General features: G+C 39.0%; 1 protein-coding gene, 1 non-coding gene and 1 pseudogene across 2 annotated transcripts; 1 reads left to right on the forward strand and 2 right to left on the reverse strand.

Moving 5' to 3' along the window:
- Positions 1–3,387: 3,387 nt before the first annotated feature.
- Positions 3,388–92,265, reverse strand: MOXD1 (monooxygenase DBH like 1). The gene is made up of 12 exons (XM_061130561.1): positions 91,992–92,265; positions 66,047–66,193; positions 64,170–64,337; positions 63,912–63,995; positions 26,638–26,817; positions 26,251–26,353; positions 24,709–24,875; positions 23,469–23,660; positions 21,903–21,962; positions 17,604–17,746; positions 5,462–5,630; positions 3,388–4,982 (listed from the first exon to the last, which is right to left on the reverse strand). Exons 1-12 carry the CDS (start codon positions 92,253–92,255, stop codon positions 4,815–4,817), a joined length of 1,845 nt encoding a protein of 614 aa, XP_060986544.1. The 5' UTR covers positions 92,256–92,265; the 3' UTR covers positions 3,388–4,814.
- Positions 79,955–80,060, forward strand: LOC133047367 (U6 spliceosomal RNA). The gene has a single exon (XR_009690733.1). It is a non-coding gene; the product is annotated as a U6 spliceosomal RNA (small nuclear RNA).
- Positions 92,266–98,383: 6,118 nt separating the features above from the next.
- LOC133047353 (U1 spliceosomal RNA) lies at positions 98,384–98,530 on the reverse strand (annotated as a pseudogene).
- Positions 98,531–128,420: the final 29,890 nt, after the last annotated feature.

The raw sequence follows: 128,420 nt of genomic DNA on the forward strand, positions 1-128,420 counted from the left end.
GGAGAGAGGAAAGGACAGCAAAGCCATAGGATCACAAAAAAGTTAGATACAACTTAACAACTGAACAACAATTCAATTTTAAAAATGAAAACAAAACAGTGAGAGACAGAACAGAAATTTAAGATCAAAGTAAACCCAACTAGAAGGTGAAGTATAAAATAACACAAGCTACAGTAAAACAATTTGGGAGTTTTAGAAAGAGGCTTAGAATCATTACAGTAAAAGGTTAAAAAAAACCTTAAAGATTGACCCTAGAGCTAAACTCTCAAAAAGAAAGCTTAAATTTCAGGTAACTGAATTTAGAATGAACAAAAATAAAGTAATATGGAAAGAAGTAGAATCCAAGATGTGAAGGCTCAGATCAGGTTGTTGGAGCAATCTAGCACATTTAAACCTGCTCCAGAGCAGACAGGATTGACAAACAGATGCACAGATCGCCATCTAGTGGTGAAGAGAAACACTTTCCTTGTTACTATGGATAGATACCTCTTCCACCCCATTCTTTTTTATTTCCCCTGTCTTTTCCTTAATTTTGGTTAACAGAATATTATATTTAGTAGAATGATTTGGAAGAACATATTTTTCCTGAAATATCTTAATAATAGAAGACAACTTATAATTTCTCAATGTGAAGTTTTTGTAATCAAATATGGAAGAAAAATTTTCATGAAGCAATAAAAAATAGTGTAGAATTTTAAAGCTATTCACCTTAAAAACTAACCACATAAAAGACAAGAAACAGTTCATTTCAACTCTGAAATATCATTAGTTTCAATGAGAACACATTATTTTCCGAAATAAAAGAGCAAAACATAGTATTTTTGCTCTTCAGAAACTTAAAACATAACAAGCAGGCAGTCAATAAAAAATTTTTTTTGAGGGAGTGATTACCAAATTCAGGCTTCCTTGGTGGCTCAGTAGTAAAGAACCCATCTATCTGCTAATGCAAGAGTCGTGGGTTTGATCCCTGGGTCAGGAAGATCCACTGGAGAAGGAAATAGCAACATCTTGCCTGGGAAGCTCCATGGATGGGGGACCCTGGCAGGTACAGTCCATGGGGCTGCAAAGAGTCTGACACGACTTAGCAACTGAGCATGAACTCACGATTGCCAAATTCACTCAGACCTAATATTCATTTGACAAGTGTCATTTACTCAGTAAAAGTGGTTCAGTTAAAGTCAAATTTCAGCTGATGATGTCTGTAAGGAGGAGAGAAAAATCTGCACTTGTTATCAGATACTGTTTACCTTAAATTGGAGATTTTGCAAAGGCAGGAAGAAAACTAGTATTGATGGTTCATTATGCCAGATGCTCTTCCTTCATCGTCACATTTAATCCACAAGCAACTTCATAAGGTGAGAATCTATTATTGCTACTTTACCAAGAGGCAGACAAAGCTTAGTAAGTGCAGTAATTTAGATTTAATTTATACATGTGAAGTTTGTGAAGTGATTGAAACTTAGGTCTCCAATGATTACTGCTGTACATTATGCTATCTGGTTAGCGTTTCTGCACACAAGTACTCAACTTGAAGAGCAGTTTTAAACACTAAGTGAGAAGTATTGCGAAAACACTTTGCAAATTTCAAAACACTGTACAAATGTATGGAATTATTTTGGTTGTCAGTATTTAATGGGCTTATTTTAAAATACTGAGAGTTAGAAAGATGGTAACGATAGCCCTATATGCAAAACAGAAAAAGAGACTCAGATGTACAGAACAGAATTTTGGACTCTGTGGGAGAAGGCGAGGGTGGGATGTTTCGAGAGAACAGCATCGAAACATGTATATTATCTAGTGTGAAACAGATCACCAGTCCAGGTTGGATGCATGAGACAAGTGCTTGGGCCTGGTGCACTGGGAAGACCCAGAGGAATCGGGTGGAGAAGGAGGTGGGAGGGGGGATCGGGATGGGGAATACATGTAAATCCATGGCTGATTCATGTCAATGTATGACAAAAACCACTACAATATTGTAAAGTAATTAGCCTCCAACTAATAAAAATAAATGGAAAAAAAAATAAAATACTGAAAGAAATTGGTTCAAATCAGACTTGCATTCTATATTTGCAATATGGAATGACTCTTCCCAATTTAAAAAAAAATTTTTTTGCATTACATCAGTCCCACACCATTAGTCTATGTCTATAGCTCTAAAACTTTTCAAAAATATATAGCCTTATTTGTCAATACCTCTCAAATATTTTATTCATGCCACATAATTCAGTTTAATGAATTTTTTACTTTTAAAAATGTAAATTTCCTTTTCTATGTTCTCTGTAAATTGTACTGACTCTAGGTTAATAAAAAAAAATAGTGTGTTGGCAAAATAGAACAGCAAATTAGGAACAGACTAGTGAACACAAGTGGGAGGCCCATGTTTGTTGGGCTATGCTTTGCAGTTCACCATGAACAGCTTGAAATTTTTAGAAAAATTGTTACATAAACCTGGACATGCTCTGCTGGGAAAAGTACGTGTCCCAAAGCTTGTTCCTTGAGGAACACTGGCCCAATACGACATGGTCAAGTGGTCAATGTGTTTGGGAAATAATTTCACACTACATAACTTGAACTTTCCAATATGCAGTCATATATTCAAGACTCTGAAAAGTGCAACAGTAAGCTTTTTAAAATTTGTAGCAATTTTCCATGGCTCTTCATATTTTCCATGGAACACTCCTCTGGCTCAGGGGGTAGGGGATGCTGCCATGAGTCTATTCAATTGACCATTTTCTGCTCATAAAATACCAGCTTACTATGCTGGATTTGAATACAACAGATAACCTATCCTAATTTCAAAGAGTCAGTGCTTCAAAATATATATATATATATAATAAATACATATATATATATAATAAATACATATATATATATATATATATATATATATATATATATGAGGATTCCTATGAGAGGAATACCTGCTTTATTCTTAGCAACATCAACTGGAAAAATAAATTTCTCCTGGCTCCAAAAATTTGAGTTTCCAAAAGTTGTGTATCCTTTTCTAGCCAGTATATTCAGCTTCCTTACCAAGAACAATGAAAACAAATATAGTATTACACAATTTCCAAAGGAAATAATTTTTCTTTGACATCTCAGATTCAGAAATTCTGAACTAAAAATAAACATGAAATTTCAAATATGGAGTGTTTGGGATGGTCATATTATATAAATATTTGGATGGAAAATCATAGAATCTTATAAAATAAAAAGAATTAAACTTAACAGTAAAATACTCCTCATAAGTATTACAAACATTCCATTAAGTGTACAAATTCAAAGACTCAAGAACGAAAAACTCCAAAAGACAATATTTATTTAGAAAACAATATAGTCTGTGTTGAGACTTCCCAGTTGGCTCAGTGGTAAAGATCCCACCTGCAGTGCAGGAGACATGGGTTTGATCCCTGCATAGGGAAGATCCCCTGGAGGAGGAAATAGCAACCCACTCCAGTATTCTTGCCTGAAAAATCCCATGGACAAAGAGGCTTGACAGGCTAAGTCCACAGGGTGCAAAGAGTCACACATACTGAACAACTAAACACACAGGCATGCATCATTTGTGTTTAAGACACTGTTTGCTGGGGAGAAACAGCTTAGAAATGAAATGGGAAAATACAACATTCTTAATTGATGTGGTTGGCAAATCTGGCAGTATTGGACCACCTGCTTCTCCCAAGGAGTAAACAAGATAATCACACAAAAATTTAATTTCATTTAGTTTATTAATATGATCCAAACAAACTTAGCTTAAGACAATGAGCAAAAGACCCAAGATAAGATTTGGCTGATCTATACCAAAAGAACAAAAAAGGTGACAGGACTGGTGACAATTTTATTTTGGAAAGTTAGTTTATTAACTAATATAAAAATAAATCTACAATAGCAACTGTGACTCAGATTGAGCCAGTATGCAACACGTGTGATACCCAACATGGTCAGAGAGGACCTCACACCCTCCTCAGCTGGTTCACACCCTCCTCAGCTGGTTCACACCCTCTGGCCTTTGTCCTGGACCTTCACAAAAGGCCCCTCACAGCACTGAGTTTGCAGCCAGCTACATTTTCTCCTAGGCTACAATCAGTTATGTACCATTGCTATGTTTTCTGCAGCCTCTTTCTTTCTGGATAGTGACAGAGCTCAAGGAAAAAACTCACCTGGCCAGTGCTGAGCAAGGAAGCGGGGAAAAAGATGGGCTCAGGGTGGTTTGGGACGCAGACTCAGGTAAATGAGCAGGCTAGAATGGGCACCATCAGAAAGTGTTGAGGTCAGGGGCCCACGGGTGATTCACAGAAAGACAGAGCCACATATTACAAGAAAGTAGAACCACTGTTCCATTCGGGAAATCACAGCAAAGAGCAGTAAAGAGAAAGAACACTGGAATGGACAGTACTTCCATTTACACCTTTAAGATAAAAACATTTAAAAAGAGGAATACAGAAATGAAATCAATCATTTCAAAAAGTAAAAGAACGACAACAAGTATTTCAATAAAATGAAATACAGGAGATAAAGAAGTCTTTTACTTCCACTTGACTTTGTCCAATTTTTTAAAGAGGTTAGGTAAGGTCAACTTTGCTTTACTGAACGATTCATACATTTTATCAGATATTTCTGAGGAAAACATGAGAACCTGATGGACATCTCTCAGGAAGCCTGGGGAAGAAGAGGGGACAGGAGGAAGGGAACCTGTGAGAGGAAGTCTCCAAGGTCTTCACCCTCATCCTTCACACCCCCATAAATGTCCTTAACCTGCATGGGAAACGTCAGGCTCGGATCACGGAAAACCGTGGTCACCGAGCATGAGAGAATTACGGGCACACGCTCCTGGGGCTGAGTGCACCGCCCAGGACCACGAAACCCAGGAGCAGCTCGAGACAGGCATTTCCGTGCAGGGAGGTGGAAGACGCCCCGCACACCAAGGGCTCTGCTTGATACGGTCTTTCTATATCTGGAGGTAATGCTGTCATGCCTTGAATCTGAAAAGGAAAGAGCAGAAACAAAGCCACTGAGTGTGTGATTGAAGAGCAGGACTGCGGCCAAGCTTGCTCAGCCCTGCATTTCTGCAGGGGTTAAAAGGGTGGGAGGGGGCAACGGGTGCTGAAGTTGTCCGACATCAGTCAGAATCCTAGGGATTCCCAGCAAGGTGGAGAAAGGGTCAGACACACCTTCGGGAAAGAAGAGATATAAAACATGCTCTCTCGGGTTTCTTCTTGAAGCTTTCACCCCACCTTATTCCTTTTTCATCCCAACTTTAGTTTTAGAATAAATTTCCTTCTTTGAAGGAAGTGGAATCAGAAGGTTTGGGGCATCTACATAATCATTGAAAAATTCTCAGACTTATCAAAAGACAACTGGATTTATGGATATCTGTCTGTTCCTCTCATTTTATCTGTTGTGGATTCCGGTAAACTCCGGTATCTGTTTTCCCTGAAGATTAAAACAAAGCGGGGCTTACCGACCACTCTGCGTTGTCTGTCTTGGAACATCTCACGTTGACCGGCAGGCTAAGGACAAGCTTATTGAAGGCAAGACCTTCCTTTTTAGTCCATTTAAACTTGTTCATTGCATCCATGAAAGAAAGGTTTTTATACTGCTTAGGGCTTTTGATAATAAAAGGCCAGGTCCTGAATATAAAATAAATAACCAGAATGAGTCATATTCAGAACAAAAGCATTTTGTGTTTCCATTACTTTTCAATACCGTAAGTCCCCTAATATGAGCTTTTAAGTTGTGAACTGCTAAAGATGCAAACATACCCCTGTACACCAGCTGTTGTGTACCCCTGCACTTTTCAAGGATGGTACTGTAAGGTTACAAACGCTTTCGCTACTTTCTATGTTTGTTTTTTATCTACATATTATGTGTGTGAAAAGTACTATAAACCTATGACTATACAGACGATTATGTCAGCTGGGTACCTAGGCAAACTTTGTTGGACTTAACAGATTGGACTTAGGGACACTCTCTCGGAAGGAAATGCATTTGGATGTAGGGGACTTATTGTATTCTAAAACAGACTTCATACTAGTTCATTTTTACACAAACAGATAACCTGATTGAAAGTACTAATCAACTCTTAATCAGTTACTAGAAGAAATACATATAAAATAAGAAGTCTTTTTTAAGAAAATTCCTCAGTTTAGTAGCAGATGAGTGTTACTTTTAGACAAATAGTTTTGACTTAGAAAGCTTCCCCGGAGCCCCACAATTCCTCACATAATTGTTTTGGCTTTGGTTAACAATATAACTGATAGGTGTCAGTTCTGAAGACTGCAAAACTAATGATGTAATGAAGAAATGTGCAGAATATCAAAAGATACTGAACAACAATGGAAATTTCAATTCCATACTGTTGAAAAGCCTGACCACTGTTGGTTGTCCAGGATTTGCTTACCTAGGTGGCAAAATTTTTTTTTTTTAATTGAACCAGTGTTTTTAAAATTTCACTGAGAAAAAAATACTTTGAAGATGATACACCCTGCTTCTACTTGCTGCTGAAGAAAAATATATGTAAAGTGTCCAAGAAATATAAGTTTTAGATTCTCGATTCTCGAAAAAAGGAAAAGTGTTTAAGTGTAGTTCAAAAATTTGCATGGTCTGTTCCATGGACCATCCAGGAGATTATCATGGGTACCTGGTAGGGGTTTGGCTCCCTCGATACCCCAAGAGGAAGTTCCAGCAATTTTCAATAATTAGCAATGAATTAACCTCTGAGGAATCTACATTTTTAATATTTGATCTTTGTAATTTCTTCATTTAATTATGTCATATCAGCTCGCTCTCTCTTACATACATAACCTACTCAGGCATGTTGAATATTATCTTTTTAATTAAATAAAACACTCTTTACTGTCTTTTAGAATTATGAAGATAAATTTTTTATGTTTAAAATGAAAACATTTCCTCTGTACTTTAATAAGTGAGATAATGAATAATACAATAGGTCATATACGAGGATCTTCATATTCTTTATTCCTAACCTTTTTTCTTTAATTAAAGTCAATATATCTTTGCTGAGTTTTAAATGCGCTGTTAGGCACAGAGACCTTGACGTTCCACAAAGAATGAGCAAGCGCCATCACACTGCAGCAAACAGATCCAGCAATGACCTAAAATCTGTCACATCGCAAATCAAATACTCTGTGGAGACTTACAGAGGTACAATCCAGACTCAGTACAAAATAAAATCTGTACATGTAAAAACTTTCATAAAGTAAAAATTTAACTTGAAAGGGGCCCATTATATTTACATACCATGTCATTTAAAATATACTAAAAGCTAGGTGTTAGTGGTAAAGAACTCGCCTGACAATGCAGGAGATGCTTGTTCCATCCCTGGATCGGGAAAATCCCCTGGAGAAGGAAATGACAACCCACTCCAGTATTCTTGCCTGGGAAATTCCATGGACAGAGGAGCCTGGTGGGCTATAGTCCATGCGGGTCACAAAGAGTCAGACACAACTGAAGCAGCTACAGCCTCCCCAAAGTAGCTAAGTTTAATTAAATATAAAATAACTTTAAGTCAAATACTAAAAATAAAATTTACTTTTCAAGGAGATAAGGTATTTGCCTTGAGAAAAGGAAAAATCTACTTTATAACCAGGAAAATGCCGGACGGGTAGCGGGGAGCGGAGATCATCAGCTTGTAATCTCCCAAAACACCACAAGGGGGCACTGGAATCTCTGCTAACTCCCTAAGTTTTCTGCAGCTTTGCTAGTGAAGAGTGAACGCGCGTGTGCAAGTCACTTCAGTCCTGTCTGAGTCTTTGCCGCCCCGTGGGCTGTAGCCCACCAGGCTCCTCTGTCCATGGGATTCTCCACGCAAAAATACTGGAGTGGGTTGCCATGCCCTCTTCCAGGGGATCTTCCTGACCTAGAGATCGAACCCACGTCTCTTATGTCTCCTGCGTTGGCTGGTGGGTTCTTTATGTATTGTATATTACATAGATGAAACCTTAAAAAAAAGGTTTACCGCTAGAACAAATTAGCAAATTAGCATCTGTTTGAGATTTCACAGTATAAAGTTACAGAAGAGGTATAAACACATTTGCTTGCTTATTATAATTATGTAGAAAAGGATTTTAAAAAGGGCAAGCCCAATAAACCCTTTATTGGAGCCAGCAGGACAGGCTGGGTGGGGAGGAGAGTGTCACGACCTCCCTAACCTGGCATCTTGTCCCATTTTCATCGTCTCCTTTCCCTTCCTACTAAATTTGTTCAGGCTCCTACTTTATAACATCACACTAACAAACTAACCTTGCAGCCTGTCCTACACCACACTTGCTGATTACCATTGGAAAGAAGAGAAGGAAAAGACAGAATGAGGAGTAATCCTGAAAAAGTAAATATTTATCCTAAGTATTTTTCCTTAAAAGACTGCAATCTAAACCAGAAATAGATAATGTTCAGGTAGTAAGTTCTGCTCTCACTGGGACTGGGACTTAAGTTATTAGAAATTTAGGAATGTTCTAGAAAGTAAAACTATTACATTTCTGCACATCTGGGCAGTGTCTAAATAACTACCCAGATCCACATATAAATTGAAGGGTATTATTTATATATCACTGTAGTTGACAAAAATAAAGGCTTTAATATTGATGAGCAATTTTCCTTTATAAGCTTAATTGGCTAGTCGATTTAAAAATATACAGAAATGAAATAAACTTTAAGACTATCCAAAATAACTTTGGAAAAAGAAAAAAATGGCAAAGTTTGGGGATTTACACACTCATTTCAAGATTTACTATAAAAAAATAATAATAATTGTGTGGTATTATAGTAAAGCTAAACATGTACCAGGGAGGCCTGGCGTGCTGCAATTCATGGGGTCGCAAAGAGTCGGACACGACTGAGCGACTGAACTGAACTGAACTGAAACATGTGACACAATGAACAGAACTCAGAGTCCAGAAATTGGCAATATATGGTGAAAGGATTTGCAACAAACATTTCAGAGTAATTGTATAGGAAAAAAGTAGCTTTTTTCATCAAACAGTTCTTGTACAACTTGATGTCTGTATGAAATACAATGAACCTCAGAAAATTCAACAAACAGAAAATTATTCAAAATGGATCTTCAACCTAATGCTAAAACTATAAAACTTTTAGGAAAAAAAAAAAAAGAGAGAAAATCTTCACAACCTTGGGCAGGCGACAGTTTCTTACAAGGGATATCAAAAACACAAAACAAACCAAAAATAATAAAATGGACTGCAGAAAAATACAGCTAAAAAATTAAAATCAAGTCATAGACCAGAAAAAAAATTATTTGCAAACATACACCTAAGAATTTATATCTAAAGTATAAAAACTCTTTACAATTATAAAGAACTCCGACAACTCAATAATAAAAAAAAAAAACTCAGTTAAATGGACAAGAATTCGAACAATTAAAAAGGAACATGTATCAATGATTAATCAGCATGTGAAAAGAGGCTTGATATCATTTGTCACAGGGGAAATGGAAAATAAAACTACAGTAAGATACCACTGCATACACATTACAATAGATGAAATTCAAAATAAAGAAAATACAAAGAACACTGGGAAGATTAAGTAGTAGGAAATCTTACAGGTTATCAGTGAGAATGTAGAGAGGTACGTTATTTGGGAGAACATTTGAGAGTCTCAATGCTGTAAACACAGACTTAGTGTACAATCCAAGGATCCCCCCACTAGGTATTAAAGCAGAAACTGAAAACATATGTCCATACAAAGATGAAGACAATAATATTTATAGCAGCTTGCTTCATAATTGCCACAAACTGGAAACAATCCAAATGTCTTCCAACTAGTGAACAGATAAATGAAATTTTAGGTCTATACACACTGGGGAATACTACTCAGCAATAAAAAGGAGTGGGTTGATGATACACATACACACACACAAATACATACATACATATATATGTGTAGATGAATTTCAGTATAGGTGAATCTCAAAAGCATTCTGAGGTAAGGCAGCCAGGCACAAAAGAGTATATTCCATATGATCCTATTTTCATAAGGTCTAGAGACGATCAGACTAACAGTGACAGAAAGCAGATTCCTGCTTTCCTGGGGCTGTGTGTGGAGGGGGGTGTCTCCAGAGGTGTGACAGAAGTCTCAGTGGGGATGCAAACGCCCTAGAGCTCCTCTGTGATGGGGTTACACAGGGGAACACGTCTGAGAGAACTTCCTAGCAGCACACTTAGCACGCGTGCCTGCCTAGGTGCGCAGGCTTGTCCGACCCTCTCGCGGCTCCAGGAACTGTACCCCACCCGGCTCCTCTGTCCATGGGATGTCCCAGGCAAGCACACTCGAGTGGGTTGTCATTTCCTCCTCTAGAGGGTCTTTCCTACCCAGGGATCGAACCCACATCTCCTGTGTTGGCCGGTGAGTCCTTTACCACTGAGCCGCCTGGGAAGCCCATACTTAACAAGGGGGCATTTAACTGGATGTAAGCTCTATCTCAAGCAATTTGACCCAAATAAATAAATAACAAACAAGAAATAAAACGTATCAACAAACAGACAAAAAAGATACAACCTATACTTTACCAATCAGATGGTTAAAGAAGGAGACCAGGAAATCTGACTGAATGAGGCACAGCTCCTAACCCTCTGCACGCTCTCTGAGCAAATGAACGTGTGGGTCGGTCAAGTGCAGTTGAATCTCCCTGGCAGAAGCAGAGGTTTGTGAGCTGTAACAGGTTTGGCAGACTGACATAATAAGGCCTGGGACATTCCTCTACTGAAAGGCAGTCAGCTCCAACCAGTTAGAAAACATCCTCTAATAGATTTTTAATAAAATCTGAGGAAGGAAAAACTGCCTTATTATAATATAGAGGACAGTTACACCTCTGCACACACAGCCCTTTACCCTCAAAATATAGAAGAGAAAGTACATAAAATATCAACAAGTGGACAAAGGAAATTGGCTCAGTCGTGTCTGACTCTTTGCGATCCCATAGCCTATACAGTCCATGGAATTCTCCAGGCCAGAATACTGGAGTGGGTAGCCTTTTCCTTCTCCAGGGGATCTTCCCAACCCAAGGATCAAACCCAGGTCTCCCGCATTGCAGGCAGATTCTTTACCAGCTGAGCCAGAAGGGAAGCCCACATAAAATATATCCTGTCCAAAAAAAAAAAAATATATATATATATATATATATCACCCAAATCTCAAACTGTGGTGTGGAGAGAAAGCAAACTACTCTCAAATTTGCTTAGAAAGTAGTCAAAACCTCATCTATGTTTTACCAAAGAGAAGTTTTAAGCAGAACTGGCTCAGCAAAAGAAGGAATGGCCAAACAACCATGAAACTTAGGGTGAAAGGAAATAATATCACATTTCAATTATTTCAATATCCAGTGAAGACCAAAAAAAAAAAAGAGAGAGAGAGAGACAGAGAGAGAGAGATAAAAAATCTATTCTAGAAGATGACATAAACTAATTATACTGGAGAGAATTTCCACAAGTGTTTCATGCTATGTTTATTTAATAAAAACATGAATGCGATTAAACAAGAGCTCAAATACAGGATGATAAAACAACAGAATGAGATGAAAAAGGAGATGGACCAAAGGAAATAAATTTTAAACAAAACAAATTTAGCAACAAGTATGTTTAAAACAAAAAAAAGCAAGCGGCATAAGAGTATTTCTGAAAAATTAGAGGGAAACTCTTGACAAAAATCTCAAATAGAAAAAAGTTTGTAGACATAAGAAAATTTCCTTGTTATGAAAAAAAGAAGTGAATATATATATTTCCAGAAAATATGTAAATATTTATATATGTAAATATGTAAAACACTTTGTATTTCCAGAAATTGATTCATATACTCAACACTGAAATATGTTCAGTTGAACTTACAAATTCTACAGGCAGAGGAAGAATGAGCCCATTTATCCAAAGACCTCTCTGAAGGGGGGGAGGTGGGCTATGATTCCCAATTACTATATCCAACCAAATGCTGCAGAAATATAAATGCAGAAATTTTCAAACATAAAGGGCATAAAGCATGTGTCCTTCTTGATTAAGTAACTGAGGACAAAATCCTGAGGAATCAAAGAACCTAGAAATGCAGAAATCATATGAAGATTAGGAATTATCATGGAATCTATAAAAGCTGCAATAAATATTATGGAAATTATGTTTCAGAATTAAAGGTGAAAATTAAAAATCTTGAGAATACAAAAATTCTAATATAAATAATAAATATTTGGAGGTACAAAAAAGGAGATTTGGAGAAAAATGTGAAAGTGTAAATGTTCTCCTTTTTATGATCTACAACTGAAATACAGTGTTTAAAAAAGTGTTAATATCTTTTATGCTCTATTTTCTCAGCATCTGAGAGCTCCTTTATATAATATTATTTCTTGTCATTAAAAACAACAGCAATGTTTATTTATTCAACACTTATTCAATTTCAATTTAGTCTTCTGATAAATTTAAACAAAATTAAATTTTAATATTTTTGTTTAAAGCAGTACACAAATTATAATCTTTCTAACACTGATCTGGGCTTCCCTGGTGATTCAGCTGGTAAAGAATCCACCTGCAATATGGGAGATGTGGGTTCGATCCCTGGGTTGGGAAGATCCCCTGGAGAAGGGAACAGCTACCCACTACAATATTCTTGCCTGGAGAATTCCATGGACTATATAGTCCATGGGGTTGCAAAGGGCTGGACATGACTGAGAGACTTTCACAGGCCTGACCTATTCATCTTTGCATCATTACCTATAAGAAAGATGTCTCCAATGACATTCAATTAATGTCAGTGTTATTTATTTCTAACAGAATTTGGAGTGATAGCTTGTGTCCTCTTTTTTAAAACCTTTTTCTGCATTACCTAAATGCTCTATAATAAGCCTATGTGATTTTAACACCTTATCAACATGAAGTGATTTTTTTTTCTTTTTTCCTACAGAGAATAGAAAAATCACCTCTCCTGATTTTTTTTTAAAGAAATAGAACAAATGAAGCAGGAACTTTCCATCACAGAAACCTCACTGGAACCACATGGAGAGTGTTGATGTATCATCCAGCAGGGAATACAAATTTATCTAAACTCATTATCTATTCTGTTATTTGATCTTTGGGAGGTTTTGTTTTTCCTTAAGCCTTGCCAGCTCTGTAGAAGGCAGAGGAAAACTGCACCCTCCACAACAGATAAATCTTGAGACAGGATGTACACGTCTCTGTTTTTCTACCAATGTATCCTCTAATCCTAGAATTGCTACAAAATCCTTAAAATAAAATGGAGCACCTAAATAGCCTTTACATTAAAAGCAAAAATAGAAATATAACATATTATATGTTATATGATATTTCTGTTTAATACTGTATCCTAAAACCAAATTAGCAATATTTTCATAAGCAAAATGAAAAAAAGCACCCAAAACCCTTTCTTTCTTTCTTTCTTTTTGCCAGTACCTTATTGGTTTGGCCTTTAATAATATTTATGTCAGTATGATGATGAACTAAACTTAAAAGTCTGATTTAAAGTCCAAACATGTATTTATAACAGAGGTTATTTTTCATTCATATTTTTGTAGAATAAATGTACTCAAACATGTAGTTAAATGTTTTATGTGGGCAATGACATCTCAAAACTAGTCTTGTTCTGTGAAGCAATTCTCCCTAAGTAACGAAAATGCCAACTTCAGTATTTCCTGGAGGAGATCAAACCAGTGAACACAGACAAAGCTTGTTGGGACACAGAGATAGGCATTTTCAGAGGCTTTATACAAGCTGAGCAGAAAAGAAAATAACTGGATCACAGCATGCAGTTTGTTCATCTTGTAAATACACAGCTTTGAATGCTCATCTAACATTCTCTCCAACGTTCTCTTGATTAGGAATTTTCCAGTCAATACGTTAAAAATATTCTAACGGGGAAAAAACAAAGCTATTTAAGTCCTGCTGTGCTGTTCTCAGTCATGTCCGACTCTTTGCAATCCCATGGACTGTCGCCTGCCAAGCTCCTCTGTCCCTGGGATTCTCCAGGCAAGAGTACTAAAGTGGATTGCCACAGCTTCCTCCAGGGGATTTTCCCAACCCAGGGACTGAACCCAGGTCTCCCACACTGCAGCCGGACTCCTTAACAGTCTGACCCATCAGGGAAGCCCAGTTAAGTCTTAGCAAGAAGCAATATGGGCTTCCCTGGTGGTTCAGATGGTAAAGAATGCCTGTAATGCAGGAGACCTGGGTTTGATCCCTGGGTCCCGAAGATTCTTCAGAGAAGTAAATGGCAACCAACTCCATATCACTGCCTGGAAAATCCAATGGACAAATGAGCTTGGTGGCCTACGATCCATAGGGTACCCAAGAGTCGGACGTGATTAAAGTGACTAAACACCAATGCAAGAAACATACAATCTCGATATTTTAAAAACAAGACTACATCCTAGTGCTTCTAGAGTGACATTTTATGTGCCATTGTGATTTTTATTGACATTTTATTTGTTCACAATGTAGTCATTGTGAACAAAAAGGCACATATATAGCAACAACAATACAAATTTCACCTCCTCCGTTGATTATGTAATCTATGAAGTTGAACAGATTCTTAATCTTTAGTATCTATTTCCTTCTCTGAACTGGGAGTGCAAATACTGCTCTACCTAATAAAACTGTGTGAAAATAAATTAAGCGAAATTACGTATGTGAAAATACTTCAGAAGCTACAACTTAGTTTATACCAGCATTTTGTTATTTGTATTTTAGCAGAGACAGACCTCTGATATGGTGGTCATTGGGTTGACTGAATAGGAACTCAGTAGAACATATCTATGAATAGTGGGTTTAATTTAAAAAGAAGAGTGTTTGCAGTTTCTAATTTATAATCCCTATAAAATTTTGGAACACAAAGCAGGCCATAATTATATTCTCGTTCTGATCTATGTTTTTACCACATCCTCATTAAGTGTTTATTTAATCTTTCCTTAAATACACCCCCTCAAAAATCTATGTGTCTCTTGTGTCTAATTACATCAGTCCTTTTGTAACTGACTGATTAATTTTGAAAAATCCTAATCATTAGAAGATTCTTCCTTGCATAAAAATAAAATCTACACTTCAAACTTTCCACCAGCCATCCGAATTCTTCTTTGTGGTACTGCAAAGAATGGATAAAATCCTTTTTTTCTATATCAACCTTAATAATAATAATAATTCTCAATTTCTTTTTCAAACATGTTTCCCTGCACCATTCAGACATCATTATTTTTCCTTTACTCTTCTCTTTCCCTCACCATTTCCCAGAGCTGCAGTTAATCAGTAAGTTCAGTGAGGGCTACCTTCAAGAGGTAATCTGATTGGAACCATTTCTCACCAATTTTACTGGCACCATCCTGGTTTAAGGCACCCTCACCTTTCAACTGGACAATCACAAATTTCCTGGTTGATTATATTATTTCCAATCTTGTCCTCCTAGAGTCTTTTCTCAACATAATGACTAAATTAACATTTTGAATATCTATATCCTATCATAGGACTCTTGAGAGTCCCTTGGACTGAAAGGAGATCAAACCAGTCAATCCTAAAGGAAATCAGTCCTGAATATTCATTAGAAGGACCGATGCTGAAGCTGAAACTCTAATACTTTGGCCACTTGATGCAAAGAACTGACTCATTGGAAAAGACCCTGATGCTGGGAAAGATTGAAGGCAGGAGAAGGGGATGACAGAGGATGAGATGGTTGGATGGTATCACTGACTCGATGGACAGGAGTTTGATCTTGATCTGCGAGTTGGTGATGAACAGGGAAGCCTGGTGTGCTGCAGTGCATGGGTTCACAAAGAGTTGGACACGACTGAGTGACTGAACTGATCCTATAAGAGGGCTTCCCAGGTGGTACAATGGTAAAGAATCTGCCTGCCAATGTAGGAGACAAAAGAGATTCAGGTTCAGTCCCTGGGTTGTGGAGATTCCCTGGAGTAGGAAATGGCAACCCACTCCAGTATTCTTGTCTGGAAAATTCCATGGATAGAAAAGCCTCGTGGGCTACAGTCCATGAGGTTGCAAAGAGTTGGACACGACCAAAGAACTGAGCACACATGCACCATACCCTATAATAGCTTCTCTTTACATTTAAAACCCAGAGTCCTTATGCTGCCTATAAAGTCCTACACTGTCTGGTCCCACTTGCTCTTATACGTCCCACTTATTGTCCACCCTATCTCCCTCTGCTTCAGCCAAACTCACCTTCTTGCTGTTCTTTGAACATGCTGGCCTCATATTCACCACCTGTTACACTGGCTTTTCTCTCTGCAGAGTATGCTTGTAGATCTTTCCATGACTGGCTCCTCAACACTTAGGTCTCTGTTCAAACATCACCTTCTGATATAGACTGAATATTTTTGTCCCCGCCCCACCCCACAAATTCACATGTTGAAATCCTAACACCCAAGGTGATGTTATTAGGAGGTGGGGCTCTTGGAAGAGTCTGTCCTCATAAACAGGATTAGTGTCCTTACAGAAGCAGCTTGAGAAAGCACCCCTGAGCTTTCTGCCATGGGAGATCACTGTGACAAGATGGCTCTCTGGGTCCTCAGCAGGCACTGAATCTGCAGAACCTTGATCTTGGACTTCTCAACCTCCAGAACAGTGAGAGATAAATTTCTACTGTTTTCAAGCTACCCTGTCTGTGGTAGTTAAAGCAGAAGGGACTAAGACAGCTCCCCAGATAAGCTCTCACCACCCAGCTGAGAACAACACACTTCCTTCATTGTCTCAATTATGTTCATGACATCTTTTAATATCTGAAATTTTATATGTATATTTGCCTGTTACTTCTTACCCTCTCTAATATACAATTTCAAGGGAGCAAGAATAATATTTAGCTTGCTTATTATTTTGCCATAAGTCATTCCTATCATACACAACTGTGCAGAAAGAATTAACAGAGCAAGCCTGAGTCTGACATCCTTAGGAACACCTGCTTGGAAGGCTGACCTCTGGCTGGCATCAGGGAACTTAAATAGCCAACAATTTTCTGCACTAACATAAAACTTTCTCTAAATGATAAGTGCAATTTACCATGCCTAGACTGTCTGTACAAATGAGGCTGCTTATGTTGAATACTTGCTTTCCTTCTGGGAGTCTGGAATCTTGGTATTTGCCAAGCAGAGGGCACTTATGTGACCAGCCCCCAATAAAAGCTCTGAGCTCTGAGTCTCTAATGAGCTTCTGCAGTGGACAACACTTCATGTGTGTTCTCATAAGTTGCTGCTGGTGGAATTAAGCACATTCTGTGAGGCTCCCCTGGGCGGGGTTTCTTGAAAGCTCGCCTTGGAGACTGGCATCTGGCTTCCTGTGGGTTTTGCCTTATGTACTTTTTCCTCTGGTTCATTTTTTATAGTCTTTCACTGTAATATATGTTAGCCATGAATATAATTAGCTGCTGAATCCTTCAGGTCTTCCTAGAAAACTAGTGAACCTAAGAGTAGTCTTAAAGACGCTGGACATAGCAATTAAGATGTTCACCTGGACTGCTCAGCTGAAAATAATCAAATAGAACAGCACATAAAGGAATCCCATAACATGGTGATGAATCTTCAATGAAAATAAAGCCCACCCTTACCCCAATCATGAAATCCATTGACTACTTACGTGACTGGCCTGTAGATCTCCTTAACACCAATGAACTGAAGTTGCTCCATGATGTCTGGGATACTTGCACATCGAGTAAGATTAATTCTTGGGTAATAAAGAAGGTAAGAGAGACACATTTCATTCCTGGTGCTTAATCCTCCCTGAAAATGGAGATATTTTATTTATAAAAGTATATGTTCCACCAACTCTGATACTTATAGCACACAAACCACAAATGTTACACAGTTTCTTCCAATATTGAAATGTAACCCATCTTAAAGCTGAAGAATAATCACCTAAATGACAATTTGGTTTTCAAAAAGATAGTAGCACTTTTTAAATATTTCCAACTCCTTAAAAGTTATCTTTCTTAAAGAACCTAATAATCTCCTCAAAGTTCTGTTTATACGGTGTAAAGTCTCACTATAGTGAACGTTTCAGAGGATGTTTAGCAACATGATACCAATCAGTCAGTGTGCTGGAATCTTTGCCTGATTGCATTGAATTTTCTATAATCTTGTTGTCATAAATATCAGTGTCTGCATACCACAGGGGAAACAGATTACACACTTTGAATCTAAATATAAATAGTGGACTAATTAAAGAAAAAGATTAAAGATCCTCCAAAGAACAGAATCTGGAAATGCTACCATATATTATCTACAATGTCCAATTTTCAACCAGAAGTTATTAAACATGAAAAGAAACAGGAAACTATGACCTCTATTCAGAAGTAGAAATTTATTGTGAAGGATATAGATGCTGGATTTAGCAAAGACTTAAAAACAGACATAGACATGTTTAAAGAGCCAAAGAAAGATGTTCAGTTAAGGATAAATAAGCTAAAAATGAGTTAAAAAAAATAAGGAATAACATCAGAGAAAGGAAAACATACAAAAAAAGAACCAAATAGAAATTCTAGATTTGAAAGATACTATAACTAAATTAAAAGTTCACAGGATGAGCTCAATAGCAACTTTAGATGGCAGAGGAAGGAAGCAATGAACTTGAAGATTGATCTCTAGAAATCTCCCAACTCAAAGAACAGAGAGAGAAAAACTAAAGTAAGTAAAAAGCAACCCAAGAGAGCTATAAGACAATATTAAATATTCCATGTATGCAACCAAAATGGGCTTCCCTGATAGCTCAGTTGGTAAAGAATCCACCTGCAATGCAGGAGACCCTGGTTTGATTCCTGGAATGGTAAGATACGCTGGAGAAGGGATAGGCTACCCACTCCAGTATTCTTGGGCTTCTTTTGTAGCTCAGATGGTAAAGAATCCTCCTGCAATGCGGGAGACCTGGGTTTGATCCTTGGGTTGGGAAGATCCCCTGGAGAAAGGAAAGGCTACCCACTCCAGTATTCTGGCCTGGAGAACTCCATGGACTTTATAGTCCATGAGGTCGCAAAGAGTCGGACACAACTGAGCGACTTTCACTTTCACTTCATGAAACCGAAGGCCCAGAATGAGAAGGAAGAGGAGAAAAGAGTAGAAAAAACTATTTGAAAAAAATGGTGGAAATCCTTTCATATTTAGTGAAAAGCATTAACTTACAGACCCAAGAAGTTCAACAAACGCCAAAGACAATTATGAAGTGAGTCATACCTAGACACCTTACGGTCACATTGCTGAAAGCCAAAGACAAAAAGAAAATCTCAAAAGTGGAAAAGTAAAATGATACACTGCATACAGGGATCAACAATACAATGGACAACCGGCATTTTATCACAAATGATGGAAGTAACGATATTGGAATTACATATCCAAGTGCTCCAGAAAAAAGAAATTATTCAAGAATTCTGTATCCAGCAAATCCTCTGTCCTTCAAAAGTGAAGATGAAAAATGTAGTAGTAGTGTACATAGCGATACATTAATGTAGCGTAGTGGCTAAGATGCAATGATTTTACAAATTGCAAAACATCATGCCTTGCACTTGATGAAGGGTTGGGTAAAAGGAGAAGCTGATCTACAAATGAGGCTGCAACTGACATCTCAGTAAATATATTTAATCTACCCTTGAGCTTGGATGGTTACTCAGAGTTACACCAAATTGTAGGAAGGGAATCAAGCTTTTGCATTCTCACATCAACCAGCCATTGGTTGCTGGCTGCCACTGAAGACAGTATGACTTTAAGTGAACCATCCCCTGATATCAACAGCAACATCCGGTGAAGGACACACTTTGCTTATTTTCTGTTGTATGTTTGTCTTATGCTTGTCTCATGGATTTATAGAATTTATTTTAAATGTTGGATACTGATGCTTTATGTGTTGCAATTTTTTTTTTCAGTTTAAAACTTATCTTTTCACCTAATAGTGTTTTTGAAGTGACCAAAAGTGTTAAAGTAGACAAACTTATCAATCTTCTAATTTAGAGTTTGTACATTTCCTATTTTAAGAAGTTCCTACCTACCCCAAAGTCATAAAGTTATATATATATATATAATCTCATATATATATTTATTTATATATATATTTACTTCTCCTAATGATTTTAAAAATTTTATTCTTCACATTTTAATACTTAATTTACCTGGAAATTATTTTTTGTGTGAATTGTGGGAGATGAAGATGCAATTTTATTTTTGCCATCTGGCAACTGTACCAGCAATTCTTAGTGAAAAGTCCATCCTGTCCCACTTACCTGAATGCCAATTTCTATCTTAAACCAAGTTTCCATACAGCGGGTTTGAAGTTTCCAGAAACTCTACTCCATTCCACTGTTCTAACTCTGGACCCAAACTACACTATTAATCACCATAGCTTGAAAGTAACTTTTCCTACCTAGTAATTTGTTTCTCATCTTATTCTTTTAGTAGTGTCTTGCCAATTCTTAACCCTTTGCTCTTTTATGTAGATTTTATAATTAACTTGCTCCATGTAAAAGCTAAAGTTGCGAAATTTTTAGAAAAAAAATTTTTAAATAGGATAAAACCTTTGGCTAAGGGAAGATTTCTTGGTTAGACACCAAAACCCAAATAATAAAATCTTTATGAATTATATCAAATTTATAAACCAATTTATAAAGAAGGATTATCTTGTGTTTTTCCCCCCAAGCCTTCTATCCATGAACAGTAATCTCTTAAGTGATCTTTAATGTCTTAAAAACTAATAATTTTCTTCACAGAGATCAAACACATCTAATGTTATTTTATTTCTATAGAATTTATAGTCTTAAATTACATTTTATTGAGATAGTTTACTGCATACTAAAATATAACTAACTTTCGGTATACCAATTTGGGGGAGGTTTTTGATGTGGAAAATGACAATATCTGTGAATAATGTGTTTTACTTCTTTGCTTCTTCCTTTCTGATCTTTATATTTCATTTTCTTTCTTTTCTACTCTGATAATGAATAAAACCAGTGATAATAAATATCCTTGTTTTCTTCCTGATTTTAAAGAAATACTTCTAGCATTTCATTTGGCTTGATAACTGCTCTAGATTTTTCACAGCTAGTCTTTAGCTGGTTAAGGAAATTCTCTCTTATTCTTAGTTTGATAAATGTCCTTTTTTACCCCCATGACTGATAAATTTTATGAGTGCTTTTTCTGCTCTGATTGAGGTAATCGTAAGTCTTTTTCCTTCAATCTCTTCATGTATAATGGCATTAATGTATCTTCTCATTCAAACAAATTTTACATCACTTAGTTATACCCAAACCAGTCCTAACTTAGATTTTTATATAGTGAGAGATTCGGTTTGTCAATACATTGTCAAAGTACCTTCTGTCTGGTGTGTGTTGTTGACCTTTCTTGTACTGCCCATGTCAAGCTTCAGTACTAAGATTATGCTAACTTCATAAAATGAGTTGGTAGAAAGCATTTCCCCATTTTTTTGTGTGTTCCCTGGAAGAGACTGAGGAAGACATGAGTGATTTATTTCTTGAATGTTTGGCAGAACTCCCCAGTAAATCTGCTGGAACCAGATTTCTCTTTGGGTCAGAAGCCCTAAGGTCATGGAATTCATTTCTTTTTGAAGTTTTGATTCATCTAAGTCCAGACTCATGTGCATGGTCATTAGTAACCACAAGGTCTTTTATTAATAATATTCGGTGAGGAAAAACTGAAAGATTAAGGATAGCTTTTCATGAAAGAGTCAATAAATTGCACTGCAAATATTACCATAATATCATTAGTTAATCTGATAAAATCTTAAAACAGCTCTGATTTCACTTTTACGATGTTTCATGTTCAAGACAGTCAGGAATTTTGCTTCCAAATAGGAATGCTTTTTATTTTTTTCTGTTCTAAAATCAAAGTTTATTCCTCCCCCTCCACAAATAAATTTTAATAATAAAATTCTTCTTACCCAAGTCATCCGGGCTCTATCCTTTGTGTTGTAGCGACACTCAGTAATTAGATTATCTCCCTAAAACATAAAAGTGGAAGCTTTCAGACTGGAGTTTCATGCTGTTTTATTTATCTAACACATCTGTAAGCCAACAGGTTAATCTGCTATATGAATGCATGCATTAAGTCATTTGACTCAAGAGTAGACTTTTGATCTATTAAATTCTAGGTTTGCTAGCATAATAAGCAAGCAAACAAACAAATAAGGCTCTCTTTGTTCAGGCCAGACTCTACAATGTTCTAGCTGCATGACCTTAGGTAAGGAAATAAATGAATCATCTGGGCACAATTTGTTCAACTAAAAAATAATGATAAAAATAGCACTTATCTCACACAGCTGTTGTGAGGAAATTAAATGACAGAACACACATTTAGTTCTTAGCACAGATTAAACACTTCTTAAGTGTCGGCCACAGATACTAGTTACTGTGATTACCTTCTTATTTACATTATTTACTTTAAAGGTCCTTAGTCAATTTTCGTAAAACAGACTTGTGAGGCAAATTACCAGTAACTTATTTTTTCCAGTACTTTTCAACCTTTTGAACAGTACTGCACATAAAGAAACTAATTTTTTATGGCTCCCGGTCAGGTAAGTGGACAGGCTATTCATAGACCAGAAGCAGCAAGCTCTGGGTAATAGCCCTCAGGTTTGTCCTCGCTGCCTGGATATTCAGAGGGACCAGGAATCAGTATTTCAACATTTATATCTTCAAGACATATCAGTTGAGGAACTCTGAGACAACCCAAAAAAACTGGTTAGAGAGCCCCAACACCAGACAACATCATAAAATGGAGTGAAGTCCTTAAGAATCTTGAGATCACTCAAATTTCATCTTTCTACTCCCAGAGTATACCAGGGAATTACTGCATGTAGAAAAGGTATTGCTATTACTCTCATTTCATAAATAGTATAAATATCTGACTTTTAAGAAGAAAACTAGGGTAGGAACTTGTATAATTATTGAGCTCAATGTCAAAATAAAAAATTTGACAAAAGGAAGCATCATAAAATTTTTAAATTGTTCATCATTGGAAGGCATAAGATTCCTTTCTGTGTTGTTCCATCAGAACCTTAAGTTATGGTTGCCAGCCGGATTACACACAGTAATATAATTAGCTATGTCCTAATACCTTAGTCAAAAGAAAAAATGATCTTATATTCACTTTTATTGAAATGAAACTTTCAAAACTTCTGATCTTACCATTACCAGAACTGCAAGCCAAGGGATTATTAACTGGGGAGTCTAGAAAAATGATGCTTAGAGCACAAAACCTAAGTTTTATTTCCTTTGAAATCAACAACTTGAGTTGCCCCTGGGAATAGTAAGAAAAACAAGTTTCAATTTTGGAAAACAGATCAAACACATTCTGTGAGGGTTATGCAACAGCCATGGTGGGTGGCTTTGAAGCTATGGATGGGATGAGCAATTCATTACACCAGGAGAAACCTGGCTAATTCTCAGCAGGTATATGTCTCAGGATTTTGATGACATTCAGTGATAAAGAATAAAAGCATTCATACTGGTAAGATTGTTTGTTCTTCTTTTAGGTACTGAAACTCCTGGAAATTGAAGTCAAAATCATCATCATAAGCGAGTAATCTCATTTCCTCCCCTTTGCGAAAATGACGCAGCCGGATGCCTCTGCCTGCCAGGTGAGCGTGGAGCAGAACAGCAAACACGTGGATGCCACTTGGCTTTTCAGCTTCCAAAGCCTACGGGAGACACAGGGGGGACCTGGTTAGGTCTCCAAACAAGTGCAGAGAGGTCACCTTAAAACAGAGCTGGAGGGACGACTGAGAAGAAAAGCTAACACAATTCACGTGAACACATGAGCTGCCAGACACTTATAATCTGGGTTTTTCCTGACTTATTCCTATCTTTGTGAAGCAATACTGGCTGGGAGGAAAGAAGAGGAAGTAATGCTTGCTGAGGACCAACTGATTACGTCTACATATTATCTTTCTTTTTTCTTCTTTTAGGAGGTGAGCAAACAGTTAAAGCTTCTGGCAAAAAGAACCCAGTATTTTGGTAGCTTGAAAATTGAAACTCTTAAAAGGAGAATCTACTCCTGCTTTTCCAGATAAGAAAATTGAACTGGGAGAATTAAATTAAATGAATTGCTCACAGTCCTACCGCTAGAGAATGATGTCATGGCAATTTAATTCATGGTCTAAATGGTCTAAATAATTCAGAAGAGATAACCTTTCCCTTCTACCAGTCTTCGATATTGTCTACAACCACAATATCCTATAATTTATAAAGAACGATCCACGTTGAAATACTTTCATTCAAGAAAAAAAGAACTATGAATGAAGCAGCCATTATAAAACACTTATATATAGTTTTCTCTTATCCAATATGTATTTCACATTAGTTATTTTTGCTATTTGGTTAAAGAAGGGTCGGTAGCTATAAATCAGAGAAAATGAGAAAAAATGAAAATAAATCATGGAAAAACCAAATATGCATTAAAAAACAAAGTTGAGAAAGCAAAAGGGGACTACACAAAGGTTGAAACCGCAAAAGATAAAATGAAGTGTCCAATATGAAACAAACAAAGGAAGGGGAAGGAAAACACTGGACTTCTGTAGCCTTCAGGACTTTAAACAGCAATAAAGGTCTTGCTAAAATTGTAAACAACCATTTTATAGCATGACAACAAGAAAAAGATTAGTAATAAACTTGGAATTTTCCAAACATAGTTTCTACAAGCATAGATTAATCTAGGAAAAGCAGCTCACAGACCCAGACACACCATACCTCTTCCAGGCATTCCAGGGTGCAGTGACCCTCAGACCGGAAGTCGGGCAGGCCTGGAGGGATGGTGTGAAAGAGGCTTACCCAGAGGCCAGCCTCAATCACCCCAGCATCGTATTTCCTTATATCTGCCGTATAAAATAATCTCAATCCAGAATTATCTATTAAGCCTGGAACAAGAGCATTTAGACAAGAAAAATTAAAAGTGAGCTTGAGTACTTGAAAAAGTTTTCCATATTCAGCTGAAATAGGTTTATTGATTTCCCTTAAACTCTCACAAGGGAAAGGAATACAAGCAAAGATTAGTGAAAGGCAACATCCAGATTCACAAAGAAAACTTACACATCGTACCATGGGAAACATGTTTGTATTATCTAATGATACATTCCACAATTATCTAACATGAAGACAGAAATAAAAATTCTAAGTCATTCATTAGAATATATAGTAACTCAACAGAAGTTTTATTTGATACTTTTTTGAGGTGAAGCTCAGTAACATTTACAGAGAGGTGGAAACCACTTGGTCTGGAAACCATGTGTTGATGGAGAAAAATATTAAGAATTAACTTTATAGTTTATCACCAATCTTTTAATAATTCATCAGTCATATAATCAACAAACAATTATTAAGAATCTACGATGTGAACAACATAACAACAGGCATGGTGGGGAGGGAAGTTAAGATACATCTCTTGCTGTGAGATGGTTATCATGAGGAGGGAGAGTATGGGCCCCAAACACTTCATAGATCCATCCCACTTGGAAACTAACTGACTCCTTTCTGCAACAGAGACTTACCTACCTGTGAACTGACCCGTTGGGTCAATTAGCATATAAATAATTTTGTATTAATTGTTGTGATTATGTTATTGTTTGCCTTCCCCACTACACTATAATATCCCTGAAGGTGGGGACATTATGTCATTAAGCACAGATCCAGCACATCCGTGGTGCTCAGCATTTGCTGAAAAATTGCACAAATCAGTGTAAAATCATAACCTTGAGTTTCTTCTATTGATAATTTCATACTGAATCTTTTAAGTTTTTGGTGTTGGGATATTACATAGTAAATTCAGGTGTAAATACTTGCCCCTCTTCATTTCAAGATCATATTACACCAGTGTCAACACAACAGAATGCTTAATATTTTCTAGTGTGACTAATGGTAGCTTTTTGTATGTGCTTTTAGAAAGAAAATGTTTCATAAGCACCATGGATTTCAGACTAATTTACACCCTAAAGGGAAAAGTCTATTTTTCTACTTTCTGGTAAGTAATGTCCAAATGGCTTTTTAAGATCAGTGACCACATGTGCCCATTTGCCTGGCTCACTGCTGGCCAATGACTGCTGTCCCAGTGTAACTGTTTATAGTGTCCGTTTCTACTCTAAATGGTATCCTAATTTGGATGACAAATGTATAGGTTAATTTTTTTTACAACATTAAATGCTGTTTTAGTTGAAGTCTGTTTAACTCTGTTAAAATAAAGGGAAAAGTTACAAAACTTTTAAAACTCATAGGTAGAATGTGTTAAAAAATACTCACCTTCCTTATATGTTGGATTGTCATAATGGACTTCCAGGAGTACATAATGAGGATCTAATGGAGTGCCAAGGGATAATCCAACATGAGGTGGATAGGAAAATCCCTAAACAAGCAAAATTCCATGACACAGTGTTTGGTGAAAGTCCCTCAGAGCTCTACTCCACTCAAAAACCAAACATTCTCAATGATATTTCAACATTCTACAACTGTATTCATCTATAGTTGATCAAATAAAGTGGCTTAAGGAAAGAATGATTTCCTGTGGACAGAAAAATAACCCACCCTCATATCAAAAAGAGTACATAGAGTTTTACTTAGAAGTGTTAGAAATGTAGGGGGGAAAGTGATCAGTTAACTCTGTTACATCTCAGTAATCAGTGGGCCCACCTCTCCACCTATGGCCCAGGCGAAAATGACAGTCTCACAGGTGAGGAAGGCATCAGGCATGTTAGGATGGTAGCACTCGTGCCCATCGTCCAGGACACTGTCACTGAAGCTGCTGCCGCACTGATAGAGCAGGATGTGATGGACCAGGCTCTCGTGGCCTTGCTGAATCACGGGCTCAACCTAAACAAGCACGGGTGAGAGGGACGATGCATCAGTAAAACACCCCAAACACCCTCCGATAGGCGTGAAACTAGCATATGATCATCGGCTTTTCAAAGGAATAGTTTTCTCAATTGTGTAACTGTTGTGCAGTTGACGATAGCTGTGTTTGCACTCATCTCTTGAGGACTGTATGTCCTCAAGACAGAAACTATTTTCTATTTTGCTTCAAAATGACAGTTACTGTTCAAACAGTTGTATAATATATAACAATGACACAGAAGGGCAGCCCAGGATTTTCTGAGATTGTAGTTTCCATATCAAATTTGATTTGTGTGTGTGTGTGTGTGTGTGTGTGTGTGTGTGTGTGTGTGTGTGCTCAGTCATGTCTGACTGTATTTTTGTATGTGCTTTTAGAAAGAAAATGTTTCATAAGCACCATGGATTTCAGACTATAGACTGAAACCCCATAGACTGTAGCCTGCCAGGCTCCTCTGTCCATGGGATTTTCCACGCAAGAATACTGGAGTGGGCTGCCATTTCCTCATTGGGTCGACCCAATGATCGAACCCGTGTCTCCAGCAGCTCCTGCATTTGGCAGGCAGATTCTTTACCACTGAGCCGCCTGGGAAGGAACTTTTTTGGTGAGAGTATACTTATTTGGGTGCCTCAGTACTCCAAGGGGGACAGGGAACTGCTAATATGTCTTCAGTTAAATATTCAGGCACATGTGAGGATTTTGCTATGTGCCTTCTAAGTTCAGGCCGAACCCTGTAGGTTGTACTGAGCTCTATTAGTTAGGTTCTGGATAGAAGCCCCTAAGGGCAAATGAGGACGGGCTGCTCCCAAGGCAGCTACCCTGGGCTTGCCTAGTGGTTCAGAAGGTAAAGAATCCACTTGAAATTCAGAAGACCTAGGTTTGATCCCTTGGTTGGGAAAATTCCCTGGAGAAGGGCATGGCAACCCACTCCAGTATTCTTGCCTGGAGAATTCTGTGGACAGAGGAGGCTGGTGGGCTATAGTCCTTGGGGTCGCAAAGAGTGGAACTCGCGGGAGTGACTAAGCGCGGCACACAGCAAGGCAGCCACAGAAACTAGTGGCTTTCACTGGGGCACCACAGGAGGGCGCTAGAGAGCATGCGGGCAGAGTATGTGAGGCTGGAAGGTGCTTAAAGGAGCTTCAGATAACTTCAAAAATTCTCAAAATGAAAAAACAAAAAACTTTTAAGAGTAAGTGACTTTTATGCATAAAATAGACAACGAATGAGGACCTACTGTATAGCTCAAGAAACTGTACTCAGTACTCTGTGGTGAACAAAATGGGAAGGAAATCCAAAAAAGAGGAGATATATGTATACACAAGGCTGATTCACTTTTCTATACAACACACACTAACACAGCATTGTAAAGTAACTATACTCCAGTATAATTAATTGTAAAAGAATAAGTGCTTTTTAATATATAAAGTGAGTGCTGAAACCAACACCACGTTGCCAAACTTACAAAGTACTCTAGGAACAATAACAGTAACATCTGTCTTTCATTTAGCACCTCCTAAATGGCAACCCACTCCAGTATTCTTGCCTGGAGAATCCCATGGACGGAGGAGCCTGGTAGGCTACATACAGTCCACGGGGTCGCAAAGAGTTGGACACGACTGAGCGACTTCACTCACTCCCTCACTCACCTACCAGCCACTTTTGAGTCATTTCACATATTTCACTTGCTATTTATAACAAATCTATAAGGTGAATGTTATTGTTTCCATTCGACAGATGAGAAAGCTGATGGAAGGATTCTGCAGCCAATCCAACCATGGCTAGGAAGTGGTAGATGGGATTTGAAACTAGGCTGGTCTGACCCCGGAAGTTAGCAGTCTTCTGATTGCAACACGCTATTGAAGGAAGATACGTTGGAGATCACCAACAACCTTGGAAGTCACTGCCAGTGAGTGGGTGGATGAAAGGTTTCACGTAGGCAAGTTGCCCACAGCTGTCAGCAAGAGGGTGATGACACCAGGGAGCCAGCCCCAGGAAGGGCTTCGGGAGCCACTGCTGAAAATCCCCACACAATGCTGTCCATCAAGGGAGCAGCGCCACACTGCGGGGAGCCTCATGCCTGAGGAGTCTCCGGCCTTCTTTTGCCACCCTGTCCACACATCCTGGCCTCTAAGGAGAGGAGACAGACTGCCTTTGTGCTTTTTCCTAAGAGGGCAAATAACAAGGTCTCTCCTGGAAACCCCGTGAAGGCTTCAAGGAGAATTAAATTGCAATCCAACCCCCAGGTTACAAATTGATAGTACAGCCTAGAAAATGAGGATTTCCTAGGAAATCCTCCCACAAATACACCCACAAAGCAACAAGGAAACTTACTGCATGCAAACCCAGGGACTGTTTATTGGGAAATATAAGAAGCCTCAGAAGAGGCAAAGTCCTTAGAAAAAAGATGTTTGTTACTTTGTTTCCTGTTGTGAGATTGAGAGGCAGAGAAAGAGAAGTGCCTGAGAATAAAATGTAAGGATAACTACTGAATAAAGTGTTGAAGTTGGTCGCTCAGTCGTGTCCAAATCTTTGTGACTCCATGGACTGGGGCTTGCCAGGCTTTTCTGTCCATGGGATTCCCAAGGCAAGAAAACTGGAGTGGGTTGCCACTTCTTTCTCCAGGAGATCTTCCCAACCCAATGATAGAACCCAGATCTCTAATTTTGGAGCCAAGAGGCCACCAGAAAATATATGAGCTATCAAACTCTTGAAAAGAGGAGAACTTCTTGATAGAGAACTTTGAGTTGACCATGGGGGATAATTAAGTGAGACACCAAGAATATCCCTCTGGACAGGAATAACCCACTTGGTGCAGAGTCCAAGTTCCAGGGACTGTGACCACCTTGATGAGAGCAGGACAGGGCCATTGGCTCGTGGCAGCCGGTATGGGGTAGAATTTCCCATAAAGCTTCCTGTCATTCTTACAAAGCCTAGTGCTGCCAGCCCACGGCTACCAATCACCCACCAAGTGACTTCTGCTGCCATGACCATTCCACAAACATTTGAAGCAGCCACAGCACTTGTGTTTTATCCCCTGCTGTGATATCCTTCTTTACACCAAGTAAGAGTGAGGCAGAGACTGGCCAGCACCATCTGAGGAAGGAGACAGAGCTCCATGACTCTCGCTTGTTGGCTGAACACAAGCATTCAGCACTGCCCTTTCTTGGGCTCCTGGTAACAGTCCACGGGAAAGAATTTTCCTCTGGCATCACTGCCCGATTTGAATCAATGGTGGCGTTCTATACTTCTGCATTTAAAAATTTTGGAGACAAACAAGGCTGTGAAGCTTATTTGTCTATCACTACTATAAGGGGATCTCCTATTTTGATTCCTACTTCACAGATGTCACATTATCCTCACAATCAAAATGGGAATCCCAAAAGTTTCCTCTATTCAAAAAAAGTATTACAGTGATAGATATTGTCACAGAAGGTCATGGCAAGATAAAGTACACAAATATAAATAAATTGGTATTTCTGAGACTGCAATGAACATTTAAGTGAATTTTGCTTTTAAGTTGATTATGAGTTTGGCGGAAGAAATGAATTTTAAAAAATATTATTTAAAAGTGCCTATGGAAGTAGGTGGCAATGACACCGAAATTAAACCATGTCATTGATCACTGTGTTCTTGTACATAAGTGAAATTTACAGACCTAGAACAGATGGTAGGCCTGTACACAGACCTTCATGTGCAACAAGCCAAGCAAGGATGGTCTAGCATGTGGGTTATCTGTTAGCCTATGTGCAAACTGAAAAACAGCCCAGGAACCAAAACACAGATAAAAAGAGGGGGAGTCTTTAGCCTGAAGGATTTTAAAGAGTAAAACAGTCCCTTCAGTTAGTTCAAGAAAATGGAACTTTGGGGGTATCCTTGAGAAAACTTAGCAATAAAAAGGAGAAAACACGAGAGCTGCTAAGCATAGCCAAGATCAAGATGAAAATTATCACTGACCATAAAGCAGTATTACTGATTGCTGTTTTTGATGTTCCTGGACATCAAAAAGCTGCAAATATTTATACTGTTCCTCACGAACCCATCTTCTCTTTTACTCTCTTTAGCCAAGTCAAAGCAAAGTCCTTGCAACACACTGACTGCTTAATAGCTACTCATTGAATGGAAATGAAGTTACTACTCCCTTTTCCATTAAGCCAATATTAAGGAGGCTGAGTCATCAAACACATTGCCTCCTAATTTCCTGATCTTCTCAACTCCAGTGACCTAGGCTACATCCCACTTCCTTCACCATCTGCCAGAGATGCAATCACCAAGTCTAGTGAAAGAAAGTGAAGTCGCTCAGTCGTGTCCAACTCATTGCAACCCCATGGACTGTAGCCTACCAGGCTCCTCAGTCCATGGAATTTTCCAGGCAAGAGTACTGGAGTGGGCTGTCATTTCCTTCTCCAGGGGAAGTCTAGTGAGTGCTACCTTTAAAAGGTAACCTAGGAACTTCCCTAGTGGTCCAGTGATTAAGAATCTGCCTGCCAATGCAGGTCCAAGCCCTGATCCATCTCTGTAACAAGAGACGCCACCACAGTGAGAAACCCGCACACCACAACTAGAGAAAGCCCATGTGTAGCAACAACGACCCAGCACAGCCAAAAATAAATACATGAATAATGAATTTTAAAAAGGTAACCTGAGTGTAACCATGTTTTCTTAGCTTTCAAATACCAATGACCTCAATACTAACACTTGCAAAATAAAATTATTTTTCGCTTAATTCCCCTGTACTGGGTTAAGCAGTGCTCCTGCAAAATTCACATCCACTGAGAACCTCAGAATGTAACCTTATTTGAAAATATGGTCTTTGCACCTGTAATTAGTTAAGATGAGTTTACACTGGCTGAGGATGGGTCCTAAATCCAATGACTAGTGTCTTTATAGAAGAGAGAGGAGAAGATTCAGACTCAGATACACAGAGGGAAGATGGCCATCTGAAGACAGAGGCAGAGATGTGAGTCAAGTTACCAGAAACCAAGTAACCCCAGAAAGCATAAGAAGCTGGAAGGACCAAGGAAGGATTCTCCGCTAGAGCCTTCTGAGAAAGCATGGCCCTGCCAACACCTTGATTTTGGACTTCTGACTTCCAGAGCTCTGAGAGAGTAACTTTCTGCTGTTTCAAGTTACCCAGCTTGTAGTCATTTATTATGGGAGCTCTAGGAATCTAGTACAGCCTCCCATCTCAATTTTTAAATAAAAAACTAACAATTTTCAGGTGTGCACATTTGTAGCTAGGTCATGATTGTCTCTGCACTTGTTTGTGACATGAACTTATCACAAATATACATCATTTCCTCTTATCTGAATCGGTCTGTAGGTTAGTTGGGGGCTTCCCATGTGGCATTAGTGGTAAAGAACCCGTCTGCCAATGCAGAAGATGCAAGAGATGTGGTGTCAATCCCTGGGTCAGGAAGATTCCCTGGAGGAGGGCATGGAAGCCCACTTCAGTATTCTTAACTGGAGAATCCCATGAACAGAGGAGGCTGGCAGGTTACAGTTCATAGGATCACAAAGAGCTGGACACGAGAGAAGCAACTTAGCATGCACGTAGGTTAGTTAATAATATTGTCTCAAGGGTAATTTCCTGGTTTTGATAATCAAACTAAGGAAGATAAGATGTTACCATTTAGGAAAAGCTACTATTTTTACAACTATTTTTTTGTAAGTCTAAAATGATTTCAAAATAAAAAAATGTAAAAAAAAAAAAGATTCATTATCTATAGCCAAATATGTGTGCATCTTGCTTTTGATTTTATTTTAGGAGGGTTAAGAAAAACAGGGAGATAAAATGCCCCTCTTGACTGGTCTAAGAATACTGAGCTCAGTGAGAAAAACAGGAGGTTATTAGAGCTCTTATGAGCAATTTTCCTTTATTTATTCTTCTAAGTCTACCCATTTAAGATGTGACTTGTTAAAACATGTGTGGAACACAGCTCTCCAAAGCCAACTTGCAGTTCAATAAATTAAAAATTAAAACAAAAGGAAAGAGGTGATGGGCGGAATCTGTAATGAGCTGGAAATTTTGTAAATCCCCATCACTGTTCTTCTTGCCTGTTCTTGTCCCCGGCATCCCATTCTATGTACCCACCCGAGGCATAGGTTGCTGTCCATATAAAGCAGGTAAACCGTCTCTAACAAAGGTTAGCCAAAGGGCATCTGGTTGATAAAGTGATGCAGCCTATGGGAACATTTCAGCCAGAACTAGCAGTGCAGACAGATGAGTATAAGGTCATATGACTATTTGCCTCCCTTTCTCCCTTCTTATCTCCATCCCCGCTGGGCAGGGCTCTTTGAGAATAACAATATATCTGACTTTTAAGAAGCAACCAAATTGAGCAAGAGAATATCATCACTGTCCCACAGGTAATCCAGCCTGAAATAGTTCAGGGTTCAAAGCAAAACCCGACTTGTTGATGTGTTATCAAGGGGCCACAGCTTGAATGGATTTGGCAACTAAAGCCCAGGAAATCACGTTCAAATCAGATGGAGATGAACAGAAGAAATGAAGAAAAGGGGGCAACTGAGGGAGAGGAGACCACTGGGAAATAATTCATCCCCTACTGCAATCTTGAATTCTCAAAGAACCACCATCTTCATGTAGGACCACGCCCCGCCAGCCACAATTGACTAGTTCAGGGGCGGGTGCCCAACACATCAATCCTTTTTTTGGATTTTTAAACTATGAAAAAAGAGTGCATTGTCTACTAGAAGTTGGAGACTGCGGAAGAAGCCAGCATGTGGTGAGATACAATAAAATCACACAGAAATGTGCCAAAGACAAGACAGTCTTCATAGTGTTTGAATACTTCACTCAAGCTGGCTTTGACTAGATGAACCTTTGTTGGCAAAGTAATGTCTCTGTTTTTAATATGCTGTCTAGGTTGGACTAGACATAAAAACATTATATTCATTTTATCCTCAAAACAAGATAATGAGCTTAGGTAACAGAATTATCGCATGTTTTATATAAATGGAAAGTAAAACACAAATTAAGAAACTTGCCCAAGTGTCAAAGCCCTGTTTACCTTCTGATGGCCTGGACTGTGAGACGGTGCTCCACGCAACCACACTGACTGAGGTACTGGCCTCTTTATCGGGAGGGTAGTAGGTGGCAGAGTGTCTGCTCCACTGAGATCATGTCAGGTCCCCGTAGCCTTTACTGTATACCCATCATCCAGATTCTGCTGTCTAATTTCTAATTACTTCACCTGAGACTCTTCGGAGGCATAATCTTGCACTTCACTTTGCCAATGGCAAGAAGTGCAAGATAATGTACATGCCTCTAGGGAAGGTGAAAAATAAGGGAGGATGAATGTCTAGCGATCTTGGGTCAAGTGGGACAGCTCTAAACATACTTCATGTGTATTTGTGCCTCACCCTGAAATTCATATATTAAAATCCTAACCCCCAAGCTTATTACAAGTGAGGCCTTTGGGAGGTGTTTAGGTCATGAAGGCAGATCCTCATGACGGGATTACTGTGCTGGTGAGTGACCCCAGGGAGCTGCCTGTCCCTTCCTCCATGTGAGGTCGCAGTGAAAAGACAGCCACCTCTGAGGAAGAGGTTCTCACCAGACACCAGAGCTGCAAGTGCCTTGGTCTTGGACTTCCTGGCCTCCAGAACTATGAGAAATAAATTTCTCTTGTTTATGAGCCACCTGGTCTATGGTATTCTGTTAGAAGAGATCCAACAGCCTAAGACATTGAGAATAAGTCAAACCTGGAACTACAAGGCCATCATATCCTTGCTTGGCTCTTCCCTAGCCTTACTCTGCCCCCTACTGTTTTCTCCTGGTACTTCCTTAATCAATCCTTCCTACATAAATTCTTGTCTCCAAGGACTGCTTCTGAGAACTCAACCTAAGATCAGTAGTGTAATTGAGGAGCATTTTTGGACCACATTTTCTTGGATCTGAATCTTTCCCCATTACTACCTTATTTATTTTTCTTGAAATATATTTGACATATAACTGTGCAAATGTAAGGTCTACAACATGCTAAAAGACTTGATTTGAATTTTAAATCCATATATGTTAAGACTGAGATGTATTTTCTCTATAGACATCTTTTTCTGAATTACAGCCTCCCTCCTTTCTCCAAAAGAAACTTAGCTACATTGACACTTAAGGGTGTTTATATAAAGTTTTCAATAGAAACATTCCTTATCGTTTTGCTCTGAAAATCTTTTCTCTCAAAGAGATGCTCTCCATTTAGTCATGCACTCAATTAATCAACTAAGAAAAAACACAAAAAACCACACACCTATATCTAGTCTACTGTGCGTTCTGTGTTAGGTGTCAAAGGAGAAAGCAAAGAGGCATCAGACATGAGTCTGACAGTCATATTGTTAGGGGAAGCACACTGACCGAAACCGCCCACCCTGGCCAGGCACCATAGTAACCGTCTGCATGAGTTGTTTTACAACAGGAGGTCCTGCTAAGGAACACGGAACTAATAAGCCACCACCAACCGGAAGAGTTCAGGAAAGGTCAAAAGGAGACACCACATGTCCGACCACCTCCCAGAATCCTTCTCACTGGCATCCATCTTGGCTGAACAAGGTGCGCATCACCAGGAAGGACTCTGAGTCAGAATGATTGGCTAAGGACAACCCGGAAACTAATCCCATCACCATAAAACCCGAGACAGCAGCCACATGTCAAGGATGTTCTCCCCGGTTCCCTTACACCTCCTGCTCTCCACCCGGGTGCCCTTTCCCAATAAAATCTCTGGCTTTGTCAGCACATGTGTCTCCTCAGACAATTCATTTCTGAGTGTTAGACAAGAGCCCTGTTTAGGGTCCTGAAAGGGGTCCCCCTTTCTGCAACAATACGGTTCATGTTCTAGAATGGTAGAGAAGTATAGACCAGAGAATGATAATTTCTGGTTGCCTCCCAGCATTGATCCCCCCAGAAGATTTTCCTACCAGAATTCTGAATTGCTTAGCTATACCACTGGGCTAAGAATGATTCCTACTTCCCTTGTGTGGCCTAAATTCATTTATGTGACCCCATCCTTGATATGAACTTAAATTGGTCAAATCACAGGGACTTTTCCATGGTAGTTGATGGAAGAGACCTTCCCCAAGATGTGAAAGAAAAAGTGTTATGTTGGGAGTTGAGGCTGCCATTTTCCTAACATAAGGGAAAACAGGCCAAGGATGAAAACAACAGAATAGTAAGGGCCAAACTCAATGAAGCTGAAGTTCCTGAACCATCATAAATCTACAGACTAACAGATTTGCCTGAAATCAACACAAGCAATGCTCAGGTGAAATTAAAATCAGTTTGATGCTGATAGTAATTGTCAATGACAATAATTTTCTTCCATCACTCTTCATTTCTTCCCTCTCTTTAGACAAACAATGCAAACTGAGATGAGCTCTCAAATCTGGATTAAGTTAGAAGCTCTGTTAATTAAGACTCCTGAAAAAAAACACAAAAACGAGTTCCCAAAAATAGCTAACATCTGAGTTTTGGGTTCTATAACATATTTGAAAACCAATTTTTTTTTTATGAGAACACCAAATATTTAGAATATGCCATAGCAATATAACTTCTCTTGTGGCTCAGACAGCAAAGAATCTGCCTGTAATGCAGGAGATCCAGGTTAGATCCCGGGGCCAGGATGATCCTTGGCACCCACTACAGTATTCTTCCCTGGAGAATTCTATGGACAGTCCATGGGGTCGCAAAGAGTCAGACATGACTGAGCAACTAACTTTCACTTTCAAAGCAATATGGCTCATCCTATTTTGTATTTCCCATCTATAAAATACCCTTCAAGCAACTTTCCTGTTGTAATAGTCATCCGAGTCCACACCTCCTATGCATCCTACCTGAATTATAGCCATAGCCCACACACTTATCTTCTTGAATGTACAGGAGTTTGCTTTCTGAACCACACTCCATATCCAATACTTTGGTCACCTGAATCTAAGAGCTGAAAAAGACCCTGAGGCTGGGAAAGATTGAGAGCAGGAAGAGAAGGGATGGCAGAGTATGTGATGGTTAGACAGCATCACTGACTCAGTGGACATGAATTTGAGCAAACTCTGGGAGACAGTGAAGGACAGAGCAGCCTGGTGTGCTGCAGTCCATGGGGTCAGAGAGTTGGACACAATTTAGTGACTGAACTACAACCCTATCCCAGGCAAACCACCTTCAGAAATCAGTGCTTTTAACCTTGTTAATCTGAATATTTGATGGCCCCACCCCACCTGTCTTATAGCCAATCAACCCCACACTTCTGTTTCTGACATCAAGGGCTCTCTTTCATTGGCTGCATGTTACTTACACAGTCCCAATATGCATGAATTTCCAGCCATAGGAATCACTTCTCTTTATGCACCATGTCCATTCTTCCCTCCGTGATTTCATTAGTACCGTTTTCTCCACCCAATACACCCCCCTTACTCAATTCTGCTTATTAAAATCTTATTCATTCTTGAAAACCCAGGTTTTGTTTTCCCCGGACGCCTTCTCTGATTATTTTGGCTCATATTTGTCTTGTTTCTCTGAACTTCTTTCAGGAGGCAATACTAAGTCATAGACTGAAACGAAAGACTTGGTTTAGAATCCAATGTCTGGCATTTACCAGCTGTGTGACCTGAGAGGCTGATTGCTTAACCTTACTAAACTTAGGGTCTTCATGTACAAAATATAAATACAAATCAACGTCTAATCCATTATAAAAAGTAAAGGAAAACATGTCTAGCTCATGACTCTCAGTACAACGCTGAAAACTCTGCTCAGTTCTGTGCAACTTAGCTAATCTATCATTTTTTACTGGATGCAATAATTCATATATGAGTTTTTTTCTGCTTATTTGGAGTTGCAACTCACTGTTTTACCACTTGCTGACAATTCATTACAGGGAGCAGACTTCTTCAAAGCCTTTATTATTTCTGTGTATTGTAATTAACAGAATAGAATGTTAAGACTAGATATTGCCAGTTACTCTTTGACAAGCAACTTCTAACTTACCTGTTAAGTGTAAGCTGTTTTTAAACAATGAATTTAATATTTTAGGTTAACTTGCATTTCAGATTCTGGAAATTCATGGAATCGAAAGTACATGCTCTTCATATAAAATAGAGATGATTTACTGCTTCCTAGTACAGAAAAAGGGTTCAGAGAACTCATCCCACAGTGCTCTTAGTCACTGCATGCTACTCGATGTGGCAATACATACATCAAAGCTGTGAGTGTATCTGCGTTTCTGCAGGGTAGAGAGACACACAAGGACCATGTTTTGTGGAAAATCAAAAGTGCAGAAATGGGGGATATCTGATAGGAACATAGCTCCACATCACAGACTAACAGGGAAGACAGAACAGTGCAATAAAAATGCACGAATGCTCCAATTTTATCTAAACTGACCCATCTGCCTACAGTGGAGAAGTGGACTAAAGATTAATAGAGGAAAGAACTGGAAGCAACACTCGGCTGAGCAATGATAAGTAAACATGAAATCACCAAAATAATGAGGAAAGTATTTGCAACATTTATGTCAAGAAAGGGGCCTATTCCCTTCACATAAAAAAGCTCTGATAAACAAACAAAAAAACCCAGTAAAAACAGGCAAAGTTACATGAATGAAAAGTTCATAGCAAAGAAATACAACTGGTTACAAACAGAGAAAAAATTGTTAAAAGTCATTCATAATTAAATAAATGGAAATGAAAACAACATACTCTTTCACCTATCAGACTGGCAACATGTTAGAAGTTTGTTAAAAGGCAATGTCTAAGAGTATTAGGGACTGAATGCTCTATCTCTCAACATTCATCCATTGAAGTCTCAACCCCCAAAGCGACGGTGTTTGGCAACAGAGCCTTTATGGAAGTATGCTTGGTCACAGTCGTGTCCAACTCTGTGAACCCATGAATTGTAGCCTGCCAGGCTCCCCTGTCCATAGAATTCTCCAGGCAAAAATACTGAAGTGAGTTTTCATGCCCTCCTCCAGGGGATCTTCCTGTCTCAGGGACTGAACCCACGTCTCCTGTATCTCCTGCACTGCAAGCAGATTCTTTACCCACTGGGCCACCTGGGAAGCCCAGCTTCTACATAATGCATAGTGTATACAACCATTCATCAAGTGTCAGTTCTCACATTTCTGATTCATAATCAGCCTATAATACTTCCCTGACTATTACATATATATTGCATTTATACTATACTTAAATATACTTATTACTATTATACTTAAATATATTATATGGAGTCCTCCAAAATCTTCGAAAATATTTATTTCCCTAATCTTGAATTAGGGAAACAGTTTTTTTCTTCTCACGAATTTTTAATTCAAAATTAGTTATTTAGAGTGATAACTGACCAAGATGAAGCAACATGCTGTTCCTCTGCAAACTCAATTAAAGCCTCCAAATTTTTAGGTCCTTAGAATAAGAGAGTTTTCTCCCCAAGCCTGCTGTCAAGACTTTGCAGCCCACTGGCAGATGTCACTGAGCTGGTTTCACCTCTGAACAGACACAGCTCCTTCTGGGAGAGTCTCAGCAAAGACACCCAGACCTTCTCTTGGTTCTGCACCAAACATTTTCTGTCTCCCTGGATTGTTTCCGCTTTCTGGTCTCCTTTGAAGTTACAGTAGATAGTCTGCTTTTTGTTGTTGTTATTGCTGTTATGTGTGTATGTGTGTTTGTTTTTTTATAGTTTAAAGGCCTAATAATTCCATTCATGAAAGAACAGCTCAATGACTAACAGATGACCTTCACGATAAAATGCCATAGCCCTAAATTAAGGGGGAAAAAAGCTTAGTTTTTCACTTAGCTCAATACCACTTACATGTAAATATAACTGATTTAATTCTGCATATTTTAATACTAACTAGGGTTTCCCTGAATATTCATTGGAAGGACTGATGCTGAAGCTGAAGCTCCAATACTTTGGCCACCTGATGTGAAGAACTGACTCATTGAAAAAGACCCTGATATTGGGGAAGATTGAAGGAAGAAGGAGAAGGGGATGACAGAGGATGAGATGGTTGGATGGCATCACTGACTCCATGGACATGAGTTTGAGCAAGCTCCGGGAGTTGGTGATAGACAGGGAAGGCTGGCATGCTGCAGTCCGTGGGATCACAAATAGTTCAGACATGACAGCAACTGAACTGAAGTGAACTGAGAGTTTCCCTGGTGACTCAGATGGTAAAGAAGCCACCTACAATGATGGAGGCCTGGATTTGATCCCTGGGTTGGGAAGATCCCCTGGAGAAGGGAATGGCAACCCACTCCAGTATTCTGGCCTGGAGAATTCCATGGACAGAGGAGCCTGGCAGGCTACAGTCCATGGGGTCACAAAGAGTTGGACACGACTGAGTGACTTTCACATTCACTTTCACTTCAAGACTTATTTCCACATCCTGAAACTTCTAGTACATATGTTTATATATAATTTATCATAATACTTTTGGCTTATTTAAATAAAGTATATTATTTTAGCATTGATTCATCATAATTTAAGGATTTTGTTTCCTGCAGAAATTTAATAAATGGGCCATCTTATTTTTCTTCTAGGAAGAGGAGAATAATCATTGCATGGTATTTTTTTTTAATTCCTTCAGGCATAGTTTAAAGATTAGCTATAATTGTAAGCAATACAAATGAATAACACTTGCCTGATGCAGAATTCTATGTTGGCTTTTATCCAAAGGTCTAGAATTCACTGCTCTTTAAGTTAAATTTAAGTTTAAAGCATAGTCTATTTTATCTTGTAATGAAAGTAGGGGGAACTGATGTTAAGTATTTTTCTGTAAGACACAAAATAACATCGCTTTAGAGCTGGTAATAAATGCAGGTTTCCCCAGAATAATTAATTTCATTTAATTTTGGCCCTTTCTATGAAGTGTCTGCAAGTAGCACAGCAGAACAGTTCAGTTCAGCCCTTAAATTCAAAACATAATCCACAGTGCCACACATTCAAAGTTCATTTGTTTCACGGATAAGACAGAGTTTTCTGAACATTGTTTATAACTCACCATCACTGACTTGAATTTAGATTTGAGCCATTCATCCAACAAACATTCATCAAGCACCACTGCCCAGAACGGAAGGTCTAAGGATGAGAAACGCACAATTTTCCCTGGGCTCAGGTTCTAAAGTCAGTCTTGTTGATATATGACAGAAAACCACAAAATTCTGTAAAGCAACTATCCTTCAATTAAAAAAAAAAAAAAAAAGATGAGTCCTATAGGAAATATATAGGTACTATAGCATTCAGTAACAGCCATCATTTCTATTTATATGCTCCAAGACGTTACACATCAGTCAGTTCAGTTCAGTCGCTCAGTCGTGTCCGACTCTTTGCGACCCCATGAACCGCAGCACACCAAGCCTCCCTGTCCGTCACCAACTCCCGGAGTTTACTCAAACTCATGTCCATCAAGTCGGTGATGCCATCCAGCCATCTCATCCTCTGTCATCCCCTTCTCCTCCTGCCCCCAGTCCCTCCCAGCATCAGGATCTTTTCCAACGAGTCAACTCTTTGCGTGAGGTGGCCAAAGTATTGGAGTTGCAGCTTCAGCATCAGTCCCTCCAATGAACACCCAGGACTGATCTCGTTTAGGATGGACTGGTTGGATCTCCTTGCAGTCCAAGGGGCTTTCAAGAGTCTTCTCCAACACCACAGTTCAAAAGCATCAATTCTTCGGCGCTCAGCTTTCTTCACATACAATGACACATACTATGATGCTTAATTTCATTTCATCTTCATACCATCCAGAGACAGGTATCATGTCCTTATTTTACAGACAAGGGAACTGAGTCAACAGAACAATTAAGTCAATGGAAGGAACACACAGAGCTGCTGAGTAGCAGGCTTGGATTGGCTTAAGTCAACAGGGCTGACTGGCTTAAGTCCCATTCTCTGGGGGACTGTTCCTGTCTCCCTTTCTTATCCATATAGGCTGCAGAGGGGGTCTGAGTGGGGAGCTCTGGTTAGAAAAGAGGTTGGAATAAGGCTCAAAAATAATTTTGTACTTTAACACTACAGTATGGTTTCAAAGAGTCATTTGATTTTATTTTTGAAGTTTTGCCTTTTGGCTGGAAAAGAAAAATAATAATAATAAAAAAAAAAGATGGTGACCTCACAGAACTTGCGGCTAGCCATTATTATTATTATTATTTTTTTTTTTTTTTGGCTATGCTAGGTCTTCATCCATGTATGGGATTTTCTCCAGTTGCAGACAGGGAGGGCTATTCTTTATTGCAGTGCATGGGCCTCTCATTGCAGTGGCTTCTCTGGTTGTGGAGCACAAGCCCAGCCGTCCAGCTGCAGTAGTTGCGGATCCCAGACTCCAGAGCACAGCCTCAGCAGTTGTCATGCATGGGCTTCGCTGCTCCAAGTCATGTGGGATCTTCCCAGACCAGGGATTGAACCCATGTCTCCTGCATTGGCAGGCAGATTCTTTACCACTGAGCTACCTGGGAATCCCTAGCCATTATTATTGATATCAATTAAGAAATACTTACAGGGTCTTCCCTGGAGGTCCAGGGCTGAGGACTCTACACTTCCACTATAGGGGGCACAGTTTCAATCCCTGGTCAGAGAACTAAGATCCCATATGCCAACCAACCAAAAAACTTTTAAAAATAAAAGAAATACACATGAATCGCCTTTACATTTCAGGAAAATTAAACAAATAAATGAATACCAATGGATGGCTTTGGTAATTATGTCTCCTCTCTTTGTTTCTTTCTTATTCTCTACATATTTAAACATGCTGCTGCTGCTAAGTCGCTTCAGTCGTGTCTGACTCTGTGCGACCCCATAGACGGCAGCCCACCAGGCTCCCGTCCCTGGGATTCTCCAGGCAAGAACACTGGAGTGGGTTGCCATTTCCTTCTCCCATGTATGAAAGTGAAAAGTGAAAGTGAAGTCGCTCAGTCGTGTCCGACTCCTAGTGACCCCATGGACTGCAGCCCACCAGGCTCCTCCGTCCATGGGATTCTCCAGGCAAGAGGACTGGAGTGGGGTGCCAAAACATGAGACCTCCATAAAAAGAAGTTCTCATTTACAGAGCAATTCCAAGAAAAGGGGAAACCAATAAGCTGAAGAGTGTCTCACTCAGGCTATGGCAGAGTTAACACTTATCTTTGAAGCTATTTGCCTGCTCTTGATTTTGAGAAGTTTATATACAGAGAAAATAATATAACCATTTATATAACAACCACCCAGAATTAAATAGCATATTGTCATTTTTACATTGTTCCTCTTTGCCCCCACTAAACACAGCACACGTCTCTGCTCTCAGTAGGTTCTCAAGGATGACCTGGATGACAAACTCAGGCATTCAGAGTCTCAAGGAAAAACTCAGGCATCATCAGCTTGAACAAGTCTGACCTTTTTTTCCTAAACATGGCCACCATCTCCTTTAAATTAAACCCCAAATAAATTTGGCAATCAATATTTTTTATCAGAATTTAAATATTCTTAGGTCTGCTATATGGACCTACTTATAGAGAAACTTATAAAAAGCATGGGTGATTTATTTTGCTTTTTTTTTTTTTTCGGTCATGCCATGCATCTTGTGGCTTATGGAATCTTAGTTCCCTGACCAAGGATTGAACCTGGGCCCTCAGCACTGAGAATACCAAGTCATAAGCACTGGACTGCAGTGAAGTCCCAAGCCTGGGTGATTTATTTCATATTCTTCTCAATCAGATAAAAGACACACGCAATCTAAACTTCATAATTCACAGCCTTCACAGGTATTCATATTCCAAGAGAAATGTGCAGTTTCAATAATGTGTCCAATCTCTTTTCTTGGCAGTTAAAAGAAGAGATATAAAAATGATTTGATAAATCAAGCTATGATAATGGTTCTGAGACAGACTCATCATCTTCTCTCCCCCATGAACCATCTCTTCTTTCAAATTTTTAATAAGGTCTTAACCTCTAACATTGAGTGAGCTGCCAAGCATTTCAACTTCTCCCTCTACAACAACACACATGTATTCTCTCATTCCAAAGCCTCTCTCCTAGTGGAGGCTGTCTTTTCCTCTCACATACACTATTCTAACCTGTCCGGGCTAAACTCTTTCCTCTCATCTTTTGGGTTTTAAAATCTCAACAACAAATCATGCCATTCCTCTAGACAGAACCCAACAGCTCCACTTTGCTTCAAGAGAAATTCACTTTTCAGCCTTCGACCCATGCTCCATATGATAGTGTCACAAGACCCTCAAACTGTACCAGGAAAATCTGTTGTCGGCATCTATGGTCATGGCATTCCAGTCTTCTCAAGCCTGAATCTGGCAAAACTGAAATGTATCCATCAGAATTTAAGTTCTGTTAAGATAGTTAGCGACTTCACTTTTACTTTTCACTTTCATGCATTGGAGAAGGAGATGGCAACCCACTCTGGTGTTCTTGCCTGGAGAATCCCAGGGACGGGGGAGCCTGGTGGGCTGCCGTCTATGGGGTCGCACAGAGTCGGACACGACTGAAACGACTTAGCAGCAGCAGCAGCAGAATAGTTAGCTGTTTTAAACACCCCTCAGCTGGGAAACATCTGGACCCTCAAAACTTAAATACACCTTCAAGCATAATGATAAGCTCAGTAAGAAATAAAGGGAAATTTCTCAAAAGTAAATATATACAAATATTTGAAATCAAAATGACAGACAATAACTGAAGCTGAGGCCCCTATGAGAATATGTGTCTCTACTATGATCACAGAGACTCAGGGAATATCAGTAACAGGATAGCTAATGGAATGCTGTGAGGGAGACTGAACTTGACACACTCCTCTTCCCCAACTCCATTTAGACATAGAACCTGGAACCCTCAATTTGATACAACTCCAGTAAAATGGTAAACTAGAAAAATCTAACTGCTAGCAAAGACAGCCAATGAAAAAACTTGCTTCTGCCACAAATTTGGGTTAATAAGTCCTCCCCCTCAATTCATATCTTGAAGTCTTAACCTCCAATGTGATGATATTGAAGATGGGGCCTTTGGGAGGTAATTAGGGTTAAATAAAGTCACAGGGGTAGGACCCTCATGTTGGAATTAAAGATATTAAAGATATTCAATAAGAAAACCAGAGAATTTGCTTTCTCCTCTCTTTCTTCCTGTAAAGAGGTCATACGGGCACCCAAAGAGAGGGCAGCTGCCTATAAGCCAAAAGAGGAGGCCTCAGGATGAAACCTACGTGCCTTGATGTAGGATTTCCTGCTGATGTCTTGATCTTGGATTTCCTGGCCTCTGGAACTGTGAGAAATAAATTTCTGTCATTTACCAGTTGTCCACCACACAACTATATGAATAGCTAAAATTAAAGGGGCTTCCCAGATGGTGCTGGGAACCCGCCTGCCAATGCAGGAGATGCAAGAGCCGTGGGTTTGATCCCTGGGTCCAGAAGATCCCCTGAGGTAGGAAATGGCAATCTGCCCCAGTATTCTTGCATGGGAAATTCTGTGGACAGAGGAGTCTGGCAAGCTATAGGCCATGGGGCCACAAAGAGTCGGACATGATTGAGTGACTGCGAACACACACAGAGGGATGGAAAGATATGAAGTAACTGGAATTCTAACACATTGCTGATGGAAATATAAAATGGCAACATTACTTTGAAAAACTATTTGACAATTTCTTAAAATGCACACCATGGAGTCCAGCTATTGCTATTCTATTATTAGAAATATATCCAAGAGTAATAAAAGCATCTGTCCAAAAAAGACCTGTAAGAGTGTTCAAAGCAGCTTTATATGTGATAGCTAATCCCAGTGTGATTTTAATTTGCACTTACTTAATGAGTCCTGCAGGAGAAAATGGCAATCCACTCCAGTATTCTTGCCTAGAAAATCCCCATGGGCAGAGGAGCCTGATGAGCTACATATAGTCCACGAGGTCACAAATACTCAGATATAACTAAGCACGTGTGTGCGATGAGTAGTGTGCACTCTCCAGATACTGGACATCAGTTACACCTTAGCAAGCCTGTTAAAAATCACACCACGCAACATCACCATGCTCCACCTGTGTGTATGCTAAGTTGCATCAGTCATGTCAGACTCTTTGTAACACAGTGGACTGTAGCCCACCAGGTTCCTCTGTCCATGGATTCTCCAGGCAAGAATGCTGGAGTGGGTTGCCATGCTCTCCTCCAGGGGACCTTCCTGACCCAGGGATTGAACCCAAATGCGTAAAAATGGAAATCACTGGTTATATCAAGATTTACAAGGATACAGACCAATTAGAACCATTATACACTTTGAAAACTGTCTTCTATCTAGGTTGAAACTATTTTCTAGGGGTAAAAGTAAAGGTGTGCCAATCTCGAGATCAGGCATTAAATGGCCTTACAGAAATGTGTTTGTAACCTTGCCACTACCTTTGAATGAGCTCAATCTAGACTTCTGGAGAACAAGATATGATAAAGCAGAGCTCACTTCCCAGCTGAGGACTCCTGGACCAGCCTACAAAGAGCTGACTTCCAACCATATGCGAGAGCCCAGCCAACATTAAAGAACCGCCTACACAACCCAAGCTCCTTACAGAACTATGAGTAAGCAAAGCCCTAAATGGGAGAACACCTGCCAACCAATCTGTAAACTGTAATAAATGTGTATTTATTTAAAGCCTTTGAATTTGGGGATGATTTGGGACACAGCAGTAGCTAACTGAAACAAATAAAACACCAGGTATATACAGACTATTAAACACTGTACCACCCAAAGATGAAAATGAACACATGATTTTATACATGCAAAAGCATGGCTGACTCACAATATGTCGAGGTAAAGAAGACAGACACAAAACAGTCCTACTGTCTGATTCTCTCTGCACAATGTTCACAACAAGCTAAGTTAGTAAAGTGACCGGATAGTGGTTATGTCTGGAGAGAAACGGTGCCTAGAGGGGGCCTGGGCCACTTCTGGGGGCGTGTTCCTATTCTAATTTCTTGAACTTGACTCTGATTCCATGAGTCAGTTCATTTTGTGAAAAATCAATGAGTCATATACTAGGGTTTGTATACTTTTATACAATTCAATAAAAGGACTTCTTAAAAGGAATTGATAAGGAATTGAACAGCAAATTCACCAAAGAGGTAATATAAATAAAAAGAGCATCAGTCTTCCACTGGTAGTCTGAGCAAAGCAAATCAAAGCACTCATAAATACTAGTTTTCACCCACCAGTAGGCAATATATTTAAAAGACTGAAATATTCAGTACTTGAGAGGAAACAAGGAAATATTGCACATGGCTGGTATGTAAAATTTAGAAAGTAATCTAATGAATATACTAAAATTTGGAATGCAGATAGTCTTTTTTTTTTCATTTATTTTTATTAGTTGGAGGCTAATTACTTCACAACATTGCAGTGGGTTTTGTCATACATTGACATGAATCAGCCATGGAGTTACATGTATTCCCCATCCTGATCCCTCCTCCCACCTCCCTCTCCACCTGATTCCTCTGGGTCTTCCCAGTGCACCAGGCCCGAGCACTTGTCTCATGCATCCCACCTGGGCTGGTGGAATGCAGATAATCTTTACTCAATGCATTTATGAATCTATCCTACAGAAATGAAATCATTAGTATGTAAGGATATAATTACTAGAATATTTATTCAAGCACTGTTCATAGCAGCAATAGAATTAAATCACCTTGAATATACATCAAATATGGATCATTGCAAAAGCTGCAGTTTATATGTAACAGGGGACTTAATTATTTAAATATTAAAATGCATGAACTGTTATTACATTTTGACCTGCAATGATAAGGGTGGTAATTTGAAAAAGCAAATTTCAAAGTAATATATATAGTGATCCTACTTCTGTTTCAAAAAAGAAGGGATATTAACTCAATAAAACCCTATCTAATTCTGTATTTTCTTTTTCCTGAGTATAAAGTTATAGAAATTAACAAATAAATCTATTAACATTGGTTACCTCAGAGAAGTGGAATGTGGGAGAAGGGGAACCACACTGTTTCTTTCATACAGTTCATTCTTTTTTCTTGTTGTAACAAGCTTTTATTACATTGAAAAAGAAACTTATACACAAATTAGAAAACACTTTAAAAAAACTCTAGGGCTTTCCTAGTGGTCCAGGGGTTAAGAATCCACCTTGCAATGCAATGGACAATGGTTCAATCCCTGGTCCAGGAAGGTCCCACATGCCACGGAGCAGCTAAGTTGGTGAGCCGCAACTACTGACCCAGTACTTTAGAGCCTGCAAGTCACAATCACTGAAGCCCAAGTGCCTGGAGCCTGTGTTCCACAAGAGACGCCACCACAACGAGAAGCCTGTGCATCACAGCTATAGAATGCCCATGCAGCAAGGAAGAGTCAGCACTGCTAAAAAATAAATAAATCTTTTTTTAAAAGACCTATAAAATTTTTTTCTTAAACTCTCAGCATTTAAATTAAAAATAAGAACATCCCCTCACCTCATTAAATTCAGTTTTCAAATTTCATATTCAATCAGCGCAGGTTAATGCAAACATTACACAAACAAGGCCCCAAGAAAGGAGAAAAAATGAAAGCGTTCTCTTGAGAAACACTGTACTGAACAAACTCCTTAATCTTTCAAATAATGAGGGACAAAATTTTAATAGTTGTGATCTCTTTTGAAGATTATTAAAGGCCAGTCCAGGAGGACATCTTGTCACATAAATATCATATGTTATTAATTCAAGCAGAAGAAGAAAGTTTTCTATAAAATATCTTTTAGCACTTGGAACAAATATACTTTGACATAAAGTGACCAATCCAAAAATCTGTTGGAAAATTTATTTGCTATTTGAATGGAAAATATTACTCAGAGTACTGACATTTCCTGTTTATCATGAAGAAAAAAAAAAAGAATTTAGTTCCCTAACCTTGTAAATTTGATTCATTTGTGAATCTTACAACTTCTAGAAATGGGAGTTTACCTTAAGTAACAAATAAGATACATTTGGCAGCCTAGTTCTTGTAAGAACCAAGCTTTATCTTAAAAATGAATACAGAAATAAAAGTGAAGATAGCAGAAATAGTGACTAGCAAATTATAAAGGACTAATATATAATATGAAATCCACTTGGATATAAACAAATATATTTCAATGTTCTCTTCTTTTTAATGTCTCAAAAAAGTCAATGAAATCAAAGTGAGTTTCACAACTGCTCTAAATTACTTGGATGTAATTATTTATTAATTTAGAACTTTTTCAAAAGCTCTATAAATTATTTAATTAGAGATTATTCAAAGATGACAGATTAGAAAAGGTTACAAACCCTGGGTGTTTTCTGGGTGTATTTTTTACTGTAAAATTGTTTTTTATTTCATATGTTGAAAAAGAGATAAGTAACAGCTAATTTGGAATTTATGCCCTAAGTTTGAATCCCAGTTTCAATTAATTAACTGGATGAGAAAGGTAGTTTTTTTTCACGAGACTTCATTTTCTGCAACCATGAAATAAATGTTGATGAAAAAACAGAAGTTTTAGAGTGTCAGAGTAAAAAATAACCATACCATGCCTTAATATCAGGTGCTTTACACACATTTTCAGATAATTAATCTGTGAGTAGGTAGTATCTCCATTTTGCCAATGAAGAAGGTGACGTTCAGAATTCTGTTTAAGTCACCCAAGGTCACACTGTGGAAAATTCTTAAAGAGATGGGATTACCAGACCACCTTACCTGCCTCCTGAGAAACCTGTATGCAGGACAAGAGTAACAGTTTGAAAAGTTCATGGAACAGTGGACTGGCTCAAAATTGGGCAAGGAGAACAAAATTGGGCTATATATTGTCACCTGGCTTACTTAACTTCTATGCAGAGTACATCATGCGGGCTGGACAAATCAGAAGCTGAAATCAAGAGTGCTGGGAGAAAAATCAACAATTTCAGATATGCAGATGATACCATCCTAATGACAGAAAGTGAAGAGGAACTAAAGAGCTGGATGAGAGTGAAAGAGGAAAGCTAAAAACTGGCATAAAACCCAACATTCAAAAACTAAGATCATGGCATCTGGTCCCATCACGTCACGGCAAATAGATGGGGAAACAGTGAAGAGGGACAGACTTTATTTTCTTGGGCTCGAAAATCACTGTGGACAGTGACTGCAGCCATGAAATAAAGACATTTGCTCCTTGGAAGGAAAGCTATAACAAACCTAGACAGAGTATTTAAAAGAAGGGATATCACTTTGCCAAGAAAGGTTCATATAGTCAAAACTATGGTTTTTCCAGTAGTCATGTACCAATGTGAGAGATCATAAAGAAAGCTGAGCACTGAATAACTGATGTTTTTAAATTGTGGTGCTGGGGAAGACTCTTGAGAGGCCCTTGGACAGCAAGAAGATCAAACCAGTCCATCCTAAAGGAAATCAATCCTGACTATTCAATGGAAGGGCTGATGCTGAAGCTGAAGCTCCAATACTTTGGCCACCTGATGCAAAGAGCCAACTCATTGGAAAAGGCCCTGATGCTGGGAAAGATTGATGGGAGCAGAGGACAAGAGGTTGGATGGTATCACCAATTCAATGGACATGAGTTTGAGTAAACTCCAGGAGAGAGTGAAGGACATGGAAGTCTGGCATACTACAGTCCATGGAGTCACAAAAAGTCAGACGTGACTTAGAGACTGAACAACAACAAAGGTCACACAAATGGTAAACGGGAGAGCCAGGATTTGAAACCAGCTCTAAGTGACTGTGAAGACAACGTCCTTGAAACTTTGGTACATATAAGTTAAATACATTGTAAGCTCCCACTGCTAGCTAAGTGGATGTGTTTTATAATACTAAATCCTCTGTAACATTAGGAAAGACATCTAAATTTTCTGAACCTTAGTTTCCTCCTCTGCAAAACAGTATAAGTATTAACAGCAAGTAAAGCACAGTGGCTGGAACATAAGGACCAATCAACACATATTTGTTTTCTAAAATTCAGTATTTTTAAAGCACTTTTAGAATAACATTGAAAATACAAGAATCATTATCTCCATTTTGCAGGTCCATACAGTCAAAACTGTGGTTTTTCCAGCAGTCATGTATGGATGTCAGAGCTGGATCATAAAGAAGGCTGAGTGCTGAAGAATTAATGCTTTTTTTTTTTTTTTGCAAGTATGAAACTTTAATTTTTTTATTAGTTGGAGGCTAATTACTTCACAACATTTCAGTGGGTTTTGTCATTGAACTGTGTTGGGGAGAAGATTTTTGAGAGTCCCTTGGACACCAAGGAGATCAAACCAGTCAATCCTAAAGGAAATGAACCCTAAATATTCATTGGCAGGACTGGTGCTGAAGCTCCAGTATTTTGGCCACTTGATAAGAAGAGCAGACTCATTGGAAAAGATCCTGATGCTAGGAAAGACTGAAGGCAGGAGGAGAAGGGGACAACAGAGGATGAGATGGTTGGATGGCATCACGGACTCAATGGGATGAGTTCGAGCAAAATCAGGGAAATAGTGAAGGACAGGGAAGCCTGGCATGCTGCATTTCATGGGGTTGCAAAGAATCAGATACAACCTAGTAACTGAACAACAAGATACACTGATACCAAAATCACAAAAGGTAAGAGAAACATATTCAATAACAACAGCATAATAAATAACACTGTATTTAGTGATGTGATGAAAACCTGTGTTGTTTCCATTCAAAAGAACTAATTTTGCCTTGAAGTTATGATGTTAAGATCAGCTATCATGGAGAAAATGTCCAATTTCATAAATAAAGATAAATTTGGAAACTTTTAGTAACTATGGGAAATATTCTTCTTTGGAGAGTGGTTTCAAAGCAGTATTTTTTCAAATCTCAGGCAATAAATGAATAAACTCTCTCTTGAGATCCTTACCAGGTCCATGATTCTATAAAATAAGGAACTAAGGGATACAAGCCTCTTGTATAAAGAAGCCCACACATATTACATACTTGTAAACTACTGAGGAAACAGGATTGACATTGACAATGGGAATGGATGTCCAGCGACCTCAATGGTCAAGCCACCCTACAGGGACTAGAGCTCTAGGGAAGACCTCTCATTTCCACAAGAACTGAAAGGCCATCACTCTCTTCTGAGGAACTGTTTGCAGCTTTTCTTTAAAGAACTAAATGCTTATATGCATGTGTGTGCAATTAAGAGGTAGCCTTGGTTTCTATTTTGGAGGGCATGACGCAACTACCCAGAGTTTTAACATAAGTAAAACTGTAAGTTCATAACTGGGGATAAAGCTACACAATGGTATCATTCAAGATAAAATCAGTGACCCCTTTTAGGTAGCGAAAGCCACAGTCTACAGTCCCTTTCAATATTTCACACGAGGGGCTTTGGTGTGGTGTGGCGAAAGCATTCTCTGATCAAAAAATGCAGTTACCCTGACAACAAGTAACCTCTGGGATTCTGCATTCTAATCTAACATAACCAGACTATGGATTTGAAGTTCAGTCGGCAGCTGCTGGCCAGCTGTAGCCCAGACAGATGTTGGCTGGAGCACCGAGGGTTATTTGCCACATGTGGGACCAGATGGAAACTTCTGCACAGACCGACCTCAAAACTTTACTGCTGAAGCAAGAATCCTATTTTTCAGCTAATGATTGTTTTTTGCCATGGGCCTAAATAGTCATATTTTGAGATTAACTCAGCAAAAGTGCTTGTCCATGTTTATTTTTAAAATACACTTACTTTCTTGGGGAAAAGCATACAAACAGGAAAAGTACCAGCAATGAGCCACTTACTTCTCTGGGCTTCAGTTTCCTCATCTGTAAAATGAGGATAATAATACTACCTATTTCCTAGGCTGTTTTATGAGGATGGGTGACTCACAGAATGTATGATGTTTTCAGTAAATGTGTTTCGTCTAATTTTAAATTGGCGCTTAAGCAGATAAACAAGAGAGGTTGTCTTCTGGTCATCCTCACCACACCTGGATTCTTACCTAAGATCCATCTGGTTGTACTCTCCCAAGATGATTCTTTCCATATGGCGTGGGACTGTGCCCAGACCTTCACTCCTGTCTCCTTTCTTTTCGCCTTGGCTGCCTGTACTATGTTGTTTGACGGCAATGTTCGCTTACCAGCTTTGGGGTCTCTTATTCATGTGGCATCTCTTCTCCCCATCTAGGCTAGGAGGGCACCAGGGTGAAAGGTAATGTCTTATATCACCTTGTATTTGACAGAAGACACAGCACTGTCTGCAGCAGGTACTCACTAGATATTTACGGATAATTCTTTGCAATTTAGAGGATAGTTTGAAGGGCTACTTCTCACTGATTAAGCACATAGTGTATTAAGTACACACCTGATTTCTGAAATGTCACGAACAAAGTACCTCTTCTATATTTGTAAGACTTCCTCACATTAAGTGAAAGGCTGAGAGGTTTTTGGTAGCATTTATGTACTTATTATTTACATGGTCTGGACTTTAGTTAATAGTTATGATTCCACACAGAACAATTCAGTGAGATTACGGTGATGAAAAGATCTCTCTTTGTTGGTAATGGAATGCATTCAAAAGTCAGCAAGGTGGCCTTCCATATACAATTTCTAAAATAGATCCACTACATTATAAACGTTAATGTATAGAGTTAACTTGATGTATATATTTCACTAGAACATAAACCTTTTCCCTTCATAGAAGAAAGTATCCCTTATATCTGAATTAGTTCGCTGAAATTTTATAATGAAAGTCAGCTGTGGTTCCAGGAAACAGCTGGTGTTTTCGCCTCTCCACTTCCACAAAGAAATATGCAATGCATCAGGAACAAACTATCTCAAAACCATAAATTGCTTAAATATTCTTCATGTGCAGACAACAGTGCATCTCAATAGGAGACATTTGATGTGTGCTCAATTTTTACAATAGTTGTTAATTAAAACAGTGTATAACTATAAAAATATGCATAGATGCTATGTAATATGAAGAGCACTTTACTAGGTGCTACAAAATATAATTTAAATATGGTCTCCTGGGAAATTTTAATAAATATAAAACACTGGTTCTCAACCACGGGGTTTGTTTCAAGGTCATCTGGGGAACTTTTGCAAATGACAGCAACATAAAAGTCTGGACTCCATCCCTAAAGATTCTATCCAGATGGTTCTAATGTGTACCCTAGGTTATGAATCTAGAAAAACAGAATTATTCAATGAAGCAAGACTCAACCATAACTTTTTTTGATATATGAGCATAATATTCCTCTTCATAAAATATATATATATTATTAAAATCAGGTATATTCTGAATTTTTGACATAAAAATACATTCATTTCAAATGCAGTGAGAGGTTTGATAAAGATCCACAACAGTGCAATCTTTTATCACTTGATTAGAATTCTATAAAACTATTCTTTTTTTTTTTATAAAACTATTCTTAAATTTGAGTTTATAAACTTGAATAGTAAACAACTCTTATTTAAACTGAATTTCTAGCACATACATAATTTTTTCTGTTGTAATGTGTTCAGTCACTCAGTCATGTCTGACTCTTTGCAATTCCATGGACTATAGCCCAACAAGCTCCTCTGTCCATGGGACTTTATAGGTGATAATAGTGGAGTGAGTTGCCATTTCCTTCTCCAGAGGATCTTCCTGACCCAGGGACCAACCCTGTGTCTCTTGCATCTCCTGCATTGGAAGGCAGATTCTTTACCACTAGTGCCATTTTACTAAAAGCTCCATTCATAAAAACTATAAAAAATGTCAGTGTTGCATTAAAAAGGATGTCATTAATGGATGACATCCTGATTTGATAAGTATACAATTCCTTACATTGAAAATAGACATCAAAGCAAAATTGGTGTGTTATATCCCATGGAAATATACACAAATTATCTTCACTCCTTTTGTAATTTTTAGCATAACTTTTTATCAGTTTATCTTACAAACTATGAATGTATCCATTTATTTGATACATTTCCAGTTTTTTCAATTTCAATATTTAACTAGCCATAGAATTTTAAGGGTTCAAGATCACTTAGGACAACCTCTCAGTTATACGGATTTATAGCCTTTGAGTTGTGTTGTTTACGTGAACTCTATCTTTTGAGAAGCACTATGATGCAGATACATGACTCATCAGCTGACCAGTGTTTACTGCAGGATTAGAATCCACATAGACTGATTCTTAGGTCATTCAAAGATACCAACATTTCTAGACCTCTCTCCAACAACATGGCTCTTCTTGCTTTTAGGGTACTTACTCTCTAGGCATTTTGCCATACATTTAACTTCTAAATGAAAATGTTAGTATTTTTTTCTCACAAGTCTCTTTTTATACAGTGAAAGAGAATAAAATAAGTCATTACCATTTTTTCACTTAATTCCAAAGAGGACTGTAACTCAGCTTATATAGAAGGCTATGGGCTTGTTTCCAATTATCCTTATGCTACAAGACAGGTAGCATTTCTTCCCGCTGAAATTATTTCTTCCCACTGAAATTATTTCCAGTTCCTTTCTCCCTAACATCATCTCTGAGATCTAACGTTCTTTGCCTTATTGTAACCATGTGCATAATCCTTCATCTAATCAACCTAATGCAAATCTTTTCTAACTCAGTTCCCAGGATCTTTATAAGATATTTCTGGAAGGTTCTGTCTAGGAACAGATCTTATAGGATACAAAAGTAGCCTGGATACTGAGGAGCTTATTCAAATTAAGTTCTATTGGCATATATCACCTAGAAAGGCCTGGGCTAGTAGTATTTATGTTTCATTGGCATACGCGTGCATGTATGCTCACTCAGTCGTGTCCAGCTCCTTGAGATGCTACGGACTGTAGCCCGTCAGGCTCCTCTGTCCATGGGGATTCTCCAGGCAAGAATACTGGAGTGGCTTGCCATGACCTCCTCCAGGGGATCTTCCTGACTCAGGGATTGAACCTTGGTCTCCTGCATTGCAGGGGGAATTCTAAAGAATTCCGCTGAGCTCTGGGGAGGCCCCCATTGGCATAGATCACCCACAAAAACCATAAGGCCTGGGCTAGTAGTATTGTAGAGAGAAAGATCTACTAGCTTTGCTATGAAGACCTGTGTTCAATCTTGCCTCTGTTTCACAGAACTTGTGTAATGTTAAGCAAGTTCTTTATGCATGACATGCCTCACTCTGTTCATCTGGAAAGTGGTGTCAGAGGGAGGCTGTGAAAATCCAACAAGATAATATATCTAAAGTAGCAAAAAAAATATTTTACTTACATATTTCTTTGTATATAAGTAAAGTCATTCATATATTAATATTTCCATATTTCTTAATCTTATTGTGCCATCAACATCTAGAATCTAACCTAAATATTGTAGTACTCCATTTAAAAAAAATTTTTTTTATTTATTTATTGCCAAGGCTGCATGGATCTTAGTTCCCCTGACCAGGGATGGAACCTGTGCCCTCTGCAGTGAAAGCCCACAGTCCTAATGACTGAACCACCAGGGAATTCCTTCTTAGTACTATTTCAAAAGAAGTGCTGTTATCAAAATATTTACCAATTTTTATAGCCAATAATTATCAATAAATGAGCTAATGCTTTTCAATTCTGCAATCCAACCTTTTGGACTATTTTTTAAAAAAAGATATAGTAGATTGGGTATAGAGTTGGATGGCAGAAGAGCAACAAAGAAGAATAACTATCTTTTTATGTCTGTGGAAAATTTTTTAAGGCCATAGAGTGGAAAGTTAATGGGTGATCTAAGAATGTAAAAGAATATTTCCCAGAGGTTAGTCACCAGCTGGTTTTCATCCTTACTAAGACAAGAACAGGAGGAAATTAGCTTAGATTTCATTTGGTTTAGAATAATGGAAGCAAGCTATGAAATCTAATTCCCAAGGAATCTTTTTGTCAAAATATAATAGAGACTTACTGCCTACCACGGTTTCAGGGCAATCCTGACTTTAAGTATGAGAAAATACTAGATGAATTTATAGTCATCCATCTCTATAATCCCCATCAAGAGAAGAAAACAAGCAATTATGAGTCAATTATGGAACAGGTGTTTTCACTTGTAATCATTTCATCTTTACTGGAAATTATTTTTCCTACCTCACAACTGAAGATGCACACAGAGTTTAGTTTGCCCAGGACCATTCAGTTAATGAAAAACTGAATTAGAACACAACCCCTGCCTATCTCCAGAGTCTATCCTGGGCGCTGCGCCAGCCTATGAGCCTTCCTCACTCTGCCATTCTTAACTACAATCCTTATTACTTTTAAAAGGATATTATTCTCAATATTTAGATTTATTTCATTGTTTATTTATTTAGATTTATTTTATTTGGATTATTTCCAAGATTTAGAGGTATCTGAAAACCAAAGTAAGCTGGGAATATAACTAGCATTTACTGAGCTACCTAATATATGCCAAACACATAAGAACGCCACACATAACGTCTCATTTGATAATGAGAGTTACCATTTGAGACAAGTACTATTGTTATCCTCTTTACAGATGGAAACCTAAGCCTCAGAATATATGCTAAGAGTTAGAGATGTGGATGGACTTTGAGACTGTTACACAGAGTGAAGTAAGTCAGAAAGAGAGAAACAAATATCGTATATTAGTGCATATATGTAGAATCTAGAAAAATGGTATCGATCTCATTTGCAAAGCAGAAATAGAGACACAGATGAAGAGAACAAACGTATGAATACTAAGGGGTGGGAGGGAAAGGGGTGGGATGGATGGACTGGGAGGTTGGGATTGACATATACACCCAGTGACATCATGTATAAAATAGACAGCTAATGAGAGCCTGCTGTACAGTTCAGGGAGCCCAGTGCTCTCTGGTAACTTAGATGGGAGGGAGATCCCAGATAGAGGGAGATGTGTGTGTGTGTGTGTCTGTGTGTGTGTGTGTCTGTGTGTGTGTGTGTCTGTGTGTGTGTGCATGTGTGTGTGTGTCTGTGTGTGTGTGTGTCTGTGTGTGTGTGTCTATGTGTGTGTGTGTCTGTGTGTGTGTCTGTCTGTGTGTCTGTCTGTGTGTGTGTGTCTGTGTGTGTGTGTGTCTGTGTGTGTGTGTGTCTCTGTGTGTGTGTGTCTGTGTGTGTGTGTGTGTCTGTGTGTGTGTGTGTCTGTGTGTGTCTGTGTGTGTGTGTGTCTGTGTGTGTCTGTGTGTGTGTCTCTGTGTGTGTGTGTGTGTGTCTCTGTGTGTGTCTCTGTGTGTGTCTCTGTGTGTGTGTGTGTCTGTGTGTGTGTGTCTGTGTATGTGTGTCTGTGTGTGTGTCTGTGTCTGTGTGTCTGTGTGTGTGTCTGTGTGTGTCTCTGTGTGTGTGTGTGTGTGTGTGTGTAAAGCTGATTAACTTTGCTATATAGTAGAAACTAACACAACATTGTAAGGCAACTGTACTCCATAAAAATTAATTTAAAAAAAAGAATATATACTAAGAGAGCCCATGACCAAGGGACTAAAGAAGGAGACTTTTAACTTTAGGAAGGAGGACTTTCAACGTCAAAGGCGGCAGTGGGGTCCTAAGCATTTTCACCCTGGAGCACCTGCCCGGGGATGGTGAGAATCAAGCGTGTCAGGAAGTCACACCACAGGGCATCCAAACCCCCACACGGATTTCAGTTTTAGTTTTCAGCAAGTCATAGATACTTAGAAGTAAAAAAGGGCCAATTGAAATCATCTGGTCCAATCCCTTTATCTTATAGACAAGGAATTTGAGGATCAGGGCGAGGTTAAGTACTTTCTCTAGGGTCAGAAAGCTAATTAGTGACAGAGTTGGCAATAAATCACTTCCATGAAAAGACATGCTTTCAAAGTGAATTCAATTACCTCCACTCTCAAGTGGCTATTAAGAACACCCATGTAGCTAGACAATCTCCAATGTTTCTGTAAAGTCTATGTAACCCAAGAGGATCTAGAAAGAACTTGGCAACACTGAGAATCTAAGTCAACAATCTTTAAAATGTGCTAACTTGAGTCAATTCATTATTGTTAGGGGCGGTGCTCCTATCAACTTTGGTTCCAAGTTATAGTTTCAGACAGTTACTGTAAATGCCCAAGTATTTTCATCTCTCCTCGGGTAGATAAAAGATATATAACATTTCAGATATATTTGGATACAAAGGTAAAATAATTTTGGTGTTTGTAAATTTTGGATGACAAAATCCCAAAGAAGAGGATTCTTATGATTTTACCACATGATCCTTTTTCCCCAGAAGGTCAAAAATCATCTGTCTTGTCAATCGTGATAAAATTCACAGATATCAGTGGTAATACAATGATGTTAAGAAATCAATAACCAAATACAGTGTTGCAAACTATTTAAGAGGAATGTAAAGTATTTTTACACAAAGCATACTTTTAAAATTAACTTTTTTCAACATACTAAATCTATCTGAAGAGCCAAAGCTTGCATTTAGGAAATATGGTTGAATTAGTAAAAGATAAAAGGGAAACATCAGAAAACCTGAACAAGTACTATAGAGTTGGAATGAAAATGGATGAAAATACAAACGACTGTTCAGTCAATGGTCAATAATAAATACCTACTAGTCTGCCACAGAATAAAGTGAAACAGAAGGTAAACACACAGCGAAAGGATGAGAACTAAAGCGTGGCGTCCGCATAAATGCATACTGATGACAAACCAAAATGCTATTTCCATCAGGGGGAAAAAAATCACACCAATTAAAATATATTTTGAAACATCATTTCAGGGGAAAAAAAGGAAGAAGATAGACTGAGAACAAATCACTCTAACAGTTGTCAAATTATGTAGTTTGACACCGAGAATTCCCACATTTTACTAAATTTAGCTTTGATGTCTTACACATTAATCAGAAATAGAGACCCACTATCACACTTAATGTTTCAGAATGTGTTAATGTTAAATTTCTCCATTTGATGGTGTCCTTTCATGTAAGAAAGAAGAAGGAATGAATGTGACAGGGAAAATGGGCAGCAGCGTTCACTGAATATCGTGTATAAAGTCGCAGTTCCATGCTGTGTGTCTAGCATAGGAAAATTGATTTTTGAGTGACATTTCATGGGTATACAGTACTCTGGCTTCAAGGACATTTCATGGGTATTCAATGTCAATTGTGCTTAGATTTCCTTATCCCAGGGAACATTCCCCCAAATTAAACCACACAGATTTATGAATGCCACCAACGGAAAAGAGCAGCAGCTTCTAACTTAATGGCAAGAAAGATATGCTGCCCAGTAGCAAGTAGAAAGCATAGGATTTCCCTTCTTGTGTCTACTGCTGAAGAAGAGAAAGATAAGAGTGTTTTTTTTTTTCACTCAATTTCAATTTTTCCAGAGAAGAAAGTTCTCTGAGTGGCCTGCCTAAATGAAATAAGTGACAATCCAGGTTTTATTTAGAATTCTGTCTGGAAAAGGTTGGCTGGTTTGGAATCCCACAGGAACCCAGAAACCTAACAAGATGTTCAACAGATTAGCAACTGTGTATCACTAGTGATCAACATAATTTTATTTAGCTACTTTATTTAACAAATGCTATGTGCCAGGCACTATTCTAAATTACAAATACTAAACTCCTTTGATTAATGGTCATAACATCTCTCTTACAGGAGAACCACTATGTCCATTTCTCCAGATGAGAAAACTGAGGAACAGGACAGTAAATAATTTGCCCATGATCACACAACTAGTAAAAGAAATCCTCTCTTAAAACTCAGCAATAGTCAACCTTCTAGAATGATGCTCTTCCTTTTCTGGGCCGTCAGACAAAAATAGTAGTCTTCAATGAAAAGTTGTTTGGAAAACAAAACTGAAAATATATAGACTGATAATAGAAATAGAATTTATTAAGAATCCTCTGTGTTGGATACTGAAGTAACTGCTAATAATATTTTTTAAGCCTGTTATTTAATCTTTATTCTAAACAATACCATTAGGAAAGCACTGTTCCTACTTAAATGGTGAAACTGAGTTTTGCATATATGATGAATAACTTTCCTGCTGTTCAATGACTAATGGAAAGAAGGATTCAAAACTGGCCCATCCAAATGCAGAACCTACCTACTGCCTTCCTACTTGGGAGCCATCTCCTTTAAGGGGAGATGACTAAGGATGATGATTCAACCTGGATGTTTTTCTTTTTCCTCCTCTTTAAAATAATAAGCCATCAACAGCTATTTATTAAATTGATTAAGACATCAGATTTAAACAGATGAATGAGGAGTTTAGTTTATTTATGAGAAGAATCTCCTGACACGAAAAGCTTCTCAAAAAAATTGATAGCCCCAGCATCTAGCAGAGTATATCCAATCATTAATTGTGATAATGATATTATACAGACTAAAGAGAGTGGAGGCAGGAGGAGAAGGGGACAACAGAGGACGCGATGGTTGGATGGCATCACCGACTCAATAGACATGTTTGAGCAAGCTCCAGGAGTGGGTGAAGGACAGGGAAGCCTGGCGTGATGCATCCATGGGGTAGCAGAGTTGGACATGACTGACAGACTGAACAACAGCAGAAGAGAGTGGAAAGAATCACTTCCTCTAAAAAATTTTAAATTGGGGGTAATGTCACCTATTTGGCAAAGCTCAAATAGGGTCATATGAAGAGATGGGCTGGAGGGTGAATCTCAAGAGGGAATCACAGAGATGATCTCCTATGAGACGTGTGGTTATTAATATAATTTACCAAGAATTTTTTTTTTCACAATCTCTGTATATGCCATCAGACAACATCAACATTTTCAAGTCATAATTTTCAACTTTGTTTACTATCATCAAAATATAAATCAGCAAAATGGAATCACAAGTGAGCTGGAACCATCAATAATTTATATCATAACCCAATCTTTCCTGCAGATTAAGTTATTTACCTTTCTTATTTTATAATTTTACAAATAACTTACCTTATTATTTCATACTTTTAGTAGCAAATAATTCTTTTGTTGTGTTGTTCAGTCCCTAAATCATGTCTGACTCTTTGTGACCCTATGGACTATAGCCCACCAGGCTCCTCTGTCCATGAGATTTTCCGGCAAGAATACTGCAATGAGTTGCCATTTCCTCCTGCAGGGGATCTTCCCAACCCAGGGATCAAACTTGCATCTGCTGCATTGGCAGGCAAACTCTTTACCACTAAGGCAACAAGGGAGCCCCATTCATGAGAAGTTAATTGAGTTTAAATTTAAGTCACCAACCTTCTGCCCTGCAACCACAAAAGTTTGTATAAGCCCTGCTCGCCAACCTGCTACCCTCCCTCACTCAAAACCCCTCTTGTTCAGGGTAAATAATTTTTGTCCTCTTACAGATCTTCAAACATGAAAAAAAAAAAAAGAAAAATGGCTGTTCCAAAGTCTTTCAATTCACTGAGATTCCTCTTTATACCTCTGAAACAGCAATGTGAACCCAAAAGGACTTAATTCTAGGCATATCCTTAGATGACAGATGCACACATTTCTGAGCATTACTATAATATGCTTGCAATGAGAAAACTAAGAATTCTCAGATGAGGTACCAGGCAAAAACCCCACACAGACGGTCAGAACATATACTGCCATCCCTTCAGTGCAGACAGGTGTTTTTATTTCATTCAACTTAATTATTAGCATCAATAAAAACAAGAAAAAAAACACATTCGTGTAAGTGGTTAAGAACTTCACATCCTATCAATTAACATTTGCTGAAAAATGAATCAAGGACCTGTTCTGTGAAACATGTGCTTAACCATTAGTTTTATACTTGACCTTTAAGCCAGGTTCCAGTTCAACTTACTAGAGTGACACATAGCATGCATAACATTCTCTTTTCTGAGAAAGGTTTTTCATTGGTTTAAGGGAAGGACTCAGGCACTATTAAGCATATAAGACTAGAATTTGCATTCTCCTTTCACATGCCAAAAACAGAAACTAACACTGCGTGAAGGTGAATGACTCATCCACAGTCACACTGTTGGTAAATCTGATTGTGAAAATAACCTACAAATATTTAGGACTACTTATTTAATTCAATTATCATTCCCCAACCTACCCCTCTTGCCTCTTTAAGTAGTTATGAGTCATTCTATAAACAATAGGCAGATTTGTGCCACTGGAGAAGTATATTAGAAATTAAATTTAAATCACTTTATAGAATGTGCTCAATGTTTCCATCTCTGCCAGAATGCTTTGAGGCTGGCAGGAAAAATGGAATGACTGACTGCCTTTTCACAGAAGAGGAAACCAGGGCAGGCAGCATTACCCCAGAGTGACTTACTTGCGACTAACTACATAAAGAGACCATATAAAGAGCTATTTAAACCTGCATGTTTCCTTCTAGATTCTAGAATCTAGAAGTTTCTCCCTTTCTCATATCTACACTGCTTTACCACTTTGTCTAGGGGAAGACAAAAAGTCAGCAGCATCTGGCCTTCTGATTGTAGTAGTTTGTGTGCACTATGTAATTCTATCTTATTCCTTCTTCTGTCTTGTCCACATCTCCCACAATCTCACTGTAGGTTCTTTGAGAGCATGGATCATATATTCAACCTCTATGGAATTTCCCAATTCCTAGCACAGAGCCAAGGTCCTCAAAGTTTTTAAAAATACCTGTTCATTCACTAACTAGATGCAAAAGTTTTGAGAGACCTATCCCTGGAGGAAGTGAGAATTAGATAAGAATTAGATGTCACAGGCAAATCAGGCTTTATTTATTACTCAATTCTGTGTTTTTCAATACTGTAGAAATTCACTACAATTTTCTCATTTTCCTATTTTCAAAAAAAATACTGCAACAATTACTTTTATGAAAATATGCAGTATTTTCAATGAAGCAGATATTATCAAACAGTATTTGTGAGAAATGTAAACTTCCTGGATAGAATTTATTGATATACAAATATATTATTTTAAATTGCAATTCCAAAAATTCTAATTGTTGAACTGTTACCTAAGAAATAACCAGAGGTGTACAAATGCATCCCAAAACTTTAACCTTTAAGCATATAAAATTAGGAGACAAAACATAAAATACTAACTACAACCCAAGTTTCTTGCTAAATTCAGTGACTTTTAGGACAGTGGGTGATTCAGATAAGCCGATTGCTTGTTCTCTAGGTAACTTTTGAATAACTGAAAACCATTTCTATAAATTTATTATTTTCATTTTAAGAACAACAATTTCTCCTCCATGCATACAAATTAAGTTTAGCTTGTGAGTGAATCACATACCTTTATGACATGATGCTTCTCCTGGAGCATAGGAATCTTAAACATTTGGCACCAGTATGTTGTACCTTTGTTTGGGATGGGAACCTGTCTTAAAAAATAAATAAATAAAAAGGAGAAGGGGACAAAAGTCATATTGTCTTGACATTCTATTAAAAACAATAATTTAAGTTAAAAAAAAACACACAAAAACTATTATACAGTTTCAATAAACCCGTCCCTAGAGTCATAAAAATCTGAAAACAAAACAAAAAAACTTACGTCCTGATTGACCAGATCAAAGTATGGTATGGCTGTAGACAACACATTGGTCTTTTCAGGATTCAATAACCGCAGACTCTTGGTACCACGATTGGATTCATGGTACTTGGGACCTGCTTCTCCCACATCTTCATGGTGGTAGGCCCAGATCACCCTTACGGTGCTCTCCTGGTGAACAGAAATGGGGAGGGTTATGTCTCATGATAGCACTTTCCTTACCACTGAATTGAGTTTAATGAATACTACTTAACGCAGGATACAGAAGCAAAGACAAGAGAATGACATTCAGAGTCTCAATATGGTCTCTCACATAATTGTGTAACTTTGATTAAGCCTTAAAAATCCAAATAGATGAGTTCCTTTTTGAAAGAAATCATCTCTCCCATGCAAGATAATATGTTCCAAAACATTGAGTTGGTCAAAAAGTTTGTTTGGGTTTAGAGTAAGATGTTAACAGAAAAACCCAGGTGAACTTTGTGGTCAACCCAATAGAATGAAGGACAAGTGACTTATTAGTAATCCTTTCATGCTGATAGCAATAGCAAATCATTGTCATATGCAAAAACTCCAAACTACTGAAAACAAACTAGTAGTTACCAGGCCAATACTCTCGTTAAGTAGCAGGAGTTTAGGATAATTAAAACCTGTTTCAAGGCTATGGAACATTTTAGAGAAAACAAATAAATATAATGAAAGTTCAAATGACTTCCCAGGTCAGGATTTTAATTTTTACAGTGGATTTTTCCTAGATTCTAGCCCAGTCATATGTATGAATTTAGAGAAAGTGGAAATGCAAGAGGAACTTCTGATTCTGGGTTGTTTATTATCGTAGAATCTAGCTGTAATCATTTAATGAACTCTGGGAATGTTCAAGGGGCTGGGGCATTCCAACTGGGGAAAGTACTGTCAGGTGAAACTGGTTGCCCAAAGGGCGGTGGGGTAATGGGGAGGGTGTGCTGGGATATAAAAAAATAGTTCAGTCCCCCCACACACAACGATGCCTTTGTCAGATCTTTATAATAAGAACATTGAAAATAAATAACAAAACAAAAGCTATTCATTTAAAAAGTTACATTATTTCTTAATAAGTCAAATGACTATAATTATTATTATAATTAAAGTAGAAGAGCAGTGTATATTACATAAAAGTGGTCCATGTCTTTGTACACATTTTTCTCCCTCTTTTACTCTTTATGCAGAATATTAATCAAAACTGCCTCAGATTTTTACGTTTCCATTTTTAAAGCTTTGAATTACAAAAAAAAAAAAGGTAATTTTGTTGGCCTATACAAAATGAAATTGGTTTAAGAAATTCATGGAAAGTTTCAAAGTACCACATGAGTTATAGATCCTCTAAATATTTAATTTGCATACACACAAAGATGTTAATTTCTGCATGATGCCTGACAATAACAAATCTTGTATAACATGTTGACAGGCAATTTTCATCAGTCTACTATTCATCTTGACTTCAGAAATTTACAAAAGTGAATCAGTAACAATTCAGACGAATTATAGCCTAGTATTCAGTATCATAATTCTCTCTTATGTAATATGATTTCTTCCAACCTTTACCAATTGCTTATTTTCAAACTGTATAAAGAAGCTACAATCTTTTATAGATGAAATCACACATACTTTAAGCAGCTCTTCAAAATTTTAGATTCACACAAAAACTGTCTTTATTGAAGTTTATAGTCATAGGTGGTTTTCCCCTCCTGTGGCTTCTAAGAAGAATTCAAAAATATTCCCAAAAGACTATGTGACTTTGTTGCTAAGGGTTATTTTTAAATATTTTTCTTTTTTATTCTGCAAAGTATTTCCTGATTGTAAATGTACAATCTGTTCATGCATGCATTTACTGATAGACTTCTTACCGTTATACTCTTGTCATTTACGTCACAGGTATGCAGTTCTCTGGCAAATTCAATTACTGTGTGTGTACTATTTTCCATGGCATATTCTAGGTGGTAATCTTGCTGAGCATCTTTTCTCAGTTCTCTGTTTGCATTTGTAAAATAATCCTGTGGAAAATATGAAAAAGGAAAATCCAGCTGTTCTAAATTCAGAGTGAAAAGAATTTAGATTAAGAGTATATACATGTAACATTGAAAAATAATTCTGGTTTGCTTATTACAAAATCCTGTATTTACAGTCATTTTTTTTAAGTCCTGGGAATTTCCAAGGGGCTGGAGTGTTCTCCCTAGGGACAGTTCCCTAGGAAACTAATCCATATTTGAACTTCTGGCCCTTCAGGAAAAGGCAGTGTGGATTTATAATAGAGAGTATTGAAAGAGATGGAATGAGTAATCACCGAGTACTTTTTCCTCCTTCCACAGATGAAAAGAACTTCAACACAGGGAAATGACTTGCTCCAAAGTGAAATGACTAACTAGTTCACGGCAAAACCAGGACCAGGCCCGGTGTCAGCACTTTTTCCACTATTACACCTTATGGTGCTTACCTTCTGCACTTCTAAAAGCAAGGAGATCATGTTAAGGTTATCGGGGTTTTTTTTCAGTATGAGCTTTAATGGCATACATTTATTAAAATGAAATGCAGTGAGAAAATATGGAAAGAAATGACTCAGTTGAATTACAAGACACTGAAAAACTAGGGATGTTTTGTTTTGGTGGTTCAGCTATAATTCTCACACTAAACTAGTTCAGTGGTGTAAGATCGCTTCTTAGAAGCACACAGATGCAATGGAAAGGGCATAAGCTTTGAATCAAATAACTAGGATCTGACCCCCCAGTTCTACTACAAAAATGTCGACGAATTATTGAAATCAAACTCTGAACTTTTGTTTTAACATTAATAAAATCGAGATAGGGACTTCCTTGATGGTCCAGTGGTTAAGACTTCACCTTCCGGGGCAAGGGGTATGGGCTCGACCCTGGAGGAGGAGCTGAGACCCCGCCTGCCTCATGACCAAATAAAGACAAAACATAAGACAGAAGCAATATTGTAACAAATTCAACAAAGACTTTAAAACTGGTCCACATCTAATAAAATATTTAAAAAAGGGAATAAAATAAAACTGAGATAATACATACTTATTGTATGAATTTTGAAAGATAAATACATGAAATAGTATATAAGGGAAAAAACTGCCAACCATAGTTAGAGCTCACTCAATGCCAATCTTCTTCCCTCTTTTTCAATTAGAGTAGTTTTTTCCCCAAAATATTCTCTGTGCTTTTAACAATTAGCTTTCTATGTTGAGAGTTATAAAAATGATGTTGTTCATTTTTATTACTTATAGAAGACATAATATTTGCCATAATTATACTGGTTTTTCAGCATATAATGGTATGTATTTCTGATAAGTCACAAAGGATTGATTTAGAATACACATGCTGAAATAAAATTATAATCAGTTTTACTAACACTAAAATTACATTTGAAGAAATGATTGCATGCTTGACAGAGAAAATACAGTTGTACAAGAGAAAAACTTTAAGTTGTCTATAATTGTCATGCTCTAGGACACGGATAATAGTATTATAACTATGATGTTAAATGACCTAACATCAATTATCATGGTTATGTAAGAGAATGTCCTTGTTCTTGGTAATTATACACTTAAACGTTTAAGAGTGGGAAAAAAAAAAAAAAGAAACGGTCATTCTCAAATGGATGGCATTTGGTGTTTTTATTCCTAGCACTTATCTAAGGTAGCTATCTAGTGTACATACATTCTAGTGTACGACATTCAGGGTACCATATCTTGACATTGTTCAAATCTCACATTATTGGTGATGCAGAGAACCTAACTAACTTCACTCTGGTAACAATTACAGCACATTGAGTACATTCTATGCACCAGTTTAAGCATATTTTAGCTCATTTAATCTTCATATCAAGGCTATGAGACAAAATGATTTTCCTATTTCACTGAAGCATAAAGAAGTTAGTATCTAGGCCAGATTCATACAGCCGGTAAGTGGTAAAGCTGGTATTGAAACTTAGGCAGTCTGATCTGAGCCTCCTTCTTCACTGTTCTACACCATAGTAGCCACTGCTGGAAAAGAATGGGTTAGTTTACATCCTTCTGTCTACAGAACTATATGCATCAAGTATTTTTTCATACAAAATGTTACTTAAAAAAAAATGTTATTTTTTCTACTGCTAAAGTCAGGGTCTGTCCAAAAATGTATTCTGAGAACCAGTTGTAATTGTGAAAGCAATTCAAATGAAATATTCCAATGATAACCGTGCTTTTCCCACTTTTGATCACATAGATTTTCAGTATATAAATGAAATAACAATGCCTGTAGACGAAGGATTTAGATAAACTAACTCTGTCTTTACACCAAGCTCACATTACATTACATGATTCAAGCAATCACGGTTTTTGCAAACAAACAGAATACAATACAAAATGCAATCAGTTCAAAGAGTAGAATAATTATCCGAGTTTTGCAAATATGTTTCCAAAGCCTTAGTCCCACAAAATATCCAGCTGGCTTGCCAATTTTCCATTTGTTTTATTTCCACTCACCAAAACCAATTGTTTTCAGTTATTCCACCTTTTTCTGGCTTTTCAGATAACTTAACTATGAGAAAGAGCTGTGAAAAGAAGAGAAGCGAAAAGCGAAGGAGAACTAACTATGAGGAAAGGGGAGAAAGTTCACTCAGGTCTCACTGAAAGTCCCTCGAGCTCATCTGCACTGTGGGAAACACTGAGGGTTCAATATTCAGAAAAGACGGCAGTCAACTATGTCAAAGTTCTGCACTTCCGGAAAAGTGCGCTTGTCCAAAAGAAGTTGGTGTCTTCAACCTCACAAGGGGAAACATAAATGGGTTTGAATAAAACTAAGGTTGTAAACGTTCAGTTCATTCAGTTCAGTCAGTTCAGTCATTCAGTCGTGTCCGACTCTGCAACCCCATGGACTGCAGCACGCCAGGCCTCCCTGTCCATTACCAACTCTGGGAGCCTCCTCAAATTCATGTCCATCGCGTCGGTGATGCCATCGAACCATCTCATCCTCTGGTGTCCCCTTCTCATTCTGCCTTCAATCTTTCCCAGGATCAGGGTCTTTTCTAATGAGTCGGTTCTTCACATCAGGTGGCCAAAGTACTGGAGTTTCAGCTTCAGCATCAGTCCTTCCAGTGAATATTCAGGACTGATTTCCTTTAGGACTGATTGGTTGGATTTCCTTGCAGTCCAAGGGACTCTCAAGAGCCTTCTCCAACACCACAGCTCAAAAGCATCTATTCTTTGGTGCTCAGCTTTCTTTATACAAGGTTGAAATGTGAAATATCCTAATCACCACTGTAATTCCATTACAATTTTTTCCCCCATTTTTCAACTTTTTGGGTCTGTTTGGAGACATATCTTCAGATTTGATCATAGTACACCTTAACTACCCAAATAGTGTTATCAGGACATATTTACTTAACTGGGTCCTTACTAATGCTTGAAAACCCACAAGCTAATCTCTTACTATTCCTGGGAAATTTCCTAGAACAAATATTCTAAACTCTCTCCATATAAGATGCAACATTTTCCCACCCTTGGCTTTTGATCAGACTTTTCCCTTCACTAAGAGAATTTCAATTATCATATACATGTGAGCTCACATCTTGCCTTCTGTCTATTCTAAATATTATATCACTTAATGGCATCATAAAAATCAATCCCAAAGCAGGAAAACAGAAATAAAAAACAAAGAGGAGATGGGACAAACAGAAAGCAAAAAGTAACTGAAATGAAAGAGAAATATTACAATAGATCCTACAGACACTAAAAGGTTAATAATTTTATATACACCTTGATGGAAAAAGCTTCAATAATTTAGGTAAGAAACAGACAAATTCAATAAAAGATACTCTTAATGACCAGAAACGATAAAACTCTTAGAGGAAAACAGAGGCAGAACACACTAGGACATAAATCACAGCAAGATCCTCTGTGATCCACCTCCTAGAGTAATGGAAATAAAAACAAAAATAAACAAGTGGGAACTCATTAAACTTAAACGCTTTTGCACAGCAAAGGAAACTACACAAGGTGAAAAGACAACCCTCAGAATGGGAGGAAATAATAGCAAATGCAACATCTGACAAAGGATTGATTCCCAAAACATACAAACAGCTCCTGCAACTCAATACCAGGGAAACAAACAACACAATCACAAAGGGGGCAGAAGACCTAAACAGATATTTCACCAAAGACGATGGCTAATCAACATGAAAAGATGCTCAGTGTTGCTCATTACTGGAGCAACACAAATGAAAACTACAATGAGGTATCACCTCACACAGTCAGAATGGCCATCATCAAAACTCTACAAACAATAAATGCTGAAGACGGTGGAGAAAAGGGAATTCTCTTGCCCTATTGGTGGGAATGTAAATTGATATAACCACTACGGAGGACAATATGGAGATTCTTTAAAAAACCAGGAGAAGACTACCATATGGTCCAAGAACCCTACTACCCAGTATACCCTGAGAAAACAATAACTGAAAGAGACGCGTGTGCCCCAGTGTTCACTGCAGGACTATTTACAATACCCAGGACATGGAAGCAACCTAGATGTCCACTGAGAGATGAATGGATAAAGAAGCTGTGGTACGTACAGAGAATGCAACATTACTCAGCCATAAAAGGAGACACATTTGAGTCAGTTCTAATGAGGTGGATGAACCTAGAGCTTATTATACAGTGAAGTAAATCAGAAAGAGAAAAACAAATATTATATACTAACGCACACACATGGAATCTAGACAGATGGTACTGATGAACCTATCTGTAGGGCAGCAATGAAGACACAGAGAACAGACTTGCGGGGAAGAGCAGGGGGGGACGATGAGGAGAGCAGCATGGAAACATATGCACTGCCTTATGTAAAACCAACAGCCAGTGGACATTCGCTGTGACTTAGGGAGCTCAGACCAAGCCCCTGTTACAACCTAGAGGGGTGGGACGGGGTGGGACGTGGGAGGGAGGTTCAGGAGGGAGGGGACATAGGCATACCTGTGGCTGACTCATGTCGATGTATGGCAGAAACCAACGCAATATTACAAAGCAATCATCCTTCAACTAAAAATAAATATACTAAAATGTTTAAAAAAAAAACAACAACAAACAACGATACTCAATGGCCTATAGTCTAACCTAGGGGTAAAAACTTTATTCCAAGGAAAATTCTAAGCCAAAATGTATTTTACTGGGAATGTCTCCAAATATTTTAGGAAGAGGTAATATCGATCTTTCAAAAACTCTTCCAGAAGAGAAAAGAGGAGGGAATACTTCCTAACTCACTTTTTGATGCTAGCCTTACCCTGATGCCAAAATCAAAGACATTATATCAAAAAAAAAAGATCATGATCTCTCACAGGCCCAGGTGCAAGTTTTCTTAAAAATATATAACAGCAAGTAGAACACAGTGATGTTTTTTTAAAAAAGGATACTGTATTATGGCCATTCAGAGTTGGTTCAATATTAGAAAATTATCAATGCAACTCATTATATCAAAGTCTAAAAAAAGAAAAAACCATGCAATGATCCATTTCAAACATTATTCCATGGTAAAATCTCTCAGTAAACTAGCAACAGAAGGTACTTCCTTAACCTTATAAGGAAAAGTGAAAGTTACTCAGTCGTGTCCAATCCTTTTTGACCCCATGGACTTCTCCAGGCCAGATTCTAGAGTGGGTAGCCTTTCCCTTCTTCAGGGGATCTTCCCAACCCAGGGATTGAACCCAGGTCTCCCACATTGCAGGCAGATTCTTTCCCAGCTGAGCCACCAGGGAAGCCCAAGAATACTGATGTGGGTAGCCTATCCCTTCTCCAGATCTTCCTGATGCAGGAATCGAACTGGGGTCTCCTGCATTGCAGGCAGATTATTTACCAGCTGAGCTACAAGGGAGGAGTCTATAAAACCTCAGGGCGTCACAGGTGGCGCTAGTGGTAAAGAACCCGCCTACCAGCAGGAGACCTAAGACAGGTGGGTTTGATCCCTGGGTCAGAAAGATCCCCTGGAGGAAAGCAGGGCAACCCACTTCAGTACTCCTACCTGGAGAATCTCATGGACAGTGGACCCCGAGGGCTACAGGTCACAAGGTCGCAAAGAGTCAGACAAGACTGAAGTGACTTAACATGCCTGCATACAAACTTAATGATGAAAGATTGAATTCTTCCGCACTAAGTATGGGAACAAGAAAGCCCTGGGATGAGTCAAGGATGTCCACCTCCTCACTTTCAGAAGGGCCCATCGTTGGTTGTCCACCTCTGACAGTTTGTCTCTATTATTCCCATTCCCTAACTAAGTCATCAAAGTTCCGTCCTTGACATTACACTACTCTGTTTTCATATTTCAGCCTTTGGGAATCTCATCTACTCCACGAGTTTCCAATCATCACCCTTATTTAGCAGCACATATCCAAAAGTCCATTGGATACCATTACTTGGAATTCTTTACTTTCATTTCAAATGTAAGATGAAAACTGTATTCATCTTTTATCTATAAGGATTTTTATTTACTTATACTATCATTCTCCCAGCCAGCCAAATTAGAAAATCAGTATTACTAACTTCTTCCTTTATTACTCACAACTCCACAGATAATCCGCGGTCCTATCAATTCCTCATTTTCAAAAATAACCCACCTTTACGTCTGCTCCATTCAACTTATAAGTTCAGATTCTATCACTCCATACTGTTGTCAAGGTCTTCCTTGAAAATCACGCTCAATGTGCCATTACATTTTATTCAACAGTATAGAGTACTAAGTTCTATAATTTGGATTCATATTTCTCTAAAGTTTAGCCTGGTTTTCCAGGGTGTTTATCATTAATTTCACCACATAATCTCTATTATCTATTTATTATTCCCTTCAAATCTTGGTGGCTCAGTGGTGAAGAATCTGCCTGCCAATGCAGGAGTCTTGGATTGGATCCCATGGTCAGGGAGATCGCCTGGAGTAGGAAATGGAATCCCATTCTAGCATCCTCCTGGAAAATCCCATGGATAGAGGAACCCGGCAAGCTACAGTCCACAGGGTCACAAAGACTTGGACGAGACTGAGTGACTGAGCACACCCACACCCACTTTTCTGCCTTTGCCCAGCCTTTTGCTTTTGTTCATCTCCTTCTTGTCTCCCCTACTGTCTTCACCCCACTATGTATCCACCACTACTTCCACCCACTGAAGCAACTCCATTGAAAAGCTTCCTTTCTCCAAGACTCATGACTCTATCTCTTCTACAAAGTTTTCTCTGATCATTCCAACTGGAAGTGATCATTCCCTCTCCAAATCCTTATTCCTCTTTTTCCATCCCTGTGTAGCATGCAATATACTCTAAGCACAGCATCTCTTCTCAACCACTGTGCTTGCTGTTGTTCAGTTACTCACTCATGTCTGACTCTTTGCAAGCCCATGGACTGCAGGACGCCAGACTTCCCTGTCCTTCACCAACTCCTGGAGCTTGCTAAAACTCATGTCCATTGAGTCGGTGATGCCATCCAACCATCTCATCCTCTGTTGTCCCCTTCTCCTCCTGTCTTCAATCTTTCCCAGCATCAGGGTCTTTTCTAATGAGTAGGCTCTTCACATTAGGTGGCCAAAGTGTTGGAGCTTCGGTTTCAGCATTGGTCCTTCCAATGAATATTCAGGACTGATCTCCTTTAGGATGGACTGGTTGGATCTCCTTGCAGTCCAAGGGACTCTCGAGTCTTCTCCAACACCACAGTTCAAAAGCATCAATTCTTCGGCACTCAGTCTTCTTTATGGCTCAACTCTCACATCCATACATGACTATTGGAAAAACCATAGCTTTGCCTATAAGGACCTTTATTGGCAAAGTAATGTCTCTGCTTAATATGGTGTCTAGGTTTGTCATAGCTTTTCTTTCAAGGAGCAGGTGTCTTTTAATTTCATGGCCACAGTCACCATCTGCAGTGATTTTGGAGGCCAAGAAAATAAAGTCTGTCACTGTTTCCATTGTTTTCCCATCTATTTGCCATGAAGTGATGGGACCAGATGCCATGATCTTCATTTTTTGAATGTTGAATTTAAACCAGTTTTTCACTCTCCTCTTTCACTCTCACTGAGGCTCTTTAGTTCCTCTTTACTTTCTGTCATAAGGGTGGTGTCATCTGCATATATGAGGTTATTGATATTTCTCCTGTCAATCTTGATTCCAGCTTCTGCTTCATCCAACCTGCCATTTCACATGTTGTACTCTGCATGTAAGTTAAATGAGCAGGGTGACAATATACAGCCTTGACATACTCCTTTCCCAATTTTGAACCAGCCCATAGATCTAGGTCCAGTTCTAACTGTTGCTTCTTGGCCTGCATTCAGGTTTCTCAGGAGGCAGGTAAGGTGGTCTGGTATTCCCATCTCTTGAAGAATTTTCCAGTTGTTGTGATCCACACAGCCAAAGGCTTTATCTTAGTCAATGACCCACTAGACATTTTTCTGGAATTCTCTTGCTCTTTCTATGATACAGTGGATGTTGGCAATTTGATCTCTGGTTCCTCTGTCTTTTCGAAATCCAGCTTGAACATCTGGAAGTTCTGGGTTCACATACTATTGAAACTTAGCTTGAAGGATTTTGAGCATTACTTTGCTAGCATGTGAAATGAGTGCAGTTGTGCAGCAGTTTGAACACTCTTCGACATTGCCTTTCTTTGGGATTGGAATGAAAACTGACCTTTTTTAAACCTGCGGTCACTGTTGAGTTTTCCAAATTTGCTGGCATATTGAGTACAGCACTTTGATGGTATCATCTTTTATGATTTGAAATAGCTCAGCTGGAATTTCATCACTTCCACTAGATTTTTTTGTAGTGATGCTTCCTAAGGCTCACTTGATTTCACATTCCAGGATGTCTGGCTCTAGGTAGGTGATCACACCATCGTGGTTATCTGTGCCATTATAATCTCTTTTGTATAATTCTTCTGTGTATTCTTGCCACCTCTTCTTGATATCTTCTGCTTCTGTTAGGTCTATACAATTTCTGTCCTTTATTGTGCCCATCTTTGCATGAAATATTCCCTTGGTATTTCTAACCAGTGGTAATTGCCTAGAAATAGACACCTAATCTTGCTAATCCAGTTATAAATTTACACCTTTAAAAAAGTTGTTTATATTGTGAATGAAACAAAAGAAGGGGAGCAATAGATTATTTTCCCACTTGTTCTTAATTATATTTACATATGTTTAAGACCTGATGTGGAATGCATTTAAGCATATACTAGAATGAGTTTGGGTCTGCATGACCTGTGATGCAGACACATCTGGGAAGGCTGTTACGACCTTCTAGTCCTTAAACAGACATGAATCTTATGAAACTGACATCGACATTTAGAAAAAGAGTTTATGCACACAACGGTTCACTGAGATCCTTACACTAGGGGGTATTCCCTACCTATTTTAAAGAAAGAAAAAAAAAAAACAGATTTGAGAAAGAGAACTCCTATTTTAGCATATTTTCTAATGTTAATTTATGTCCTCAGAGCCTAATGGAGTGACTTGCATATTGGGGAGTCATTAAACACATTATGCGCAATTTTGAAAGTAACATCCTGCCTTTCCTTTTGATAAATCTAAATGAGGGGGTAATTTTGAAACTAAAAGAACCTATGAGCCTCCAATATTCATATCTTTGTGGTATAGGAATAATCTGATTTAGTAGGAGCAAAATATTCCCCAGTAGTGGCTACCTTCTTCCTTCAGCCTATACAAAGAAAATATATGAACTATAATTAAACACAGGCTCAATGATGTCAATATTATACAATAAAAGAATGGCATACTGGCAAACTTTAAAAGCACAATTAAGTGGGTCAAGAGGAGACAAAAGGGCAAAAAAAAATCAGGGTCTCAAATTTCTTATCCTTTAATTATTCTAGCAGGGACAAAGGAGAGAAGAGAGAGAGGAAAAAAGGAAGAAGGAAGGAGGAAAAGAAAGCGAGTCAATAAGAGAACAATCTTGAGAATGGATCCTTCGAATTGGCTAAACCGAAAAAAAAAAAAAAAAGTGTATTTAGTGAGTTCAAGGGTTTCCTGACAGTTTAACAAAGGGATACATGTTTTCAAGTGGGTAATTAAATGGAATACTTACTTTGTTACTATCATCTTCTAGGGGAAAAAATGGAGAATGACATTACAACATCGAATAACATTCAAATAAGAATTTGAATACTGATAACATGACCTAGAGATTTATCTTCACAAAACCAGATAGTATAGTACTTACGGGATATTTAAGGAAATTTTCCAGATCATTTGTACTATTTGATTTTCACTTTTAGGATTAGAAACAAATGGCTCTCCTCCCTCTCACTCCTCATCCAATTTAGCAAATGGGGCCAGATGTAGCTTCACTGTACATCCATGGTGAAGGCCATTCCTTAGCCATCTTGCTATAGTGCTCGATATTCCAGGGCTTTTAATGTAAAAGCAGGAATATTGATCACAGTGCACTCTCATTGTCGCGGTCTGATTATAAAAATCACAGCCATTGTAAAAGTCTCATTGTATGATATATGTATCAAATATACTTATAAATTATAAATATAACATAAAATACTGATAGATAAAAGTAGGCTCTGATTAATCATTAAAAATTGACTTTATGAGGGCAGGAGGGTTGAGGACGATTCAGAGAATCATGATTCTATAGAGATTTTGTAAGCATTTAAGAATAAAAATATGTAGATATTTTAATTATGTAATATATAAAAACTGTTATGCAAAAGTCATTCTTTCTACTTATTCATTTCTAATGTTCTGTAAACTGAAATGTAAAAATAATATTTTCCTAGATAAATGATTTTATGTGGATTTCAATCATATTTGAACTTAAATATCTGCATAAAGATAAGTTTCAGTATGAATTATCATTGAGGCTTTATTTTTTGTTTTTATCTAAGATTATTATATGAATCATATATTAACCTTGTTTATATTTTTTAAACATAAAATATTAGCTTTACCCTTGAAAATCTGCTTTGATAATTAGATGTTGGCAATAAAATAAATCTGCAGTTGTGTCATAAAGATCTTACTCCTGAAACATATTCTCATGGGATATTTTTCCTTATGCACAGGTTATGCTCTGAAATAAATGAAGCATATTACTGAGATTTCAAAATGCTGTGTGGTAATAGTAAAGCTAAGCCAACAACAACAAAAGTTGGCATTATCATTTCACATGACAGCCAGAGTAATGACTGCCACCTTCAAACTAAGATAACATACCCAAAATGCTAGCCTTGATAACCCACAGGATGGCTACAAACTCTTATTAAAAAACAAGATTACGCAGATGTGAAATTGGTCCTCACTCATTGTCAGTCTTTTCTCTCTTGAATAAAATCTCTTTAACAGCAAAGCGCTTTGACTGGGGCTGTGTTAAACAGGATGAAGTGAAAACTCTCACGGGTGTCATAAAAGATATGAATAAACCCCAGTTCAGCCTGGGGGGACTGAACGTAAGCACAGCTGCACGGGGAAACTTGAGAAAAATGTGACCATCTGTCATCATTTTCTTCAACAGGTGCTTGTAGTTTTTCTTCTTTTTCTAAATCACAAAAGCCTTATTACTTCAAACATTTCTGTTTGTAATATCCATTTCTGTAGTAAGTGTTATGGTGCTTTATTAATACTGATAGTATAATGATAGATATTTTGTGTTCAAGGGAATCTTTGATCCTAAAAAACCATAAAACCCTATAAACAAACCATATAAATATAATCTTCAGATTTCAATATAAGCTGATTTTAATAAGTTATTTCTTTGCTAATCTTGGAAATTTGAGAGGAATGTCAAAACAGAAGGAGACTGCCTTCTAGGAACCACTTCAGATAAAACTGAAACTCTCTAGTTCTAAGAAGTGATCTGTTAAGTAGCTGCCAGAATACCAAAACAGGAGCCCTGTAAGCTTGAGTTCCAGGGACGGGCCACCTGAGCAATTTGGTTGTTCTTTAAGAGCTACCTTCTGAAAATACACATCCTGATTTTTCTCCCACAGCCAATCATCTCATTTTAGCTTTCATGGAAAGAAATTTAATACTTTGCTATCATTATAGAATTATCAGATAAAGTGTAAAATTAAAACTTTGACTCAATCTCTAAGAACAGACTTCAACAACAAAAAGAATTTCAGATTTTACCATTGACATATTTTTACTTTCACCCTATTTCATCATCTTAACTTTAAAAAAAATTTTTTTAGATGGTTTCTCTTAACTCTCTATGACCAGTTTGTGAATTCGCACAGTTGTGTCAGACTCTTTGCGGCCCCCTGGACTATAGCTGACCACGTTCCTCCGTCCATGGGATTTTCTAGACAAGAATACTGGAGTGGGTTGCCATTTCCTTCTCCAGTGACCACTTTATGCCGGGAATAAATTTTGAAGAGAAGCCTCCTTCTTTTCTGTCTTCCCTCCTTCCTCCTTCCCTCCCTTCCTTCTTCTCCTTTTTTCCAACACATATTTTATTGCATAGTTGATATTCTTCAGTCCCTGTGGTAGGGATGAGAGCACACGACTGTACAGTATAGACTATAAGACAAAGGCCCTATCATCATCAAACTGATAGTGTAGTTGCAGAATGAACAATTTTTGAACTTAAATAATAAATAACTAAAAATATTTTGACAATAAGCGCTTATAGGAAAATAAAACAGAGATTCTAGAGATGGATTGGAAAGCCTGGAGTTGAGCCATCAGAAAAGTCACCACTGAGACAATGAGACTTATTTTGAGAAATAAACTACATTTAGAAGCCAGTCAATGAAAAGTCTGGAGGAAGTAGGTCCGGGAAGAGATAGCAGTTGTTGAAAAGGATCTAGAAGGGGAAGAGGCAGGGGCAAGGTTTGCCCAGTTTGGTGAAGCAAATAAACGCCAGTGTGACTGAACTCTAGTGCCCCAAACAGAAAAATGAGGTCAGCAGGGATCAGCTGGTGCCCCAAGTGTTACAATGCTTTACAAATCAATATAGGGAACTCAAATTTAATACTGACCTTATACAGTCATTTGAGCCTTAAGCAGCAAGTGCCATCTTTTGATTGATGTGAAAATATGCATATATGTGCCTAGTGTGCAAATGTGTGTGTGTGTGAGAGAGAGAGTATGTGTGTGTGTTACTGAGGCTGCCGTGTAAAAATGAAGAGAAGAAAGAAGAGCCATGGTCAGAAGCCAGGAATCAAGCAGTGGTCCCAGGGGTTCAAGCTTGAGTGATGGTGATAAAACCGAAGGGAGGTAGGCAGGTTTTACATTTAGTTTGGAGGAAGCATCAATAGACCTGAAGACAGGTTTTATGTGTGGGATGAAGGAAGGAGAAGAAAAAAGGATGACCCCTAATTTTTGACAGAAGCTACCAGGAGATGCCATTTACTGAGATGGGAAAGGCTGGGGAAGAAGCAGGTTTAAGATGCTATCTAGACACCCAGGTGAGAAAGTCTAGAGGCAGAGCACATATAGACTGTTTTTAGAACAAAATAATGCATCAACCAAGTTTCAGAAATTTACTGATTTTATAGTCAGCATTGAATATAAAGGCTCCTAAAGTCCTCCAAATTCTTTTGAGTATTTACAAGTCATAAAACATTCTCTTTCTCCTTTTTCTTCATTTTTTAGGTTTCAGAACGAATATATATTCACTATATAGGATTAACATATATTCACTAATATAATTCAAATATACTGAAATATATAGTAAGGAAAGAAATGAAATACTCTCACAATAATTGTAAAGATTCACTGCACACCTATTCACAGAGACAGGAGAACTTCTTGAAGCAGGTTAAAAAACAACATAGACGTGCTCACTTCAGCAGCATATACACTAAAATTGGAACAATACAGAGAAGATTAGCATGCCCCGGGACAAGGATGACAAGCAAATTCATGAAGCGTTCCATATTTTTACACATGAAAAGATGCTCAACATCGCTCATTATTCGAGAAATGCAAATCAAAACCACAATGAGATACCACCTCACACCAGTCAGAATGGCCATCATCAAAAAGTCTACAAACAATAAATTCTGGAGAGCGTTGGAGAAAAGGGAAACCTCTTGCATTGCTGGTGGGAATGTAAATTGATACAGCCACTATGCAAGACAGTATGGAGATTCCTTAAAAAACTAGGAATAAAACCACCATATGACCCAGCAATCCCACTCCTAGGCATATACCTTGAGGAAACCAAAACTGAAAAAGACACATGTACCCCAATGTTCGCTGCAGCACTGTTTACAATAGTTAGAACACAGAAGCAACCTAGATGTCCATCAACAGATGAATGGATAAAGAAGCTATGGTACATATATACAATGGAATACTTCTCAGCCATGAAAAGGAACACATTTGAGTCAGTTCTAATGAGGTAGATGAACCTAGAGTCTATTATACAAAGTGAAGTAGGTCAGAAAGAGAAATACAAATATCATATACTGACACCTATATATGGAATCTAGAAAGATGGTACTGATGAATTTATTTTCAGGGGGGCAATGAAGAAACAGACATAGAGAACAGACCTATGGTCATGGAGTGGGAGCGGGGAGGAGGGAGAGGGCGAGATGTGTGGAGAGAGTAACATGCAAATTTATATTACCATATGTAAAATAGATAGCCAAGGGGAATTTGGCTATGTATGTATGTATGTATGATTCAGGGAATTCAAACAAGGGATCTGTGACGATCTAGAAGGATGGGATGGGGAGGGCGATGGGAGGGAGGTTCAGGAGGGAGGGGACATGGGTGTACCTATGGCTGATTCTTGCTAATGTACGACAGAAAACCACAAAATTCTGTAAAGCAATTATCCTTCCATTAAACAAATAAAGTGGCAAAAAAAAACACACATAGTTTCATAGTTGATAATGTTTTCTCTTCTATTAATTTCTTGAATAATCTGAAAGTATGACTGTTTCCAGCATCACACTCAAGTTGGAAGGCAGCCTGAAGCATACCTAACCCACATGTGTTGTTGTTCAGTTAAGTTCGTGTCTGACTCTGGGGCCCCACGGACTGCAGCACGCCAGGCTTCCCTGTCCTTCACCATCTCCCTGAGTTTGCTCAAATTCACGTCCACTGAGTTGGTGATGCCATCCAACCATCTCATCCTCTACTGCCCTCTTCTTTTGCCTTCCATCTTTCCCAGCATCAGGGTCCTTTCCAATGAATCAGGCGGCCAAAGTAGTAGAGTTTCAGCTTCAGCATCAGTCCTTCCAACGAATATTCAGGGTTGATTTCCTTTAGGATTGACTGGTTTGATCTCCTTGTTGTCCAAGGGAATCTCAAGAGTCTTCTCCAGCACACAGTTCAGAAGTATCAATTCTTCAACAACCCCATGAACAGTATGAAAAGGCAAAAAGATATGACACCCAATCATAATCACCACCAAAGGAAGATTTCTTTAAAAAAACATTTTTAGGAGAGGATCACAATGCTCAGTATCAACCTCACAAGGCAACTCATTCAATTTTATTTTAGCTTATTTTTTGGTTTCACCATGCTGTTCCATAAGGGATCTTAGTTCTCCTCCCAGGAATTGAACCTGTGCTCCCTGCATTGGAAGTGTGGAGTCTTAACCATTGGACAGCCAGGGAAATACTGCAACTCATTTAATTTTAATAACTCTGATGGTAGAAATGTACTTCTTATACTAATCTGAAAGATTCTATCTTTAAAGTATACTAATTGGGTCTTTTTTCTTCCTCTGGGGCCTAATAGGCAGCATCTAATCCATCTTTCTTGAGGAAGGCTGTCCACTATTTCAAGGCAAAGATCATGTCTTTTCTAACTGTTCTTTCTCCAAACATTGCCAGATGTTTCCCATTGCCTCAGTAGCCCAATTTCCAGAGATTTCAATCATCTTTATAATTCTCCTTTAGAACAATCCAGGTCACTCATGCATCTTTTAAAAAGTTATTCTAGAAGGCACCTTCTGGAATGATTAGCCTAGTATAGACTACAATCTCAGTATTACTTCCCTTGATTTCAATGTATTATTTATAGACTAATATTGCATTCATGTGTTCAACTTAGACCTAATATGAATTCCAATTAAGACCAATTTTACACACTTTGTACATACAGAATTAAACACTGAGTGTTTATTTGTATTCTCACTGAATTTTTAACTTTTAGTTTTCTTTCTTTCTTTTAACATATCACTATCTTTTGAGTCCTTATTCTGTAGCCTAATGTAGGCAGTCTGTTATCAACATGTCTTGGGTATGGATGTTTAAATATTTACAATAACTAATTCAATTTTATTAGTCCATCTTCTACAGTGACATCATATGAAACCTGCCAATTACCTTAGTATCATTCTGACACAACATTTATTTATTAGCCAAACTACAGGTCCAGCAAATCAAATGCCAAAGAAAATGCAGTCTTGTCAGTATAATTTGTGTTTATTGAAAGCACATTGACATCTAGTCACAAACCAATTGCTTCGGGCAAAGCATTCACAAATCTGTTGCTTAAAGTTTGTCCTTGAGTTTTCACAAATGACTCTCAACCTCCCCTAACTCTTCCCTTAGTAGATATTTTTTCTCCAGGCTGAAAATCTGGGACATTTGTCTCCATGGAAATGGCAACCCACTCCAGTACTCTTGCCTGGAAAACCCATGGACAGAGGAGCCTGGTAGACCATGCAGTCCATGGGGTCGCAAAGAGTCGGACACGACTGAGCGACTTCACTTTCTACTTTCTTTTTCTAATCATCTGATAAGGGCTTCCCAGGTGGCACAGTGGTAAAGAATTCACCCATCAATGCAGGAGACATAGGTTCAATCCATGGGTCGGGAAGAATTCCTGGGGCAGGAAATGGCAACCCACTCCACTATTCTTGCTTGAGAAATCCCAAAGACAGAGGAGCCTGGCGGACTACAGTCCATGGTGTTGCAATGAGTCAGACGTGACTGAGTGACTGACTGAACATACACACATGCACACAATCATCTGACAATTGTGATATTTCACTAAGTGATGGACTCATTCTAACAATACCTTGTTACCCTAATAAGAGCTTTAACTGCCTATTTCATTGAGTCCTCACAAAAATGCCATGGGTAGATATAATTTCCTTCTTCATAAGGGGAACTGTCACTTGAGCAAGGTTAAAGAGTTGGCCTAGGGCCACACAAGGAATAAGCAGCAAGCAGTGTTGGGACTCATAGCAGGACTTCCTGCTCTTAACTGCTCAGCAGTTATTCAGCAGGTATTCCTTCAGGACCCACCAGGCAAATGGACTCTCTTCTGTCCCCTCAGGAAGATGAGACACTCATCAGCTTGTAGATGCTCCATCCGCGCCCCAATGAAACACGAATTATCTACTACGCAAACTCCTTTTCCTCCTTCTCCCTGGTGCACTATAGCTTTAGGGCATTTCACTGCTTATTAGTAATCTTGGGAAACGAAAGTGGGAAGGGAAAGAGTGTCTATTTATGCTTTACACTGACTACAAATACACTTCAGAATTTTTCCAAATACAAAAGGAGTCATTTTTTTACTGTTCATTCTAATAAAAGATTTGAGAGCAGAACACATCTCTTGGCTTACATACAGGCTGAGACTTTCATTTATTAATATTCCTTTGATGCCCTGTGACCATATATAACTTACCAATTTTAGGCTTTGTGTGGGCAGATATGTCTGTTGCTTAGAAATATAGCAGCTAGTACCAACTGACAAAAGGTGTGTAGGAATGGTAGGGAGGTATGAGGAGGAGGGAGATTTCTGGCTCAGAGTATTTCAAAATAGACCGCTATCCACAGTTCTTCCATTGCTGTTCTCATTTCAGCATGTAAAGTATGAGAAAATACTTTAATAGACACATTTGTTAAACATCTCAGAGGCGTTTCAATTCTAGAAAAACCCACTTGGCTTTTCTACTTTACAAAATAATCTCTATCCAAGCACATGCTAACCCTTGCTTCAAACATCGGTCACTCTGAATTGCTTTGTTGGGAATCCTGCTATGTATCTCCATGCCCAGAGTCTGGAATCTTCCAAGCTTCTGCAGGCAGACCACATGGGAGTTACCTGATTCTGATCAAAGAGCCTGATCACACAAGGTCAGTAGTTCCTGAACTTGACTGCACAGAATCAATTAAGAAACTTTAAAATACATTAAGGCCTGTATAGACCTCTAGAGACTGTGATTTAATGGTGTGAAGGAGGGAGAGGGGATGACTGGATGCTAAAATTTTTAAAAGATGTCCAGGTGATTCCAATGTGCAAATTTGGGAATTACGGATGTGGGAAGTATCTTCCCAGTTCTCAGTCCTCTATCAGCACTGCCTGCTCACCAGTGGAGTGCAATTTGCCATTGCCATCTTGGCTCTGTCTGAAGGGATCTGGAGGTCCAAAATACCAGGAGGCCTTGCTTCTACATGGTTTCACCTACCATGAGTTTTCCTATATGAATGGGCTTCTGGGCATGAAGCTTTAGGGAGAAAAAAAAAAAATAGTAGCAATTTAGTTGTATCTAAGAAACTGAGGTTCTCAAGCTTTAGTTTACAAATTGCCTGAAAGATGGAAATCTTCCCCAGACTCATGTAGTTTTGTTGATCTAGCTTCTCCAAGTCCTTTAGCTCTCTCACGTTATTGAAGATGAGAAAGAACGCAGAGTATACGAGAAAAGCATTCACACCTAGTATTAAGAAAGAAACTCCTATAAAATCACTGATTCTCTAGATCAAAGCCTGAAAGACTCTAGCTGAGCTTACTAAACAAGTGTGTAACAAGGCTACAGAAACAGAAAAGAGAGCTCAAGCGGTTCAGACACTTTAATTATATTTCTTCCACGTAGGCAGACTCCTATAGCCAATGTCTACCGAGTCCTTTGAAGCCCATGCCAGATAATCTTCCTCATAGTATATAATACTTTGAATGGTAAATGCTATGGTTAATCTTGAAAGACAACATTTAAAACTTTGGACACTTGTTTTCCTTCATGTTTTAAGTGTAAGCCTCCCAATCTGAAATAGCCACACCACTGCCCCTTATCACATCACCCTATTTTAAACCTCTGCACACACTTATCACTTTTTGATATTTTTTTTTGCTTATTTGTTTACCCCCCATCAAAATGGGAGCTCCATGAGACTACTGATTTCCTCTCGGTCGATGCTATGTCCCCAGGATCTAGAACTGTTCAATAAACCTTTAATCAATATTGGTTGAATGAATGAATGAACATTCCAACATTATCAGTGAGTACTTTACTAAAACAGTCATGTGAAACTCACAAATGATCCCCATGCTGTATGGCCTGGAGCCTCACATTTATACTTTACAAAATGTGAGAAATAAGATATTGACCTCCTAGGGCTATTGTGAGAATTACACGAGATAACATACTTGAAGGGCTATAATGTATGGCATGTATTAAGAACTCTATAAATGAAAAATCACATTACAGAAATATGTATCTATGGCATTTGTACAACAAAAATAGTAAGAGAAATACTATGATTTTATTTTACCAATCTTTTTAAAACTGCTTTTTATTAACATGTTCTTTCACTATTGAGGAAGAAAATCGGAATGTTTTTATATAAGTCACCAGCTGCTTGCAGAAGAAAGAACACCAGACCAGGACCAAGAGGGAATGAATCTAGACCACTGATCTATATGGCTTCCAACAGGTCACAGAATAGGTCCGTTAGGCCCAGTTTCTTAACTGTAAAATTCAGGTGGGAGAGTTAGGAGATTTAAGGGGGATCAACTGAACTCTGAGCTCTGAAGAGCAACAAGGAAGTGCCCAAAATATCAATATTCAACTTGTAAAACCAAACACTGCTTAAAGATTTATCATAATATTTGGCTACATCAGTTGAATACAAAAGACCTAAATAGTAAATTAAATTTGAACTATACATTATTTGCATAGCACTCATATATAATCCCATTTTTACTGTTAACAAAAATTAATACATTTGAAGCTTTCTTATTTTTGCAGAATTTCCTGCTTCTGTGCATACTATATGCTGTCCTTAGGCAAAGCTTTTCTTTTTGGTCTACTCCAGAATTTAACAAGTTAAAAAAAAGACAGAAGTGGAGAAGAGGTTTTCTAGAGAAATAATTCTCTGTTTAAAAGTTCTGTACTAATTATCTTTTAAAAGTTACAATAAGCCACATTACGAGGCATCCTTAGGCAAAGTTGTTTGTTTGTTTTACATACAGATCAAACATTTCCAGAAACAAGATGATATATAATAAATTCATTCTTTTGGCCAGCAACTCTATTTTAACAGGGCTCTAAGATGAATGATGAATCAATAAACCACCATTCACTTTCTTTAAAGTGGATGGACTCTTGGCTTTCTTTCCAAGAAAGGCGGTTGGTCGCCTGAAGCCTTGAACTTTGATGGTCAATTCAGGTGCATTGTTCTCCTGGCTCTTAGTCCTTTATCCTCGGGCTGGCTTCTTGAAATCTTTTGCTCCGTCAGGGAGACCACACAGCTGAAGAGCATCCTGGTGATTCTTGGTTCCCGCCTACAATGGCGCATGTGGACTTACTACTAATACACCAAACATGAAGCTTGGAGCAGTCCCTTGTCATCTGGAAACTGGCAAAGAGGGAGCAGGGGGCAGGGCATAACCTGAAGATTTATAAATACCTCTTGACAAAGCCCCAGCTGATCTGTGTCGGGGTTGTACACTCTCTTCGTCTTCCCCTTACAGCTTTTCAATTTGCTTTCCAAACATTTCTTTGTTGCCGTTGGCCGCGGTGCACTTAAAAGAAGCACATCGTTAACCACAAAGAATGCTCACTGCTTTCTGTGATTCCAAATCACAGCACAATTTCCCAGCACTTCCTCAGCAAGCAGCCCGGCAGCAATTACCCCGCTGCTGAAGAGACTCCTCATCACAGCAAAGTTTCGGTGGCAACAGCCAACCAGCGAGGTTGTAACAAATGATGACATCGGTTTCTGCCTCCATTCCCCAGCAATTTACACCCCCAAAGGAAGAGTGAATTCATTTTTGTGCAGATTTCAACAGGCACATTTCACAATGCTGCCCTCTTCTCCAACTCGCACAAACTAGGCATTCATCAACCCGGATTACTTCCCCCAAATGGCGATTCAACAGTTGCTAAGTGGCTTGGATGGGGGTGGGATTGCTCTGTGTCAGAAAGGGGCAAAGTACAAGAAGAGGACAGAATCCATCCGGGAAGGAAGCACTGAGTTAATTCACTGAGACAGAAGAGTGAGGCTTTCCAAAGCCAAGGTGAAAGGAAAGACGGCTTCCCACCCCCACCCCTGGCAACACAGCGTCTGGAGGCCAACCTGAGCATCATCCCAGGAGTACCAGGTCCCCACCTGAACAACTTATCCGTAGATGACATGGGGCCGGGCTTTACTCCACAACCATGTTTCTCTTCTTTCCCGTTTTGATGGTACCTGGTTACACGCCCTTTAAAGAAACATCTGCTCCGGGGTTGGAGGATTACAAAACGGGCAGGCCGAGTTCCATAATACCTCATCTCAGTGTAGTTTTAAGAGTATCCAAGCCAGTATACTGCCTTGAGGCCACGGAATCAAAATCTGGTTATTTCCATCTACAAGCAAATGTCGCACTGCCCCCTGGAGGTAGTCTCATTGGGTCCAGTCCTGAATTAATGACTGGCAACCACTGAAAAATCTGGGGTTGCCGGGGTTTAGAACTCTTTTTGGGGGGGCGGGAGGAGGGTGGAAAGAGTGTGGACAAGGAAGACAACTATTCACTAACTTCTTGTGACTGGTGTGTGTGTGTGTGTGTGTGTGTGTGTGTAAGCATGAGGGAGTAAAAAAGAGGTGAATAAGTAAAAGCTTGCCTCCCCATCTCAGCAGTGTAGAGAGAGTGGATACATGGTAACAGGTACTCAGAAGTGGTGGTTGAAGGTTGGCGAGAATGAGTGTGGTTGCATGGATTTTGCAAAGATGGCCACACTAATATCTTCCCCTCCCATGTGACCTCCTCACCGTGGGATGTTGAGGTGGTATCTACATTTCCTCTTGAATCCAGAGGGACTGGGACCACAGCAAAAGACACAGTCCAAGACTCCAAGGCTAAATGATAAAGGGCCACACAGTTTCTACTTGGGCCTCTTGAGATGTTCACTGTTGGGACTCAGCCACTGTTGGGAGGAAGGCGGGCAGCTGCATGGACAGGCCACGTTCCCACCGCAGTGCCCGGGGCGGTCCAGCCAACAGCCAGCCTCAGCCACCAGTCAGAGAAACCAGTGAGAGAGCCTCCAGATGACTCAGGGACTCACCCTGGAGTGGACACCAAGGGAAGAAAAGAAGACCTGGTACCACCAAGCCCTGCTCAAATAGTAGCTTTGTGAGCAAAACCACCCACCACGTTGGGGGTCGTTTATTACACAGTGACAGATAACCAAATGAGGGTCAAGGTCCCCTCCAACACTGAACATTTCCTAACAGAATAAATGGGACCTGAAGAGAACTGGAAACTGCCTCTCAGCCTTTCACCAGTTTTCATAATTTGGGTTGATTCTTTATTCACTTTAGCTTTTTCCCTCTTGGTCCCAGATCAAGCTGTCCACAGGATATATCTCAACTGAAATTATGTGTGTATATATGCAAAACAGGGGGTGTTATACAAACTTGAAGTGTGGCTGCTATTTACTAATCAGATTTGTACAGATTTGTACACACACACACACACACACACACACACACATCTGTCTTCTCTCAAAAAACAAACAGAAGATCTGGCAATACTTGATTTGCATTCCCATATAACAGTAATTCACACGTGAAAACTAGGGCTTCTTCCATCCCCTCTACTCTTCTGCATTACAATACTGCCATTTCCACTCGAGTCTCCTCACTCTTTTACATTTGCTTCCTGACTTCTGTATGGATTTGGGTTTATGACATCTGTTTCACCAACAATTCTCTGCCTGGCTGGTTGGGATTTAGTCTTACATAGTTATCCAGGAGTTAAAATTCTATTGAAAAGAAGAGTCTTAGTATCATCAGAAAAAATAAAAGTCAGAATAATAATAAAATATCCAAAGGTGAAGTTTTCTAATTAAATAAGAAAGAATGAAATAATATATATGGAAAGTAGCCGCAAGGGAAGGTGACTTGGACATCAACTTAGGTTATCATCAGTCATCATACAGTTTAATGCCATTGCCCCAGAAGCAATGCTATTTGTTGTATTGCAAAGTTTGTTCTCACTGGAAGTAAAATTACATGAAAATCAAAGTTTCCTAATGGAATCACATACACAATGTTTAAGAACTTTATTTACCTTTTGGTAGAGTTGCTGAAGATACCACTCACTGTACAAAGAATCTCAAATTAGTAGGTTCTGGGAGAAGACACAATTTCAAGTGTTGGAAAATGGAATCTCCCAACCTGGATGATCCAGCTGGAATTGATACATTTCTTTTTATTTTTAGTGTCTGGGGTCTTTCATTTTGTTAAAAAGATTTTGAGTAAATTTTCTTTCTACTTAACTGCCAAGCATAATTTTTATTGTATATTACAGGTCCTAAAATGAGTGGGCTGGGCTGGGCTGTGTGTGTGTTCAGTGGTGTCCGACACTTTGCAACCCCACAGACTGAAGCCCCAGGCTTCTCAGTCCACGGGATTCCCTAGGGAACAACACTGACGTGGCTTGCCATTTCCTACTCCAGCGGATCTTCTTGACCCAGAGGACAGAACCAGTCTCTCGAATTTCCTGCATTGGCATGCAAAGTCTCCACCAGTGCTTAAAAAAATGGAGTAGTAAAGGATGTCGGTCAACTGAGAAAATGCCAATCCTTTATACATGAAAATAAAAATTCCATTTCCTTAGGAATAAAAATAGAAGGGAAAGTTCTACTTCTTGCTCATTAAATATATTGGGGAAAGGTCCATATCCAAGGCTTACTGAAGAGTGTTATGTGTTCAGCAAATACTTTAAGAAAAGTTCAACATTTCAAAACCCATCTAAAGGGCACTTAATTAGTTCTTATGTGATCTTTACAAAGAGCCACCCGCAGTGTGGAAATACTGTAGTTTAACAAACTATGTTTGTGGCGTGCCCCTTATAGCATGTTGAAACAGAATTCTGTTCTTAGTCTTTCATTTGATATCAAACTGGATGGGCTTTCTAGAAATGCTACTCTTTGAGAAAAACAATATCAAGTTATCTTTAAAGTATACATGTTTTATGATATCACTAAAGTAAGACTTTCCATGCTCCCTTCAACAAAACATTTAAGGATAGTTAAGGGGCATTTGATTCTGCCCATCCTAAAATAAAAAACAGACAAGCAAAAAGATGTGGCTCAATAGATTAGTTTAAATAAGGTACTGTCTACTTCATATCAGAAGAGAGCTAATTACTCAGCTAGTGAGGCCTGTCTTTGGAGTCAAATTCTTGGTTTACAAATTTAATGTCTGAGATGCTGCAGGAGGAGTAAATTTATACATCAATGACTTCAACAGTGTAATTCTCATAAAACTTTACTTTATTGGAGTTGTGCTTATTTGGGGGAGGAAAAGACTAATCTATGAAAAAATAGACAACAGTTTTAAAGTTTTTATTGCTGTCATTTTTTAAAATTTCTAGCCAGAGTTAATAGCTCATTGCCAGAATTAGCATTAAAAATTAATGGCAGAACATCGTAGCAATCAAGCTTAGACGTCAGAAATAAAATTACTGAGAAATGCTCTTTGGAATCCATCGGGTGCATCGATTTTAATATCATCAAAGCCTTAATACATAGAAGAACTAGCTTTCATATGGATTAAGAGACTTTTGGCAAAGGGCAGTAATTTTGGATGAACTTTGATAAGCAACACTATATTCACCACGATGTTACATCATAGTGGAGAAGTGTTCAAATGTTGGTCAAAGTCAAACAGACAAAAATGTCCAAGAACCTGAGCAACTAATCGTTCCGATCATCTCAATTCTTTTCTTTTCTTTTTTTCCTATTCCTTAAAATAGATGTGAACAGGCAATGTCTCTACTCTGGCTCTGTCAAGGCAAAACGGTAGCTGTCAATTTAATTTTGTTAGCTATTAAATAAAGTAAGTGGCATCACCGACTCGATGGACAGGAGTTTGAGTAAGCTCCAGGAGTTGGTTATGGTCAGAGAAGCCTGGCGAACTACAGTCCATGGGGTCGCAAAGAGTCGGACACGACTGAGCGACTGAACTGAACTGAAAGTAAGTGAAACGTTTTGTCACTTAATATGGGGTTTTGCCTGAAGACTTCAGCTTTTGTAGTTTTTCGCAGCTTCCTAAATAGCTCCCAATAGCAAGTTCCTGAGGATTCTTGGGGACCTTTCATTCATTGCTGGCATGAGGTAGCTGAACCAGCCCCAGAGTTGGGAAGGTACAGAAAAGCCTTCTGAGATTCGCGATTCCAGACAGCTAGACAGCAAATGCCAAAACTCTCCGGTCCCTTCAACCCCGAGAGCCGTCCCGTAGATCCCCAAAGCCGGGGTCCCTCTCAACCATCAGGGCTGACGGGTGGTGCGCGGCAGGTGTGCACGTGGGGCCGTGTACTGAGTGGGGCGCTGGGGACAGGAACGTGTTCAGAGACGGAAAGCTGCCTAGGGTTACCTCGTTCAGCTTGTCGGGGGCCCGGCGGCGGAGCTGGGGAGTCCAGCCCCAGGGGCCTTGGGATCCGGGGTGCCAGAGCGGGTCGCAGGGGTAGCGGAAGCCGGACTGGGGCTGCGGGGCCACGGGGGCGACGGCGGCCAGCCTCCGCCGGAGAGAAAGCCGGGTGGCCCGCGGCGCCCCCCAACCGCGCCTGCCTGCCCGGAATCCGGACCGGACGGGGGGCTCGGCGGGGCGGCTGCAGGAGGGTCTGTACGCGCTTACCTGGAGGTAGGGCCGCCCGCGGGCCACCCCGCCTACGACGATGTCGGCCGCGGCCATGGCCCCGGTGGGCGAGAAGCCGAAGCCCACGTAGCCGGCCGTCCGCACCTCGAGGCGGAAGGCGAGCCGGCCGCCCCGCGGGCCCCAGCTCAGCCAGTACTTGCCCTCGGAGTCGAGGAGCGTGCGGTGCGGGAAGGGCCAGCCCGAGCCCCCCGCCGCCGCGCGGGTGAGCAGCCCCCAGAGCAGGAGCAGCGGCCAGCCGCACATCCTCGGGCGCGTCCAGCCCACCGGCACCTGGGCTCCCGCCGACTGGAGCGCGGAGGGCGCACGCGGGCGGCCTGGGACCGCCCCCCGGCCCGCCCGCCGGGAGGGGCCGCAGTCCCGCTCTCCCTCCCAGCCCCCGGCCGTCCGCGGCCGGACTCCCGCCGACTCCCTCCGCGACCCGCCCTTCCGGCCCATCCACCTGCCGCCCCGCGCCCCCGACTTGGTCCCCGAGGTCGGACTCGGCGGGGAGCGCAGTGACGGGAGTCCTGGAGGAGGAGAAGAGGAGGCAGAAGCCGAGGGCCGGGGGTCGACAGGAAAGGAGCGCGGAGTCCTAGCGCTAGCCTGGGCAGTGGGGGCCCGTCGCGGAGAACAGGGGGCGGGGATCTCGGGGAGAGAATCAGAGACTGCAGAGGGAGGGCAAATTCAGTTCAGCAGAGGAGGCGAGGACCTGAGTAATCAGAGGGCTAATCCTGGGTTTGATGGGCAGCAAGCGAGAGAAAGTCCCGTCCAGGGTAACTGCTTAACATCTCGATATTCGCTGCATGGGAAACCATTGTAACCAGCGATGCCCTTAACCCCACGGTTCACCTCCACCAGCGCTTTTGGTTCCTGACTCCGGGAGTCAGTGACCTGATGCTTGCCTCGTTATGCCTGGTTTTTGTTTGATTTGGTTTGGTTTTGACAAATTCTGCCAAAATACTCAGTCATTAGCAGAGTAGGTCAAGGTTGAAGCATCATTTGGGAGTTTAATTTGAAGTCTTCCTATTTCAAGTTCTGGTCATAGTCGTGTTTGTCAAAAAGTGTTTTTGCCTCCACTTTTACCCACATCACTCCTGTCTTCAGAATGCTAATTACTCAGTGTAACTGCAAATTACCTTCTTTATTCATTTATTTATATTCTGCCATGTTTCAGAAAACGTTCTAAGGTGGCTCATAAGATACAAATAATACAGAATATAAAAATAAGAACAGATAGCAGATGAAAACAGCATGGGCAAGAAGAATATACACACGGTGCTGTTTGCTCTGCATTTGGAAGCCCCACACAAGCTGCCTTCTTCTTAGAGTCAGGTTTCAGCCTGTTTTTTCTTGCTCTTGTTTTCTCTTCCCGTTCCTTTTCCCGTGACTTTCCCAGAGTTACCAGCGTGCACCAGAACTGTGCTCTCCCAAAGATTCAGGCATACTCGGCTAATTCCAGAAGGCAACCTTCCTGTAGATCTGCTTACCAGGGAGTTCAAGGAATTGTTTGAGAAGGGACTCATCCCAAGGAGAGTGGGGACAGAAATCTCTAGGTTTAGCCAATGACAATAGCCCAGAGAAGAGTGGTGTTCAAACTTTGGGACAAGGTGAGAAATAAGAGCCTGTGAAGACTTAAAGGAACTGACCCGTTGAGAGCAGCCACAGTAGCGCCCTGGGCAGACATCCGAGGCAGCAGCATCAACTTCAGCAAACTAATAATTTCATCCTTAGAACTGAGATTTTACAAGAACAGGGGTGTGGTTATTGCTGTGGCTCTAGCCAGGAAGAGGCATACGCAGGGAGGAACAAATGGTGGGCGCAGAGACCAAGAAGAGCCAATCTTGGTGCTGCATGAAACACAGGGACTGCAAGGGGAGCTATGTCACTCCGGAATGATCAAAGGCAAACTTCCTCTTTGGTGACCCTACTTTTTATTCCTAGCATAGAGGAGCGTGGAATATGTGGTTACATCTACTTCCTCGGTGGGGGGAGGAGTGTTAGATAAATTCCAAATTCACATCTAGAGTCTGATCCCTGTTTATTGTTCTGGCTTTACCTTCCATCAATCACTCTCATATCACTCACTCATTTCCCACTAGAAGGACACATAAAAATTGCCTCTAGAATCCTAAAAGAGAGCCCTGCTGTCTCCCATCACTCTGCCTTTTCAGATTGCTCATGCTCTGCCACACTAGCCTTTTCTTCTCTCCATTCTTTGAAGCATTTTCTAATCCTCCTTCCCACATTTCCATCAGATTGCGTTGACCCTTACACGGTGGTACTGATGTCCATGGAATGTTCTCTTCAGACCTCATGATGGTACTCCTAATATTTCAGTGTCTGTTTGTAGACAGCTTCCTTCAGCAGCCTTTTAGATCAGAAACAGATTCTGGTTCCTTATTCTAGCCCATTGTCTAAAATACGGACCACCTTGCAATAAGTGCTTAATAAATACTTGTAGGAAGAATAAATAGATGCATTTCAGATCCTTCTGGAGGCATCCTCTTAACAAGGATAGGCTGTGGAGGGAAAGCTTGGCCCCCTAGATGTGATCGAATGCTCTGCTCTGCCCTGGTATTAAGGCAAAAATAGAAAAGATGACCACACACAGATACACAAAAATAAATGGTTTTATTCTTTCATCAAGTAAGATTGTTGAATGTGAAATTATTGCCTGTTGCTTGTCTGTAACTGGCATTGCATCTAAAGCATGCTGAGTGCTCAAGAACTATTAAAATTAATAGAATCATCTTGAGATTAGATCAACAGAACATTATTAGCATAATTTAGCTCTAAGAGATCCATTCTGCCTTGGCTTGAATTACCCCAGTAAATGAAGACAAAAGAGACAATTTTATCTAAGTGTGCTTTATACACTGCGTGGGTTTCCTGGATCAAAATCATCTCCCCATTCAATTTCATAAACTCTGTTTCCCAATTGGAAATTAATTACTGTACAACTGCTTGTTTTAAATCCTTAAAGAGAGCAGGAAGAAAGCATTGGTCCATGAAAAACTCAGGATATATGGCCAAGAAGAGAGTAAAATCAGTAGCAAGGAGTTTCAAATTTATTTATTCACTATTGTTTTTGTAAAAATAATACTTCTTTCTTATTTAAAGCTAAAGGTCAGGAAATACAGGAAAATATGAGTAAGAAAGCAAACTTTAAAAAATCACCTGAAATTCCGCCATCCAAAAATAACCCTTGTATGCATTCCAAGAACATCATTCCAGAACCTAGGCCATTAAAACCTTGAAGGAAGAGGCTGTTGAAAAGGAATTTGTGAAGAAACAGGTGAATTAATTTTGCAAAACTCCACTTGAAATAAAGAATGACTCTAAGCATGCCAGTTCCAGTCACATTTTTTTTAAGGTTTCTTCTCTACACACATGTATCTGAAAAAGAAACAGAAAAGAGAGAAAACTGGAGATTCAATGAGGTCTGACTTGAGTTCAGTACATTCAACCAAATTACTCATTCTTAAAAATGAGTCATTTTCTCACACTTTTCAATCAGGAATTTTAAATGTGATGTTTATTTTGAATCCTCACCCATTCTGATACACAGCTTGCCATCAGCCAGTGTGACTGAATCCATGCTGGGCTTCCTTACCTTGGAACCCTTGCTGCTGTGGAAGGTTTATTTATATTTCCACATTTGTCAACTGCAAGGAGTGGGGAGGAAGATGGAAAAATGAAAGCCCAAGAGACCCTAACAAGCCAGTGCAAAGTCCTTGCTATGAACCAGGATTGTCTGAACTAGGTTATTTCTTAGTTAAATATGGGAGTATCATAATTTTCCTGTCTACTTGTACCTAAGGTGCAACAATAAGACTAAATATTTATAAAGTTCCTGTCTTCTAGGGAGCTCAAAGAAAAATATTTATATAAGTGATCTCAGCAGTTCTCCAGCCCTCAAATAGGGAAGCTGAAGCATTTTCTCATTTTTGTCTATTCACTAAGACTCTTGTGTGGATAGGCTTAGTTAATACACAAAAGTTGGTCACTGGTTCAAGTTAACACTGTGAGTCAGTGGTAGAAAAGCCAAAAATAGAACTTTGCTTTCTTTTTCTTTTTCTTAAACTATATACTTTCCCTAGCTCTCACCTCATATTCAACAACAAAAAAATAATTTTTAAAGCCACTATGTCATCATCACGAAACTTTCAGTTGGGCTGTTATTTTTCACACAAGCAAGATGCCATGATGTGCTATTAGCCCAATATTATATTCCTTATCTTAATAATGGATGATACTAATGACAATAGTGTGGGTGAAGAAGGTGAGGCCATAGGGCCTTTACTTTCATTATTAAAGAACTGAAATGGCTTTCACTGAGTTCTTGAGGTTACTTTGAAAATAAGTGCCAGTTGGGATTGAAAAATCACTTTTAGGCTCTTCCATATGAAGACAACAACAAGCAAACTGCTTTCTGTTTGCAAAATCTGCATTTTGGTATTATCTATAAACTGTGCTCTAAAATAAAATAGTTTCAACTAGAAAAGTAATAGAATATTCTTAGAAGAAAAAAAGAATCACACTTGGGGCTTCCCTGATGGCTCAGTAGTAGAGAATACCCCTGCCGATGCAGGAGACATGGGTTCCATTCCCTGGTCTGCGAAAATCTCACATACCACGAAGCAACTAAACCCATGAGCCACAGCTACTGAGCCTGTGCTCTAGAGCCCGGGACCCACAAGGACTGAGCCCATGGGCTGCGACTACTGAAGCCTGTGAGCCATGGAGCCCAATGCTCCGCAACAAGAGAAGCTACCACAATGAGAAGCCTGCGCACTGCAGTGAAGAGCAGCCCCCCTCTCGCCGCAGCTAAAGAAAAGCCCGCACAGTAACAAACCCAATGCAATCAGAAACTTAAATACATAAATGCATAAAAGTATTAAAAAATTACTCGTTTTTATCACTAATGATCATCTTTTAGAATTTACCTTTATACGTAACCGTGATGTATATCCATAACGTGGTAGGGGAGAAGCTGATTTATATCAACTTAGACTATAGTATTGTAAAGTGAAAGTGTTAGTCACTCAGTTTTGCCTGCCTGATTCTTTGTGACCCTATGGACTGTATGTAGCCCATCAGGCTCCTCTGTCCATGGGATTCTCCAGGCAAGAATACTGGAGTGGGTTGCCATTGTCTTTTCTGGGAGATCTTCCCAACACAGGGATCCAACCCGTGTCTTGTGTCTCAACAGGTGGATTCTTTACCACTGAACCCCCTGGGAAGGCCTTCTCTAGTCAATACTTAAATAAAAGATGAAAAATGTGTACGATTCTTTCCCATGCTACAAGATTTTATTTTTCATTTTTAAATCTACACTCTAGTCTTAAGTCTTTGGAACTTTTCACATTTAAAGATCCAGATTAGAAGTTAAAGAAATTAAAGATTAATTCACTTAGAAATGAAAGATTAATTAACTTAGCCTTACATAAACACAATTTAGTCTTCCAAAATCATCTTTTTTCTCTTTAGGTAATTAAGCAAAAGGTAACTACAAACAAATAATCAAGTTAACTGTCACTGCTATACTTGACCAAATAATTGCTGCCACCTCAACTTAGCAGAATTTGCCCAAATAGAGTCTATCAAAACCCCAAGCCATTAGAAAATTAGCGTTAGGAGTAAAACCGTTAATAATAATGAGAACACAGGAGCATGAACAGAAGGAGCCCGACGTATTAGGGGAATTTCAGTGTATTCACAATGACCTCTTCATCTCTTCTTTCTCTTTGCCTTCCAATGAGTTTATGGACGTTAACATGTCATAAAACTAATCCCAACAGTGAGCTTAAGACACCAAAAGAATAAAACGTAACTGTTAAGATGAGGATATGGACAGAGCCAGGTATTGTTAACCTTCGCAGTAAAATCATAGTAATCATAATGATCGTCACAATAGTAACATTTATTAAGTGCTGCAGGAATGTTACATGAATTGTCACATTTAATCATTACAGTAACATTGCTGTTTCCTCCCTATTTGGAGGAAACAGAGGGTGAAAAATACTTTCCAATTTATATAAAAGCAAAGACAACAGGATCTCCTCTCAACTGTAAAGGAAGAAATTTCTTATAATACTAAATATTTATTAATTACTGTAAACTATTACATGTCTTACATGCATGCTAAGTCACTTCAGTCATGTCCAACTCTTTTCAAGCCTATGGACTGTAGCCTGCCAGGCTCCTCTGTCCATGGGATTCTCCAGGCAAGAATACTGGAGTGGGTTGTTGTTTCCTCTTCCAGGGGATCTTCTTAACCCAGGGATTGAACCTGTGTCTCCTATATTGGCAGGCGGGTTCTTTACCACTAGTGCCACCTGCATGGATTTTCATGTCTTAGAAACATTTTTATACCTTTTTCCTTTTTTTTCCAGGGGAATGTTCAAAACAGTCCCCCGTTGCCATAAATTATGCAGCCAAATTTCCCACATTTGGGAAAATCCCAGGGCGCAATGGATAAGCCTTCCCCTGAGAAAATTACCTGCGTGATTATTGTATCCCCCCTGCCAGGTAACCTCTTAAACAACTCTATTGGTAGTATTGTTGTTGAATATAAATAAAATGAACAAATTCCAGCGAAAACCAACTTGCTACAAATGTTTGAAACTTTTCTTGACACAAGTTTCTAAAACTGTATGTGGTTACTGAGTTTCCTGTGGACTGGCTCTATACTATAATCGGTTCTATGGCAATGGACCATATAAAATTGAATGTTAAAACGTCATGGTGAGGGTGAAGAAAGGAAGTGAAATTTTGAGTGAAATTGAAGGAAGTCATCTTATTTTAATGGCATTTCTCTTTTATTCTCTCTCCACACAATCTACTCAGATACAACTCCAGTTCAGTTCAGTTCAGTCACTCAGTCATGTCTGACTCTTTGCGACCCCATGGACAGCAACTCAAAGTTGCAGATATAACTTAAAGTAACTTAATTATTCTTGTGAGGCAGAATGATAATTATCAATCCATTTCCCCCTCCACTTTCCGGATGTTAGGAAAGGAAAACTTAACATGCTGAAATTTTAAACTCTCATGCAACATAAAATGAGAGTTGGTGTCTTGTAAGTTATGAAAACTTAGAAAAACGGGGGTTGTCTGTTCCCTTCCTCAAGTACATAGTCAGTGCTTAGAATTCACAGCAGCAAAAACCTGGAGAGAAAATTGCCACGATCACTTCTCTTTTTTTTTTTTTCTTCAAGTCATAGATATATTTTGTGTCTCCTAGTGACACTGGAAAGTAAAGGTTTTTACTCTCTCAGTAACTGAGACCATGATACAGCATTAACCAGTTAGTGAGTGCAAAATAGTGTAAGAACCTAATCCTAAAAGGAAAATTTGGGTGGTTTTTTTTTGTTAAAACACTAAGAAACATTGCTATTTACACTACAGGATTGTTAAATCAGATTGTAAATCAGTCCCTTGAACTGCAAGGAGATCAAACATAAAGGAAATGAGTACTGAATATTCATTGGAAGGACAGATGTTGAAGATGAAGCTCCAGTACTTTGGCCACCTGATGAGAACTGTCTCACTGGAAAAAACTCTGATGCTGGGAAAGATTGAAGGCAGGAGGAGAAGGGGATGACAGAGGATGAGATGGTTGGATGGCATCACTGACTCAATAGACCTGAGTTTGAGCAAGGTCTGCGAGTTGGTGATGGACAGGGAAGCCCGGTGTGCTGCAGTCCATGGGGTTGCAAAGAGTCGGACACAACTGAGCGACTGAATTGAACTGTTAAATCAGAAAAAAAAAAAAAAAAAAAAAAAAAACCTAAGGGAGTTTAAAAAATCATGATTTGGATAGAAACCAGAGAAATTAAAGTAATATTGTTTAAAAAAAAAAAAAAAACTTTTTTAACTAGCATAACCAATGCTTTGGTTTGAAAATATTTTTTAAATCTACATTTCTAAGGTAGACTTATCCATGTAAAGGATATTTAGGAGGCCTAAATATTTCAAGAAATGGGTTTGACCTGACCCATGAGATCAATTTGATCTGCCTCCCACAAAGAAGAGGCCAAATACTAGCAAAAAAACAGACCATCTCCTGCTCTGTTCTTCCTTCTTCTTTATTTTTGTTTATTTAATTTATTTAATTTTGGCTTGCTGGGTCTTTGTTGCTTTTCATGGGCTTTCTCTAGTTGTGCCAGTTGGGGCTACTCTTGGTTGCAGTGCTTGGGCTTCTCATTGCAGTAGCTTCTCTTGTTGCGGAGCACAGGCCTTACCCTTAGGCTTGGTGGCCGGGCCTCAGGTGGGATCTCCGGAATCAGGGATGGAACCTGTGACCCCTGCATTGGCAGGCAGATTCTCATCCACTGAGCCAGTAGGGCCACTAAGTCCCTTCCTCTTTAACAGTGATGTTTCAATTCAGTCTTGAAGAAATTCCTGTATCAATATATAAAAGGAAGTCATAAGTACTCCCAAGTAAAGAATATTAATTTTAATTCTTTGATTCTCTGTGACCAAGAGCAAACACCATGTGATAAAATGTTTATTATTTGAGGGGGGTAAAGTTAGGCAAACTGATAAACTATATGGTAGCCCTTTCTTAAGACATAGTTATCGTCAATTCTGAATTAAGAATTGGCAAATCTTAGTTCAGAATTAAGACTAAATTCTGAATTAAATTGATTCTTAATTAATCTAGCAAAGTAAGTGATTCCTTTTATATGAAAGAATTACCTGAAAAGTATTTGTCAAAGGTAGTGTGAATTCTGTATGTTTATTTGGTGGCCGAGAATGCAAAAAGAGAGATTAGAAAAAGCAACAGATTGAATCCCACTCAATGAGCCAGAAGAGTGAGCAACTGTAAAAATAAAAAGGACAAGGGTGTGACTTCCCTGAAGGGTCAGTGGCTAAGACTCCATGCTTCCAATGCAGGGGGCGTAGGTTCAATCCCTGGTCAGGGAACTAAGATCCTACATGTCACATGGTGCAGCCAAAAAAAAAAAAAAAGGACAAGGGTGACAAGGGGAATACCAAAGTCCTGCCAACATAATTGCATGGCCTCAGTCCACATTATCACCACCTCTGGTTAGTCATCAGCTTTAAGGTCACTCTCCATCCATGATAGCCATTGCTCTGACTTGGCTAGTTGGTGGTACGTCACAATAGAGCTTCTAAACCAGGAGAGCAGAAGCTTGGGATGTTCCAACAGGTGATCCAAGACAACTCTGCCCAATTAACATAAATCTTGATGAGAGAGAAGATGAGTTGGTGCAGACATGACTGTAGCAGTAGATCTCATCTAAACATCCAGACTGAAAAGGAAAGTTAAGATTAAAATAAAATTCAAGATATATATGAGATGTGATGCCCGATTTGTGAGGAGTCCTCTATGAAGTTTTGGTTAGAAGAAAGATTTCCATCAATAGAAAAAATGTTAGGCTGAGGAGCACCAGAACTCTAAATTCAGAAGGCTTAACAAAATTGTGATTTTTATAGAAGGAACATTTTATTATAAAATCAAGAAATTCCATTTGAGTCAGTTCTAGTGAGGCAGATGAACCTTGAGCCTGATATACAGAGTGAAGTAAGTCAGAAAGAGAAAAACAATTGTTGTATTTCAATGCATAGGTATGGAATCTGGAAAAATGGTACTGATGGACCGATTTGCAGGGCAGGAATAGAAGTGCAGACCGAGAACAGATTTGGACACAGCTGGGGAAGGAGAAGGTAGGATGAGTTGAGAGAGTAGCAATGAAACATATACATTACCATATGTAAAATATTCATAGATGGCTAACGGGAAGTTGCTGTGTAGAACGGGGAGCTCAATGTGGTACTCTGTGACAACCTAGAGGGGTGCGGTAGGATGGGGGTGGGGAGAGGTTCAAGAGGGACGGGATATATGTATACTTATGGCTGATTCACGTTGTTGTATGGTAGAAGCCAACACAATATTGTAAAGCAATTATTCCCCAATTAAAAATAAGTTTAAAAAATAATAATAAAATAAAAATTGTTCACCAAAAAAATTAAGAAATTCTACTCAAATATTTGTTGCTCAGCTGCCATGTATCTGACTCTTTGTATCTGACTCTTTGAGACCCCATGAACTGCAGCACTCCAGGCTTCCCTGTCCTTCACTATCTCCCGGAGTTCGCTCAAACTCATGTCCATTGAGTTGGTGATGCCATTCAACCATCTCATTCTCTGTCACCCCCTGCTCCTCCTGTCCTCAATCTTTCCCAGTATCAGGGTCTTTTTCAATGAGTCAGCTCTTCTTATCATGTAGCCAAAGTATTGGAGCTTCAGCATCAGTCTTTCCAGTGAATATTCACGGTGGATTTCCTTTAGGATTGACTGGTTTGATCTTCTTGATGTCCAAGGGACTCTCAAGAATCTTCTCCAGCACGACAATTTGAAAGCATCAGTTCTTCAGTGCTCAGCCTTCTTTATGATCCAACCCTGACATCTATACTTGATTATTGGAAAAATCATAGCTTTGACTAGACGAACCTTTGTTGGCAAAGTAATGTCTCTGCTTTTTAATATGCTGTTTAGGTTTGTCATAGCTTTTCTTCCAAGGAGCAAGCATCTTTTAATTTCATGGCTGCAGTCAACGTCCACAGTGATTTTACAGCCCAGGAAAATAAAATCTGCCACTGTTTCCAATTTTTCCCCATCTATTTGCCATGAAGTGATGGGACTGGATGCCATGATCTTAGGTCTTTAAATGTTTTAAACCAGATTTTTCACTCTCCCCTTTCACCCTCATCAAGAGGCTCTTTAGTTCCTCTTCACTTTCTGCCACAAAGGTGGTGTCATCTGCATATCTGAGATTGCTGATATTTCTCCTGGCAATCTTGATTCCAGCTTGTGATTCATCTTGCCTGGAATTTCACTTGATGTTCTCTGCATAGAAGTTAAATAAGCAGAGTGAAAATATATAGCCTTAATGTACTCCGATGTCAAGTTTGAACCAGTCTGTTGTTCCATGTCCAGTTCTAAATGTTGCTTCTTGACGTGCATACAGGGGAAGGTAAGGTGGTCTGGTATTCCCAACTCTAAGAATTTTCTACAGTTTGCTGTGATCCACACAGTCAAAGGCTTCTGAGTAGCCAATGAAGCAGAAGTAGATGTTTTTCTAAAATTTCCTTGCTTTCTCCATGATTTAAAGAATGTTGGCAACTTGATATCTGATTCCTCTGCATTTTCTGAATCTAGCTTGTACATCTGGAACTTTTCAGTTCACCTACTATTGAAACCTAACTTGAAGGATTTTGAGTATTACCTTGCTAGCATGTGAAATGAGCACAACTGTACAGTAGTTTGAACATTCTTTGACATTGCCTTTGTTTGAGATGGGAACAAAAACACATTTTCCAGTTTTCAAATATCTAATAGAAAGAAATGTTCACAGTAGACATTCTCTAATGGAGAAGTTTGATTTTTTTTTTAAGTCAGTCTTTTGTGAATAGCCACCAGAATTTATAAGTTTCTGGATTTTTACCAATGGTTAAAAATGATCAGGTCTTCCCTGGTGGCTCAGTGGTAAAGAATTCACTTGCCCTTGCAGGAGACACGAGTCCAACCCCTGATCCAGGAAGATCCCACATGCCATGGGACAGTAAGCTCTAGAACCCAGGAGCTGCAACCTCTGAACCCATGTGCTGCTACTGAAGCTCCCGCACCCTGGAGTCCATGCTCTCCAACAAGAGAAGTCACCGCAATGAGAAACCCTCACACTGCAACTGGAGAGGAGCCCCTGAAGCAACAAAGACTCAGCACAGCCAAAATAAATAAATTAAATTATAAAAATTATCAGAGCAGTGGATGTTCATGAGAAGATGAAAAGATTTTCACATGTATAGTAGAGCAAAACCTTCCTAAGAAATCATCATGATTACACAACCCTATAAACCAATACTTTCTCAATTCCTTAAGGGATTAATCCCTTTATTTTTTATTTGAAATTTGTGAATTTTTCATTTAGACTGCACTCCAGGATGCTGTTTTATTCATTTATTCATTATACTTTTGAGAACCTATTGTGTGCCTGTACTTCTAGATGCTGGAGATACTGCTGAACAAATCTCATTAAAAAAATTTTATTCCCTCATGGAGCTTGCATTTTAGTGATTAGATCAGGAAGCATTAAAAGAAGAATCAAATTATAGGTAGTCAAAACCCAGATAAGTTTTTGAGGTGGGTAAAAGACACATTTTTCTTTACTGTAAAACCATTTGGGAAATATTGTCACTTTCTTATTTCAAGTTCCATCAAAAGGGAGATCAAAATAAGGACCTCCACTCTCCTGAATAAGTTGTGCTGAAATGTTTTGCTCCAGGTGGTAAGAATTATCAGAACATGAAGAGCAACTAAAACAAAGCAGAAATTTGGGGGAAGAGTGTTTACATCAGAAAGAACTGCATCAAGAGACTCTTAGTGGAGCCAAGACACAATAAACCATCATAAAGAAATAATGCATCTAAAGAAACAAATGGAGATGTGCCATTCTGAGTAGGCTTAGAGGAGAGTGAGAATGAAATGCCAGTGCATTTCATGTGATTACCCCAAAGTAGCGCCTTTTAAACTTATCAAATTAACTTACTAGGAAGCAAATTCAATCAGCCAAATGAATGTTTAGGTATGACATTTTTAATCATTAACTGTGTAAATATTTTTATCTCCTCTGGTCTCATATTTACTCAAATTACTTGACATACAATCACTCTTTGGGTCCCCTGTTTCATCTTACTTCCAAAGTCTTATTTCCTCTATGTCTTGACATCACCCTCTAGACTACTGCCTTGGCAACACACATGCACACCCACAAACAAACTTGATTAAATACATCTCCAATTTCATCATATATTTCATTCCACATTTTTTTTAACTTAAAAATTTTTTTTTGATTCGAGGATAATGGCTTTACAATGTTGTGTTGGTTTCTGCCATACAACAGCACAAATCAGTCATAAGTATATATATATATGTGTGTGTGTGTGTGTGTGTGTGTGTGTGTGTGTATGCCCTCCCTCTTGATCCTCCTTCCCACCCCCATCCTACCCTTCTAGGTCGTCACAGAGCACCAGACCAGGCTCCCTGTGTTAGGGAATAGCTTCCCGCTGGCTATGTATTTTATGCATGGTAGAGTATATATGTTAAAGCTACTTTCTAAATCTGTCCCACCCTCTCCTTCCCCTACTGTGTCCACAAGTCTGTTCTCTCTGTCTGCATCTCCATTCCTTCCCTGCTAATAGGTTCATCAGCACCATTTTTCGAGGTGCCGTATATATGCATTAACACGTGGTATTTTTATCCACATGTTTAAGAACATCTGTATGTAAGGGAATAGCTGTGTTTGCCCAGAAAACATACTTCTTTCTAATGTCTTGTTCAGATGCTAAGTTGTGTCTGATTCTTTGTGACCCCATGGACTGTGGCATGCCAGCTTCACTCTCCTTTACCATCCCCTGGAGTTTGCTCAAATTCATGTCTGTTGAGTAAGTGATGCCATCCAACCATCTCATCCCCTGTCTCCCCCTTCTCCTCCTGCTCTCAATCTTCCCCAGCTGAGTGTCTTTTCCAGTGAGTAGGCTCTTTGCATCAGATTGCCAAAAGATTAGCGCTTCAGCATCAGCATCAGTCCTTCCTAATATCTACCTTATCCATTTTTGCAAAAGTTAAAACTCATTTGCTGAGTCTACATTAGAAAACAAAATACAATTTTTAGGTCCACAGTAGAAATTGAAATCTTTCTTTTGAAGCCCATATTTTCCTTAGCCAATTATTGAGAATCTTCTGACTACCCTGAAAGATATGATGAAATAATCTCTTTACTCCCTCACAATCATAGTCTATTTTTCAAATTGAAATTCCTGATTTAAATAGGTTCAGGTTCAGATGGTAATGCACTATTTCAGTGTTTTCAAGTACAGCTGCATTTGGCTTTGCAGCATAGAGAAGATTACATTGGAAGCATTTTCAAATGGCGTATACTTTTAATGTATGGTATTGAATTAAATAAACCCAACTTGTGATGATAGTGATGAAAGTAATCATAGTCACTTACGATTCCGTTTCTCTCCATCTCTCCCTCCCTCTCCCTTCCTTGTTTAATTTCTATGAGCAGAACACACCTAAAGGTAACAAGATATTAGTTCAATATTTTAGAAAAGGAAGAGCATGGATTTTGGAACAGAGGACCACCCAGAGCTGAATTTCAGCCTTATCACTTGCCAGCAGTGCAACCTTCAGGAACCTAGTTAACTTCTCTGGGGCCTCATTTTTTATCCCTTATATATTATAGATAAAATTCATAGTTATCTCATAGGATTGTTAGGATCAAATGAACTCATAAATTCCTTAAAACCTGGCACTAGGAGGTACTATTTAAGCACATGTTAAATAAATAAGCCTAAAAACAAAACTATTTCAGAAATAATTTCTCTAGAACAAAACTGTGGAAAGTTAGTCAAGCCACCCAGTTTTTCTACCTTCCACATTTACACCAACCTTGCCCAACAAATATATTCTATTTCAAGAAACTGAAATTGATTCCTTCTTGTCTATTTAATTCACATTTGTAAACAAACATTCCAGAAGTTAGTGTATCCATTCCACTGGTCATTAACATAAGGCAGGATTCCTTCTGAAATTAGATGACATTGGAGCAGCAGAGGGGAAAGAGAGAAAAGTATAGCAAAAGTGACTAAAAGTGAAATACAGCAAAGTAGAAGAAAACATTAAAAAATCTATAATTAAAAGCATGCACGGAGTCCTGTTGACCTCGGCGGACTCCAATAACAAGGTTACAAGAGGAGTGGTCTAGCCTTAACAGTAAATACAGAGGTGAACAGCTCCAGGGCAATCACATCAAAGGCAAAGGGAAAGAGCTGGTACGAAGGGGCCCCACCCAACCTCCCGGGATGGGCTGGGTTTGACATCGTTTTCCAGCAGACTAACCAAACAAGCAGTTTTGACCCTAAGTGCAAATCTTCACCAACCCTGGTACATGAGCCTGCAAGTGATGTTACAGGCAGTTCCTCTTGAAGATCAAGGAGCACACAGAAATCAGAGGCAGATCTTTCATCCCCTTGTCTCTTGAGTGGTGACTTCTTGGGACCCTTGAGTTTGACTGGGATGAATAAAGACCCTCTCAGACGTGCAGACTCCCCCCGAGGCTTTTGACATCACTCGCCAAGCACTTGCTTTCTATGAGCGGCGTCATGTTGCCCTTTGACCTAGTTCCTGGAAGTGTTCTGAGACAGCTATTCACTTGTAGGAAAGTCAAAATACCAATCTGGGGGCCTCGGAAATTGTTTTGAACTAGTTATTAATTCTGAAAATTTTAAATATGAATTGTTGGATTATTTTGTATTGCTCTTTAATTCCCAGTTTACTAAATCGCTGTTCAAATCTATACTGGAAAAAACCCCAGCCAAACAAGCAAAAAATAAACATAAAACAAAAGAGACCAGGAGGAGTAAAATATGTAGCAAGAAACAAGCCAGAAGTATTTTAATTTACGTTTATCAAGAAAGGAATTGCAAATTTCCTTTGTTGCTGCTGCTGCTAAGTCACTTCAGTTGTGTCTGACTCTGTGCGATCCCATAGACGGCAGCCCACTAGGCTCCTCTGTCCCCTGGATTCTCCAGGCAAGAATACTGGAGTGGGTTGCCATTGCCTTCTCCAGCAATTTCCTTTGAGGTCAATAGAAATGTAATTTCTCTGTGTGGTAGAGAAAGTTGGCTCCATAGGGTTATGCTAACAGTATGACGCCTGACCTTCTTGGGCTGAATCTCCTTACCTATAATCAATCACCAGCTTTGTTCTGAATGGACCTATTTCAGAGCACAAAATCTTTCTAATTAATTAATTTAAATTACGAAAACGTCTTGGCACAAAAAGACATAAAGAATACTATAACACATTTCTAAGTAAAGATGATTAACCACACACTTGATTTCCTCCTGGACTAACATGGTTTTTCAAAGCCCTACACCCACAAAGAAAAAGAAAATGTTAGGGCAGGAAACAGAAGCAAAGTTTAGGAAACCATGACGCATATGGATCAATGGTGACCAACTTAGCACATCTGAGAAAACAAAACCCTAACCTGGCAACAGAGAAAGTCCAGGAGCAAAGCGACTTCAAGCCCAGCATCTCCGAATGACCAAGCTCAGCGAATTCCAGATAACCCTGCTAGTGAGGGTGATGGGAAGGGGAAGGCAGTGAAAAGAGAAGATTTAGAAAATTTAGGAAGTAGTTCGGTCCTTCACACAGGTAACCAAATCCCCTCCGGTCTCCTTGTCTGGGTTAACGACCCTCATCTCTGCATGCGTGCTCGGTTGCTCAGCGGTCCGACTCTCTGCGAGCCTGTAGGCTCTGGTCTGCCAGGCTCCTCTGTCCATGGGATTTCCAGGCAAGAATATTAAAGTGGGCCATTTTCATCTCCAGGGGATCTTTCTGACCCAGGGATGAAACGCGTGTCTCCTGCATTGACAGGTGGCTTCTTTACCCACTGAGCCAGCGGGAAGCCTTTCCAGCCCCACATTGAAGGTTTATTCTCCAAAAAGGGTAACAGAGCAATTCAAATTGAGGAAGGAGGAGAGGGGATTAGGCGGCACTGAGGCAAGGGTCCTGGAGGGGAAGAGGGGAAATACATGTGAAGTGCAGAATCTCACACTACAGTTTTGTCTCCACCAGCTTCCAGAACCCTGAGCGCTGACAGACTCACCAGACTAGAAGACCATTCACTGAAGAATCTACCCAACCTAAAGATTTTAATGTTGGGTGCCTCCCAATAAAACTCCTAAGTCAAGTCACGCCGGAGTATACATGTCCCCCTAGACCCTAGAACTTCCTGTTCAACTCTCCAACTTTCAGTATAAGTGAAGCTGCAAAAAATAACAAGGTATTTGAGGGAATGCTCTACTGTTTTAACATGAAAGTTGAGATGGGGGTGGGGAACAAAACAGATCAAAATAAAATGCAACTTGAGGAAATGGAAACTATTTTGAGAAAACACAGTACAACAAACATCTATCATTAACATCCTCAGAGAAGTAAGAAATAATATAGCATCTGTGAAATGCTGGCAGGATGCCATAAGAAAGAAACAGTCAGATAATAAAAGGAAATCTCAGAGATTAAGAATAAAATACCATAAATAAAAAGCTCAAAAGAAGGCATAGAGAATAATGTAAAAAAAAGAGGAAGGTAAAATGTAAAAATAAGATGCAAAATAGCTATTTTTAATAACACCAAATTAGTAAGGAAGCTTCTGTCCAAATAACAGAAAGTCCAGAAAAAGAAAGCAGAGTAACTTGACTATAGAGGAGGGAAAAGTTATCAAATAATTCAAGAAAATATCCCCAAACTGTAGAAATGGCTCCACTGGGTTCAGGATGAAAATAAAATTGTATCAAAAGAACATCATCATAAAATCACTAAAATATGGGATGAAAACACTCTGAAAATTGCCTGAGAAAAAAATTGTGTAAAAAAATGAAAATTGGATTGGATCAAATGTCCCAATAGCTCGATGACAGCCTGAGGTCACTAGAGCAAAGCTATCAAATTTCCTAAAGAAAATTATTTCCAACCTAAAATTTAGATCCAGTCTAATGACCACTTAAAGATGTTGCTGTTTCTTGTTGTTCAGTCATCTTAGTATTAAGTATTTCAATCCATAAACACAAAATACCTCTCCATTTACATGTTACCGCAATGTCTTCTGTAAATTTTAGCAGCCAAGTTTTATATTTTTTTCTTCTATTTGGTTTGCTCTTCTTTTGTAAAGTTTGTTACTAAGTATTTAATTTTCTTTAGTGAAATTATGAATGAAATTGTGTTCTTAATTTTATTTTCAGATTTTTGGTAGCTGTTGTTCAGTCATTAAGTCGTGTCCAATTTTTTGCAACCCCATGGACTGCATCACACCAGGCTCCTCTGTCCTCCACTGTCTCCTGGAGTTTGCTCAGATTTATGGTCACTGAGTTAGTGATGCTATCTAACCACCTCATCCTCTGTCATCCCCTTCTCCTCCTGCCTTCAGTCTTTCCCAGTATCAGGGTCTTTTCCAATGAGTCAGCTCTTTGCTTCAGGTGGTTGAAGTATTGGAGCTTCACCTTTAGTATCAGTCCTTCCGATGACTATTCAGGAAAATAAAATTGATTTTTATATATTGATCTTCTACCCAATCTTGCTGAACATGTTTATTAGTTCTAATGGAATCTCTCGGTTTTCAGAATACAGGATCATATCACCTGAATAAATAAAATTTTACTTCTTTTCAAACTGGATGACTTTTGTTTCTTGCTAGAACCCCCAAACACAATGTTGAATAGAAGTAATAAAGAATGGCTATCTTTGCCTTGTTCTTGATCACAGGGAAGGAACATTTTATTCTTTCATCATTAAGTACAATCTTCACTATAGGTTTTTTAACAAATGCCCTTTGTTAAGTTGAGAAAGTTTCCTTCTGTGTCTAATTTGTTGAGATATTTTTATCCTAAACAGTATTGATTTTGCCAAATATTTTTTCTGTACCTATTGAGATGGCTATATGGTGTTTTCCTCAGCTTTACGGTTGCTTTTTGGGGAGAGGATTTATTTATTGCCTTATTCTGACAGGCTACAAGTAGGAGATCCCAATGAAATTATAATTTTGAGTATCGTATTATTTATTCTAATGTAATTCATGATTATTATTTTCCTCATTTATTTTTAAATCTGACTGATATATTTACATGTTTATTTTATATTTATTTTACTATTTAAAATATGTTTTTAATATATTTCATTGTATTTAAAATATATTAGACTTTTAATTTCATAATCCTTTAATCCAAACTCCTGGGTGTTCAGTTCTGTAGCTTATTATTTTTTTGAATCTCACTCATAATGGTTTATTTGTGTGCTTTATAATTTTGTAATGTATGCTTATATTTATTAAGCATACATTACATGGGAATCATGGTTTGAAGACATCTTTCTCCAGAGAGGATTTATAATTAATTCCGCCAGACACCTCAAGGCTACCAACTCTAGACCATGTTCTGTGAATTTTTTTAGTTTGAGACTCTTGGTTCCAAGAAGTATAAATCCAAACCTGAAGCCATGTGAGGGTCCAACAGTGGTTACAAATTCTTCGTAAACAGTATTTTTCCACCAGAACTCAGGCCAGTTAGGATGACTCTTGTTTTCCTTTCCTGGTGGGCAGATTTTTCTAGTCTCCCTTTGCTAAGGGTGTAACACTCACAGGGATCCAGTTATACTGTTAGTTTTCATTCCAAATTCCCCTCTTCCTGCGTCTAAGCCTTAGTTATTAATAACTGCTGTGCTTAGAAGATTATGCCTCAGATCCAGGAAGATGGAGACTGGAAAATCCCTTGGGAATAACTACTAACTCAGCGCTGTGCTTTGCAAACATTTTTAGCTCCTTGTACCTGCTTCTCCTAATTTCTTCAGCACACATCTGTGTGCATGCAGTGGTGCTTATCTAGTTTCCAAGACAGCCTTCAAGGATCTTTACTTTTTGCTGTTCATATCCTTGCTAGTTCCCTCCCACAATGAATCATGGTTGACCCATGTGTCCATTAGGATAATGTGGAAATAACCATGTGCGCCTTCTAAAAAAAGCCATAAAAACAATGCAGCTTCCATCTTGGCTTCTCTCATGGATCGCTCTCGGGTAAGCTGGCGTCTCGTTGCAGGAACATTCAAGCGCACTGTGCAGTCCCCCATGGGGCTGAACTGAGGCCTCCCACCAACAACCAGCCTCTGCTTTCCAACTATGAGAGGGAACCACTTTGGGAGCAGATCCCAGCTTGGCTGCTCCCGAAATCTTGATTTAAAAAAGTTGTGAGAGATAATGAATGTTTACTGTTGCTGTAAGCCATTAAGTAATTTGTTGCACAGCTATAGAAATCCAATATTATACCATACCCAGCATTTGAAGATGTCTTATAAAGATGTTCATATTTTTTAGTCCATCATATTCCCAGATACAGAGTATTGGTCACGAAAAAGAAAAAACTCTCATCTCAAGGCCTTTTCACTTTCTCATCCCTTAACCAGTCATCCGATCTAAAATCTCACCCCTGCATACTTTCTATGCTCCTTCCTCACTTTTCCCCTCTCCTTAGCATTTATCACTATTAAACATATTACTAATTTATTTTTAAAAAATAGCTACTATATATTCTGAGTAGCTAAAATGATGGAGATTATTATGAACAATTATATGCCAATAAAATGGAAAACATACAAGAAATAAATTCCAAGAAACATACAATTTCCTGATACTAAATCAGAAAGTAATAAAAAATATGAACAGACTGATTACCAGTAATGAGATTTAAACAGTAAAAAGCAAAAGCAAACAAGTTGAAGAACTCCCCCCAAAACAAAATTTCAGGACCAGACTTCTTCACAAGTGAACTATACCAAACATTTTAGTTAACATCTCTTCTCAAACTATTAAAAAAAAAATTGAAGAGGAAATTTTTATGGTGACAGTAACTAGACTTATTGTGGTGATCATTTTATAATGTATATAAATACTGAATCACTATGTTGTACACCTGAAACTAACATAGGTCAATTATACTTCAGTTTAGAAAACTGTCTGTATTCCAACTAGAACATGTATTCTATTAAGAGCTAGGATGTTGTTCTGACTAGTTACTGCTATGTCCTGTGACCCAAGGACTGTTCCTGGAAAACAGTCAATGTCTAATAAATATTTATTCTCAACCCAGGAATCGAACCCGAGTCTCCCACATTGCAGGCAAATTCTTTACCGTTTGAGCCATCACTTTCATCAAAAAGTGAAAAACCCTCCTAGTTGGCTTGCTGAAGTCCCCAGTAGAGATCCTCAAGTGGAGGTGCAAGGATTGAACCTGGGGCCTCACGTGTGCTAAGCACACACTCTACCACTGAGTTACACCCCCCTCCTCCTGACAATAAATATTTCTAGAATTAGTAAAGGAGGAGATGAAATTTTCGGAGAAGGCAATGGCACCCCACTCCAGTACGCTTGCCTGGAAAATCCCATGGACGGAGGAGCCTGGTAGGCTGCAGTCCATGGGGTCGCGAAGAGTCAGACATGACTGAGGGACTTCACTTTCACTTTTCACTTTCATGCATTGGAGAAGGAAATGGCAACCCACTCCAGTGTTCTTGCCTGGAGAATCCCAGGGACGGGGGAGCCTGGTGGGCTGCCGTCTATGGGGTCACACAGAGTCGGACACGACTGGAGCGACTTAGCAGCAGCAGCAGCAGCAGCAGCAGATGGAATTTTAGCCTGAACTGCAGCCGTATCATCTTGATAAAATCTTACTCTACTAATTCCCAGTAGAATGAAGTCCCAGTTCGCCAGATTTGTAGGTGTAATGTGCCAAGTTTCTATCCGTCCTATTTGTATCTATTCATTTCAACATCTATACCACTCATCTAGCTTCTAATCATTAAAATTTTTTGGTTAGTGAAATTTCCTGAGTTTCCTATTTCCCTAGAAATAGTTTGTTTTGGCCCAAGTTTGATATCTTTTATCTATGTAAAACTTATTTTTATAGAACAAGACCTCCATATTGGAACTAACACTTTTCAGGTCTCTGAAACCAGAAAAGGGGTGGAATTTCACAAGTTCACCCATCTATTTGCGCTCAGTATTTCCTCCATCATTTCACCTAATTATTAAACTTAGGCATTGTAAACTCTGTTTCTTATAATGCTAAATTTGAAAAGCCAAATTCCTACACAGTCACTTTAGAAAACTCCAAAAGGAAAACTGAATACAAAAGTTTTAAAATTTTTTGTTTCTCCCTGCATATTTAATTAAAATGGTTTTTTAATGTAAATTCCACAAAGGATTATGTTTATTTGGCTATTCTTCGTCAGTAAAAAACGTGTTTGTGACTTTAAGTATTCAAATGGAGAAGAATGCTCATTTTCAAAAAGCGAGAATGTGACCTAATTAGACTTATTTATTCCTTGCTTTCATTTTACAGATTTTTATTATGCCAGAGAACACCAAAGCATGAACATTTTTTGTATTAAAAAGAATACAAACAACAGTTGATTTTTAACTTAAGCAAGATTGCCCTAATATTGTGAAATATTTACTTGACTAGAGTATGGAGAAGAGGGTTATTTCTATGCCTGGGACATACGGATGTTTTAAATATGTCATGAGACTGTTATTTGGCTGATTAAAGTCAGATCTTCACATGGCAAATGAATCAAGCCAACTACCCTAGAAATTCTTGTTGGTGTTAGACTAATTCCGTTGTCAGTGTGGTGGAGAGATGCAACAGAGAATCAAAAATCACTTGGAATCAACAGTATGCTTTCCAAAATACAATATATTTTTAGTTCTGAAGGTTTTTTTTATGATAATATAGAAAATTTAAAAATAATATATGGATTAATTGCCCACAGTGTATTCTAATGATGTTCAGTTCAGTTCAGTCCAGTCACTCAGTCGTGTCCGACTCTTTGTGACTCTTTGTGAACCGCAGCACACCAGGCCTCCCTGTCCATCACCAACTCCCGGAGTCCACCCAAACTCATGTCCATTGAGTCAGTGATGCTATCCAACCATCTCATCCTCTGTTGTCACCTTCTCCTCCTGCCCTCAATCTTTCCCAGCATCAGGGTCTTTGCAAATGAGTCAGCTCTTCACATCAGGTGGCCAAAGTATTGGAGTTTCAGCTTCAACATCAGTTTCTCCAATGAACACCCAGGACTGATCTCCTTTAGGATGGACTGGTTGGATCTCCTTGCAGTCCAGGGACTCTCAAGAGTCTTCTCCAACACCACAGTTCAAAAGCATCAATTCTTCAGCACTCAGCTTTCTTTATAGTCCAACTCTCACATCCATACATGACTACTGGAAAAACCATAGCCTTGACTAGGCGGACCTTTGTTGGCAAAGTAATGTCTCTGCTTTTTAATATACTGTCTGGGTTGCAAGATACTATTATTGTTATTGTCACCTCCAGTGGAACAGTTAATAAGATTCAAAATTACATGTAAAACACCCCAAATTCTCCTTTCTTTGAGATAGTCATATGTTGTTTTATTGAAACCAACTCTCCCCTTCTGAAATGAGTTTAAACTGCTACGAGTTCACAGAGAGGGTTTTCAAGTGCACACAGGGGCAAATGGAGACAGACATGTGAACACACACAGAGCGGGGTGGGTGAAAGGGAGAGCAGAGGAGCACCCCTTTCATTCATCTGTCTACCAGCAGCCCTGGGATCAAGCTGTCTTGCTTGTATCTTTTCAGCACATAGAGCACTTTTCACCTAATTGGTATAAAAGTTAAGTGTATGTAATTTTCCTGGAAGAAAGTTCTTCAGTGCACCTGTGCCTGCAGATGCCATTCCAGTTGGTTCTCAGACGATTGTCATGTGGGAAATATGAACTGAATTCATCTTACATGAGCTAATAATGCAAGACATACAGAAACTAGAGTAACTGGCAACACACTGATGCCACTCTAATGGCAGAAAGTGCAAAGGAACTAAAGAGCCTCTTGATGAGGGTTAAGGAGGACAGTGAAAAAGCTGGCTTAAAACTCAATATTAAAAATCTAAGATCATGGGATTCAGTCCCATCACCTCATGGCAAATAGAAGGGGAAAAGATGGAAGCAGTCACAGATTTCCTCTTCTTGGGCTCTAAAATCACTGCGGAGAGTGACTTCAGCCATGAAATTAGAAGACAATTATTTCCTGGCAGGAAAGATATCTCTTTGCTGACAAAGGTCCATCTAGTCAAGGCTATGGTCTTTCCAGTAGTCATGTACAGATGTGAGAGTTGGACCATGAAGAAGGCAGAGCGCCGAAGAACTGATGCTTTCGAGCTGTGGTGCTGGAGAAGACTCTTGAGAGTCCCTTGGAAAGCAAGGAGATCAAACCAGTCAATCTTAAAGTATATCAATCCTGATTATCTTTGGAAGGACTGATGCTGACCCAGAAGTTCCAATACTTTGGCCACCTGATGCAAACAGCTGACTCATTAGAAAAGACCCTGATGCTGGGAAAGATTGAAAGCAGAAGAGGATGGTTGGTTGGCATCACCGATTCAAAGGATGAGAACTTGGGCAAATTCCGGGACAGGGAAGCCTGATGTGCTACAGTCCACGGGGTCACAAAGAGTTGAACACAACTTGGTGACTGAACAACAACAAAAGGTCAACAGCCACTGAGAAGACAAGAGACCCAGGTTTCAGTAGAAATTGATCTTTAGAGAATCCCTAAACTTGAAGGAGGAAGATGAACTTGGGTTGGTTCTCTTTACTTGTTCATTTAATATATATGTACCTATGTATAGCATATAATTAGAGTAAGCAAGGTTATTTAAGGAATGGATTATTGCTACTGAAAAGGGAAAAGACTGAAGACAAGGTCAGAGACAAAATAAGACTGCAGCCTTTTCAGGGAGATATCTGAACGTTTAGGTCTCTGGGCTCCTGCCTCCAACAAGTCTGAGAGAAGCTCAAGATGTTTTTTTCTTGGGCTATCTTTTGAAATGCAAGAGAAAGGAACTAATTTCCTGATCCAAGGGGTATAGTCCCTTACTCCTACTCATATTTGTGCCCCATTAATCTTATTCCTAGCTCTGTCTGCTCTTCTAAACTGGGAGTCCTGGAACATGAGTGCCGGAAATGCTTCTTCATTAAGTATACTCACTTGACAGGAATCTCCAAACTGAAAATGAGAAATATGTATCAACTGACTACACACTGGTCACTCAATAAAGGTTTTGGGGGTGAAGAGTAAAGGATAAAAACACAAAGATAAAACTCAATCCCTAACTGAACAATTTCTGTTTTTTTTTTTAATTCCACAGTCAACTGGTAAAACATCAACATCCATAATGTATTCTGTTGTGTACAAGATTTAATAGCATATTCTGTATTAGAAAGCCAATAGATTAACTAGCTAAAAATATTTTTATGTGTTTCTTTTTTTGTATGTTCTGGACACAAATTCACAATACTTAGTTTCTTTATTCATAACTTATTTCCCAATTACGAACCTACCAACTCTTTCACCTTTTGTTAGCTTTTTATTTTTACTTAATTTTAAATAAAACAATTATTTATTTACTTACTCTTGGTTGTGCTGGGTCTTTGTTGCTGCACAGGCTTTTCTCTAGCTGCAGCGAACAGGGGCTACTCTCCAGGTGCGGTGCGCACGCTGCTCATCGCAGTGGCCTCTCTTGGGAAGGTGGGTTCTGCAGCATGCAGGCTTTATTAGTTGCAGTGCGTGGGTTCAATAGTTGTGGTCTCAGGCGCTAAAGCACAGGCTTCATAGTTGTGGCACACAGGTTTAGTTGCTCCAAGGCATGTGGGATCTTTTCAGACCAGGGATTAAATCTGTCCCCTGCATTGGCAGGCAGATTCTTTACCACCCCACCACCAGGGAAGCCAGGGAAGCCCTAGATTTTAAACCACTTGTAACGGGGGATATGTTTTGAACTCAAGTATAATGTAAAATAATGATAATCGGCGACGGCTCTGGACATACGGATTAGAGTGTTTATAGTTATTAAACTTGAGGAAAAATATAATTGAATGGAAGTAATATGAACATAAAGTTTATATGAGTGTTTGTGAATCTCTTTCAATTCATTAAAAACAACCTACAGTGAACTTTCTCAAATGTAAACAGTATTGATTTTCAAACATCAAAAGTTGCTCATTCTATCATGTGCTTTCTTCAAATGGAGACAAATGGTGTAGTAATCAATACCGTGTAATAATATTTGAAACAAAATCTAAGGCTGCAAACAGAAAATGTCTTATTATTTCTATTCTTCTTTAAACAACTCAACTCTGTCATTTATTGGTTTAAAGTATGCTTTTCAATATTTAGATTTATTATTTCTTGGACTAGTTAATTGATTTTTTCTGTAAAATCTCTTATGTATCATCATCTGAGTCAAATTAGGTATTAAACAACATGGCCTGCAAAATTTAAAAAAAAGATATATACGTCTGAGTATTACTTTTCCTGGGGACAAACAAATAAGCATGTCATTTAATGTTTGAAATTGTGCTTTAGAGAAAAAGCATGCTATTTGAAACTAAAGTATGTATTATTTCTGTTAGGCTTACTGCATTTATCCCATGTAAGTTTGATGTTTAAACATAAACATGTATAAGAGCAATAATACCAACAAACGTCCTCAAAATTATAAACTACTTAAAACAAGTTTTTCAATCTATCAGTGATTTAATCTTTAATTTATCAAAGATTTAAATGAATCTCTGTAAGCATGGTCAAGGTACCCACAGGCATATGCCTCTACAGAAGCCAAAAAGCATACCTCAAAGGGATTCAAAATGAAGGCCAGGGGTGGAATGGTGGGGACGGAGGTTCCCGAGGGAGGGGGTATATATAATTATGACTGATTCACGTTGATGTACAGCAGAGACCACGATACTGTAAAGCAGTATCTGGAAACACACACGACCACATGTAAGACATCAGTGAGAATTTGCCGTCCGACCCAGATGCTCAAACCAGTGCTCTGTGACAGCCTCGAGGGGTGGGATGGGGTGGGACTTGGGAGAGAGGTTCAAGAGGGAGGGGCATATGTGTACCTATGGCTGATTCATGTTGATGGCAGAAACCAACACAATATTATAAAGCAATTATCCTTCAATTAAAAATAAATCTTAAAAGAGTATAAAAAAATTAATGAAGGCAGGCCACCATGACACGTAGGCTGTTGAACTGACTTCATCAGGTAGGGATTTTGGACTGAAAGGTGAGTCATTCTACTCACTGAAGTTTTCCATTGAAACAAGCACCTGTCGAATTCCTGAGAAACCCTTCACTGAAGCTAAGAAGAGAAAGCAATCCCTTTCTCTGCTGAACACACTGGGGAAAGCACAGTCCACGGAAGAAACTCCGGTTTTGAAGTTTTGAAGCCAAGAAAAGAAAACAAAAGAAAAGCTGGTGCTACTGGCAGGCATGAAGAGGAGGCAACGAAGCAACACGCCGTTGAGGTCAGCCTAGCATCCAGAGCTAGAGGAATCAACAACCACTATATTAGCATCTTCCTCAGGAATTGATGAAACCGCTGAACGAAATGCTAGATTCTCCAAACTACCTAGGATGGGGACTCAAACTATTTAGAAAACTTTCTGGAAGGATGTAAACCAAATGATTAAACACTTTTTATTGGAAAGAGGGATAACTGGAAACCTGAAGTCTTTTACCTTCTATATTTTGACATCATTTAAAAATAAACATGAATTATCTTTATAAACATGAAAATCAGTAAAGATGTTGTCACAATCATTATCTTTATGTATTGGTTTAAAGTTACACCACAGTGAAAAATTCAGCTGATAGTGTTGTTCAGAAGGTATAAACTTTGTCATTCTTACTCCCTCTGCTGGCTGGTCAAGAGGACCAATGAAGGAAACTTCCTCCCGGCCACCTATTCTAGGAGACTCTGACAGGGAGCAGAACAATAGCACCTCTTCTTTAGAAACTCTCAGTTGCAGAGGCAGGACCATATGGCTGGTTGTTTCTCAGTCTGAAGGGAGTCAGGAGACTCTCAGGAAAGATGGTTTTTCTTGAAGAATTCTCAGTATGAAAGCACTCAGAATTTGTCACCCTTTAAAAGGGGGCTTCCTTGGTGGCTCAGTGGTAAAGAATCTTCCTGCAAATCAGGAGGTGTGGGTTCAATCTCTGGGTCAGGAAGATCCCCTGGAGAGGGAAATGGCAACCCACTCTAGTATTCTTGCCTATCAAATCCCATGGACAGAGGAGCCTGGAGGACTATAGTCCATGGGGTTTGCAAAGAGTTGGACATGACTGAGTGACTAAAAAATAACAATAATTCCCTGAAGACCTACCAATGGTATCTCACGTGTGGTTATTTTTAACCTTAAATTTGATACATGGATTAAGAGCCTCAGTTTACCAAATGACAGCCCTTCCTTCTTGTGTCTGTCCGGAATTTTCCAGGAAATAGAAAAAGTGTGTTGCTTGCAGTCAGAGCAAACTCACTGGTCACTTTATACCTGCAGGTACTCGGCCTTCAGGAAAGCCATCCACCCCTTCAACCCATATCCACAGTCATGCCAGGAGACACACAGTGATGATGACTCTGTGTGAGCGCCTGGGGGCACACTTTCTCCTCCAGATGCAAGAGCTCTTCCTTTCTACCTCTTGGGCCGTGGACTTTGATTGGTGCTGGCTGCCTCGGCTAAGGGATGACCTCGGCTGTGTGGATGAGGACCTGGCCTCTGCGGCCCTGAGACACCTTTCATGCTCCCATTTCTTCTGTCTTCTGTCTGAGGTCCTCACGCCCTGCAGTATGCCTTTTGATTCCCACGTTGACTGCTTTCTCTGCTAGTTGGAAGGACTGTCCTCTCCTTGTGTCCAGCTCTTTCAAAAACAAGTTCTCATAGTCGAGAAATAGCCCCAGTGGCAACTCACTCTGTTCTTTTTTTGTCCCTACTGCAGCCTGTATAATCTGTCGATTTTTTTTTTTTTTTTAAGTTTAAATCGTAAAATAAACCACTCAAGTACTGAGTCTAACAGACAGTTCACTACTGGGTATTCCTCCCCAAAGGCTGCTCTTGTGCCTTCCTGCTATCTGTCCTCACTTCCACACTCACTGTCCCTCTCACCCTGTGCTGTCTGTCCACTGGCATAACTCCACTCGACTGAACTCACACTCTGAACTAATTTCAAGGTCTTTGGTAGGGATGTGATGCTAATGAAAGCATGTGGCTAATTGCCTTCTAGCATGCTGTGACAGAGACGCTTTGAGTATCTGCTTAGAAATGTACAAACACACCCTCCAGAGAGATGTCAGCTGTGGTCAGAGGTAGATTTATAGATTTACCAAGTTGTCAATGAATCTTAATGTTAGGGCCTCCCATTGGACCGGTTCTAAGGCCTCCTGTGTTCTCTGGTTAACTGGAGAAGGAGTGGCCCTAGCTATCCATGAGCAGGAAGCAGGCAGTAGTGCCCAGCTTGGAACTCACCCTCTGCAACCTGGTGGTACTGGGACTCCAGATATAACCTCAGGCCTCCAGATCATATCTGTGAGAAGGGCTAAGGAGATGTCTCCCTGCTTATGGGCAACTATGACCAGCATTCAGGAATATTATCTGTCGATTACCTCGGGTACCACCCACTCAGAAGAGGAGGCAGAAAAGACCTAATCAAATTGGACCATCTGCTGTGGCAGGAGGTTAGCAGGATCCACACCCAGTGACATCAACAGGCTGGAGTTTTCTTATCATTTTCCTGACCACTGCTTCAGAAAGAAATTCTGATGAGGCATTACCAATAATGAATGAAGAAGTTGCAAGAAAGCTTTCTGATCACTCAATTTCCATCAATCATGAGAAGAAAGATTGAATTTCCATTCTTTCTAGAGAAAACACTGCAAAAAACTTTCACATGAAGAGATACAGTGTATGCAGCCGGAAAATGTAGGAAGAAAATTGTTACAGAACTGTTAGACATATTATTCTTCATCTTTTTTTTTTTTAATTTTGTGGTATTGGTGCTATTTGTCTGTTTTAAAAATAGTATTTCTGTGATTCATTTTCTCATTCTAAATACTTTCATAGCTTATTTTTGTATTCGTAATTTTGTGTTCTTGTTCCTAAAGAAGGCCCACCCACCTGGCACTGGTCTGTCCAACACAAACTGTTGTCTGGTTCCATTTGGGCTGTGACTTAGCAAGGGCTAACCATGCAGGGACAGAGGCACAAGAAAGAAGTGTTTTTAGTTTTGATGCAGTTTAATTAAATCAATTGACCATGGATGTAATAATTTATATTAGGACTCTCAAGTTTCTTCCACTGATCTATATGTTCCTTCTTGTGCCAATATCTCATTGTCTTGATTACTACTCATTTATAGTAAGCTTTGAGGGCAATATTTATTCTTGCTTTAAGATCCTGATATGACAAATGTTTTCCAGTGAATGATTCACCCCCCAAAAAAGGAATCAATTTCTCTTTGCTCTCTTTCATAGGGCTTGAGGAGGTTTTTAGATGAAAAAAAAAAGAAAAGAATACAAATGTCATATTGAAATTATTAAATGGGAGATTTGGTCTCTTCGTTTTCTCTTAATACAATGATTCTTTTTAAAAAAGGCTAAAACATACTACTTTACAAATCATGAATAGCTTTGGGGAATTAGCAAAAAGTAGACCTTTGAGCATTCTTTAGTTAAAAATTACTGGCTAACCTTACCCTAGTTCTCTGAGATACATTACCAAGTCCTAGAAAAGCAAATCAGTGAAAAGCCTGGCCCATGAATCTCAGTGACCGTTACACACCTAAGTGTCTCCTCCAATCAAGTTTAATTTAAAGCAAACTTTGCACAGCACCAAAATAAGACCTGCTTTATCTTAAAAAAAAAAAAAAAGGATTTTTGTTTTGTCTTTGTGTGATATATTTGGGATTAAAGGTTGTTTCTTACTAGAACTACCTAGGAAAAAAGTTAAGTCTAGAGTGCCCCAAGGGCTTCCCTGATGGCTCAGTGGTAAAGAATCTGCCTGCAATGCAGGAGACCAAGGTTCGATCCCCGGGTGGGGAAGATCCCCTGGAGAAGTAAATGGCACTCCAGTATTCTTGTCTGGGAAATTCCATGGACAGGGACGCCAGGCAGCAGTCCATGGGGCTGCAAAATAGTCAGATACAACTTAGCAACTAAAACAAAGGACCCCAAAATCAAAGCATATTGTTTGCCGTGAGTGATCGAATCCCTCTCTGAAATAACTCTTCTCCTTTGTCTATATTTTTAAAATTACATAAAAATTATGACATTTATAATGCAATTGATACTGAATTATTACCCAACAGGCTAAGTAAGTGCTAAAGATACCAAAAAAGTAGATGAACCAGAAATTACTAACAAAGTTTAACTGTGATGAACTTATGCAACATTTCAAAGTAAGGAAATCTAGAAAAAACCATTATAATTTCAGTATTTAGGTGAGCTTTATGATCTTTTGAAAAAATTAAAAAAAAAAAAAAATTAGATCTGGGGTTGCCATCACAGTCTTTTTAGTATCTGGAGCTTCTAAAATTCTCATTCCAGGCCTGGATTTAAAAAAAAAAAGAAAAGAAAACTCTAAACACAGAGGGTTAAGGCATCAAAGATGAAAGCTAGTACACTCACAACTATTTATATTGCAAAAGCTTTGCCCTTCTGCAAGAACATGCAGTTTCCCAAACACTAACCTCTCTTTACAAGGTTATGCTTATTAGCTGGGATTTGAAGCTCAATAGCAACACTGTTCATCCTTGGTTCAATTCAGATTGTAATTTCTTTTTAAACTACCTGACCCTTATAATCATATGGTGAGTAGGTCTGATCATTCATCTTCCTGAAGCCAAAGTACTTGGTCTGAACACAGAGTCACTTGTGTTTCTGAAGTCTCTCAGCATCATGATGACTGGGGTAAAAACTGTTGATTGAGGAAAGTTTGAAAGAAACCTTTCATACAACATTTTCATTGTCTTTTTTTTTTTTTTTTTCTTTCTGGAACTAAAATTCCTGATTGGAAAAGCGAAAGTCTTCCTAGATACAAGGATGAAGTTTTAAGGGATGTTTCTAATGAACTGTGGGAGCTATGAACCATTTCATTGTCCCTAGTGCCAGAATTTGCTAATTAAGATTTTTCTTTTTCTTAGAGCCCAGTATTTATTAAGCATTCAGCAAATTCTTACTGAATAAATAAATGAATGATTCTACCCAACCTCATGTCTTTGTCTTGAAGCTGTGTCATCCCTTATAGTACTAAAATGTTGCGTTGTCGTCCAACCTCACGTCTGGTGCACCAGACCCCACATGTTGCCCAGATATGATTACAGTTTGCAGGAGAGTAATCCTGGAGCTGCTTGTTTGGATTGCATTTCTGCTCATCCCTGAACCAATCGCCAAGGCAAAAGGAATGGGACAGGCTGACCAATTTATCTAAAGTAGTGCCCACCATCTCTGAAGTCAGGTTGGAGTCAATTCCACCCAAAGCATGTGGCTGCTACCCAAGAGAGGAGAAAGAATATTCCAAAGGAAAGTCTGAGAGCATTCAAAATGGGCAAGAATTGCATGGATTTTAGGTAGGCAACTAAGGCATACTGACAATGTAATTTCTACTTTCAGTATGACTCAATGAAAAACTGATAAATAATAACTTATATGTTAGAAACCATTCTTTCTCTCTTAAGAGTTAAGGAAAACCTGCTTTAAATTGGCTGGGAAAAATTTTTTTAGTTCCATTGGACACTATGGTCTTTTTCTTAGCGAAGGGATGCTAAGATAGGGATGACATGCATTGTATAGAGCAGTTTTAGATTTTTAACTAGACATTGATTAGGTGACTGGTCTTGGGGATTTCTTAAACAGTTAACAGTGCTATTTTCAAAGAGGTTTTAAATAAAAAGTGGTTTCTAAGAAAAATTTCCCTAGAGGTCATAGAAACCTTCTTTAATATTTTCCTTCTTAGTACATCACTCCTTCTTGCATCTCAGACCTTTCTTCTAGTCATTTTTGCCTACTCTAAATTCATCCTTATTCTTATATTTTTTATTTTTTTATTACATCCTTATTCTTTTAAATGAATATTTATTGGTCATAAATTCTTTTTGAAAAAAAAACTGTCTTTATTTTACCCTTGTTCTTGAAAGATAACTTCATTTTAGATTGACAGTTATTTTCACTTTGTACCTGAAGATGTTATTCTACTGTCTTTTGGCTTCAATTTTTGGCATTGAAAAGTTGGCTGTCAATTTATCATTCCTTTGTATGTGATGTTTATTTATTCTGGCTGCTTTTAAGATCGCTTTGTCTTTGTTGTTCTTAAGTTTCCTTGTATGGCAACTACATTGGTTTCCTTTTACTTATCCTGTTTGATACATACTTTTTCCCTTGTATTTGTGGAGTCATGTTTTTGACTAGCTTTTGCAATTTCTCAACAATCACCTCCTTCCATTTCAGACTCTGATTAGATCTTCTCATTCAACCCTTCAGGTCTCATCACCTGTCATTCATTCTATCTCCTTGTCTGTCCTTGCTACAGTTATGCCTTACTTTTCAGTTAACTACTCATGAAAGCTTTTCATGATTAGGTCTTCAGCTATGCAAGTTACCCTCACTCTTGGGCTAAAACTCTAGTTTCTGAAGATGTGAATTTGGTTCCTTTTATCCTGGTCTGATTTCAGTATTTCAGATGTACCATTCAACATTGATATGAAACTTCCAGAAGGCACTAGAAACTGAAACTAGTATCAGTAAATCTTTGTTGAGGCTAAATACTGCATTTATAAGTTTCCACCAAAGCTAAGAGATACTGGAGTTAGTAACTACTGTCTAATGGTACTTACAGTAAACACTTAAAAATTTGTACTTTGGGTTTGCCAAAGTGGGAATTAATGCCCTTTCAAGTTTATTTAAAGACTCAGTTGAGTTCTAGCAGACTCCCTCCAAAACAAGTAAGGGTGTTGTGCATGTAACGACTGCACAGGAAATCTGGTTTTGCCTTCTACCACTTACATTTTAAGCAGGAATGCCATCACTACACAAAACCTACAGGAATCCCACTCCGAGTAATTAAGTGACCAACCTCTTAAAAACCTGCCAGAAGCAACAGGGTCTATAAAAATCTATGTAGTGTGTCAGTTATTTAGTTCTATTTCTGCATTTAAAATTAGATTTGGAGAGAAATAAGATTTCATAATTTTGTTGTTCAGTTGCCAAGTCATGTCCAACATTCATGATTTTACTGCTAACCAAAGGATTGCCAAGACAAAGGATTAAAACTGACAAATTGAAACTGTGTTTAATTTAGGAGAAAATGGGTTAACATGAGCCATTGAGGCTGTTCTTTATTCCCATCCCCCTCCCACCACCACACCCCCCCACGCCCCCAAAAAGTCAAGGGATAGGGCAGGGTTAAATTAAAAGTATTTTAAGGGACATTTTACAAGGAGCATGCATAATGCATTGACTTTGAGTGTATTCTGAAGAAACATAGATTCCAAAATCCCTTTCATTTTCCTTCCTTTCCAATATTGGGAGCAATAATTCTGTAGAACTCCTATAAATGTCAGTCCTATCAGGATGTACTAGCTTTAAATTCAGATGCTGCCATCAAAACATGGAAGTTTCATTACTAGAGACAATACATACAGATCAATTCTCAAACTAGTAGTTACTCTTCAGACACTTTTCTAGTAGTCTGTTAAGTATGAAAAATGAATGAAATTCAGTTACTTGGTAATGAGGGAACATGATACACAGGAAGCCAGTCCTCAAGAATGAGTGGTCCCCAAGTATAGGTGGTCCAAAGAATGACAAATCCATCCTCATTCCCTCACCTCTTCCCTCTCCCACCCACCATTTTTTCCCTAATGTCAAGTGCTAAATGTAAGCTCCTTAAAGGCAGGGGCCACATTCTTTTGGTTCACTCTAATAGCCTCTGTGCTCAGGCAAGTAGTAACCTGACACAAAATAAATGCCAAATTAAGTACTCAAACATTTATTGAGCAAGGAGACAGCGAGGGAGGGAGGAAACGGCTCAGTGCTCTGGCTCCCAGACCTCTTTGGTACACCTAAGATTTGAACAGCCTGACCTTGTTATTTCTCAGTGAGAAATGATATTTAACAAGATTGGCACCCACAATCAGTGAAGATAAAACCATTTCCTCCACCTTTTTTTAGGAATCTGTGTCCTCAAAAGTGCTGTCACGTGAGAAGGAAAGAAACTGCTTGGATGTAACCCTGCAGGTTCGTCTTTTTTCGTTTCAGCTGGATTTAACAAAGTCAATAGGCTCGGTGAAGCAGCATGCCTTTCACTATGACAAGACATGCAGAAAACCTGTTTTCCCTTCAGGCTGAATCACGCTGTTTCAACCTCTGCACCTTGGTTCAGTCAGAACGGCCACGTGATGACGAAAGCCTGAAGGGTTTCAGTGTGGTGACTTTGAAACTTCAGAAGGGGGGATAGGGAAGGTGTGTCTGTGGCACCGCCCTGGGCGGGTCTTGGGAGCGCATCCCGGAGACCCTGTGAATCTGGAAGCCTTCTGGAGACTCCTGTCACCCCAGCCTGCACCACGGACGCCAGCTGAGTCTCAAGGAGCTGTCAGCGGCCGTCTTGGCTATTGACAGTGCCAGAGCAGGCGACCTGTGAGAAATCTCAAAGACGCTGTGATGCCCATGCCCGCAGCCTGCACATACACTACTGCCTGGATGGTGTCTGAGGGCGGGCCGCCTGGCCCTTCTCTGCATCCTCAGGTCCTGGGAATGCCTCTCGTTGGACCACTCTTAGAACGAGAAAACAAAGGGGGTTCTGGTTCTAGAAAAACATACCTTCTGGCTTCCCTGCACTGCAAAGGACTACACGGGAGGAGACGGTGATGCGGAGGTGATGGACAACCCAGCACAGTGGTGAAATGCTGACAGATGGAACGAGTCAACTATGAAGGAGAGAGCCTTGGATTTTTCTTCTCTTCTATTAGGAGTTGGTGGGAAAAAAAAATAAGCAGTTCTGTTTCTCTATGGTAAACAAGTCTATTTTCCTAACCAGAACAAAGTGCAGAACGAGAAGCCTTCAAAATAAAAAAAGTCTTTTTTCATTGTCAATCTGTCTAAATCAGTACTCAAAACAAATTTTTTTGTGCATGAGATTTCACTTTTTTAAATTTAATTTTTTTTTAATTGAAGCATGTAATTGCTTTACAGAATCATGCTGGTCTCCGCCAACATCCAACATGAATCAGCCATAGGTATACATAGACTCCCCTCCCTCTTGAATTTACTATTTTGTAACAAAAGCAGCAAGGACACCGAAGAAGAAGACCCTGTTGCAGCCTCTTCAAGATGCAGTGCTCTCAGTGAACAATTCAAAACAACTGCTGGGCACCCAGCAGAGGCCTGACTCCAGAGGCTGTCTCCACGGTCTGCTGTCTGAGATCAAGCTCCATCTGTGTCCACATTTGTATTTTCTAGGGTTGATCCCATGCCTACTAAAGACAAGCTGCATTCTGTTGGAATGGCACCAGACAGTCTTCTACCACTAATCACTGTGCAAAACCAAAACATTTCCATAATATTTAACGACTGATACAGTGGTCAAACCCTTCCTGTGACACTGTCATTCAATTTAAGCAAAGAGGCTGGTTAATCACAGTCGGGGTTGTGCAAGTATGTCTTCAAAGCACACTAAAAGGAATGATGTGTCATTTGATAAGGAAACTTCTTCAGCCTGAGACTTGGTTCGACTCAAACAGATTCAGATATGTTGACAGTCATGCAAGTAAGCATTACCTTTCAAAGAGATTTTAAAATTCACCTAAAGGAAAACTTTGTTAATTAAAAAAATTTGAATACTGTATCGTTTTTCATTTTATTTTTTTCTCTCTTGTATTCCAAATATTTTGTGTAAAATTTTTTAAGT

This window comes from Dama dama, chromosome 26 (genome assembly GCF_033118175.1).
Source record: "Dama dama isolate Ldn47 chromosome 26, ASM3311817v1, whole genome shotgun sequence".
Lineage (NCBI taxonomy): Eukaryota > Metazoa > Chordata > Mammalia > Artiodactyla > Cervidae > Dama > Dama dama.

What these genes read in the sequence shown, in the direction of transcription:
- MOXD1 (XM_061130561.1), bottom strand. Translation starts at nt 92,255, where the DNA reads ATGTGCGGCTGGCCGCTGCTCCTGCTCTGGGGGCTGCTCACCCGCGCG. An exon ending in GCGGGCGGCCCTACCTCCAG is followed by an intron (nt 66,194 to 91,991) that starts GTAAGCGCGTAC and finishes TATTTTCCACAG; the next exon opens with GATTATTTTACAAATGCAAA. An exon ending in TTGATCTGGTCAATCAGGAC is followed by an intron (nt 63,996 to 64,169) that starts GTAAGTTTTTTT and finishes TTTTTAAGACAG; the next exon opens with GTTCCCATCCCAAACAAAGG.